The 144,179-nt window shown below is 36.2% G+C and overlaps 1 protein-coding gene, 1 long non-coding RNA gene and 1 pseudogene across 2 annotated transcripts; 1 reads left to right on the top strand and 2 right to left on the bottom strand.

Annotated features, from left to right (window-relative positions):
* Positions 1-19,335: 19,335 nt before the first annotated feature.
* LOC142085047 (uncharacterized) lies at positions 19,336-24,620 on the bottom strand. The gene is made up of 3 exons (XR_012674538.1): positions 24,338-24,620; positions 22,345-22,445; positions 19,336-19,514 (listed from the first exon to the last, which is right to left on the bottom strand). It is a non-coding gene; the product is annotated as an uncharacterized LOC142085047 (long non-coding RNA).
* A 3,565-nt stretch (positions 24,621-28,185) lies between these two features.
* On the top strand, positions 28,186-118,094 carry LOC142085214 (potassium channel subfamily T member 2-like). Its single transcript, XM_075157003.1, is given in 23 exon segments — positions 28,186-28,245; positions 28,292-28,366; positions 28,871-28,954; positions 29,538-29,632; positions 53,841-54,021; positions 56,194-56,358; positions 57,931-58,067; positions 62,581-62,644; positions 71,103-71,211; positions 77,928-78,036; positions 83,602-83,751; positions 84,875-85,108; positions 85,767-86,042; positions 87,374-87,479; positions 87,760-87,932; positions 90,008-90,079; positions 93,298-93,432; positions 98,683-98,794; positions 105,798-105,899; positions 108,758-108,841; positions 110,269-110,397; positions 116,011-116,341; positions 117,773-118,094. Coding segments are annotated over 23 exon segments (3,072 nt in total). The 3' UTR covers positions 117,862-118,094.
* Positions 118,095-133,368: 15,274 nt separating this feature from the next.
* LOC142085215 (beta-1,3-galactosyltransferase 2-like) lies at positions 133,369-134,370 on the bottom strand (annotated as a pseudogene).
* Positions 134,371-144,179: the final 9,809 nt, after the last annotated feature.

Consider the following 144,179-nt stretch of genomic DNA (forward strand, 5'->3'; position numbering starts at 1 on the left):
ATTTTGTTTCATGATTGCTGAATAGAAACTGAATGAGAACAGAATCTTTTTTTTTCTCTCCGGAAACCACATGAGAACTTCAGCTTATGAAAATAAATTGTTCAAATAAACTATTTTCCACTGTCCTGAAACAGCCATGCTTCTCTGATAAGCAAAAAAGAATGGCTTAACTTTCACAGAAATTAGTGGCATTAAGTACAGGTGTATCCAATAAAGGTGTAACGAAGAACACCATATTATGCTGCGTTTAAAGTAACCTCAGTTTACAAAGATAAAGCAACAAAATACCATCGCCTGACAGAGCTGCTGTTAACCCTGCAGTCCTTAATGGTGCTAGCTGAACTTGCCCCACTGCAGAGCCTGCTAAGTAAGGCTGAGGAGAGAGATAAGTTTAGACAGTGCTGGACCCTACGCTCTCTTTCCTGACTTTTGCCAGCTTCCCTGTCACTGCAAAGAGCTTAAAAGCATATTCTCTAAACATAGGACGGAGTGGATTTTTTAGATCTTAATTTCAGCTTATACGTGGATCAGTAGAGTGTGTGGAGCTGGCTCCATCCCATCACTGCGTTGCAGCAGCCCACCCCTTGTAGGCAGGCAGCACACAACCATATCTTGTTGTTTGGTTATGACAATCACTACGAAACTGGCAACCTGGTCTGCAAGTTTGTATTGCTTTTTCAAATTTATGATGCTATTTCCAGAAGCCCCGCATCTGCAAACCAACATACACGTAATGTCTCCCGTCCTTTTTTGAAAAACCAAGTTATGATCTATTTAGTCCTAATCAATACATTATGTGAAGTTAATCAGTTTGTCTTATTACAGATCTTTAAATCTTAAGAATTATCTTGTATTAGATTGGTCAACAAATATGAAGAGTAGCATTGCTTATACTAAATTATTGATAATGACTAAGTTCCAAGCCCCTCATGAAATTATTTCTGTATTTTCCTCTGCTTCTCTCTTTTTCCAGAGGGAAAAAGGGAGACAGAAGAAGATTTCTTCTCTATCCCCTTTCCTTAATTTCTGATGTTTTGCTTGTGCTCTATCATTTTACACCAAAAATTAATGCCCTTACAAGTCATCTGTTAGGAATACTACTACATATTTTTTCAGACATTGAAAAACATAGATACAAGAACTGTTCAAAGAGTGATTTTTATTTGCCATCACATCTATGTGAAGTAGAAGCTAATGAGTTTGAAAATCATTTGTCCTAGTTCTTTTGGAGGTGCAGGGAGAAATAACCAAATTAAAAATGCCCTATAATACTATTCATTCTTCTTTCTTCTAAACAGAGTTTTTCTATGATCCTGCCTGTGAGCTGAATCTTTCAGAAGCCGACCAGCATCTCAACATGAATTCTTTTATGTAAAAGACTGTGTATTAATGCAAAGCACACAATGCCTACACTGAAGAAAGACAGTGGTCAGATAAAGGTGAAGACTTGATATTTAAAGGCTGTTGAAGCTAGAAATGAGGGAAACTATCCTTACAGTATAGAAATAGCTCACAAGTAAGGACAGAAGAACTTCTGGGTATTTGCAAGTTCTGCAAAGGCTTCTGAAGCTGAGGTGTAACTGGGACACAGACTGAACCTCAAAGTTGTGGGTTTGGTGGTTTTTGTGTTTTGGTTGTGGGTTGTTTGTTTGTTTTTAAATGACTGCAGGGACAGCAGAGCTTTGTCAGCCTTTAATTCCACAGAGGAATGCACATGAGATAAACAGCTGTCATTTTAAAAGGTGTTTTCCTGCTGTCTGTATGCCCCTTCTTTAGACTTCCTCTGAGAATACAGTGCCAGAGGAAAAGCACTACAGTCCTGGATTAACAGCCCTAGGGATCAGGAGATTGAAGGTATCACAAACAGGGAAAAACCTGTGCAGACACAGCAAGGCACAGCCCCCTCTGCACTCCCCTTTTTCCATTTGAGACCAGCCTGAGATTTCAGTTGAGCTGTTTCCAGCTATCAGGATAGCAAAATATTTATAAAGTTGATTTTGGGCGCTCATGTTAGGATACCATACAGAGTCTGACACTTCTTGAGAAAACTGAGTCACATCAAATCACTAGTCTCTGGCAGAAATTATATTTAAAACATATGTTGCTCCCATAAAGTGCCGGTTTATTTTAGGAAGAGATGAATCTGAAGCAGTCTGCATTGCACAAAGAACTACCAATATTGCCATATGCATATGCTAAAGATTTGGTTCTGAAGGCTGCCTTTTAATTCTGAAGGAAAAACTGCTTTCAATCTCCTAAATGAAGTACAATAGCACCAACTGCTGCTATCTCAACTGATGACTGCTAGATCCTATTACTATAAAAGCATGAACTACTTTCCAGCACAAAAGTTCATTTACCTCATGAATCAGCTGCAACCCATCTTTGGCCTTAGCTGCCAATGAAGCTCTTTCACCTCTATTCAGATGCAAACCTCCCCTATCTGAGTAATAAGATAGAAACCGTCCTGGGGAGGGGGAGACCCAGCTAGAAAATATCTTCCTGGTCACAAAACAACAACAAAAACATCTCCCCCAGAAAAGATAGCAGAGAAGCATTTTATTCTTGCAGTTAGATATTATTAAAGAACTCCTGTGTTATTCTTTAGCTTTGAAATGGCCCTTCCAGATGTTACATATCTCCGTCACATGTTTCTATGTCTGTCCTGCCTCCTTTGACTTGCTCAGTGATCGTGTGCAACACAGAATAACCAGAAGCAGGCTTCAGGGTCTAACAAAAGAAGAACTGTTGGAGCTGAGAGCTTTTAGCAGCTGCATTTATCAAATGTTTTAAGAATTTGACTCGCACTCCTTTTCTAAAGTCTTTATTCTAACAGAATATTCGGGAAAGGAGGAAATTTTTACAGAGAAAAAAAACATTGCACTCCTCTGCTCTATTCTTATTCATAGAAATCTTCTTTCACACATGATGCTACTGCATCAATAAAATACAGCAGATTGTGTGGATATGTCCTTTAATAATTTGGAGGAAAAAATAATGGAGCCATTAAAAGGTAACATATACACCTGTAAAGAACCCTGATGCTCAAAATTAATGGCTAATAATCTTCAACATCAGTAAGAGATTAAATGTTATTCATAATTTCTGTTTGCCTCTGAAGTATAGCATACATCAGGACCATATCACCCTACAAAGTCTTCACTCTCGTCAGAGAAAATTGGCAGTTTTCTAAGTATGATTATGTCCTCTAATCTGTGCTACAATTTGATTGTTACAGGTTGGTTGTTTATCTGCATTATGATAACTACAGAATTCCAAAGCACTAAAACTTTCTTGTCTGCTGCTTTTGAACGATTAGAAATATGTAACAAAATACTTCTGCAAAGCTCAGGGAGGAAATTTTAAAATGTTATATACAAAGACATCAGACTGTTAATTAATGCAAATATATTGATGACATCTGTAAACACTGTTTGGAAAGATAGCACACCTGCTTTTCACCTCTAACACTTTTACTTTAAGAACTAAGCAAATTACATTAGGGTACCAGCTCTAAAACAAAAGCTATCGCCCAGAATCAAAACCAGCTCCCAAGATAAACCACTCTTTAGCTGATAACGTGCTCTGGAAAGCCAGATAATGGCCCCTTCATTTGCAATGGGTACATACCTTATGCCACCTTCCCACACAGGAATTCACTTGTTTATTTTGATCCATTGCATTTCCCTATAAAAAAATACATAGTCTTAATCCAATGAGCGAACTCTGGAACTGGTTCAACATCTTTCAGGGGCAAGACATTTTCAGCAATTACTATTTTTAACATGTATGAACCTGTTCTACTAAATTTCCTTCTAGCATTGTCCAAATAAACTTGTCTGATTATGTAAATCTTTCATGTGTTCTGCTTTTTCTTTTTTTGAGCTACTTTGATAGCAAATGACATCCTTGTGACAGTTACAGCAGACTGTATTTTCTGGTACAGTAAAGCAAATCTCTCCAATTTTTTTCTGTACAGTAAAGCAAACCACTCTAAAAATCACTTCATTTTAAGGCTAGAAGAGACTACAGTGATCACCCAGTTTCCCACAGAACAAATCAGACAATGTCATCTTGTAATTCCTACATCTAACTCATCTCTGAAACTCATTATTCCATGTGCATCTTGAAGAATCTCAGTCTCTAACAAGCAACCATCTAGAGTTTTTCTTTTGACTTTGAGTAATAGTTTACATATGCATTTATACGACAGATCATTGCAAGCACGAATCCTACACCCTCGTATTTATCAGACAGGGCACCTTGATATACTTCATACAAACAAGAGTTGAAGGACTGCTCTACCAAGCATTGAATCAGTCCTTGGTGCCTCAACAGTAGCAGAAAGCCTCATGAAAGCCTTAAGTTTATCGCGAATAGTTCTTTTTATGTTAGGAATGGGGGTGCTTCTCAGGAGGTTCATGACCTTGCCTGAGTTCAGATGGAACATGCCACAAAGACAAGAGGAGGTTCCACTTGATAGCCTTGTTGCAGGCCAGCAAGATCTGCTGTGCACTTAAAACAGGCTTGTGACATGGCCATAGTTTTGGATTTATCAGCTAACACCACAGACAGTTGTCTGAAAGACCTATTTCCAAGTCAGCCTTGGTAGAGGTATCTTTACTGTTAACCTTCTCAGGAACTGTAAAACGATAGGGTGGAAAAACCTGAAATTGGTAGGCTGATAGGTAAAAGAGCTCTATTAAATTTCACTTCCCACACAAGGGAGAAATGTGAGATCTCTAAACTTAATTAATCCAAAGCATTCAGTACTCAGTTCCAGTAATGAGTTCACTAAGCCTGGTTCACTTTGTGAGGTACATGAATCTCAGATCTTTTTACTGTTAGTGAAAAGCACCTTTATTGATGAGGAACAGTAACACTGAGAAGAAGATTGATTCTGTGAGATAAACCACAGTGAGACCGGATCAGTGAAACTTCAAGAGCTCTGTGAGATTTGGGAGCAGAAAATAAGACCTCAGAACGTTCATAAGATGCATAAAACTATCTGGATAACAGATTTTTGCCTTGTGTCTCACCCTAGCCATCGAAGCCACCTTCTGTCTTGCATCAGCCAATATCTTCAGCTGGAGGGGAAGAAGGCACATACCCTAAATTAAACTAGGAAGATAAAACAGAAGTCTCTCACAACAACCTGAAAAAAATGTCCTCAGGATTGTAGAATCTCCCACTTTTGAAAAAGCATAGACTGACTCAACTCATTCACCAGTAGTTAGAGGATCAAGGAGGTAAACTGATAGGCAGATGGGTCTAATTCTTTGTGCATGAGTCTCAGAGCTCAGCTACTTTCTGACAGAGGGAAAAATTTCAGGCCAATTTGTTTGGATTTCACCTGAAAATCCCCAAACTCTGAAACACCCTGCACACTGTTGATCGCTGCAGTGATGTTTCTCTGAATACAATTCCCATCCCAGGACAGATGCAGCCGTGGAAACAGATTTGGATAAGGAATGGTGGTCAAAAGATGTCAGCTCTGGATGTGTCCCCCCACTGTGACAGGAAGCATCTAACACTCTGAACAGTAGCTAGTAAGGAACAAGGCACTTCAGACAGATCACTATTTCAATGAATATAAAAATCGTACAATAACATGTCAAGGCTTACAACTGGTTGGGAAGTAGGGAGGACTTTGCAAACATGGGAAGCAGTGTGACACAAAAAAAAGCTAAGACACTGAATGGGGAGTATTTGAAGCCAAGGATTTCAAAGGGTGTGCTTCTTCTTTGCTATCCCTTTTCAATCAAATTGGCCAGGCAGCTACAGAAACAGGGTTGCCCCATTCCCACTACGGTGTGCCGCTAGAACCGCCGGGAGCTTGGTGAAGAGCCTTAGACTCTGGCTGTGTGGCCTCCCGGCCCTCTCACCAGCATGTTCAATACTATACTGAGCACACAGGTCCACAACACATGTATATGTATGAAGGTTTCCACTTCAACAGGTCTCTGCAGTTTGTAGGTCTTTTTTTAAGCAAAAAAAAGTTATTTCATATTGAGTTGATATACATGGATTGGGGGGGGAGGGATTGGAAGACAAAATCTTTTACCTCTGTTTCATCTAACCCTTCACCTCTCAATCTTTCTTTTCACGTCAGATCTCTGGATTCAACCCTGATTCACAACTAGCTTCAATCTCCCACCATGTGCCATTTTTTTCCCTAAGTATATTATCCATTAAAAAGCATTCAGCATTAATCTGGACTTCAAGTTAAAAAGTTGAATTTACTTCACTTCTGTGCACAGTCTATTGGTAATGCGGAAAGAGTTATTTTCCCGTGAATATAAATACATTAAAGTTTGTGCAGGACAATTACATCTCCCACAACTACTGCCAGTAGCACACCAATTTGCAGTAATACGTGATTCAGTTCTACCATTTTTGTGAGAAATTATCGTTTTAGTCTATTAGCAAGTTGCTTATGAAGTATTTCAGATGTAAGAGTTATGAAAATAAATGAGGGCTAATTATATTGGAAGTCACCTATCTAAATCATCTTGGCAACTCTGAAAATACATGAAATTTCTATAAAAAGCTTGTTAAAAAATGGGTTTTCACAGTGTGGTTTTGATTTCCGCAAATAAAAATGTACCACGTGGGTTTGAGGGAAGGTTTACAGAAACGTTAATTTAGACAAGTCTAAAAACACTGTGATTATTCTTAAACTGTTTGGATATCAGTTAAAAAAACCTGTGGTTGTCTCGATAATGGAGGGAAAAAATCATAGCTAACACTTGAAGAAAGGCAGCGATACATTTTTCCACAAAAAAAATTACTGGTATGGGTACAGGCTTGTATTTGAAGTACCTTACAAAAAGTAATTTTCTCAATCTGGATCTGAAAAAAAACCGACGCAACCCTTGTAAGTGCTTTGCTGCTTAAGCCGAGATAGGTGTGATTTAAGCAACGCTACTAATTGGCAGGAGAAACAATCAGCAAATAAACTTGACTGTTAATATTTACATAGGAAAATCATCCTGGCCATTATTAGAAGATTACTCAGAACAACATTTAAATAACACTATCTTCTGCTAATTAGAAACTGACTGATTAAACTGAGGAGACAACTGAAACGCAGTAACAGGCGTGAAGGCCAAAACTTACCGCCTTCCTCTGTGTCCCAGTGCCTCCTGCTCCCCCGGCCAGGGACCTCACCGACATGGCGCCAGGAGAGAGAGGGGAAAATAACTCTGGTTTTGTTAAAACTGCCGGGGAGGGCAGCAGGGTCAACAGCCTGTGAGGGGGGACGAGCCTGGGCCAGGCTGCAGGGCCTGAGGCGGGGGGGCTCCTGAGGCGGGGGGGGGGGGCTCCTGAGGCGGGGGGGGCTCCTGAGGCGGGGGGGGGGCTCCTGAGGGAAGCGGGGGGGGGCCTCTGAGGGAAGCGGGGGGGGGCGGCGCTGAGGTGGCCGTGCCCTCCCGGCCCTGGCAGGAGGCAGTCAATCTGCTGCCGCTATCAGCACGTGAGGGAGTCAGTCCTGCTTTGGAGCAGTGGTTATTGTTCATTTTCCTTGGAAAGCACCAGTAAGTCTATTGTCACGGAAGCCCTTGACTCGGTAAGGAACATCAGCATGTGACTAACTTCAGGCGCTTCTATTTAAAGACAGATACGTGATTAACTGGGTCCTAACGTTGAACGACACATTGCACATCTCTACCAGATATGAGAATGATCAGTGGCCTTGAAACACCGTGAGATAGTAAGGAGACAACTCAGGGGATTTGTGGGCTCATGGAAAAATCCGGGTCTTTGGAGATCCCCGAGTCCAACCTCCTCTTAAAAGCAGGGCCATAGACTAGGTTAATCAGAGCCCAATAAAGCCAAGCCTTGAGTACTTCCAGTGAGGAAATAAGTTTCCACCACTTCGTGGGCAACAAATTCCTATGCTGAATTGCTCTAATGAAGACTTTTTTTTCTTTCCTTTTCTTCTGTCCAGACAGTTTCCCCTGAAGCAGCTTGTCCCTGTTGCCTCTTGTCCTGTCACCGTGCATCCTTGTGAAGAAAGAACCGCTGTCTCCTCTACAGCTACCTTTTAGGTACTGGAAAACAGTGTAGATCTTCCCTGAGCCTTCAAAACCACCATGTTAATTTCTCTTCCAGTGATGAAACAAAGAACACTGGAGTCAGATGGACAGTCCAGTCACCACAGAAGAAACATACTACAGAAACAAAAGAAAACAAACAAAAAACCCCAAATTGCATTCTTAGAAAAAACTAACACTGACAAAAGGTATCTCTACCCCTGAAAAGTGAAAACAAAGTAATCTGTTTACATTGAACCATCTAAATACAACCTCCATTTTTAAAATAATGTTTTATATAACAGAGAAGTCCCCAAAAGGACTAGTTAGCAGGGCTTACATTAGCCACGAAGTGATCCCCACTGCTGCAGGATCAAACTCAAGATGAAGGCTACTAGATGAATACAAGTTTTGGGCTAAGACTGCAAGCCTTTCACTTACCCTGAAGGCTTAGAAGATCCTTCCACAGCAACTGAATTAGCAGTAGCAAGAGCCTAAGTTTCATGGATTTTTTTCATGAAAGGTATGTTGGTCATTCTGACCATTTTATGCTGAATCTAGAGTGACCTTCAAAGGGTGCGCCTACATTGGTGCTGCAGTTTGGATGACAAACGTGTTCCCACAGAAAACCCACAGAATGTTCCCCGCTTAGTTTGCTTGCACTCTCTGTTGCATGCTTTGTAGACTTTCCACATCTAATTTAGTTAGATAAATTTACTTTAGTACTGGAAATACTTGATCTAGAATCATTAATTTTCTTTCTTCGTCTTCTTTTGCAAGCGTAATAGTTAAAAAGACATCTGTGGAAAATTACAGGAAAATCGTATTAGCTCTGCATGACACAAATAATTATATTAGGGTTTGCACTTTATCCTGTAACTTTGGTAAATCAAGTTTATCATTCTGTTGAAAGATGCACATATTACTTCAAATAATTGGAGTTAAAAGGGGTGTAACAGGAAGGTAGAAGTCAATAGCACAGAATTGCTTTGTAAAGTGCACAAGGCATGCCACTTAGAAGCGTAAGTCAACAGCAATCATTCATACTCTCCAGCAGAGAGCAGGCAGAATTTTTGCCTTCCAGGCATATATATGGTATGATGTTTGGACTTGCTATACCTTCACAGGAAGGCAAAGAAGTTATCAAACACTGGTGTCATTGGGTAAAAGCAATGAATTTCTAGAAAATTTAAAGATTCAAAGTAATCTACCTCAAAATCAATACTTTACAACGTCATTTATATCCATCATGTTATGGCATTGCTGATGCAAAATTAATCTGGCCCTATGCAAGCAGCTGTTTTCTCAGACACAGGCGTGGACTGACAGCTTTTTCCTAACTTTAAAATACTTAATAACATTTTTTACATTGTGATCAATTTCCAATAGTAGAAAAACTGCTGTCTTTAGCAGTTGTTAGCTACATACTCAGCTAATGTAAAAGCTATGTCAATTTACCTCATGACCTAAATTAGGGTTTTGCAGGGTCAGCTAGCTTATGCAGGGAGAAAGATGCAATAGTTAGCTGAGTCAGACGACTACTTCATTAAGATTGTTTCAGTTGCACATTCTAATAAAGGAAATTGCATGATGAAAAAGTTGTGTCATTTTTTAGCATGTGAGTCTTAACCTGAAAGTTCCCACACAGACTTTTTCCTGACATTTCAGATAATAAACTACATATCACTTCCTCTAACCTCCAGAGCCTAAAACCGCAGCAAAATAAACAAGAAGTTAAGCTAAGATAAATCACGATTGCCTGTAGCCACTGTAGAAATATGACTCCTTTGATAGTCCTGAACCTCTTCACCTTACCATCATTTTATGCCACAGTGGAACCCCCATTTCTCTGTCTTTTTGCTAAAAGCTTCAAGGTTATTGCTGGTTTTTAAGGAGTCTTTTAGTCTGCAGACAATGCCATACACTGCATTGCTAAGTGTGGTATGGAACATTAAGAGCTGCATTAAAGAAAACCAGACATTTATCTCTGTATTTCAGATACAAACTTTATCTCATGTTTTACTACCATTAAAAAAATATTTGACATGGATATGATATGATCAATGACTGTTTACAAGGCTAGCAATACAGTACTGGTCAGCTGAATTATTTTTACAGAAAAAAAAGTGGGCAGGTGCTGCAACACGATAGAAAGACAGGAGACTGAGAAAACAACTGGAATTAAATGTTGTGAAAGAACCAATGGACAGGATGTAAGAAAGCTTTGCTACAGGTTGAGATAGTGTAGGAATGACGACTTATTATGCATTTGTACTGTTGTGCCCCCAAAATCCCATTATTAAGCAATGACCACAATCCACTTATTTTTCCATTTTTCTATTGTGTATCTCTTCCCAGATACACTACCACCTGCAATGGACATTATTTCCTGTTGCAAGAGATACAGTATACTTAAGGAGCTAAAAATTAGTAAATATTTACACCTGCCGCCTCCCATGATGCGACATGGGATCTGAAGGCATTAATCCCAGAAATGACAGTATAAATCACAATTCCAGAATATGAGAAACACATTAAAAAATATGTTGCACGATATGATGCACAAAGAATTGTTGGGCTAGCGATAGAAAATTTATTACCATTTTGATTTGCAGACGGTGTGAAAGATGAGAATGGTTTGAAGATACCTGCCTGACACTTCAGAACCATCTCCTATTAAGCGGGTAAGTCCGTGACATATTCAATGCATTTAGCAGATTTTTGGCAAATTTTGTTCTGCTAAAGTTCTCAAAGGCTATTTCTTGCTTTTGGGAATGGCTAGAGCACGCAGCCTTCTTCAGTCTGCATCAGCGTAAAAATAAGCCTCCCGAGAGGCAAATTATTAAATGCAGAGTTCTCCTTACCCATACTTTCTTATGTAACTCAGTTACCATGTTGATTATTGTCACGTTATATGGCCAAATGTCAAATTTGTTCTGAAAAATATTTCAACATATGGAGAGCACTGCACTTTAATTTCGATACATTACAAAACTAATGATGTAAAAAATTACAAGGTGCATCACGAGGGAGGCACATTTCTTCTCAGTGGAATAATAACGTGAATGTACATGCATAGAAACACAAAACTAACTGTAATTTTGTACTTACTTAATTTTATACTTAGAAGCTCATCCAGCTGCCTTGATATTTGGGGGAAAGAAAAGGCTAGATGAATAGACCAACAGGTACTGACCAAAGCCAGAAAAATCAAGATTAAAAGTGAAAATTAATCAAATTCACGAGAGATTTTTATATCATTGAGTGACTTTGTGGATCATTCAATTTGATAAAGCTAAAACAAGATTATTGGGAAGGTAATTTAGGGCATTAATCCACTGAACACAGAAACAAATTTGCTCTACACAGACTTCACAATGATTTGTTGTAAGTGTATTTCAGTTTAACAATCACTTTAGGAAGCTTTTCGATGTTTGGGTTTGGTGGGGTTGGTGTTTTTTTTTTCATATTTAATCCCATTATTCCCTTTTTAGCAACTTTTCAGCAACCAGACTACTTGCTTCCGTCATGCATAAAAAAAAGGCTCTTTCATACAAGTTTCATTACAGAATAAAAAGATCTCTTCTCTCCAGTGGAACCTGCAATATCTAAGTTTCACACAAGACGCAACAAGTGAATTTAAACAAAGTTAGGTCAATGAGTGGCTGAGAATACCTACCATACAAAGTGGCTATACATGACATTGTAAAGTAATTAAATTAATCTTCCACCCTAACACCTGTGTAATTTGCAGGATCTTCAGCAGTGGTATTTGTCATAAGAACAAGTGGAGCACTGCTACATAACTTTATTCCCTTCATTTGGGTTGTATCTTTTTAAAACCCACAGACATACCTTCAGTAGCATGCTAGCATCAAGAAAATCCTGACAGCCGTTCTCAAGGATACCAGAATGAAGAACGCCTGGTAGACAACCAAAACAAGCTCCACAATAGGGGATTTGAATATGTAAAAGATCACCTCCTTCCTCACTGCAGTGATCATGAGTAGGCATGCTTGAATTGAGGACGGGGTCAGCTGAGATGTCTCACTGCACAGGAAGGGGCAGCTGGTGAGGTACCATTCAGTTACATTATCTTTTTCTGTGACCATCTGAACTTCTTAAGGGCATGCTGCAAAATTTATCGATAACTCATAACCCTAGAAAACCATCAAATCCATGCTTTCTGCTCTTGGGATTAGTATTAGTTGCTTTCATTAGTATTAGCTGCAATTCTTAGGAAATTGTAAATAGCTCTATTACAAGTGTTGAATAGCATCTGAAAAACAAGTATCAATTTTTTATTTTCTTCACTGCTCATAATTTTGTTACAGTAGATTTGTCTCTCACAAAATCAATAACAAAGAAAACTAGTGTGGTGCTCCTCAAATTATTTGCCAGCTGTCGAACAAAGACAGGTAATTAAGTGTTTAGATTTTATTCAGTCTCAGGTTAAGATTGACTCAGCTCAGCGGAGCTCAGGATAATCGTTCACCATCCTGCTCCTAATACTTATCTGCAGTAACAGGGAGAAATCTACAGGTAAAGGTCCTTGGAGAATAATTAAGGAAATAATAACTACTATGCCTTCAATATTTTTATGTTCAAAACCACAAAGCTTCATTACTACAGGTCAAAACTAAACTAGAAAGAAGCATGATGAAGTATTCAGTAGGTCATACTTGCTTTTTTTTTTAAAAAAAAAAAAAGTTTGTAACCAACTCTTTGATGCGTAAAAGGGAGGAGCTTGTGCTTCTTGTGCTTCCACTGCCCTGTTTGTTCGCTGATGGAGATGAGGCAGAGGAATAATTCATGGATGTGCGCTGAGCTGAGGTCCTCAGAAAGCTTGCAGGTTTGGGAACAGTCCCAGTTTGGGAGACACAAGCAGAAAGAACGAGTCAGGGAAGAAGATGAGGGGCTGAATGGGTCTCCTGGATAGGATTTCAAGAGGGCAGGAACAAGTGAAAAATTAGAAGCAGTTTCTTTAAGGTATTTTTTACATCCTATTTCACCAATAGAAATCCATTCAGTATTATGGAACTACAGGGTTGGTCTTGATTGATAGGAACAAGAGAAACGTGCTTTTTTTGTTTCTTCTTTCACAGCTAAGTTGACTATTGCATTTAGAAAGACATCCCAACCTTTGAAAGTCAAGATATTTTTGCTAAGATTTTCAAAAGTTGGACTTGAGCTGATACTAAACTATTAATTCCATACAAACATCAATAATATAGTCCAGATCTTAAATAATAAGTCAAGTGGCAAGACATATCCAAAAATTTAAGATTTATCGAAACAGTCATTAAACACAAGTTTATGACAGTTACGTGAGAGTTTAAAGGTTTATTCTCATGAGAAGTTTGTCTTCTCCTTTCATTCAATAGTGGCTGTCCCCACCAGATTCTTATAAGATTGCATTTTAACTTGAAACTTCAAAACCACTGTTAAAATTTGGGCCCACTGACACAGTTAGGCCAGAATTTATAGTCTACAAACTCATTTAACCAAACCTTCAAGCAACTGCAGCTAAAGATTTACCTCTGACAGTCTCCAGTGATACATGCAGGAAGCTTGTGAAGCAAGTAACCAGTTTTTCTGAATTTGAAATAAAGCAAACTAGAGGAAAAGAATTTACAGATGCAAATAAAAACCATAAAGCAAGATATTTTTCTTACAGATTTTATGTACCACCTCGTATCTTTCAGTTTTACATGTGAACTATTCTCTGCAATAAAGTTTCAAACATTTGAGATTGTTCTTTGCATTTGCATTCTTATTAAAAAATTATAAAATTTTTGTTTAAAGAGAAATTAACACAGTAAATCAGTCTGGATGACTGGCCTGTCACTGTGTACTACCTGCCAATGAATTTTGCTTGATTAAATCTCATTATTCTCAAACTTGCCCTCTATGATAGCATCACCACTGAGAAGAATGATCTACAGACAAGTCAATGACAGCTGAACAATGGACTTGATGTTACCCACTGGATCATACTTCCATTAAGAAACCATCTTTATCTTTGTCAAGTGCATGAGCTCCACTTAAACAACTTCATACTTAAAGTGATCTGTTTTCAATCACTGCCTCGGAATTGTTGTATTGTGCTTACAGTCTTAGGGTAAAACCAAACCAAAGGTTGTAAACTACACAATTGCTATTGAACTATGTAACTGTTCAGAAAACAAAAGCAAAACTGCCATCCCTCTTCAAAAAAATCAGTTAAGTAACAAATGAGCAACTCAGAATATGACATTCAGAGATTCTAGTTTGTGGCACATTTTTCCACAGATTAGTTGAACTGTAACCTACTTGGCCAACAGTTTCTTCAGGCAGGGATTTTAATTTTTCATGAACACATCGCTCTAATAAAGTACTTGGCATTAGTTATGGTTTCTGAATTAAAATGCATTCATGACATTAAATTTTAAAATCACTAAGCCATTAATTTTGACCAGCTTTTTTTTTTTGTCTTGTGTTTGCAAGAATTAGCAACTAAGTGCATATTTCACCAGGAAAAGAATGAAAGCTGTACTAATAAAACTTACTTTTGCAGGTCCCTGCAGAGAATGGTAATATTTTACACACTGACTGCATATCAAATGAAAGCCAAAACTAAATTTGCTGTTCTGATAAAGGCTTATCTGTCAAATATCAGATAATAGTTCAAGTTATGATCAAGGGCAACTTAACACACAATCTGCTATCTACATTTTCTTCTGTATTCAGAAATAAAAAGGTTTACAGCATTTCGAACAGTTCTATAAATTGTCTAGCTCAAGCACTGACTTTAGTACCTATTTGTGAAACTATCTTGCTACAAAAATTTCCAGGTAATAACTAAATAGCTGAGCCTACTCAATTGAGGATGCTGATCTGCAATTTCTTCAGGTATGCAAGTCCCTGCGGTTGCCCTACTTTACCTTACAAAAAAATTCCCCCTTTGTCTGCTTTGTTCAGGGTAGCATTCAGAAAGCTCAAATAGTATAAATCATAAGTATTTTAGTTTTTAATATAAAATCATTACTTCAGATATATCTACTGGCCCCTATAACCTTGCTACTAAAAGAAATAATCACCTGCTGATAGTATGGGAGCCCAATAGCGGACTTCAAACCAGTTTTCGTCTTGTTTTATCTTGTTTCATGTTGTTCAATTTGATGTTTGATTCCCATGCTAGTATCATTCTACTGTTCAATAAACTACAGTCAGTGAAGTAGCTCAGTTTTAGTTATGCATTTTAATTGAGTACAATTTACACACTTTATACACCTCTAAGTAGTGTGTCAAACTTGCTCAACAATAAGAATGCAGCTCACTAAAACAGATGTCTGATCCTCCAGCTTCTCCAGTTCTTAGTATCGGTTGTCTTTATTACTCTACATTAACTTGTAGATAAATTAAGCATAACATAAGTGTCTAAAATTCCAGCTGTGTTGCAAAATGCTGCTCCAAGGCTAAATTTTTAAGTCCAAGTAGTTTCATAATCTATGTGCAGTTATTTATGAAGGCAGCAGGAATGCTATTCTGACAACCTAATTAAACTTCCAATAATGTCAGCAGGAATCTGATTGCAAAATGGCTCATTTTATAAACATCACTACTTTTATGACTGACAAAAATATGCACGATCAGGTGCCAACTCCTTCACAAATACATACTTTACAACTTGTGTTGTAAATTACTTGCAAGTACAAAATTCTAGGATGTTAAAGGTCTATGCCCAATCCATAAAAAATGGCACAGTTCATACAAAGATTTCATGGATTTTGCTCTTCTGCCAGTTTCACATCCATGTAACTTGACTAGTTTCAGAGGAGTTATTCGCAATATATATATAAATTTACATTTAAATCAAGCCATCTCCTGTATACAATATTGGACCTGGGATTACACATGTGTTTAAAACACAAGTGAGATACAGGACAGAGAAAAGATAACTGGACCTTGCCTATTTTAAGACCACTATATAGTCTGTATATCACAGTGCACATGAAGCAGCACATTTTTTCAGAATTTGCTTTTTAAGTTTGCTGCCCATTGTAGAAGTCTCTTTAAAACTGCATGGGCCATGAAGTACTGATTAAGTCTGAAAAAAATTACATTTCTCATTGGAAATATTTGAGAGTTACAAAACCCATACATGATATCCCACTATCTAAAGCAGTAATGAACCACTTTCCTCATGGAAAATTCTTCAGCAATTGCTGTGTTGATAGCCATTACAGCTTTTCTAATTATAGTACAGGTTAAAACAAAGTATTGAATGTTTTAGCTCACTCATGTGTGACATGGATACATTTATAATAAGCTCAAGTATTGGGAAAAAACAGTCATTTGGAACTGATCAACTGCCCATACAAATAGGAGAACTGCTAGTGGTTCTGTATTGCCTGCTCTTCTCAGTCACTTCGCAGAATCCATTCAAAAATCCAGTCTCAACTGCCAATCTTGGAGTCACTGGGTTGTTTTGGGGTTTTGATTTTTTTGGGGATTGTTTTTTTTTTTTTATGTTTCCATTAAGACCATTTAAAAATAGTAGTCTTGATATAGCAGGGATGGAAACACAGAATTAAAAGTCAGACCTCACAGTCCTCATAAATTTAAGACATAGTTTTAAAAACTTCTTAAGGAGATGTGCCTTCTGGTTTTATTAAAAATGAAGGTAACATCAAATAAAAAGCAAAACTAAAGAAGAATAGGTAGAACATTTTACTTTCATCGAACTTTAAACGTAAAGTATTTTAAAAAAACATGGTTTGGAATTTCAAGAACAGGATTATAAACATGTATTTTCTATCCCAGAAAAAAATTCATGCGGTGTTACAGTATTTGATCATTCTCTACATCCACTGGTATGCAACATCAACTTAATGTTATTAAATAGATACAGAGACACCATAAATTCATACAAATACCAGGGTCTTCTGGCCTCAGTTATACACACACTGTAGATAAAGCAAATCTGTTCTTTGGTAATTGGAGTAGGCTCATTTTCCATTCCAATGCAGGACTGTTAGGAGGCCGTATTAGCCACTCATCTCAGAAAATTACAACTCCTGTAGACATAGCCTGGGCTACTTTGTCACAAGAAAATAATATTAGAGGTGGTATTAGAGGTATAAATGCAAAGAAGTTAAAATTATTCATTCCTTGCGGTGGCTGCTTCAGGAAAAAAATCCAGACTCTCTCCTTCTCTATTCATTGTTTAATCTAGGTAACATTTAGACTCATATGTAAAGGTATTTTGATAGATGGGAATGTACACATGCACACTTTCATTTTAAATAAAGAGATCTGTGCGGAGAATGGCAATTTAAAGTTAACATGACTCGAAGGTATTCCTATAATAAAGTTTAAAGATTTAGTAATCTGGGACATTACAAATCCAAAAAAGTGTTTCTAGATTTTTCATCTTCCCTTTTTCAACAAAGACTGACAGAATATACATATACAGGCTGACATTTTGATTTATCCAAAACAATTTTCACTTTGCTCAGTTTTGTAAGTCTATTGACTAAAATGTAATATCATTCACAACAAAATATTTTCAGTAAGTGAAACAATAAGCAAAGAAAACCAAAACTAAGCTCAGAAGCTAAGTGGTTTAGAAAGCCTGGTAATATCTATGTGTGCATAAGTGTGTCTATAATTTTTTTTATACATTATATATATAGACACACACACACATATATACACGCGCACATGTGCACACGCACACACACACATTTGTAACCTGCAGTGAAGATCAATCTATTTTCTAATAAGGAACAAAACACATTATTTAAAAATGTGGCTAATTTAACAAAACAGAGAAGAAACTGCTGCTATCAAAATATACAATTTGGATTGCAGACTAGAAGGCTAACAACATTAAAAAAATAGTTTTAAGCAAAACCCCTTTGCTTCTGAATAACAACAGGTATCAACCTGCCATAGCATGAAGCATCCAAACAAGATTTTATAAAAAGTTTAAACTGTGACCCTTCTTCATTTGTAAAGTTCTTGACATATCATATAGTGCGAGCTCTGGTCTCCAAACTGGAGCCCCTTTCATTTTTCTTAAATCCATACTTCAGGAAATAAATGGCAGCTGAAGGATTCAGAATCTCAAGTGAGATTTGTGCTTTACCATATACTTGAAAAAAAATAACAGAAAACAATGTTACCTCTCTTTTGGTATTTACAGAAATTTTACTCTCAGGAATAATATGCACAGGGTTTGTTAAAACAAAATTCTTAGAGAATTAGCAAGTTGTCGAAGAGATGCAATGTTTTATCTGCCATATAGCTCTGTGATATGCACAATATTTGTCCCACTAAAAGACAGTCAGCTAAAACCTTTGCTTTGAAGAAAATTCATGTTTTCCAAGGCACCAACAATTCAGATATATAGGTTAGCTGAGACTTTTAAATAAGAAGCCATGTAAAGTTTGATGTTTGGAATTATTTTGACAATTCCCATAGGATTTTTCTTTTTGAAGTTCACTCAATCATTCAAGCAGTTTGCTGTGCAATCAACATGAAAAGATTAAACATTCATGAAATGCATGGGCTTCTCCCCTCCGTCAATATTTCTTCAACTGCTTCATGATAAGAAAGTTTCTTCTCTACAACACAACAAAGGTATTGCAATGAACTTCCCATTCAGAGAGGGTTCTGAACCACAGAGAAGCAGACTCAGAAGCAATGCTGCTCTTCACAGAGCTGCTGGGGCTCCTCCATCCCTCACTTCTCACAAAAGGCAGGGCTAAGTATTTGGAAGGCCCCTAAGATACAGAAGAATCGCTAGTCCAAAGCTCATTATGTGCCATATCTTTTTTGATTTCCTTCCTCTCCTATCCAGTGCTGGGGACTCAAGGGCATCAGGGTAAGATAATGCTTTGTGACCCTCTATCTTAAGGTAGTTTCTCACCTTTTCTAGACTCATCTAGTGAGGTGGAGAGAGAAAGGAGGAGAGCTCATAAGCTCAGAACTGCAGTCCAAAGGGAGGGCTGGGGGAACAAAGGAAAACTCTACACCACCTAGCTTGTTCTCCATTCCTTTCCTTCTGCCTAAAGGGAGGTGGGGAATCATGGTACTACTTGATGATTAATGGTAACTACTCTTCCTTTAAATCCATGCATATGACACTTTGGAGATTATTATTTATAGTTTATAATAAAATACAGTGGTATATATTTAACTGTATCATCAGGGAAAGTCTAACCAAGCAGTATTTTCAAGCTAAAACATTGTTCAAATATCTAAGTTGTATACAATTCCCTTGTTGCCATAATTTTTCCTTCCCACCAAACGTGATAAAAACATGATCATGAAGAATTTTCAAGGAAACATACCTGTCCAAAGTTTCCCAGAAGCGTAGAAATACTGGCCTGTCCAGGTGTCTTTTGTGGTAGCTTAGTTCTAACACTGTTACATCCCATTTCTGTACATTTGGATCCAGACGTACTTCATCATATTTGAGATGAAAAGCTTTAACTACAGGAAACAGGAAAACATTTAGTATACAAACATGATGACTTTACAGTGTTTAATTATTAGTCAAAGAGAATTCCCACCTCACCCCTCTTTTTTCAGAATACAGTCTGAGAACAAAATTACTAAGCCCATCTCTCAAGAAAGTAAACCAGTTAATAAAGGGCACTGAGCTAAATATAGTGGTTGATGGCCACTCTCAGGCTCTCATGCTGTTATAGGTTTAAATGAAAGGGCAGCCCCTATTTTTAGATGCACAGATTCCAGGAGAATGGCAGAAACTCATTGCCAATTCAAACATATTTTCTTTGGGAAACAAAGATGTTTTTTCTGAAAATCCTTGAACTGTCCAAGAATTTTAAAAAAGCATTTCTGAGACCATTGAGAACGAAGCCTGGCTATTTCCTGAAAGCCTGTGTAGAAGACTGATAGCAAGAATGCCAGTGTAACCCCCAGATGCTACATGAAGCATTCTGAGAAATTTAGTAACTGCCAATTTCCCCTGATCTAGTACTCAATTAAAAATGGTAAAATATTAACAGTTATTTTGCTCTTGGGAAGTATTGTCACATATGAATTATGTAAAGCCTAAGCATTAATACAGTGAGTATTAAAATCTTCTTGTGACTCCTCTTGATTTCCTTAGCCAAATAATAGTTTTGACATAATCCAGTGCAAAGTGTTTAAGTCTTTACAATTCCTATCTGGTAACCAATTTGATGCATTTTGTATTTTGGATATTATTGGAGAAATAAAGCAGAAACATTTGACCAGGCTTGTGGAAACTAGTTATTTTTAATGCCATGGACGTATCTTTTCTGGTACTACACACTTCATTTTTTCTTCCACAAAATCCACCTACAATTTTAGCCAAATGGCTAAAATAAATAATTAAATAAATAAATAAATAAAATCAGTCCCCTTTTTCAGATACAGGTCAATCTATAAAATGATATATCTAGGAGCATTCTAGAAGATTGGATTCTGAAATTAGCTTTTTTTTCAATTAACAAACTAAAGGTGTGATCATCTGGCTTGTACCATTGCCAGATAAATTTCCAAGCTTTATGAATGAAAACTAAGAATACATATACATTATATTTGCCATACAATGTTGCATGCTTTAAAATAATTCCAGAGAAAGCAAATAAAGATATATCGGGGCTATGCATTTACAGAAAACTTAATCAACACCTGACAGAGCCTCTGCATTAAGGTTAAACGATAGGGAGCAGAAGACAATCCACTTCTGAATCTGAAACAAATCAGTATTAAAGCGCACTAATGTGCTCTAGCAGCAAGACCTTTAAAATGGTATTCAAAATTAAATATTTGTTCATTAAAGTGACATCATTCAAAATTTCATCTGAATTTTGCAGATGCAAAAATAAGCTTGTTTGCTATGTGAACATTAAATACTCAGACCACATGTAAAGAAAACTAAGGAGAACAATTTTAGAGACTCAACTAAGAAAATGCTATGTAACATAGCAATTGAACAAATTAAACCAGTTAGGCTCTGGTCCAATACAAATTTTACTGACAAATTCTTTATGGTAAGCTACCTGTTGTTTTCCAAAAATGACAGTGATAAGCTTTGAATATTTGTTATCGCTATGGTCCCAGTGAATTACATGAAGAAACGCAAACTGCAGGCAAAACAATGAACTGTTGCAGATTCCAGAAACCGCATTTATGAAGACCGCTGAAGACTATAAATATGGGCAAAGCAATAGCTTCAGGAAAAGGTAAACACATACAACCACACTGACATTGCCTGTGCTCTCTCCATTTACACTGTTTTTATTTTGAGGAGTGAGTAAAGTCATTAGGAAAAGCCCTAGAGATACTCTTATCAGGAAAATATTTCAAAAATACCTCGCTTTGAAACAACGGAATGCATTTCTAAATTAAAAAAGGTCCATTGTATCTTTATGAGTCAAGTAAGAACAGATATCCTTCTTTCACTTGAAAAATGTAAGAATTGCTTCCTCATCCCACTGACTGGAAGATGACAGACTAAGAACTAAGGTGGTTTTGGGTTTTTTTGCGCCTTTTTTGTTTTTTTCTTTTGTGTGTATGCGTTGGTTTGTTTTTTTTAAAATCTGTAGCTCAGAAACCAGCAGACACTATAAGAAGGTCTATTTTCTAAGACAGCTTCACAATGAAGTGACAGAGAACAGAATTTGACAGTTTCTTCAGATATTATCACACACCTTACAATCAGAAGAGTGAACTGAGCGAGAAAAGTGCAGTGTCTCAAAGCATACTGGGCATAATTGTGACAACACAAAAAATCTGTTCAGATCTATACAGTTATAAAATCTAGCTCACAACTTAAAAAGTATTTGTATCTTATTAAACTTTCAAGTTTTTGTCAGGCACCAGACCATATTTGTAAAGCTTTCTTAGTGAAATACTAGGTGATTAATCCTCTGTTCAAAGTAGTAATGAAATCTGAAACCTGTTATCTATGAAGTGTTATAATATTCGTTGCCTTTTCACCTTTTTTAGAAGCTTGGAAAATAAATTTATACACTAGCTATTTCTGAACCTCTTGTAAAGATGACAGCTCTGAGAAGATTTCCGTGACCTTCCACAAGTCAGAACAGAAGAATTGCAGAGGGCTCATTAATACTTGCCATCTGTGCAAAGACCTAAGCGCCTGTCTTCTCAACCATCCTAGTCCAACAGTACTTTGGTAGTACTTGGCAGTACTTTGCCATAAGCATAAAAACCTCACAAACACCCCCAAACAGAATAACAAAGCCCCAAACAAAACAAACCCCCCTTGTTTTTGTTTTAAAAAACAAAACGAAACAAAACCCCTTACTTTTTGCAAAGATATCAACAGGTGATCCATCAGGCAAGAGCCAAGGTCAGCCTTTGAACTGCCAAGCAGGACCCTGTACAAACACTGCCACCACACGATCCCTACAAACACAGAAAGAGATGGACACGTTGATGGCCTTGAACACTTAAATTACATGTTTTCTTAAACAGGCAGTATACCTTAGCATAGTTTCTTATGTTAGTAACAGCAGTATAGCACATTTAACAACCACACCTCCAGTGCAACTGCTTTTTCCTCTGTTAAGCAAAAAAAAATTCCATGTGATTTTTCTGGACTTTTAGCTCTGTCCCTTTGCAGAATGCAGTGCAGTTTCTCATGTTACATTTATAAGAAGTCAAACAGTGTTTATTTCTGGTCATTATTACTTTGCTTTTAAAAAGTGCTCCAACATTTTAGAGATAATCTTCTAAGAATAACACTGTAATCAGAGATGTATCAATTTAAAAGCCTTTATTCTGAACAGCGTTAACTTCTATTCTAAAAATTTATTAGAAGAGAAAGCTGCTAAATTTCTGCCTCCGGTTGCAAAGTGCATCCTTTATTGTGAGGGTATGTAATCATTACCTGTGGTCTACGAAAATAAATTTGTGATTAAGATAAAGCTTTTACATTAATAAAATTTAAAAAAAACCTTTGTGAATAATTGTCCTCCCACATACGGTCTATCTTTTTCTTGAACATTTACATCATCCAACCATCATTCCTACCTACTACGACAAACAATTACCTCCCTAATCTAATCCCCAAATTTAATTCATCATAAAGCCTACCAAATCCCAAATGGAAAAGAATAATCAAAGTGGAGTTTTGGGGTTTTTTGTTTTTTTTAAAAGACAGACTAAAGCTTTGCCATTTAGAATGATGTTGCAGGTTTTGTAATGGCTAACAGAAAAAAAAAAAACAAACAGCAGCAACCTCTTAATTTCTAGCTACTAATATCTGATTCTCCCTTGGATAAAAACAAGCTAAAAAACCCACACCACTTTACCTCTTTGGTCAGAAGCACTTTAGGAACCATTTTAGATGGTTCTTAAAGGTATGATCATTAAACATTTTAAGTGCTATTTGATATTTAGAATTTCAAAACCACAGATTTCTGATTAGTTCAAGTGCTCAATACAGAGACCAATTAATTTAGGAACAGGACCTTTTCAAAGTATTCCTCTCCATTAAAATCTACTTTGAAAGTTACGAAACCATCAAAAATGTCATCGTGCATGTCTAAAATCCTCATATTTGTGAGGAAGAAGTAAAAATGTTGTCTAATTCATTACATCAAATAACAAAAAGATATTTCTCCAGAATTTTTCTGCTCAAAGAGAAATATGTTTTCATAGCATTAAAGAATAGGCTACAGACAAAACAATCTGCAGCTTTTTTTTAAAAGCTATCTATGATTCCCTTTCCCCAACTGGGGCTCTCCCTTCAGAAGTAAGCTTCCATCATTGAATCCAGTTCAATGAATCTGATTCACTACTGAAACCACAGTTCAGTCTTTAGTGTCTGATGTGTTTTGTTTCTTTCTTTCTTAAACTATTAAAAAAAAGATAGCATGTCAGATGCTGAAGGCCTGCAAACGTATCTTTCTAATAGATCTCATTCAGAAAGCAGGTGAGAAAGGAGGATTTTCTCTCAGATCACGTTTCGGTGACTTGCACACTACAGTATCATGAACTGGAAAACTCATATGATTATTTCTATTTGAATTTCTGGAACATTTCAGGCAAACCTAATAAAAATAGTTGTGCTACTCATACTGTTAAAATACAGAGTGTCGGATCTCTTAAGAAATTTCTTTTAAAGAAGTTTTGTGTCATATTATTTTCACCTATAGACTCCTATACAGTTAACAATCAATCATTCTTTTATCTGTATCTTAACTTCTTATGCAATGTAGTAGAATTTTATTGGTCCCTTCCAAATTCTGCATTGTCCTGATTAAGAAATTTTGTAAAGGGGAAATCTATTTTACCAGTCTTGTGGCATAAGTTTCAGAGGTTGGTCTACTACTCGATAAGGTACAGTAACGCTGACTGTAGTTCCCCCAGGCTGCATCTGGTCCTTCCTTCTCTGTATTAGAGTTTCATTTTCTCGTTGACAGCCTTGTTTCTTCTTTTCATCTGATGGTACAAACCTTGGGGAATAAAGAAACATTCTGTAGACAAAAGCAATTTATTTGATGTAATCAGCAGGAAAAGTAGCAACTTTATCGGAACTTTGCATTATTGGCAACAGTCACTGAAGCCATCTCATTTTCACTATGCCAAGCCTCCATCACTACTCATTCAGAACAGCAAAAAACATAAAAATAATATTTCTTAAGCCCTTTTGATAAAACCAGTTGTACTAAAAGGTCCTCTGCCCCTCAAAACTACAGCCAGACCTGTTCTTATACATTCGTGGCATTGCTTGCCGACCTTACACAATACATTTGCAGATGAGAAGCCAGATCACAACCTGCTTGAATGGCTATAATTCATTCTTTTTAGTGATCAAGGGTAACATGAGGAAGCTTGGGAACTAAGAAACAATTGCTTCCTGGAGCAAATTTTAGAGCTCTGGCTCTTGGAGCCATCAGGATTATGTTTTCTCTAGAAAGCTGGGATTTTTGGTCAAAAAGGTTTTTGAGTGAGGTTTTATTTTTTTGGATGACGGTGATTTTACATTATCAACGATTCATCTGGTTACTACGATGTATGGTACCACAATTCTGGATTTCCCCCCTCCCCTTCCCCAAATACCTTCTCTGATAGATTAAGTGCTCGGAAAATAAGGATAATGTGATCCTCACGTCTTATGTAATCTCTGTATGACAAAGTAAATGCTTAAGATGTGACACCCCCTCCCCCAATGTATTACAGATCTTTGATTTTGCAGCCCCTCACCTTAAAAAAAAATGCAATTCCATTTCAAGAGTCTCTTCTTTATGACGATAATAAAATACACAGAACAGTTCTCAAAATTGGCTTCATAAATGTGAGAGTAGTGCAAGCCTTTTTACTGTTGAATTTCAGTGGATTTTGTCAAAAGGAAAGATAACAAAATCATGCATTTTACAGAACTCAAACTATGTCACAGAAAGGTATGCTGATGTGACCAGTATCACCTACCAGGCCAGCAAAAGAGCAGAGCTCAGACCCATGTTCTCCTAATATTCTATTCAGAACCACCCAGCTTACTAACACTGTTTGCTGCTGACATTTCATTTCCAAAAATTCTGATAATAAGAAACACTATGTTTCACTTAACTGCAAAAGTTACCAGGAGTATTGGTGTTACATTTTAAAAACACAGTACTCCACATAATTGGTAAGATTTCTCTTCATTATAGTACAGATGGTGCTTTTTAAAAGTTTACTATATTTTTCGGGTAAGTTGTTTGCACATTTCTATTTGTTCTCTTCAACCTATTTCTATTTGAATACTAAAAACCAATTTGAATGTGCTTAAACAGGCAGACTCCACTTCCTAGTGCTGGAAAAACAGAAAAAAGGAATGAAAAAAGAGATATAAGGAAAAGTTCATTATTCAGTTAACTTGAAAATACTAGTTTTTGCTAACATCTTATATCCAATGAGAAAATGGCATTTTTGGGGAAAAAACCCAAACAAACATGTTTTAAAGCAGCACGTGGAAACTGTCAATAAACCTTCAAGCAAAACTATTTTACTCTCCTAACGTAAATAAACAGATGAAGTCCCCTTACACTCTTCATGATTTAACAGTGTTTCAAAACCAGAAAGTCACAACCAATTTCTGAAGTGTGTGTCCAAATGCATACATCTGCACTGGAAAATTAAAAAAAAAAACCTGCAAATGACTATGAATTGTGCATTAAAGTTGACTAGTATTGCAAATACAGAAAAAGCATTGCAGATGTTAAATAAGCTATCAATTAAATTATGCTTATCTGTCTAGTACATGTAAAAAACCACCATTCTGAAGAAAATACAGACAAAAAAGCTATACAGGATACATTGGGGAAAAGTACACCTAGGCCACCTAGAATATTATAAAAAAACCGTTAAGACAGTCATTTTGCCAATAATTGAAGTAATTAGAAAACAGTTAATATTTACATATATTTTATCTACCACAACCGACACATACCATTGCGTGCTACACACAGAAGCGTTCAACACAGTTCTACTTTGGAAAAAGCTACCAAATGTGACATCAGAATTAAGTATTTCTAGTCAGTAATTTAAAAACTTAAAAGTGAGGTGCAACTTTAATCATGAGCATACCTAATGGCCTGTCCTGCCAACATGTTCCAGGCTTTGCTTGGCCAATACTAACTGATAGGAAACTGTATTTCATAACTTAAAGTAAGGATTTGCTTAGTGGTCTTGAGCTTTTAAGAAAACCATTCATAAGTCTCTCCTCACCCATCAGAACTAAGGAATCTGGGCTGGAAAGATGGAAATAAAATGTGGGGTTTTTTTAAAAAAAAACCCCTAATTTTAAAAATCATTAAGAAAAAAAAAAAAACAACTCAAACACCTTTAACCCAAGTGGCAAGGTCTATACAAAAAGCCAGGATCACCCAAAATGGTGGAGAGCTTGAGAAGAATTTCGTTCTTTATTACATGTCCCACGCACTGAATGAGAACAAACTCTTACACAATATGTAAATAAAAACCAGCCATACATACATTACAAGGATAATAAAATATTCATATGAACAGCAATCTAAAAGGTCACATTTTTAATTTGATTTGTAAATGTGAGGAAGCAAACACATTTTGAACGGAAACAGGAAACCTAGCCGCCCCTGCCAAATTAGACAAATATGGACCCTAAGAAGCAATATTGCTATTCTACAGTCTAACAAGTTAATATCTTAATAGCAGGATTAGAATTAATAAAGAGAAATATCCAGACCTCTGTGACTAACAAGCAGAAGATAATGAAACAAGATTAAGAGAAAATGAGCTGGTATTTTTTCTTTGGAAAAGACAACATATTTGCATTCCTCTTTTGCTTTATATTTCGCCATAAAGTTCTACCAGAAGGATGTACAGAGAGTGGCTTATTATTCATAGCAAACGTTAGTATGGTCTATAGGGCATTCATCTCTGCATAGGGGTAATCAAAACAGTTGATTTGATGGTAAAATCTTCTGAGCAGGGCATGTCTCTGCAACTCTTATGCTGTACTAGGGCTTTGTCTCTAGTTTTTAGACACTCTAAGACAATAAGCATTACGGTAAGAAAAACTTTGGCACAGTCAAAAGCTAAAGCATTGTAATGAGGATTTTAAAGATTTAGAGGCTTCTAAGAAAAAGAAGTAGAAATAGTTGCAGATAAAAGAATTTGCCAGGAGGGTAGTCTGTTACTTTTATGAAAAGTCACTAAAAAAACAATTATTATTAAAAATATAAATTCCTTAGGACAGGAGCCTCACCTCCTTATCTATGTGTAGGTGTACATGTAAAAATAAAAGTAAACTAACCTTTGAAGAATGAAAAAGCAGAGACAAGATGTCTGTGTATGAAACCAAAGCACCTAAAAATGCAATAGAAGAAAACAGGAGCATATTATTCTCTGAAAAAAAATGAAAACTCAATTTAATGAAGCTCTTCATTAGCTGAGAGAATGACTTGACTAGTTAATGCAATTGAATTCTTCATCTGAGCTGTCTTACTAACTAGGTCATAGTAAGGAAATATATGGTCATTCGGAGAACTGCTCTAGTAAAAATACAGATTTAAAAGTGTATATTTTTACCTGTGAGGTACATTATGATAAATAGTAAGAAAAATAGGCCAGAGTGGCCTGTATTCTATATTCACATTTGATATATGTGTTTAAATCTGAGATGAATGATCTTCCTGAAATTCAGCTAGTGGGAGACACTCCATATTTGGCAGAACTATATGTAAGCCTACTGTGACATGGTGGGTTTTTTTTCCTTTTCTTTGAAGGGAAATATCTGGGAACAAATTCTGAGAATATCCTTTCTCCTGGAAATAATTAATGCTGTCCCTTTCATCATCACGGTAAACATATTTGAATTAATACATTTACACATTGCACTTTTATAGCTGCACAAATACTCTTAAATTTTATTGAAGTAAATTTGAATCTTATGTGGATGACAAATTTGTGCCTGTGGGAACAGAAGTTTGTCAACAACAAGAAGATAGTTTGCTGTTTGAATGAAGTAGTAATAGAGATCACTTTCCCCTTCCTCCCCAATAGGAGACAAACAAAACCAAAACCCTCTAACTCAAACTACAGCATAATCAATAAAATAAACCAGCTAGATATAAAAATCTAAGAATCTCTGGTGTCTGCACTGAAAACTGACTGTCCTTATTTTATCAAATGACCTTACATACAGTTCATTACAAAGCAAGAAAAAATGTTATTTAAAGCTACATCTCACACTAGAAACACATTAATAATAAGTATTTTTCCCAAGTGTTTCATTGCTGCTTGAATAGAAAAGCTCTATTCTTGAATAGAAAAGCTTTTAATGAATTTGTTAATTTTTCTTTCAGATTTTCTGGCCAGTCCTAAGAAACCTGTTTATTCCTGTATTCTTAAATTGTTGGCTGGCAAAGCACGCTTTAGAGAATATGATTGTAAGTATGGCAAAGGAAATAGCTATTTTAGAGTTTCTATTTTTTTAGTATAATGTCTTTGGTGGGATTTTGGCAGTACAGTCCACTGTCCAACTTTAATAGGAAGCTAACCAGATCTGTATTTAGATTATGCAAATGGTCAAGCATTGCTAAACTGCTTTCTGCATCAAATTAGAAAAAATGAAGACATCAAGTGAAATCTCAATATAAATTGTTATTGTGCCAATAAGGGAAAACTGGAACGGCTGGTTCTTTTGCTACTCTTCCATTCATACACAATTGCAGGGACTCAACTGCTATGCCTTAATTGGTCCTTGCAGCTTGTAATTTGTAAGCTAGACATGAGCAGACAGACCTTAAGGCAGCTTGCAATAGCATCAGAATTGTGTCAGGATGAACAAAGAGCTAGTTAAATAATCACAGAATCACAGCTGGCTCTTTTGCACCCTTCTATATTATCAGCAAATTGCAAGTGTATTTGAATGACTGCATTTTATCAGGGCACTATATAATTCCTCTATATAATCAGTTCATGCTTTATTAATTCAAAACCAAAAATAACACCTATTTTCCATTAATGCAGAATGATCTTCACAGAGCCATCCAACGCACACAGTCTGCAATGTTTAACCAAGTCCTCATTTTAATATCTACCTTATTATGTCTTATCTTCACTTGGTAAGTGGCCAAAACGCCTTTGTTTTTACCATATATATTGGCTTTTCTTCCTTTACTACATGGTGATAAAACAAGCATTGTAGAAATCATGCATTGAAATAGAGTGACTAATATATTTGCAGTGAAAGTGTTAACTAGCACCTGGTACTACTGGGGTCCTGATACATTGGGTCTGGAAGCAGAATGTGCATGCATGGGAAAGGGAGTCATTCTCACCCTAGGGAAGGAAATACAGATGATGCAAAAACACAGGAGAAAGGAGTGGGGGAAAATTTACGTATGTCCCAAGAACGCAATCTCAGCAGAAAAGTCACTCAAATTTGAGGAGTACCAACAGAAGTACCCATACTAAGGTCACCTTCCTCTGACTGGTGGGATAGAGAAAAATAAGCAAGATCTCAGCCTTATTCTGATGACCAAGTCAGGTTCCCATAAGGAGTACAGGGGACAGCTGTTAGTAATCTAGGTTACAGGAAGTGTAGATTTTATTAATCTAGATTACAGAAAGTAGTGGATGGTAGGTTCAAACAATGAAAATGTGTTGCTCTGAAGAACTTTTTGCTGCAAGTCGTTGAAAACTTAAATTTACAGGAGTTTGGGAAGCATGGAGAAAAATCTGTTGAGATCATTAAATATAAACATATTTGGTTAATGAAATTCATAAACTGCAGATTACCGGAGGCTAGGAAAAGATCCACAGGAAACACCACTTGCTTGCCCCATTTTTATACTATGCCTTAGGGGTTGGCTGGAGACGGATAAAATAGACTACATGAGCCTTTGGTCTCACCCAATATGGTTTATGTTTGTATAAATGGATAGTGGTTATAATGTAGCTTGGTTGCTTACTTAACATACAGAATTTTCTCAGCAGTAGTGCCTGAGAAGTGAGTATCATATATGGGGAAAAAAAAAACAGTAGAGGAAGAATGTATGTGTTACAAGATGGTGTACAAGGGGGCAGTGGACAGAGGAGATGGTTCTGTGTGGAAAGGCTAAATCACCTGCATTTATTTTGCCAGACAGGGTGCCTTTGGGTCAGCACACTGATAAAGTTTGGTCTGTCATTTTGGAGACAGTGATTTGATTTTCTCTTACTTTATTTCTCTAGCTTGTTTTTCTGATAGCCACTGTTATGTGCTGCCTAACCCTTTTGGTAATAACAGTGCAAAAAAACACATGGCCTTTTCCAGTCTTGTCCCTCTCTGTCCTTTATTCAAGCAGAGGAGTTTGTTCTAGCCAGTGGCTAAACAAATGGTCCAATTTTACCCTTTGTCTTGTGGCCACACAACTGCATAATGACAAATGCTGCCAGTTCTAAACAGTAACGAATTTTTTGTGAGATTAAATTTCCTATTGAATATTATGGCCTTTTAAAAGGAAATTTTGTATGAATAAGGACTACAATACTTGAACCAGAATGCATAAAATTCTATTGCCGTAGCTCTTGGACATTTTTAATTGGCTCTGATTTTGCTTTTTAATTTTTTACAATACAAAGTGCTCTTGAGTAAATATGCCTTCACCTTTGTTACTAACCTACTTCAATATTTTACTGAACTGCTGAACAAAAGATGTATCCAGTTCTCACTGAAGTAAGCTAGTAACAAGAATGTTTCCTGAGAACTTGCTGTGATGATCCCTGGTTGAATAAGGTATAGAAGCTGCAGCTAAACAGAACATCATGCTCACCACCAGGCATTTTGATAACTGACAGTAAAACATGCAGAAAATGGCAAGCTCACTTCCAGTAATTATGTCTGGTCTCAACAGCCGCAGATACCAGCTCATTATAGATCATTATATACTGACCTAGTATTGACCCTGCTAGACTGCAAAATAAGCTAAATCGGATGAAAACACCCAGTAATGCAATAACTAAGGAAATGAAGCACTTTTGGAATGACTAAGAATAGTTGTTCAAGCATCTGCAGCTTGCCTAAGACTGGAGTTCTCTTTAGGCAATTGTTACTATTGCTTACATAAACACCCATAATGGCATTTTTACACTTTTTTACCCATCTATGTATGATTTTATATTACTATATTTTTTAAACATCTGAAAAATTCTCTATAAACAGTCAAAATCAATTAGCTTAATGTCTTTGATTATGTTACATCTATGGTGAATTTGAGACAGGGTTTCATTTTAAAAGACATCATTTAGAGCTTACATGAGCTTCTTCATGCTGAAAAAGCACGAAGAAGCCCATTTCTGGAATCTGTCCACCTAAGGATGGCTTTCACTAGGCTGATCTTCCACATTTTCTGCAACAGCAAGCAGTAACCAAGTGTATTCCCCGCAAACACATATGGGAGCTAGCACTAGACTTATCCATATGTGTAATGGAGCACAACACAAAAATTTTGAGCTAGCACCGGTCTGTTTTCATAACCACGTTTTGGTTACATTTAGAGATACTGCCTTGGTCCATGAAGTACCGTAGCTTCGGTAATGCAAAATTAATAAGCCTAGATTAATACCTTGAATACAGTGCTTACAGTTTCAGAGCACTTTCCCCTTAGAGTATATTCAGTACTATGGGGACATGCTAATGGTGTGCTTTTGGCGCCACTGATAACTGCCCTCGCTGTGCCTCCCTGCTGACCTTTAAGGTTAATGAGATAACAACTTTCAGGCACTGTATGGATTAAATTGTAACACCACAGCCCTTCTTAGTTCCTTAGCAACGTTGACAGGCTTGCTTTTACCATCTGCTTCAATAGGAATATTGGCTTCTCAGCACTTCTGAAGTCAGTATAACTTTACAACACAGGGTTCTGTTCAAAACCATGCTTTTATATCAGACACATAGAAAGAGGTGGCACATAGCTTCGCATGGGGATTACACCACTTTATTAGAAGTCCAAGATGGTATGAAGTCCAGAAAGATTCCTCTTTCTACTTCCATTTTTTACCAGTTCAGTTAGACTGGTGCACTGAGAAAATGCAGCAAAAGTGCTTTCTTACTGCTTCCAGCAAGACTAAAACCTTTTGTAAGTCTTTTGATGGTCCTTTCTGTGAGAAAGTTTAAAACAAATAAATGCTGAAACATAACTAGTTTCCAGCGATCAGTTCATATCTAAAAGTTATGCTCCTTAATCAATTTTTCAGAATTTTGGGTATATATTTAACATATATTTATTTTTTTGCTGAGGTGAGAAAAAGGTGCTTTCTTTACTTCCTTGGGCAGTAACAGAAACCTGTAGTTCTGGATATGTAGAAGCATATTGGAGCTGACACATCTTCACTGATAATTCTGAAAATACAATTTTGCTGCAGAATATATATTATAGGATCTTTTCTGAAAGCTCATGTGTTTACGGAGTAAGAGGATATTTATATCAGAAGATACTTATGTCTGATCTTTGTATAGGTGCAAGTTCAGTGAGTAGGAACTTGCCTCTGCCATCTATCTGTCTAGCCAGAACTGAAATTATGCTCTCTCAAATGTGGAGGAACTGTTCAGTCCCAGTCACTTAGAAGTGCCTCAGCACACTCAGGACCTTGGGGAAGAGCCTGGCTGGACCTCTTGGTCTCCCGACGTTTTACAATGGGGGGAGAAAATTTGATGATCTAATGTTTACAGCTAATTGGCTAATCTCAGAATTTTTAGTATCTAAAAATCATTATTCAAGCTTTGCACTCAGAATATAGTGGGAAACCTTCTGTATTTTTTTATACAGTTGACAATTTTCAATGTTATTACGGAACAAGCAGTAATCACATAACAACATTTTTGCTCTATCCCACTCTGATTTTTGATGATAATTGTTCATGGATCGGGGGGTAGAACTCATTTGCAGATCAAGAAATTCGTAAGACCAACTCCATGTACCTGTAGTTTACAGATTACATACATTTCTCTTTTCTTGTGATTTCAAAGACAGATTAGGCTATCCAATAATTTTTCTTTCTTTACATACCTCAGTGCCCTCCTAACGAGAGCAATTATACATACTACTAAAAGATGTGTACTCTTATATGAGACTGTTCAGCAGTTACTATTGATAGAGTTCTACTGAAAGTTACAGACCTAGTCAAAGTATACGTTGTATCATTTAGCTAATGGATGTTTGCACTTTTTTGTCAAATGGAATACTAATTATTTCTGTAAACTGTACAAGACGACAACAGTGAATGACTATTTCAGGCATCTTTCTGTGACGCAGTGAATCATCTATTAAGACTTATTTTGCTTTTCAAATCAGTGTTAGTCATATATCACCAGTGTAGAATGATTAGCTTGTGAAAAAGGTGGCTACAAACTGAGATGGGCATTTTTTTTTTTCATATTGAAGACTAAGAAGCATACACAAACTTTGCTTATGTCTTCATTGAAAGCTTGCTGAGCTCAATCTTAACATTTTTTACATTTCAGTGCTTTCAACAACAGAAAATTAGGATGTTTCCACACATTGACTTACGAATAAACGTAGTATGTCAATACTGTAGCCTCAATGTCAATTACACAGTCAAAATTCTCATCTGGAGGAAACAGTATGAATAAATTGCTTGTAAGGATGAAAACAAATCCAGACAATGATCTAGTCCAAACAAGACAGATCAAGACCTTCAGATTTGGAACACTATGTTACAGAAAAAAACCCAACCAAACAAAAAAGGATTAATCCCATGTAATGTTAGAGAAAATAAGACATCTCAATGCTCCAGTTCCCTTTATTATCAATAAGTAGAGACAGACAACTCAGAGGGCAATGCAGATCTGAAGGGAACTAAATCACCACATGGAGGTCTGTGCTTCTCTGCCCTTCTGTGTTGATTATATGAGGAGCATACAATGGCAGTTCTCCAAGGAAGATGCCTAGCACTAAGTAGGAAGAACTTGAAGAGTGTTGGTGGATTATGTAATGTAGAATAAAATGTGGTTTTCTGGGTCTATGGTTCTTTCTGTGATGTTATGTTTTGTTGTACAGAACTCTCAGTGCTCAGGCCCAATCTCAGTTTATGATTTAGAGAGATTTTCTGCATTCAAAAATAGCACAAAATTAAACTGTAATTCTGTCATTTAGTTTGATCAACTTCAATGATTCTAAAGTGGTAACGCACATGAAGTCTCAGGATCTAACGGACGAAATAGGAGTTGCAGAATTTAAATTCCAGAATATTACAGAACATTAATTGAAAGTTCTAAGTAACTGTAAATAATACAAAATAAATTACTCAACTATTACAAGAATCCCACAGGTATTAAAATAATAGCGGTTGTGCTTTTCTTTCCCTGAAATAAAGCAGATCTGTCAGGAACTTGCTTGTTTCAAACAAAGGATCTCTATTTTCTGTTTTTAAATATTCCTGTGCAGTGCTCTCCAAACATAAACAAATAGATCTAGAAGTAGGCCAGGTAGCACATGTAGTACCTTCCAAATCCATTGTACCAACTTCCACCCTACCCTTTTCCTGCTTCTCAATTGCTGGAATCAGGGCAGCATGTATCGGTAGTTTTTCTGTGAGTGTATACAATTAGAATTGAGGTCTATTTCAGACACTACCTTAACACTTCCTTAAGTGATGGAACAATAAAAAGGTTGTGCAGCCTCTGGAAGGTCAATAACAAAACATTTCTTAAAATATCCATTTGTTATTTGCAAACAAATAATTTATAAATTCCATTAAACTTTATCTGAACTATTGCTTTCTGGGAAAACTGTGTGTGCATGAAGACAAGGACATTTTCATCAACTTTGGTAGGAGAAAAACATACTGCATACAGAGTTTATCTCTTCTTAGGTATAGAAATTTCTAAGGTGGCTTTGCTAAAGTCTGTATAAGCAGCATGTGAAAACAGTTGCCACAAATAGTTGTCAATCTAGATTATTTAAATGAAACACAAATTCAGATAAAAACTCCTACAGTTTCTAATGGAATAAGGACTTATGGGATGGGCCACACCTTTTTTACCTTTGCTACCACTGGGGATTATTTGCTTACACCCGTATTATTAGTACTTAAAGGCCAAAGACTTTGAGAAGGCTCGATGAGAAAATGTAATGAAAAATTAAAATGACAAAATGTAATAAAAAACCCAACTTGTTTATTAGATTAATGCCTTTGCTTATTTTTAGGCAACTATTGTATTGTGACAACACAGAAATATTACCATATAGAAATTTATTCTGTTTTCTTTTTTTTCCTTTGGCTGACAGTGTGGTATTTGTCGTAATACATTTTTAAAAAAATGTATTTAAGTTCAAGAGTTTAGATGTTAAAAAAGCATATGAATGATTAGTGCTTTAAAGAGTACTGCTTAAAGAGTATAGGATAAGGACTTATGCTACTGAAAAACTGATTAGTTGTTTGTGAAAGGCAGAACAGAAATCATGTTTATTATAGGGAGAGCAGAAGTATGGAAGCCCATCAGAAGTCTTTTTGGCTACATAGTTTCTATGGAAACCTAGATAATTATACAGCAATTTTCATGCTATTTTAATTATTAATTTGGCAGTGACATAATATTTCCTTTTTAATCTTTTTGGATGTTTCTACATAGTTATTTCTAAAATAATTAGATCAGCATCTTTCCCATGCTCCATGCAGGGAATTCTTTGTGCAACTGATGTAATGGAACATTTAAAACTAGACACAGAGACCAGTGAAATTAATAATAATTTGAATAGCCTATTTACTGTGGTCTGTGGAACAAAGTCATAAAGGTTAGCGAGTTCAATCTAAATTATCGTCTGAGTGTGAGAGATACATTTGTAGTCGTTGTCTTCTGAAAATAAAATAAAAAATAATCAGAACAACTAAATGATAGCTCAGAAAGCTGCCCTTCACAAAGTCTCTGTAAAATGGAGTGTCAACAACAGATTATTTATAGGCAATTCCTCCTATTTTTTTGAATATGTAGAGAAATATTAAATTAAGGTACTTGTGGTCTTTTCAAGTTACAATCAAAGCTTTGCTGATTTTCTAGCACAGGTTGCAGATCATTTTTTAGCCTGAAAATTAGTAGTCCCAAACTGAATTTAGATAAAGGTGGGCAAAGTTAAATTTGAAAGACAAAATGAACTTATCCATGTTTTTTTTCTCTATTGTTGTCCTACACAATATTTTAATATTTCGTCTTATAGGTCAGGTAAATCATCCTTCGACAATTAATGCAATGGCAATTTCACAATCTAGTAGTGTGTTGTTTAAATCAATATTTTTAATTGACACGAGGAAGAATTTTCAGTGTGGCTTGCAAGACTTTTACTCTTGATGGGAGTTAGGCGTTAAATTACTTTTCATTCTGAAAGTTCCATTTTTTTTCTGCTATATGAAAGTACTGAAAATTCAGTAATCAGAATATGCATATTTATGTAAAGTATAAAAATAGATTCAAAAACACACCCTGCCCAAGAAGGGAGATAAAACGTCTCTCAGGTTCTCTCCCAATATTTTCCCCAATAAGTTTCATGTGATGTAAAAGTGTCTATCAGATACCAAATGCTGCTAATATTTACAATAATCTGGACAACTTTTCATTAAAGATGCATTGACAATATTTGGGAGGGATACACAATATTTTGCAAAACTTTATGCAGTCTGAATAAGCCATTGGGAGAACAATTTTTTGGCTTTTATTATCATGACCTCTTGTAATACGGTAATAATATTACCAGATACCATGACAAGCAAAGGTTGTTCTGGCAGCAAAGACCAATTACCATTATGAAAGGAGGAAAAAAAGTAAATGATTTTGAGTTATATAACATTTGGACTGTGAGAAATACAATTCTAAAAGACTGCATCTCCGTAGCATCCTTTCTTCAGCAATCATATTTTAAATTTTGTCGGAGATAAATAAAATCAAGCTACCGCTAATATTAACTAATCATGGCTTGCCAACACATGTAAAGCAGCACATAAAATTCCTCAAAGTTAATCTAAATGCAACCCTCTCTTTGTTCTTTTGCAGGAACATAGCACAACATAGAATGACTATAAGGAATATGTAAAGTCTTAGTAAAATTAAAAATTAAATTGGCAAAGCCTCCTTTAATCTTCTGTGTCACATTGATGTACATAAGTACAGAACTTGGGCCACAACATACAATTCCATAATTGTCACGTGAACCCCATGACTTAATAAAGGGGGATTTGGTGAAAATCTAGAAGTGATTATCCAAAGAGCAAGGACAAATAAGGAATGTCAAAGAGAAATAGAATGCCGTATTCCGTTACCAAAAATCAATTACCATATTTTCATACATGCAATATGCATTTGAGATACGTATGTCTTCAAAAGTATCAGCACTTGAAAAAGATCCACAGAAGAAATGCAGTCAGAGAAAGGGGATTGAGACATAGGGAGCAATGGAAGGAAACTCAACAGGCGTGCAAAGGCATGCAAAATTATTAGGATTTGGGTTCTCTAGTAAGCTTTCCATTGGTTTATAAACACACATGCACATATACACCTGCTGCTGAATCACAGGCTTGTAAGTAGATATCTTGTGTGAAATGTAAATGTTACATACGCAAAATATGCATGTTACCTTCAGAACAGGGGTGACACGAATAACTTTGGTAAAATAAAATGCTAGAATAAAAGTTGATCTGGAATACAATCAGAGTCTACAGGTTGCGAAAGACTGTATCATCATATTGGTAAAAGAAATACTACGTTTTGCTTTGGTTTTGGGAGGACTTCAGTAAAAGGAGGAGAAGTTCCCCTTAAAGGGACAATTTAATATATAAAATAAGTGTTAAAAAACTCTGTCTTCCATCTTTTTCATTACAGGAAGGCATTACATTTCACATGCTTCATTTTATCTTTGCAGTAAAAAGAAAAACCTGATACTCACGTGCTGTCATTGAGAATGTTCTATCATTTTAGACAGTAGCAAATAGAATGCCATGTGTAACAACGGATGACTAATTATGTTGAGGATGTTACTTCACCATTTAAAATTCAATGCCTGGCAGCAAACCATCATCACTCATAATTCCTGGCTCAAAAATGATGTTGTCATTAGCATGCAAACTTTAAAAAAAAAAAAAATATCTTTCATCGACTGATTCATTAAGCTGACAAACTATTTTACTTTACTAAAATTTGGTGTTTATACTGGTTTGTGCTAACACATTTAACTCTATTATTAGATGCCATCAGTTATTCTGGTTCTCTGATGAGCACTAACTCATTATGCTGATTTGGTATCAGCATAACTCTTTAGTGATTTGTTCACTTTTATTGTCTGTTTCATTTTCCAACTGTATTTTAAGGGTGTGAAGCTTAGCAAAGTTCGTATTTCTCAAATCAGAAAGTGAAGAGTTAAAAAAGTTGTTGATACAACTTTGGCCATACTAACAGAAGCTGGCACCAGCCACCAGGAATTATTCACTCACACTCAGTTTGTATTAGGTGTAACTTTATGGAATATTGAAAGGATGTCTCGGAGGCGTTGGCAGAGCTAGGGATGTGATGTGAGATGACATAAAAAGAAGATGGATTTTAGTGCATTTACAATGAATTTAAAAGAAAAAATTCTCATTTTTCTCTTCTGGATACTTGGTATTCCTTTAGAAATTACTATAATGTTTTTATATGTTGTTATGATGTTTTTCAAACAGGTGAAGACTAGACAGTCATCCAAACATAGTATCACATTTGGGTGATAAACAAATACATGTAAAAGTTAGATGTCCATGGATTCCTCTAACTCACCTGTGTGTGATATTCTTTCCATTAGCAATAGGGGCCCCATCCCCCATGACAGAGCTATCACATGCCAAAATAACTTACTGGGCATAAATAACAAAAGGAAAGAATTAAAAGTATGATTCATTACAAAAACGTTACTTGTAAACTCAATCTCTGATAATTGCTTGTGGACTTCAACAAAAGTCTTTACCAAAACATACAGGTCTGTCAATCGTTTGACCTAGTCACAACAATTAAATGTCAACTTGATGTCAGGGAGTGTTAAAGATTAATCTCTAAATGGTATCTCAGCTCCAATAAATTTGTATTTCTAGCACTGTGAGCAAATACCACTTTCCATTCTCTCCCTCCTCCACAAAGTAGAAGTCTGTAAATAAAGACTCTTTAGGGCATAATCCAAATAAACAGCACTCTGATTAATGAGTTCTGTGCTTCCATTGGCAATTAAAACCTTCTCCTAAAAAAAGTTAAAAAAAGTAAATTATATTGAGTTTTGTTATCTCTCAACCTCAGTAAAATGTCCAACTATACTTACAAAGGAACTCAAACGTAAGCTTAAAGTTGAATATATGCTCCCATTCTTTGCAAAAACACAGCTATATTTTTTGTGTTTGTGCAAGTTGTACATTTCTGCAATATATATGAAAAATTATATATACTGTATATTAGAGTGGAAGTGCCTGAGTCACAGCAATAAGGAAGAAAAAATAATTGTTATTTATTTAGTAAACACTTAAGTACAAACCGTGGGTTGACTTTGCAGACTGAAAACTTAACAACAGGCATGAAATCAAATTGTCAGTTCCTTTGGGCACAGAATACCATACGTAATTACATTCCACAGCAAAGCAGTATGTTTACTAATATATTACAACAGGAGTAGGAGACCATATAAGGGATGAGGCTATTTAAAGGTATCCAATACCTTACGGTCTCCTATAATCGCATGAATTCTACTGCTTTGCTTAACTCTACAGTGTAAGAACAAAACTCTTCATGGCATTCCAATAAACTTTTGAGTTACCTTTTCATATCTTCAGGACATCTATTATTACTGGCTTGCATTTATGACGAACCTTAGTCAACTGCTGAGAGTGAGCACTTGTACTTAATTTGCTTTTCAGTGTTTACAGTGTGTTGATGTCAACGAGTTAAATACAGTCCTGTATTTTGCAAGTTTGTTATCATTAGTGATGAGCAGTGAAAACAAAGTAAATGGAAATATTTTATGCAAAGAAGTTCAAAATAAAATTACTGATGGGAGGGCACAGCTACATGTGAGCATGTATGTACTTTTACTAGAATTGGATAAATATGGCAAAAAGAATGACTGTGGGTCATGTTTCAACTTTGCTCCTTCACTCAATCTCTTTTTGTTCACTTTGCTAATATTCTAAAACTAAAAAAGAAAAAAAATGCAGAAAATAAAGATTCAGCCAACTTTCAGGCAAACGTGAAATACTTCATCTTGAATATTCAGAGTGGAAGTCTAATTCTAAGGGCTGTAGTGAGTATGTAGTAAGAATAAAATCTTACTGAACATTCTCCATGGGCTAGGCAATCAAGGGGAAAATATGCCAGAAAAAACATTGCAGAGACTAACTATATAGTGTGCTGTCAGTCCTGGTAGTCACAGTGATCTTCTTTCTTCTTCCTCCCCTGCCTTCATCTTTCCAGTATTATGGTCATTAATCCCATATTATTTTGCTGGCTACTTGAATGAGCTCCTCTCTTCACTCATACATCTGCTGTTTTTTGGTCATCCTGATACAACCTGTGCTCTTCCTTTAAATGATGAGCATAATCAAGTATGCTATTTTGAGAATGTAGCTTGTTGGGATTTCATCACAAACCATCATAAACATACTTGTGATTTTAAACAGTCACACCTCATACTTCAGAATAGTCCTGTGAGGTTTTGGATTTAATTGATTTTTAGCAAGAATTATATGCATAGATCCATTTGAATTCTAGCCAAAGAAATTATCAGACTTGACAGATTTTCTTCAAGCAAACACGTGGTCAAAACAGGAGTTCATAAAAACTTCTATGACTTTCAGGAAGCTCTTTAGCTATTGTAAAGTTCAGGCTTTTTCACTCAACCAAAACATTTCATTGAAAACACCATCAGGACTCCACCAGTGTTAATAGTGAGGAGCAGGAGGAGAATGATGATGAAATCATGGAGCTTGCTGATCAAACCAAACAAGACACAGACAGTCCAAGGTATCCAAGTCCTCTGGCTCACAGCTAGAAAAATTGCTAGGTTTCCAAGCAGAAACTCAACCATAAAGGAGCCTACTTCTGTAATATAGGATATAATATATTGCTTTTATCTCCTAGCAGTTACCTCCTATAATTTTCACCCCACTAGACAACCTCTGTTTAACGTTTACCCCCTTTCTGGTATTTCGGCAAACCTAAGCTTTAAGCCTGGTGCTTAATTATATCTTGTTCACAAGCCAGTTGTTTCCCTGGTCATTGCCCAAACAAGTTCTCTCTAGCTAAGACAGTAGGTCAGCAAGGAGGCAACTTTGAAGTAAAAATACCTTTCCAGTAGGAACACAAACAAGAAAAAATTATTTATGTGGCACACATTTTCACTTATGCTCTTTTTTTTTAAATGATAAATTATTATGAAATAAAGGAGCCAAAGCATACCATATGAGTATTTTAAAAAAACCAGGAAGGGTATACTTTAAGTCACATTGCGGTTTCCATACATCCCTTTGGATCTTGTACTACTCTTTTCAGTGAACTTTCTGCTCATCATGAGCCTACAGATAGTGTTCTAAACAGACAGAGACTGGACATCAGTGCAATTGTCTTGAGACTGCCCATACAGCCACCATTTAACCAGCTTCATGAACACTACCCTTGTAAAGCAGCAACATAGTGTATGCTTCCATTTTGCTCACTGCCTGTTTGAACAATCTTTCTCTGTCTTAAGAATATCTTGGAATGTAGCAGCTAAATTGAGGACAAACTAATAGAAATGCACACACAGAGGATTTACTGCTGTTGCCGAGATCCAGCAAACCCCACCGGCAATCTGCAGAGATATCTGTGTAATTATTGGTCAGATTTTTCTCCACTGTTGCTTAGACTGTAGGCATCCTCCCATTTAATAATCAATCTATCTCTTCTCACTGTCCTTCACAATCTCAAGAGTTCGCCACAAAAATAAGGAAGATGATGACAGTACCCCAAGACTGGAACGAGCTGGTAAGAGCTGAGAGGAATCAAAGAAATGAAGCAAAACTGTTTCTGATCATCAAGGAGGCTACCAATACTGACAACACCTATCCATGAAAGAAGTTTAAATGATACCGTATTTGTGCACGTAACAAAAATATTGAAGGGAAACACTCGTAATGATAACAGAGAAAAGACCATTGATGAGTCAGTGATTTCACAGCGCAGCTTGAAATGTGAGAATCGTACACCACTGTCCCAATGTGATCTGACTACAGCCATTTACCTTAAACACTCTTTTTAAATTTAAGTTTTCCAGAAGGGAGAACAATAGAAAGTTTCCCATTACCTAAACTCCTCACCCAACATCCAGAGATGCGGAAAACAGATATGTCCATCTAACTTGTGACTTGGAGAATGAACCCGTCTGCTTGCTTCATTTTATAAACATACGGCAGTTACTGCGTTTTAAAACAGCACAACTTTATAATTTGAATAATATGCAGTGCTGTTATTTTCACTGATACTTTCAATTATTATTAAAAATACTACAGAATGTGCTTATATTCATTGTTCAGCATCTTGAACAATTATTTAATACCATCTTTAGCTCATAAAAATACACACCTCTACTTAAAAAGTAAATAATAGTGCAATAATAAAATCCAAAACGGAGAGATTACATCCTCATTTAAGTTATCATAAAGCTTTTGCATTCACTGACCTATAAATACTCATCTGCAGAATGAACTCCTTGTTGTAAGTGTAAACATTGTGCAACAGAAGGAGCACAACAGATCTCTATCTCTATGTTCCTACATAATTGTAGCATTTCACAGTGGTCTTCATTTGGGCTTCTCAAAACGTTCAAGTAAGCCCATCATGTTCCACCTGTCTCCTCTCCGTATCTGCAAACCTCTCTCCTTTGTTCTCAGAAAGATTATATAAAGCATGGCAAGCAGCTGCCATGAGAAACATTTCTCATCAGTTTCTAGCCTACATGTCTGGGTCTTCTATTTATTCACCCGTTAGTCTTCCAAAAGCATATTCTATTGTTTTTCTCAAGAAGTGCTTTTCTCCCTTTTGGGTGCCTAAGAAAAGAATCCATAAGCTCACTAAACATATGAAAAGCTGTTTCTAGTAAATGATATTCCATGACTAGTTTTTCTTACTTCAGTTGAAAAACTAGTAATCATATACAAAAATATTGCTATATGGAATAATCATTTTACAAGCTAGTCTTGCAGGACGCGGAATGAAAAGGGTAGAATTTCTGAGGTAGACTGTGCTTCAAGGGGGTCTTAGAGCCTACATCCTGGCTCAGGAAGAGTCAGCTTTCTGTTATCAGTCTTAGTTGTCCATGTCTTCTAATGATGCAGATTGTCATCATTATCATTATACTGTGCAGTCCTTTTAGATAATTGGTGATGAAAACAAATGTGAATGAAAGTTTCTGGGAAAAAAATGAGCTTAATGCAGACAGCGAGGATTGGCTGCAGTAGCATATTAAAAGATTGTGAGTGAAGTATAAATAAAGCAAACAGAAATCAATTTCTTCCATGTCTACAAGTAAAATTCACTTTTGACAGAGCTTGGGTATAATTCTGCAACAGAATATATGTTTTATGGAAATTTAAGCTGGAAAGGAAAATTTCATCTGTGAGCTTTCTAAAGGACTGCACCCCTCATACCTATGCTTAAGGTGGATAAGGGAAGTGGTATCTGCTGTGAATCACTTGCAAGTTTTGGATCACTCCAGCCTATATTTACTATTGGTCTGAGTTTCACAGCAGGATAAGCAGTGCAAGAAAGACCATTCTTCCTGAATATTACTCATCTGTGAATTTCTGAGAAATTAATTTTTGTTTACGGTGTGATTAGCAAGAAAATTTTGCAACTGGAGAAAGGTAACTTGGCTTGTCCTAAACCAGTTGTTTTAATAGCAGCAACAAGAGCAGTACTAAAATGCACTCAAAATGCAAACAAATGAGAGGCTGTCAAGGAGATATAATAATGGATGGAAGTGTAAGGAAGATCCATGATGAATATCCTTGAGAATCAAAGAAAAGGCAAAATCTGATAAGGACAGAATTTTGACCACCAGAACTGAAGGAAAACTAGGAGGAAAATTCCAAAATCCTATTCCACAAAAAGCCTGTCCTAAAAGGAAGGAACTAGGAAAGGAGAAGTTGTCAGGTTTCAAGTCTAAGATAAATCAAAATGAATACGTAACAATAAAATTAAATCCATTTGTCATTAAAATATACTATGACTTGAGTTAGTTTGAAAAATCATTTTATCAGTAGCTTATAGACTATATCATAATGCTATAAGAGTTGTAAGGCTGTAAATCATCTAAAACCGATCCTGTCTCGAGTGTTTGTAAAATTGTATTGAATCAACTCTTCCTAAACATCATGGGAATCAAAAATTTAGTAAACTAGATATGTTGCGGACAAACTATCCGAATAGACTGAAGCTAAGGTGTTTTACCACTACAGATGCACACAAGGAGCTGCATAAACCTAATAAGCTGCCATAAAGGAATATTGGCATCTGGGATTTTCCAGGCATTGAAAGATATTACATGTTTCAGTGAGGTCTGGAAACACTCTTACCATAGGCAGCTTTGGTACAGAATACATGTAAACATTAGAGAGGATACTTCAAGGTCAGGAACTGCAGACTTGTTTACAACAAATAAATGTTTGTAATGAAACTGAAGTGTACCTAGGCTAGGATGGACACAGAGCTGATTCACCCTCCCTCAGAGAATGTCTGCTCTTGGACCACAACTAAGGTATGCATACTGAATTACTATTACAAGTTCTTCTAATGCAGGCAGAGTACTTCAGGGGAGAATCTTTCCAAACTGTTTTTGTTTATTCTTTCATTAAAAAATCTGTTATTGCTCTCAGTAGAAGCAGGACACTGAATTAGAGGAGCCTTTTGCCTAATCCAATATGGATCTTAGCCATTTTTTCTGTGTCAGTCCTTTTAGAAACTTTATCCATCCAACTTGAGACTTTTTGCTGCTTCTTACCATGTCTCTCTGTCACTATCATAAAGAGGAAAGAAACAGGATATGGGTTTGAATTCACAGTCATAGAGGATGAATATGAAGCTGGATCTTCCATATCTCCAGTAGCAATCTAACCAATAACGATTACATCCTTCAAAAAGGAGCAAATAATAAAAAAGATAAAAAGTGGTGCTTCCATAGTAGATATCACCTGATCTCAGAGTTTTAAAAGATTGAGTTTCCATTTCTTTATTGCTATTGGCTTCTCTTAGCCAACCTTCTGTGATTCAAGATTTTTTTTTTTAACAAATCTGATGATTAAAATCCAAGTTTAGCTTGTTTAAAATCTGTCAAGTACGTAATTAAAGAACTTCTATAGTGGTAGTGGTACAATACCAGGCTTTGGAAATTGAATATAATTTTCCATGAGTTACCTCAAGACAAACTTAGGTTCAGTCAGATATCCAAACACAGTCCTAGAGCTAGTTTGCATTTTTTAGGTTTTCTTCATATTTATAAGGATTTTTATTATTTTTTATTATTTATGCTAAGAGGATAACTGTGGACTGCGTTCTGTCACTAGGAGATGAAATATATGTATACTTGGTCATAATTAATATCTCTGTCTCCAATTCCTATCCTGATTCTACATGCTGTGCTAGTTGCTCCTTACGCGCGTTTAACAAATATTCGGATAATGAATCTTTCAATTGTTAATTCAGTTTGATTGAGGGGCTGTGGGTGGTTTGCATAACAACTGTTACACTCTTAAGAGTGTTTCAAAACTATTGCAAGAAACATTAAGCATGATGTTCCAAAGCATAACGTATCTAATGTATTAAATTAGAAATTTGCACTTGAATTTTCCAGCACAACACATATAATATTATAAATAGATTACTTAATTATTCTTCCTGAGAAAGGATAGATATGTAACATTACCTAATTCTGTAATGCCCTGCAGGTGAAGAGTATCTGGTGGTTGAAGTACTGATTGCATGATTCTATTTCCTGAACTGTTACTGACCTGTTGTGTGAGCAGTCCAAAACCTCAGACTCCAGCAGGCTCTTAGCTGCAACAGTATTGATGCACTGAAGTTGGAATGCCAAGGTTTACTTTGTTTACCATCAAAAGCTCTGGGGCAGACTGAAAGCATACAAAAATACAGGTAGTTCTTTGGACTTCCAGACTGAAGTGTGCACAGACCTTTTTATGGAAATACACTGAGCTGAATGCTGCCCACAGTGGGACTCTACTTGTGCAGTCTCAATAACCAGAGTTGTATTGCAGCTCCACTTCCCAATTCACAAAATGCAGCAGCAGGAGTAGAAAGGTTCTCACTCAGTTTCAACAAATATTTATATACAGTTGGTCATTTCATAATATCCTATTCTGCTTGACAAGATGTTCTGCAGTTTCTGGAAGTCACATGGCTTACTAGTGGAAGTTTATTTTTATAAGTTGACTTTTGCAACCATTAGCTGCATATAATGTACTGATCTTTGGGGAAGGAAAATGCTTATATTAGACACTCTGGGTAAGCAATAATGATATCATCAAACACCATCATTTAGGATAAAGATACAATTGGAATACAGAAAAAGGTGACCTTTCCAGCTGAAGAGAAATTCAGAATTCATTTCTGACAGGATGGGATTGCTGTGTAGTGAAAAAAAGAGTTCTGCACCCCTGCCTCAGCCTGTATTCAAAGTCCCACAGAACCAAAGAGCTTGATTCAAAGCCTGTTGAAGTAATCTGAGTCTTTCCCTTCACTACTGTGATTCTGAAAAAAAGGGAGAGTGTTGTATGAAAACATATACCAGTCTCTGAAAATAAAATATTCTGGAAAAATAGAAAGATTTACATTGGACTGTCTGATGAAGTGGCATTAGAGTTGCAAAAATGTCTGAGATACTTGTTATAAAATTAATTTTGTCCTTGAATATTAAGAAGCCACGATGTCCAGCAGTATCTTTTTTTTTGTCCAGTGAATACAGTTCAGCATGATCTACTGCTTTCGTAGGATCATTTGTTACCAACTAAGAAGAGCAAGTATATTTCTCTACTGACTTACTTTAAAGACAGCATAACAACCTGCATCTTCTTTCCAATCAGTATTTCTCGCTCCTTCCTTTCACTGTCTTGTATGCAATTAATAATTTCTGTGTCCTGGAATTCAGTTATTTCCACAGCTTTAAAGCCTTCTATATGGAATGAAAGGTGCAAATTGGAATTTCTCATCATAGCTCTTAAATTTGATATATTATACATGATATATTGTACCAGATTCTGTCATTTTAACATTTTAGAAATCGCACATCTAGTTAAACTAGTCAATTTTTTTTTTTCCTATTTTAATGCTGTTTATGGAAAAGTGCTTTTCAGAAAATAAACGTTTAGAAAAAAACAGGTTTTATAAAAGACCTGAGAAAGCATCAGAGGGCTTGGAAACCCTCAGCTTCACGGTGTTTGGACAGGATAGATATTTTATTATTGATCAGAGTATTTTCTGATGGTCTGTTCACTCATTTACCTGCTGTAGTTTCTGCTCATCCCTTGTTTTTTTTCTTTGCCTCTTCTTCATTATTTACACAAGAATCAGAGGTTCTGTCAGAAAGCATCAGGTTTTTAGGTCATGGGTAAGGTGGTTAGCAACACCTTCACCTTCTGTAGGACCAGACTACACAGCTCAATAGTGTCTCATAAGAAAAAGATAATTAAAATTCAGAGGACATGTGTTATCATTCAGAAGTCAACATACAATATTTCCATATGTATCTGATACAGTGAATGAAAAAGATGCCACTTTAACGTCACTCCAGTTATATCAGGATTCAACGCAGAGTTTTGTGGAGTATAAATTGAGCGTTTAATGATTCTATGTATACTAATTCTACAAGCACTGAGAATTGCTTTTCCAATAATGTCTAATTTAAAAAAAAAATAGGACAAAACTGCATCTGGCTCTACATCAGTGCCCTAGAGAAGACAAAACACCCCACAGAGACAACTTCCAGTATGAAAAACTGTTTGCCTCAGTACAAAGCAGGGCATTCTCCAGGTACAGCATTAGTCCTAACATCACTTTTATTTCGAGGACTTAAGACTGGCACCAGCTTAATATTAACATCTTTGGCAAGTAGTGAGCACCTTTTGCCAATTTCAGGCAAAACTTCTATGAATTTGTCAGACTTCTAAGAGATATTACATGCCTCCCAGAGTGAGACTGAAGTCTGAATTGTTTTATAGCCTCATTTTATTTTGGTGTAAACATTGAGGAAGTTTCTTTAAACATTTTGGGTGAATTCCTCCAAATCTTCATTTCCTGAAGCACATAGTTACAGCTACTATAGTGGTAAAATATGTCTCAAATGCCTGCCCATGTATTTCCTGGAAGGTTAACATGGTCATCGTCTTCAGTATTTCGCTGTATTTGAATTTTGCCCATAGATATTTGCTACAGTTGATGGTCTACCAAAAATTTTGCTGACTGCTGGTTCACTCCAATTTTTCTCATAAAGAAAAAAAATTTTGTGACAGTAGAAAATTTTAAAATAATACAAACAATTGGCAGTACAGAACAATCAAATAATCATGATTTACTTTGCAATTTGTTCTAACATCACCATTCTGTGGTAGGATATTTGGAAACTTTAAAGAGTTTTGAGTGTGAGAAACTACTGGGAACACTTACTTAATATGCAGAATTACTATATTTCTGAGTTATTTCAGATGTAACTTCTGTAATATGTAAGCACTGAGCTTCTACCACAGAATCTCACTCAACCCGATAAAATTAACCCCCATTGATTTCAACGTATTAATTAGCTAGTCCCTGTAGCTAGCTACTTAAAACACAACAAAGTAATTATACAAGTTGAAGCTCAAAGTTAAAGTTCAAAGAAAACAATGCTGTTAGTTGCTACCTAATCCTGAAGACACCTAAGCATCCTAACTTTTGCTTCAGCCTCTGGTGCATTATTTTAGACCTCAAGAGGTTGTACCTGTAAACAGTAATTTTCTCTAGAAGTAAAAAAAAAAAAAAAAAATGTAGAAATCAGACATGTTTGGCAACACCAACAAATGAAAATACAAACCGATATAAAATAGATTATAAACGATTATAAATAAGGATAGTTAATGTACAGTACTTGCAAATTGCTATCCAAATGGTTCTTGTTATGTCCGTTTCTATGACATGCTACTGCAGCATGACAAAATCTGACTTAATCTCAGGGGTTCTTTTACTCTACAGTATTTATCTCTGTACTGCATGTGGAGATAGGTTATTTACAAAGAGTAGTTAGTTTTGGCACATAAAATACTCAAGCAAACAAAGATTCCTGGAATTAGAAAGAAAACTTCCAGTAAAATGAAGACTGAACTCTCAAAAGTTCAAATGATACCTAAACTAAACATAACTAATCTCCAGAGATTACATGTTACTATCTTTACTTCTTGTTTTTCAAGTGCAGTGGTAGTAGAGTGTTTAAAATCACACTTCTGTTCTCCTTAAGTTTGTAATAAATTTTCCGATACTACTTCTGCTTTAGCAGACCCATGGTTTGGGTTTCTGTGGGTTTTTTTAGTAATATTAAGTCTTCTCTCCATTAAAGCAATTGTTTTGTTGTAACTGCTCACTTACATCCACTATGAAAGACAGTCTTTCTGAATTTACAGGAAACATAAAATTGGTATAGAAGGTGCTGACTTGGGCCCTATGTTTTAATTAGGTGTTTTCTGTGTATTTATTATTACAGTGGTTTATTTTTCTCCACAAGAACAAGTTAGTGTGAGCATTGCCTTTGGTGAACATTCTTTTCTTGCTTGAAATCATTGTTTGTCCAGGGATGACCAAGTAAATTATTGTTTCTTCATGGGATGAAAGAAGAGGAGGAAGCAAACAAGAACAAGGAGATAAAAATACCACCATAAAATATCAAAACAGCCAAAAGATGAAGTTACTGCATATTTCATTATGTCAGGAAATACAAGAAAGCAGACAAGAACATATGCTGTCTGTATTAGTATGTGCAGTATTTATGCATCTTTTAAAAGTAATGCTTAACAATTTACAAGAAAAAAAGAAGTTGATACTACTATTCATAGAAAGAATTAGGTTATATTAAAAGATGTCAATAAATTGTGGGGAATGAAGTAACTAATCCATGTGGACTTGGTTTCATGGACAGCCAATAAGTTTCCACTGCACTCTCTGCGCAGTGTAATCAGGTAATCCAAATACATAGGAACACGCTATAGATGCTGAGTAATGTTTCTTTAGAGGCACTGGTGGTGAGGTTAAAGTATAATATTCTTGGGGGAGGAGTAAAAGAGGTAATATTTCATTTGGTAATTAGACTCCCATAAAGTTGTCTCTTGGAAGTCAGGTTTTTCTGCAGTTTTGTGATCTCTGGCTCTAGTAAAAAGAAAAGGCGGAGCAGCAAAACACCCAGTAAAATTCAGACTTGGTAGCCTAATTTTGGATTTATCATTCCTTTGTTTTCAGAGTTAGGGTTTCAAGTACAATTTGGTAGAACTGCAAATGAGGTGCAAGTAATTTTGAGGAAAAAAATAAATTTGTTCAACAAGTTGTTAGAAGAGCTGAATTTCTGCTTCAGCAAAGGAGAAATAGCTCCCATGTCTTACTGACTTTAATATTGTTAACTAAATACAAGAAACTCTGGCTCATGCCCACTGAGTTCAACAAGAAACAGCTTGAATCCACAGCATTTTGGATCAGGCACAAAATTATTTTGACGACTTCAAGGAATAGAAATATATAGGACTATAAGGGAGTACAGCTGATAAAATGAAATCTTGGTCTCACTAAATTCAATGGGAATTTTACTGTTCACTTAGAAAAGGTTGAAATGGTTCATGATATATTAACTTATTTCAGTTAAGCCAAAGTATGATTGGGTGGGCTGGCTACGGAAAGCTCATGAAGAATAATAATAATAAAGAAAGCATCTCCTTCATCAAGACTTGAGTTTTCCTACCAGCAAGCTATTAAAGTTTTTTTTTAAGGTTTTACAAAAAGGACAAAAAGTGAAGAAACAATTCTCCTTCCTTGAAAATGTAAAAAAACCCTAGAGTACCCTAGAGTACATTTTTTTTTTACATTTTAATCCATCCTATCAGATATAAAGGGTAAAATTGACCCTTTTGCATATGCAAACACCAAGCAATTTCACAGGCATCAGCATCAGAAAAAATACATTTCTACCAATGATAGGATCATGCATTATGCTTCAATGCAAATCCATCTGCAGATATTTAACACACTTAGTGGAGTGGTGTGATAGTCCTGTTACATGGGAGCCATATTACTGGCTCAGGGTAATTGCTGCTTTCCTGGCCCTTGTGACCTTAATTCCTGATGTCAAGGTTAGTTGTTTTAGAGATGTACCCGCAAAAGACAACTAAAGAGAAGAAAATGCACCAAAGTGATCAGGAAAAATAACAATGAAGAATTAAAAATCCATCACCATTGTGCTTTTAAAATTACGTATAACTTATGTGAAGAACGATATTAAAATAGCTTCTTTTTCCATACTTGGATGTCTCTGCGGTATACTCCATTATTTCAAATTAATACTGGAAAAGGATTTAGCTGAAAAACTTCCTTGTCTGAGATCAAAAGAAAGCTTCATTAGAATAATTCCTTACAGTCCTTCTGTTAATATTTTCAGGGACAAAATATAATTATCCTTTTTGTCAAAAAAAAAAAATTAAAAAAAAAAAAAAAAGAAAAAATGGGAACATAGTGAAATTATAAAAGATCTAGATTACAACTCCAGTGAAGAATGTGGGACAAATTGGATAGGAATGTAAAAGTATCAGTTCTGACTGAAGTATGAAACTTATGCAAACAATGGGGAAAAAAAAACCCACCCTTTTTAGAACATTTTGAGATGTGTGAAAACTACAAATGCTGGAACTGTGAAAAGGAAACTGGGAATTTGATCCATATGTTCTGGAAATGCCACTGCCTACAGCTAAATTATTTTTGGAGAACAGAACGGAGAACAGAAGAACAACTGCTAAAGCTGTTATAAACACAGGGTTTCCCTGGTGATGCAGAGATCTTACCATGGCAGATATTAATAAGTGACTATTACCATCTGGATACCATATATGAAGAAATCATCTTTGCTATGTTCTAGAATAATTACTAAGGAATACAATATTATTTATCAATTATCTCTCTAATTCTCTGAGGAGAAATCATTCCGCTTACTCCAAGGGGAAAAAAACACTGTTCAGGGTGGCTCACACATTGATTTTCTTCACAGAGGTGAATATAATTTAAAAGCTTGAACTGATCTAAGTAATTCTACTGTATTAGGGAAGATCGTATTTTAAGCTTGGGAAGCTCTTTATCATGGTATATTTTTTCAAAGTGAAATATTTTTAAAAACTGCAACATATGAAATAGCAGTAAGAACTGTGGACAGATTCTGCCTGCTTCTCAAAACCAAAAGCAGATCATGCTGATTACATGCGAAATAATTACCAATTAACTTGGGCTACCATTTACTTGTTCACAGGAATGTGTGGGTGGAAGGAGTGAACTTCATTCTTCCTGCTATCAAAGACAACTAAGCCTTATATTTCTAGTCTGTACTTTTAGCAAGCAGAACCTTCATACCAGTTGGCATCTTGTACTTTCTACCTGAAGGCTGACCCTGGACACTTACTCCTCTGACGATTCGATAGCCTGCAATTCTCACATTCAGTTTATTCTAGACAGTCAGTACCCATTTGTACCAACATTATCCTTCTAGTATGTGACACATACTCATAACTAGATCATGCTAGTAACTCTTGCCACAGAAAGGGATAGAGACCAACATAAAGATTTAAAGAAAGCAGTATTTACATTTTCTTGGCCATACCAGCAAACTCTCCGTGAAAAAGTTAAAAAATGTTTATAAAAAATTCTAAATGGTGGCAACTACATACCATCTGTTTTGTTCTGGTTTAGAAAGGAATTGCATCAATCCATGATGTTCTATATACCACCCCTCCCTCACAACAGCCAGTAAGCAAAACCTAGCAACAAAGTTGTGACTATCATATTGAAATAATCAAAAAATGAGTTTCTTTCATTACAAATGACATTTGAAAATTATATTAATAACACACTTCTGGTTTGATACTAATTTTTACTCCTCTTTGAAAAAATGTCTTTGCTAAGCAATTTATGAATTCTGAAAATACATACCTCTCTGCACATATAATCATCAAAGTTGAACTAACCCTAAGTACAGTTTTTATTTTTCGTGTCTCTATTCATTCTTTTCTACATAGTATTTGTGGAATTCAGCATCTGGAACGAGCAGGAAACAGGTTGACTCTCTTTGACTCCCTTTATTTCTGCATAGTGACATTTTCCACTGTGGGCTTTGGGGATGTTACACCCAAGATATGGCCTTCAAAGCTGCTTGTTGTCATTATGATCTGTGTTGCTCTTGTGGTGTTGCCAATACAGGTAAATACAGATTTTTTGTCTCTTTAAAATTGTTTTTAAAACAAAAGAATAATAACTGAAATAATTTATTGTTACTATTATTATTGCATATAAAATGTCGGAAAAAATAACCATCTTCTATATCTCCTATTCTGTTTTTTTTTCCTTCCTTTTTCCTTGGTCTGTTCTCCTATAGACTAGATTTATGCTAAAAAACAGAGCACTAATAACAGTTTTCAAGTGCTGGTGAAAGCTTTCTGTTCCTGTCATGTACCACATAGCCCTTCCTTCATCCTGAGATATGGGTTTGTTATTAATGGAGCAATTTAAAACAAAACAAAACAAAACAAAACACCAGTAGCCAGCACTTTCTTTATGAGTATAGCATTTCCTCTGCAGGCTCTCCCTGTTTCTAACCTTGGTTCTCTCCACTTCCTCTCTTACTCTTAGAGCTCAGTGCTAACTTGAAAAAAATCTCATTAAATTTGCAACTCAAGCAAACTGGGTTCACAGCTACGTATGTCGGTACACACAGACGCACATAGAGCCGACAGCACAGTTAGGAATTTTTAATGCCTACTTAAGTTTAGGACTTCTAACAGTTTCAACAGGAAAAGGCCGATTTATGAAAATCCAAGTATTTCAAGGAGTCAATCAGTTTCATTAAATCTGTACCAAACATTTCGCAGCTCATTAGGGGAGGCTTGATGACGGAAACCCTGAGATTACATGGGAAGCCCTGCCAATATGTTAACTGTTCCACACTTGGTGATTGCCCAGACCTCATGCCACAAAAAGGGGATGTGGGGTGACATTGTGCAAGTTTATGAAAGCTTAGAGTAGACCTGCTAGATCATGAAGCTCCAAAGTTTCTCACACAGCCATAGTTTCCAGACTCTGCTTTGATAGCGAACTAAAGCTGGCTGACTGTGAGCAGAGAACCCTGGGGGAGGTTGGAAGCTCAAGCTTTCAGTGTTAATTTTCTTGAAATTATTTGAACATTTTAATTATACCTAAATATTTAATGTCTGCACACACCGACATATGCACAATTATATTCCCACTCAGTGGAAATTTAGTGAAATATATATTCTATTGAAAACTAAAATACACTTTGTTTAAGAAATTTGGAATTTCCTAGGAAATAGAAATTTCATCGTTCAGGTAGTTCTGATACACGCTTCAGGCACAAAAGCTCTGCATTACCAGTCCAAGGAATCTACTGCCCTTTCACATAGATTTACCTATTATTAGTTATTTTATTTTATAGCTTTGTAGTGATAATGGGGCTTCATATAGGTTTCCATACACAGTATGTGGGAGGCATTCTCTCCTGAGCTTTTGTTCTGCTATGATATGAAATCAATTATTATTCACGATTCAGTCTCTCCATCAGTTGAATGTGGATGAAAAAAAGCAGCTATCACGCAGATATATAGTCAAATTGAGCTCAGTATTAAATGCGTATTACTTACAAGAAGCTTGAAATGGTGTTTGTATGTTTTATTACAGATTGTTACAACAGCACTGATTGTTACAGTATTCTCTTTAGTCTAAAGGATTCAGACTAGTAGAGCAATGTTTACTGTTAGCCTGCATATATTGTTCAGCTGGCAAAGGCAAATTTGCTGTATTAACAGCTGCTGTGTATTGAAGTTGTATTTAAATTTAGAAGACAGATAAGAGAGTATACAAAAGGTCACCTTCAGAAAATTATAAAATCTGAGAAGTGTTATTGCCCAAACTACGTGAAATGGTGCTTCTATCCAAGTATTTATACTCACAGTATAAACTTAAGTGTGTGAAAATTTAACCTCTCATTTGAGGGAAGCATTTACGTCACATGGCACTGGAAAAAGAGAGCTTAGAGGTATAAAATACATAAAGGAAATAAGGTACAACCTTCATTCTTTTCTAAAATCTTGAGATTTACTGTAATCTCATGATATTTTAATGGATTTACCCTGCTATTTGTGTGTGGTAGAGACTGGCTCTACTGCCATGTTTTTCAATCAGCCTATTATTCATCTCACCCACTTACTAGAGAACTTTTTACAATGAAAAAGACATTGTGAGCTAAGGACATCTTTTCATAGAGGCATGAGATGAACGATGCAACATTGTTAAGTCATGATATGGTTGTACTGCACATTTGCTTGTCTATATTTCACTGATAATTGGCATCTCTTGCAGTTTGAACAGCTGGCATATTTGTGGATGGAGAGACAAAAGTCCGGTGGTAACTACAGTCGACACAGAGCTCAGACAGAAAAACATGTTGTACTGTGTGTTAGCTCTCTGAAGATTGACTTACTTATGGATTTCTTAAATGAATTCTATGCTCACCCCAGATTGCAGGTACTTATAGTGAAAAAAAAAGAAAATAAACTCAAACCACTGATTTTTTGCAGGCAGCCTTCTGAAATGGTCTTTAATTTGTAAAACTGAATTTGGGAATAGCTGACTAATTGGGAATCTATAATTGCAATAAGAAGCTGAGATACAGTATGGAGACATTAATTTTAAATTGAGGTAAATAGACCAAATAGATAGAATTACTGTCTTGTTGAATTATGCCAGTCCTTTTAGAAACAGATAGATATTTCCATGCAAATTCCTTATATACCCCAAAATAGAAAATAAATGAAAACTACTCAAATTATTTTTTTCTTTTGTTTTGGGAATGGATCCAAAACTCCTCAAAAGTCGAAGCCTCTTTTGGTTTTCGCATTTTGCTTTGTTTTTTTGCCAGTGTTAGGAAGATTAGATCCTTTTAGAATTGTTGAAATTAAGAAATAAACAGGCGTACTTTAAAGGACAAAGACCTTGAGAGATTACACACAAGAGATTTTCTTAGTGTACGCGTATTCCCTAGCTAATGCAAACAGATGTCATATGACTTGTTTTGATCATAGAAAAGCTTATTTATATGAGATAGCAATTTGGATTCATTATCATTAGTTTTGCTACACACCATTTCTTTTACTAAATCTTCTTTATGTCTTTTACTAAGTTACCTGTGGTACCATGCTTTATTAACTAGTGCAAAAAAAATAACAAAAATACAATCCTCAAATTGCTGAGCAGCAATCTGACAAATCCCAAATCCAAAATATTCCCCAGAATAATTAGCTAGTAAGAGGCATAAGCAAATGCACGAAGAAATCCAGTTCTTTATAGATGCAAACACAAATTGAAATCCAAAATTTAGTTAACTAGCCTGAAGAATGAGTCAGGCTCTGTGATACACCAGAGCTAAAGAAGAAGAATCCTAATACTACCTATGTAGCCTAAAAGAGCTTATATACATTCCTTTCATGATTGAAACGGGAAGCTGGAGGATACAGATGATGCGCTGGATCCAATGCACTAAGCTTTCTGCAAAAGTCTGTGTATGCTAATGAAGACTTCTATGTCAAGCCTGTCCTAAGCTCTCAGTCTCTCCTCTCACATTCCATTTCTCTCTCCTTTTCATATGTACACACATGTATACTTCAGAGCAACCTTACTTTTCCTAACAAGGACTGTCTGTAGCACAGGAAACAGAGTTTGTATCTGCCCATTAATGTAGAGGAAAAAATTGGGGGGAAGACAATTCCATTTCAATTGTTGAAAACTTCCTACGTTTTCCTACAGAAATGTAAATTGTCTCTAAAAAAAATTATGCTCATATGGAAACAAAAATGTTTCTAAAGGGACTTTAGTTGCCACCCTGGAGTCTTTTGTGAGCAGTTGACAACTGTCCAGCCATTTTTATTAAAAAATTCAATATTTTGGACACATGTTTTCAAATAACTTTTGTCAATGAAATTTGAGAATTATCAGAGACATTTTTGACATCCTGAGTCTTTGTTGACTCATTGTCTAGCAACGATAAATGGTAACATAAAAAAAAAATAACATGACTATTCCCCTGTATGTTTTTGACAGGACTATTACGTCGTTATTTTGTGTCCTACTGAGATGGATGCTCAGGTCCGAAGGGTGTTACAAATCCCAATGTGGTCCCAAAGAGTTATCTATCTGCAAGGCTCAGCACTAAAAGATCAAGACCTATTGAGAGCTAAGTAGGCAAATATTGACCAATATTGTTTTTTATTTTTGTTTCACTCATACTCTTTGATAAAGAAGTTTGACAAACAACAAAAGCTGTGTTAGAAGGAAAGCATATGTATTTAGAAAGCAAGGCTCTTTGATATAATTTGTTTTTCTTAATATCTGAATTTTTTCAAGGAACAAATATTTGTAAGCTCTTTCATTTGACCAAATTTTTCTTCACTGTCTTTTCTGTCTCAGTTTTTAAAGGTATTGAAACAGAGTGCCTGTGATTTCTTCTGAAAAAGCATCACAGAAAATTCCAAAACTGCCAGATATTTTTTTCTGTTCCTTGAGCAAAGATGGTAAATGTGGTGATAGTTCTCCTGACCAACTGAAGGGGGAAAAAAGTAAACAAAAATAATTACCACCCTTTGAACCCATTGCACAGTTTTGTTTTCTTCCTAAGTTCAGCCTGATAGTATAAGCAATAACTCTACTATACCTCCACATACTCTTCTTTCAGGGCCTTCCCTTACCACGTACTTCCACCACTTCTAAAAATCCTCTCTGACAGTTAATAGTGAATGACATTAATCAAAATACATCAAACACAGTTCCTCAACACCCCCCCCCCCCCCCCACCATTGCTCAATCATTTGAAGGTGTGAAGGAATTCACAGTGGAATTCATGTAGGAGGATCATCTCTTTAAACTCTCTAAAGAGACAGAAAGGTGATTCTTAGCAAATAACTGATTTAACTTATCTGCATTGCTCTTTATAAGAACTTATTCAGCAACTAATATAGATATCTAAAATTAAGCCAATACCTGTCTGAGTATTTGTGTCATTCAGCCTTCTTTACCTCAGGGGAGCTATTTCCAAGAATCTAATCTGTGAGAAGTCTAGTGAGCAGTGTCATCTTCTCAGATTTCTGCCACTGAACAAACAACTACTTCTATATTGGTTTAAAATTTGATGATACAATAAAGCTTTCTTCAGGATTAGGAATTTTCTTTGACAGAGAGGTTCCTTTTTTAGCTTTCTTGCTGATTTCAAGAAGGAATTCATGTGGGGATTTAGCTGGCATTTGTTCTACACATTAGGAGAAGAAAAATTAGGGTGTTCCCTAAAGATAATCTTCAATTTCACTTATAACAACCTGGAGGTAGTCAACTGTGGAACTGTGCTTTTTCCTGCAGAACATGTAATTGAACATACCTGTCATAGAATAATTTTCAACCTCTCCTGAGGGAAGAAGCATAGTGGGAATTTAATGGAACATTTAATATGAAATATAACCCAGTACCCAAGACGTTTGCTGTATTTCTTTTTAATGAGAAAATGTACTGAGACGATAACAAGGCACATGGTAAACTTCTTATAATAAATAAAGTAATGGTTACCAACAACAACAAAATAATCAAGAAGTGTCTCATTATCAAAATTTTTACATATATTATATGTGAAATGCAATGTCAAAATAACACGTTTAAGGTCACACCAAAAAGTAAAGGAATACCAAAAGTTGGCTGACTGCAAAAGTAGTAAATAGTCAGTTAGCTAAAGACTGTATTTTTTCTTTATATGCCCTAGTAAACAATTTGACTTTACAAAAGTGATACTTATTCTTCCTTCCTACCTTTGAGAGCTTGACTTGGCAAATTTTTGGTGTTCTCTGAACAGTGTTCACGTGCCCAGCTTTAACAAAAAAAAAACAGAACGAATTCTGTCATGAGGTATCACGCTGATATGTATATTGTTCATCAGCATGACTGGAAACTTTATAGCTACTTCAGCATTTGAAACAACACAGTAACTGATTAAAACAGCTCTCATTCTCCATGTAGACTAGGACTAGAAAGTGAACAACACTACCGTGCTTGATTTTTTTCCCTACAGCTTTCTCCCATGTTCTGTCATGACCTCAAATATTTTTTCTCTCTCCTTCCACTTTCTTTAGTGAACCATCACAAATCTTAATCCTCTTGATGTCCACTCTTTTTCTTTACGTTATACTTTTTCCTTTCACAAATTTCTCTTCTACATATATATATATATAAAGTCCCTTCAATTTCTGCCATCCTCAAGCAGTGGAACTATTGGGGATTTTTGTCTCTGATTCAGTTTTCTGGCACATAAAAATGGTGTTATTGACAAAGCTTTTTCAGTTGTTAGGACATTAATAACACTTCTCTCATAAGGATACTCTGGGTTTAATAAACGCTTTTAACATAGATACTATTAGTGTTTCTGTTGTCTAAATTCGTGACATTCATAGATGTTAATCTCAGGTTATTATCCTTGTCATCTGTGGCTGAAGTGATTCAAGAAGCTACAAAAAACATTGGGGAAAGGTGAATATGTTCACATGAGGTTTCATTTCCTTATGAAATCATCTATATATACTGTCAATCCCAGTTACCTTATCAGCTCTCATCAAAATCTCATCTAATTTCACTGAATTTTCTTTCCTATAACTTTGTTAAAGACCTTATCTTTCCAATTCTGCTCCCATGCTTAGCTGAAACTACTGATACAGCTCTCATGATTTCTTCCTCAGAAGTGGCCTCCTGTCCTAACTTCTTCTCCACATCAGATGCATTTGACATTGCTATTTTGGATATATTAATTTGCCTTTGTTACAATGATTTTTCCATTTCAAGTACTTTTATCTTTTGACGCTTCCCCTGTTTTCCTGCTGCTAGCTGCCTATGGGAAATCTACAATGACCCGACTTTATCCCTCTCTTTTCTTTATACTTTCTCTGAATGATCTCACACAAAACACACAAATTTAATCTCTATTTCTATAGTCAAAAACTAAAAGGTTGGCCAAGTTATCTGACATCTCATTATGGATATCTATTCATCAACTTTAGTTTAGTTGCAGACAGTTGTAAATTGATCTTAATTTTTGCTACCAAAATAAAACCAGTATCCTACTGTGGTTCATCCTACGTAGACTGAACCTGCATCTTGCAAGTGTTTTCTCACACAAGCTCTCATTTTTGCCCCACTTAAAACTATATTTATGTTCTTGACATATATAATCTCAACTTCCTGAACATGTTTTGGAACACTCTGGAAATATTATTTACGTAGTACATCACTTTGCCTCATTGCAGTCCTTCCCTGGCTTACCCTTCTTTATTGCATCAAGGAGTGACCCCTTATTCTCACTTAGCCTGCAACTCTCCCAGTTCTTACTGAGAGGTAACCTTCTGATAAGTGTATAATGCTATGCTCTTTCACACATACAACAGATTAACATTCAAGACCCATTGTGATTTCACCTGTGCTGTCCTTTCAATCTAGGATGAGTTTCTCAGAAACATCTGTAAAGTAATCCCAGTATTCTCCATCGGTTCTCTGCTCTGATATCTAGTGAGACCACTTTCTACCATGATAGTTTTTATACTCAGGTATTGTCACACTGTTTCTTCCTGTTTCCCATGTTTGCATATACTTTTGTTGTCCTTTGTCACGTCGCTTAGAGCTCATATGGCAAGGACTTTTTTATTTTGCGTTTGTACAGTACCTAGAAGAATGGGCTCTCAGCCTAATGGCCCAATGGCCTAAACAATTGCTAACAACCACCAATTCCATTTTCTAGCAGTAGCGAGACCAAAGATTTAGGAATGTCAGATCCCATTCCAGACCCCAGAATGGAGTTGCCGTAATGAGCAGTGAATTGCCTGTTCATTTTCCCCAGCTTCTGTCTCACTTTTCCCCTTCCCATGAAACCCATTCTGATCATCCTGTTTCTCTTTGCCCAGGAAGTCCTGTATTCCCAAGGAGGTCAAGCAAGTCCCTATTTCTTTACTTCCGTGTACCAGTAAGTGAAGTAGTATTCACTGGAGAAGGATATCAAGATTTGAGGCAAGAGAGGAAAAGCAAACTTTCATGAAACCTTCAATTAGACAGTTTTTCTCTGCACTTCCACCACTACTCTCTATTACATGACCAGTTGTACCCACTAGAAAACAATTAGGCATTAAAAGTTCTCAAAGAGACCATGAACTGAAAATAGTTAATTCATTTAATGCATATATACACAGAAATGTTTGTTTTTTATCCCTAATGCATTATTCTACTACATCTACCCATCTTTCTTCTATCACTAGGCAAGTCTATACTAAATTATCTGCCCCCTGTCATTCATTCTTATCAATAATAACTTGTTATCATAACATATCATACCCTTACACACTATGCAGACTGGTGCTATTTATTCACTTTTATACTCACGGCAGATAAATATTTATTTTGCAAATTAAGTGTTTTTGAGGCCACCCTGCTTTTATTACTTTGGCACAGCTTCTACTGGCACCAGGGAAAGAAAGTTTCCCAGAACCTAGTCAAGAAGTACTAGTACACTGTGAGTTAGTGCACAAAGTGACTGCTGCTGGTGTTTGGATAATGCATGAGAGCAGATAGATTAAACTTTCTCTGTATTCTGTTTCTCGAAGCTCACAAGTCTATAAACTGTGAAACACATAAGTATTTTGTTGGTATGTAACAGGCTTGTCTCCCCTCTTCTAGAATGGATGATGCTGAAGCTTGTTTTATTCTGAGTAGCCGCTGTGAGGTGGACCGGACAGCAGCTGTAAGTTTTGAAGAAATAACTAAGAATGAATGCGCATGCTGTTTATACTGTTACTGCCCTTATTCTCTCTCAGGGACTGAGACTTCTTCTGCGAATACAAGATTAAAATTAGCTGATTTAGACAGAGATTTTGCATGTGGGATGAACTACTTGTCTCAGTTAAGATAATGAAAAGTTTCTATTGGATTCTCTAAGGCCAGGATTTCAAAAATTTATGAAACATGATCTAATAGCTCATTTCACATAACATATCTACTTCTGCTTTTTTAGAAAATAAATTACAGACCGACCTACCTACCAAAGAAGTTAGGATTTTACAGCACATTTTAGTTATACATTGAACTTTTTTTTTTAAATCTAAGAATTTATACATTGTTATAGGACTTAAAAAAAAAAATTAAAAAGTACTGTAAGAATACAGTACTTTAAAAAAACAATTTTCATGCTGAATAAAGTAAATTTTTATGAGTTCTCTCCTTTTTTATGGAACAATGGCAGAATACCATATAAGCACTACCATGGTACCTTATAGGTATATAGATACTTGGTCACTAATCACTCCAAAAGGTAGTACTCTGTCAAAGGAGTTTTATTGAAATTACTTGGACTAATACCAGAGTGTTTGCTCTAGATATCCAATTCAAAGAGTTATATTTATTAAATCAGAAAAGAGGTATCTATCAACTGACTGGTATTTCCATTCAGAACTACTGAAGTATTGAATTCAACCTTATAAATTAATTTGTGACTAGTACCAAATAATCAATACGTCTGAGAGTATTTGACCATTTTTCACATTGGCTAATTTTAAATGTGAAAAATGATAAGATTCTTTAAATAAGTTACTATAGTTTTGCCCATGCTACTAGTTATTTGCAGTCAGATAGGTTACTGTCCACAAAGGAAGACTGCTAATACAAGTCACTACTCAGCATATCTGTCATAAAAGAATAAAACTATTTTAATATGAACTAGAACTCTTCAAACCAATGAAATTACCTACTGATCACAAATATCCAGGAAAAAAGTCCACTGAAGAAGGATTTATGAACACAACTTTAAATTCTTCACCACTAGCTGCATGCTAAATTATTGCACACTTGCCTCTATTCAGTTCGATCTTGAACTCCAAAGCAAGATCAGAATAAGTCCGAATATTCACAAAGTTAAATTAAGATGCTTACAAATTGCCTAACAAGATCAAACTAGTGTTTATAATTCGGTAATTATGTTTTAAGCTATCTCAACTAAAAAATACTGTTTTGCTGCTACATTATAAGAAATAGCAATTGTTTTTCTAAATGTTAAAAACAGATACAGTAAAACATGGGAAATGAGGGCTTCGCATTATGTATGTAGTATTTCTTAATATATTCTCTATCACTTGCTACAATTACTTCATCTGCCATCAAAACTTAGTTGTTTCCATACCTACACATACGGCTTATCAGAGAAGGAAGAACAAAAAAAGCAACATAAGCTGTAGCTAGAAAGAAGAAAGGATTGTTTCCTTGCTAGGCAAATGAGCCCCCAGAAGCAAATTTTATCAAAAATGACTTAGTTTTTTGTAGACTATCAACATGCTGTAAAAAATACTTTATTCAAAGCTAAAGACCCTGTGCTGGACCCATCACTTGCAGAAAGCCACTGAACTCCCTAAGAAATAAATCTGTGCTCCTACTATAATATTCAAACTTACTGAACTAAGAGCTTTTAATTTGATTAATCAGCAATAGACTCCTGAAAACACACTAGCGAAAGCCACTGAATTGGCAGCAAGTAATCCTGGAGTAGTCAAGTAAGGCAAGCACTCAGAATGTACTGTTTGGAAGTGACAGAGGTGCTAGGGTATTTAAGGATAAGAACAAGCAACAGTTCTTGCAAATACCTGGGAAAATACCAATAACTTCTGTGAGACTTAAAAATATCAAAAAGCCAAACTGCCTTGCCTAAATTAGCCATGAAGTTCAGAATAAATCAGCTACAACATCTCATTTCACAAAATAAACTTGACAGTTGTGAAATGGTTAGAAATGAGAAATCCCATACAAGCAGAGCATGTGATTTACATTGCACTTGGTAGGTTTATGCAGCTTTAAGGACACCTGCACCAACAAAGGATTCCCTTAGAGATAAGCTGTTCGTCTCTGCTCATAACCTCTCCAGAATTTATACAAAGAAAGGGCAATTTTCAACTCTGCTGAAGTCTCCTACAGGGCAGACAGCGGACTCTACGTGGAGCTCATGGAGCTTCCATTCATTCTGGCCAGCACTATCTGGTTTCGGTTTCAGAGTTGTGGCCAGCTACAACTCTCTCCAGGCAGCCTTTCTGCCCTCAGGGACAGTGTGCCCCAGGAAATACCAAAATGGTACGTGGCACATTTCAGCTTCCAGTACAGGCTATTATCAAATCTCATGTATCATTGTATCTGGAGCACACAAACAGGCAAATCTTACCAGAGGCACAATCCTGTTACCTTCCTCTGGGACAGAATGCCCAGAGTGAAGGGTAATGCCCAGGGTGACTGGCTGGCTAGTCATAATGGCGCAGTATCTCAACTGTAGCAGTGATACTCTGAGGGTCAATGTCATCTGAAATTTTTAAACAAGGTGTCATCTCTCTCTGTTATTGTTGCTCAGATTTCCTTTTCACAGGGAATGCAATTATTTATACTACAAGTAGAAAATAGGACAGCTGTTTTGGGTTTTTTTATTTTGTTTTATTTTACTGCCCCCTAGAGCTCTGAATTGAAATGGATTTAATCTCCTATGCTGTTCCAGCTCTATCACTACTAAGAACTTCAGTAATGTAGTACATTTGTTACAGTTTGTCACTGGGCTGAAGGAAGTTCAGTTGTCATCCCAGTATCAATCTTTATAATTACAACTGATTTTTTCCCCCTCCTGTTCTTGAGAAGCTCACAAACTGTTAGGAGTGCCTTGGATCCTCCCCTACATCTGACAGCTGTCAAAATAAAAGTTAACAGATGCATTGAGGAGGTTCCCGACCAGAACAGCTGTTGTTACTCCTGTGCTTTTTCGAAGTCCGTGAGTGTTTTTATCTCCCCAGCTACAGTCTTCAGTAGAGGATCTACTCATTTGTCATGGATACCTCTGGCTGTTCATTGCTTGCTATTTCGTTAGTTAATAAGTTTTAGTGCCAAAGTCGGTGTTGCTTCTAATCCATGGATCACAACTATAGCTCAGAAGAAAAGTACAATAACAGGTGACATGCAGTTACTTCACAAAAATTTTCAGTTGCTTCCTTTTTCGCTTGGAGGAGTAGGAACTTCAGCAGTCAGACCAAGAATTTGTCAGCTTTCCAAAGTCTCCTACCAGAAACTTTCTCTTCTCTGGCAAGACAAAGCTGTGCCAAATTTTGTTCTATCAAATGCTATTTTGACATCTCAGACCAAGATGTAAGCTGCTTATCTGCTATAGCAAGCAGGACAGACATCTGTTTCACTTCTGGAGGATGCAACTCTTGAAGAGTTCAAGTTGTACTTAAGTCTGGATGACAATTTTTTTTTTCTTTGATTGGTGGGTATAGAACAGTAGTCTGTGCCACACCATGAAGTTAGCCAGTGACTTCAGTGGGCTGCCTACATCAAATTGCTCCACAAAACTAAGGTGCCTGAAAACAGTACATCTGCTCTTTTAACCCAGAAGTCTTTTTTGATTTATCCTATAGATAACTCATTAATAGGCTATATAAATATATGAAAGACCACTTCTACTGCTGACAGCTTTGTTCTGATGCTTTCTGAAAATTCAGAGGTGGTTGAGTTCAAGCGTGCACCTTTTTTTTTCCCCTTCCGTTAATCAAATTCTGTGACACTACTATATCGGTAATCTAAGTTACGCTGCCTTAATAACATCACAAGATGGATGCATTGCATGGGAAGATATAACTAATTTATCAAGTCATCCGTGGCAAGAAAAAATTAAATTAATAGAAATATTTTAAAATATATATCTTAAATCAAGCCCTGCTTTCAGTTCTGATGATTTAAGTTTTTGTTACACCCACTTTAAAACTTACAGCTTTTGATACATGAACTTAATGTGAATAGAAGCATAATTTTGTTTCAGTTATCTCTGTTTGTAGTATGTACATATATACCTCCTTTGTATGGGGGAGAAATGTGAACATTTCTTAAAGTCACTGCAATATAGTATAGAAATTGCTACATACGTAAAACAGAGAGCCACCAGTACTATATGAAGAGACTGAATCTAAGAAATCACTTAAAGCGCCTATCTGTATTTTCATTTCTCTCCCCTGGAGTGCTTCTCCAGAGTGGAACTGGGGAGAGTAACTGAGTGAAAAAAACATGGAAACCCAAATAACCAGCTTTTGTACACAAACACATGTATATACCAAATGAAAAGAGAGAAAATGAAACAATAATTCAAGGTTATTATATTAACAGTACATACACACTGAGTTGATCTTATGAAGCTATATAGGGCATTTAAGTATCCATTTTATATATATTACATATTTGCTTCTTCAAAAAAAGTGTTAGCAAATGGAAAGCAATACATATTTTGCAGTGTTAAAATTGCAAATGTGCCAAATAATCATCAAGAGATTTTAATTTTAAGGAGTCTTTCCCTTTCCTATACAATTACCTAAAAATATTTTATGTTGAGATTCACGCTTTTAGTTTTACAACACTCACTTCTATGGGTCTAGGTTTGTTCGTTTTTTTTAATAAAATGGTGTCATTTGAATCACTTTGATAAGCATTCTTCATTCTTATTTCTAACAATTCTTACACCTTCTGACAAAACCAGGCTTTTTAGACAAAATAATTAAAAAAAAAAAAAAAACAAAGAAAACAACATTGAGAACTAAAAAGGAAGAGTAAACTTAGTCTGAAATGTACAACCAAAATTGTATTTACTGGTACAGTTTTGGTTTATCACAGTAAATTTAATCTTAGCTTATATATGTAATACTCAAGAATGAAAAAAATAATTCACCTAAATTTCATTGAATATAAGCTCTATTTCTATGCATGTGGCATACAGGAAATGGCCTTTTCTCACTACTTTTGCAAGCCAATGTGGTCTATGAATGATTGCTATGGAAAGGAAGGGAGGAAACTGGTAATGTCAAACCCTGTGCAGTGAAGCCACACCATCACTGCAAGTGACTCTGAACACGTTTCCCTGACACGTTTTGCATGAAAAGATTAGGTAACATCTTCAACAACATAGGTTTTTCAAATCTGTCCCAAATCTCCTCCCAAGCCACTTAATCATCCTATAGTATACTTGTATGACTGCCATCTATCCCATTACCCAGCCATTTGCTACTTCTAAGGTGTGTTGGCATTTCATTCCCTTAAGACAAAACAGCAAAAAACCCTTAAATTCAAGAAAACATCTAAATACAAAAAAAAAAAACCCTAAATACACAAAACCCCCTTAAATACAAAAAAAAAAAACCCAAATAAAAAAAAAGAACCCTAAATACAAAAAAACCCCACCCCACACTAAATCCAAAAAACCCCCCAAATCCAAAAAAAAAAACCCCTAAGGAAGATAAGTCATCATATGCTATAGAAAAAGTGAAGAAAAAGTGACTACATACAAAGAAAGCTTATAGCAGGGTACATCCAAGTTCTGAAATCTCCTAAATAGGCACAACAATCCTACATCTATGAAACTGTTAATAAGAAAAACGTGAAATAATGTATTTTACCATCCTCAAAAGGTCTTCCTCTTATGACTCCATTCTAGTATTTCTAGAAGAAAGAGTACTTGCTAACATCTCAATTGACATTAAAATATTATAGTTTGAAAATGTCAATTACACTCTGTTCAAGGCAGAGATTTTCCCCTGTGTTCATAAGTCTGAAAGCTTATCTTATTGCTGATGCTGCAAACAATGAATCATTCTTTATATTTTATCTTTTAATACCACCAATTTCATGAGTAGGCAAGGCATTTCAACCCAAGTATTCCAACAATACTTGAAATTTAATACATATTTTGCATTATTCCTATGTCCACTGGAGTCTTCATGTCACAACCTGTCATCCATTCTTGGAATTGTTAAGTACCTCTCTACATCAGATTGCTCACTCTGTCCCGCTCTCAGGTGAGTATCCTTACAGGCATTTTAGACAGGACTCTGTTTACAGAGGCTTTGTCCAGCTGTGAAGTTGCAGTAGTTGTCTCTGTTAACTTCTGCCTACATGCAGCTCTCAAATATTCCTTTTTAGTTCTGAAATAAATAAAAACTGATGGCTGATACACTGAAATTAGCTGTATTTCATGAAATTCAATATATGAATGTATTATCACATACTTTATCTTTATGGGATAGCAGTATTCATCCTGCAGTTAACTCACTCTTGACACGCGGTACAAGTACAAAAACTAATAGACTGGGAAATCTCTTGGAAGCCTTTGGTCAGTAGCTGGCTAAATTCTGACGTCAGTTATGCAAATGTTTTAGTTGCACAGAAATGTAGATCTGTTTTTAATTGAGCTGATATTTTTTAGAATTATCCACAATTTAAAACTCTTACTTCCTCATGTCCTCATTTAATGTTATTTAAATTCTGAGTCTCTTTGGAAGGACATATCTAATACATCATTCTTGATGAATTAGACGTGACTTATCACTACCATCTAAGTTTTCACACAGTTCTTCCACATCCAAATGCTACCTCTTCCAAATTATATGATCCACAACACTTGCAGAAAGATAGGAGAGGGACAAAATACGTTATTAGTAGAAGATTTCTGGAAACAAACCCTCTATTCTGCATTCCAACAAATAGATTTTATTATATTAGGATCATAGGATAACGGAGGTTGAAAGGAAGCTCAGGAGATCTCTAGTCTGACTGGAGTCAGTTATGAACACAGACCACGTTGCTCAGGGTTTTATCTAGGTTGGAGTGAAAGTATCAAAGGGTGGACACAGCATAGCCTTTCTGCACAACCTGTTCCACTGCCTGACTGTCTTCATGGGGAAAAGGTTTCTCCTTATATTCAACCTGAATCTTCCTTTTCAACTTACATCCACTGTCTCTTGTCTTCCAACCATGCGTTACTCTGCAGACCCTGGCTCCATCTGCTCAATAGCCATCCCGTAGACACTGGGGGTTGCTGTTAGGTCCCCCTGAAGCCGTCTCTTCTGCAGGCTGAACAAGCTCCATTCCCTCAGCCTCTCCTCACAGGGCCTCTGCTTCTGCCCCTGACCATCTTGGTGGCCCTCTGCTGAACTCAGTCCAGCTTATACATGCCTTTGCTCTATTGAGGGCCTGCAAACTGAATGCAGCATCTAGATTCAATCTAACTTGTGCTGAGTAGAGGGGGATAATCACTGCCCTCTAACTATTCGCTGTGCTCCTGTTAAAACAGTCCAGGATGCTGTCAGCCTCCTCTGCTGCCAGGGCACACTGCCAGCCCATGCTCAGCTCACTCTCTGCCAGGACTCCCAGGTCTTTTCCAGCAGAGCTGCTGCCTAGCCAGTCAGCCCCCAGCCTCTGCCAATGCAGGTGGTTACTCAGTCCCAGTGCTCTTGCTGAATTTCACGAGGTTCTTGTCAGCCCATTCCTCCATCTTGTCTTGGTCCAACTGAATGGCAGTCCTGCCCTCAAGTGTTTTGACTGTTCCCTCCAGTTTGGTATCGTCTGCAAACCTGATGAGTGTGCACTCTTTCACTACTCCTCCAAGTCATGGATAAAGATGTTTAACAGAACAGGTTCCAGTGCAGATCCCTGTGACGCTCCACTTGCCCCAGGTCTCTGGGTAGGGTACATGCCATTTACCACTGCCCTAAGACTCCAATCATCTAACCAGCATTTTACTCATATAGTTTTCCACTCATCCAGATTGTAATGCCTGAACATGGAAATGAGAATACTGTCTTGAGACACAGCGTTCATGTGCCCAGAGGTATAGCTCCCCAGATCATCCTTTTGTTTGAAGATGGGTGAAACTATTAATTTTTCTGCCATTGTTGGAGACCTCCCCCAGTCTCCACAACCTTTCAAACATAAGAAAGCAACCTACAAGGCGATTGGCCTGCTCTCTCTGCACCCATCTCATCCTGTGGGTTTGTATGGGTTGAGTTCTCTGGAGTAATCCCTGTCTAAAATCATCCATTGCTGGCGATTCTCCTCCTGCTTGAAGTCTGTCTCAAAAGCAGAGTCCTGAGAGACCTTGCTGGTGAACACAGAGTACCCCAGCCTTGTCTGTGTCTGCAGAATTACTGGATTGTCTGTTTATCCTTATATGTATTTAAATATATGTAATATACATAATATGTAATACTACTTATATAATGTGTACGTAAACATCCACACCAGCTGGTGTTATATAGTTTTAAAATGAGTTTTCTTCAATGGAGTCAGTCTGACAAGAGGTTCTTTTTCTAATGTAACATGGTTATTTGTATTTGATTGTCATCACCTCATACTCTTTATTTTAGGATCATCAAACCATTTTAAGAGCATGGGCAGTTAAAGACTTTGCTCCAAATTGTCCTTTATATGTCCAAATACTGAAACCTGAGAATAAATTCCACATCAAGTTTGCAGGTAAGTGTAAGATTTCAGCCATTTGAAACACTTGTTAGTATTTGGCGGTTTGTTTCATAAACACACAAGCAAAGGGAGATTCCCTAGACATATTTACTGGTTAGAAGCAGATTAAGAGTGCAGTATTGCAAAATAACATTGGCTGTAAATATCCTAGCAATAGTACAACGTCATGTTTTACATTAAAGTCCTATTTATAAGCACTTTTAAGGATTGTTACTTTCTTACGTTACATAATACATAGAGTAGAATTATTTGATATATAACACATTGTTACTCCTTAATTATAGATCCAGGTAGGTTTCCAGCTTGATATATCCATGTCTTTAAATCATTTCTGTCTACTAAAACATACTGTTACTAAGGGGTATATGAGATCTGCTCAGAAAAGGCCAAATTTTAACCAACATCAATTGAAAAAAAAAAATCTTCCCATTGGACTGGTTTTTTTCCTAAGTGGTATGAGAAACATTATTTTAATTACTTTCAAATATTTTGGAAGGAGACACATAATTTAATTCTATACCCAGTAAAATGCGTGTCTTAGAAACTATGGCAAAAAATGCGAAACGATGTTAAGAAATCCAAACAAATCCTCTCTTATAAGAAGAGCTACCAGCTTTAATTTGACAAACTGTTTCTCTGCACTATGTAGGTAGGTCTCTCTTTCTCTCTCTGTCTATATATGTATGCGTGTGTGTGTTTATATATGTACATACAGACATACATATGCTCATGTGCAAAAACACGCAAATATTTTATAATGAACTCATTTTGCCTGTCTTTGGAAAAATATCTCTATGAAGTAGAAGCAAAGCTTTCCTTTTCAACTGTAATTTTGAAAATTCAGTTTTCTTGAAGGATATTCTAGGGAAGAAAAGATTGCTGATTCATGAAAAATTCAAAAAAACTCTGTGGAAAAATATTAGTCTTCTCCATCATCCCATAACGTGATGAAGAAGTAAATTCCAGTGCAGAACAATTCAAGAGCAACAGTTAAAGCTGTAATTTTAAAAGCTACTGAATTTACCACTAGGTTGGAAAGAAGGAAAAAAGCATCAATAGCAGTTCTGAAGTTATAAAAGTGTAATCTCAAACTATGAGATGGCACAGCAGGGAATAAGGCTCATGCTGTGACAAGAATGATGGTGCTTTTTCATTTTCCCCTTAAAACCACACAGCACAAACATAATCTCTTTTCCCTAGCCATGGTCACTTTCTTTATCAGTAACTGTGTTAATTTGTTGTTCCTAATAGTATTTTTAAGAGAGTTTCATTATTCTTAATGGCTTGTCTCTGTAGGAGCTTATGTATAACTAGACTTGCAAAACAGAGGTAATTTTTTATATCTAAGTCTCAGATTGAGAATTTGGACCTTTTTTTTTAAAAAAAAGCAAACAACAACAACCTCTTTTTGTAATATTTCCTTCAATGAGCTTAACCTATCTGGTATCTTACTGCCTTCATTTATGTTCTGTAGTTTTTCAAGGGCTTGAGGAGACCTTATATATTCTTTGTCTCATTAGCCCCCTCTAATATTAATTATAGTAGTACTGTATTGTAAGTCTAAATATTTATATAGGACCTTACATCCCAAAAGAATTTCACATGGATCATAGGGTCGCTGCATCCATTTCCATACACTCTCCCCGCACAACAGTAAAAGCAGAGAATTACAAGCCTTCCTTCAAGATTAACTTAATCTTACTCATATAAAGCACGTATAAAGGAAATTTTTAAGGCAGTTTTAAATTCGGCAAGTTTACAAACATGGTATAAACATCACCTCTGGATGCTTACCTACTGCAAATGGTTAGACCACTGAGAGTCATGAGAACAACATTTGTTTGCATACATTTTCCTGAGAGGAGTCTACTTTGGTTATTAATCTCATCCAACTCTTCTTCATTCTGAAATATGTACCCAGTGGGGGCTGCAGACTGTAGCTCTGTCCAGAGTGCTTATGAATAAAATTTGTCATGACCATACGGAACATTTTTCTAAGTGCTTTTCCTATTATGATTCAGAACTGCTTTATTACTGCCTTAATGCAAAAGCTTCTTTTAAATTTGATATTCCTTTCAAAAATGACTCCTTCTGGAGGTTTCCCAAAACAATATTGTGCATTTTTATGAACCTGAAATATTCAGTAATAGGATTTCTTCAATTTTTTTTTCTTTACACGCAAGTTTAGAGGCTATAACTGTCAAAAAGAAAGTTTTTTCATTTAGAAAAAATACAACCAAAGAGTTCCGGAAAGTTCTCCTAAGAAAAGTTTAACTTTTAACTACATTGAAAAGTTATAAAACACTAGAAGCCCAGTTTCTCAGCAGCTTATATTAGGCTGACCAGTCGTCCTAGATTGCATGAGACAGTCTGAAATTTAGACCCTGTCTGCATTTTCCCGTTGAATAGCATCCTGCTGACTTTCTGCCTTAGGCTTCAGAAACACTATATAGGACAAGTAATAGTTGTAATTTATTCCCATCTGGTAGACAAGACTTTTACATTCTTCCTCTCTTTAATGAGAGTACGAGAACTTATTTTTGTCATCAGAGCAGGAGAATGAAGACACTTTGCACAGGGTAATATGGCCTGTCAGAAAGGCAGGTTTCCTGTCTTTTCACCTGATGCCAGACATGCACCCTTGCATCCTGCGTTTTCTCTGTTATTTTTTTACAGTGGAGTTTAACTACTTTGTTTAAAACGGTAACTTAGACTTATATTAATAGAGTGGAAATATTTCTCTGTGCTTGAATATGATTCTCCAGTGGAATCTGAAAAGCACAGGGCATAAGTGTTTGTCCCAGCAAATTCCTTTGCAAGTTCAAGGTGTGAACACTCTATAAATATACAGTCACTCTAACATGACAGTTATCAGATGGTCAAGGAAACACTGTATCGCCATTGTTAAGAGTCTTATGTCTTAAGCTGAAATGCTTTGAGATAACTCTTTAGTAATTTCCAATATACAAATGCCTTGACATGCCCCATTTTTCTCTCAGTAATAGTGCATTTCCCTTCACTGGCAGTTACATACGGTTTTCTTAATCTTCCTGCTTTTCCTCCAAACACACAGGGCTGCAAAAGGCTATGTACCCTTAATGCATGCATCTGGCCTTGCGTTTCAGCACAAACATGAAATAAAGTGAAGATTGTCCACAGCAGAGCAATATATTTATGCAATTCAGAGACTGGAGTAAATTGCATATTTTCTGAGTTGAACTTACAACTTTTACATATTTGCTAGAAAATAAATTAATGACCTTCACCCTTGGATATTCAGAAATTATGTATAATCACAATTTCAGGAACTGGGGATACATTTTGACATTCTCTATTTATTCAAAATGCACCAATAAATTAGCACAGTTTGGTGAAGTCTGACGTTAAACCTTGAGTAGTTTATTCGAAAGGAGCATAGTCCAGATTTACTGAAATGGATTTTTCAGTGGATGATTAATCTATCCAATTAAGATAAAAATAACCTAGAGATAATGGATGGGCATTTTTCTCTATCTGGTCTTGTAGTAATCATGTTAACTTATCAAATTGACAAAAGTAAGGTTTCTCAGAATAATTGTCAGGTCTAGGAAATTCTTACCACATGGCTGATGCTGCAGGCATAAATCAGTATTTTGAGTATGTTTTATCTTCAAGAACACTACAGAAGTCATAACTCACTGCACTGCATTACTACATCTATTTGAGACAGACTTAGGAACAAATTTTCTGTCAAAATATGTTTTCAACAGAAACTACAGCTTCTGGACATTCTAAAAGGAATATTTCTTTAGTATAAATACAATCAAAATACTTCTGTTTGGTAAACTGATTTGACATATTTAATATCCAATTCAAAATAAACTGCAGTTTCCTCTGCTGCTTCACTGCTACACTAAATGAGTAATTTGCTGATTCTAGTACCTGCTGTCACAGGACCTGACTGATGTCCCAGACCTGAGGAGTAGGAAACTATCACCCAGCTTCCTCCCTCCTTGCTTTAGAAGAGAAAGCATCAGATAAAGTTCTGTATAACCCTCACCACAGCTCCATAATAAGAGTCCTGAACATAAATATAAAACACAGTAACATTATAGGCAAGCCATAATCTGTCAAATAATTGCAGAAATGAGCCAGTTATTTTTGACCTGATCTGTGTCTAATACAAGAACTTAACTCCAGCCAAGAGGAGAAACCCATAGTACCTCTCTTCATGTTTCAAATGGCTACAATATTTCTAATCATGGTAATTAGATGACTGAAGAATCTTTCTTCTGGTGTTCTCAAAGTACCTCTGAGAATTCAAAAGCTTCAAAACACTTCTGAAGTAGGTAGGGTATTATTTTCATTTACCCATTTTACAGATACATAAAAAGTCATGAAGGCATAAATAGCTCACACAAGGTCAAAGTCTACAATAGGAGTGGAAATAGTCCTATGAGTCCCAGCTCCATGGCTCCTGATGTAAAAACACTTGACAACACAATCTGAATCTCTTACACGTATGAGATTAAGACGACTATTGTAGGACAGCAGTCTGTTTGCTGTGTGTTATATTCTCTGTTAACACTGTATTTTACATAAAAGTCCACCATATACATTAGAGAGTATAGAACATATATGGAGGATTTAAGTCCAAGATATACTTTTCATTTGCATTGTGCCATCCATGATTTATTCACTTTCATTTATATATATTTAAGTCAGTATCTACAATTTGGTTCAAGTACAAGATCTGAAATAACAGATGATGAAATAATTTTCCTCTATATTTTTTCTTGCTCCTATTTTCAAAAGTATTAGCTATAAGATTCTAAACAAAAAATTAAGGGGAGGTTATTTGGCAAACATCCTATACAAATTCAAAAATATGGAGAATTCTCATTCCTTCAATATCAGGAAGTCAAGACACACTTTCATAAACCTTTGCCATCTGACTAATGGTAATGGCATGCAGCTATTCCATCCAAGCAGTAGACTATGCTTTATTCTCTCAAAATCTCTGGCTTAAAATTTAAATAGATTTGTTAATGGCACGTGGTCAACTAAAAGAATACATTTCTGTCTGAAATATTTTCTGCAGGAAATATTTAATTGCTATAACTGAAATATATTTAGGGCAGGAAAAACCTCATTTTGTTCTATGTTTGACAGTGTCTTTATATAACTAAATTTATTCCTTCCCTATCACATTTAAATACACATTGATCTTCAGAAAACGAGAGAATGAATCCCTCCTTTCAGTAGTCAATGATTCTGTTACTGAAAAGCCTCTAGAAATTTCAAAAAGAGGAAAAGAGAAGGCATACAAAGTATGCCCTCACTTTTGTTTTCAGTAAGTGTCATGCTTATAGCTATACTATAAATTCCGTCTAGAAAGTAGCTTAGTTAGAGAGGTAAGGTGGTTCTAATGATTTCAATGATATATTAGTGCAACTAGAAGTAGAGGTATGTAGGCAGCTCAGATCTAGGTGGGGAGATTACTTGCTTCCTTTTAGTCAGCAATTTTCCTATGGCTTATGTTTTGATCATCAGCTGTACTACTTGTATTATTCTTTCTCATCAGAAGCAAATCCTGCTCCCATTGAAAGTAACGTAGACTGAATCAAACATTAAATTCAGAAGAAAAAAAATTTACTTAGCATGCAATAAATGCCTTCATGACCTTAGAAAACCTTTATGACTTTAAGATTCCACACTGACAAGAAGTTTCATTAAGTTGTAAGTTTTGTGCTTATCCCTTCTTATATTTATTTTAATACTGTCACAGGTATACGTGAATGACATTAAAGAGTAATTTCTATTTCCTTTTCATGCCGTCACCAGCACTACAGAGCATTTAACTGTGATCTGAATTTAAGCACTAGCCATCCAGGTTGAATAATAATTGATAAAATACTGAAAGCATGTGCATAAGATTTGGCAGTTTTAAGTATAAGAGGACTAGATATATATAGACCAATATAGAGGACTAGATACAATGCCTCTGTCACCTTCTTGTCTCACTTCCCCTCCCCTAAATTCCATTAAAAGATAGAAAAAAACAAAAGGTACTGTGCCATCACAGCAAGTAGTAATGTGCAGACATACTTTCTCGTAAGGACTCTCGAAAACAAAGCACAATTTTGTGATTACAAAAACCAGACAAGGACTGGGGTAAAAAGAATGCAAAGTTGTAAAAAACTGGAAAAGAAAAAAACACCACCCTCCTTGCCTAGACTGCAAGGAGGCAGCAGCCTCTAGCAGTTGCTGGGGGAGAGATTAGTCAAATCTCCATGACACGCTGAAGTGCAGTGCAAAATCCCAGATCCACTGCCAAATAACCGGTCTGCAAGCCAGTACAGCCTATCTAATTGATCAGCACTCCTGCATTGCAGTATCCTACATATGCTACGTGGCTTACTCATAGAACTAGTGCAGCAAGATAGTGGAATTGGGATTCACAGAGCCATTGCATCCTCTCCATGTGTAGCTGCAGGACACAAAGTATGAACTGGATGCAAAATTAACTCTACTCATGCAATCTGAGAGATAGCACAGATAAGGCAAATCATACACCGCTGCTCTCCAGGTTCAAGTGGAAGATGAAGATCTGGAGGCAAATTTTGATCGTCCCCATCTTCACTGTTTCCCTAGACAAGGAAAGGAAGTGGTAATTCTGTTCAATGGAAAGTATTTTTGTAAAACAATTTATATCTTCTTTTTTTCTACAGATCATGTTGTGTGTGAAGAGGAATTCAAATATGCTATGCTAGCTCTAAATTGTATATGCCCAGCTACCTCTACATTAATCACACTGCTGGTTCACACATCTAGGGGACAGTAAGTATATACTACCATTAAAAAAAAACCCAACCCTTTGTAAAAGTTATAGCTGATATTCTTTGGAAAATAGCTTACCCTGAACTCCCAGACATCTACAGTTTTTAAAAAGAAATTGGAACTTTCTGCACAAGAAAAGCATCAAGATGTTTTACTCAAGATATTATAATTTCAAAGAGAACCCCCGCCCAATATTTAACAATTTGTTGCATGCTGTTGTGCCACTTTCACAATAGAAGATATGAAAAAACTTGTATTTCCAATTTAGTAGATTGAATCATGGATCTATCGCACAGTTCTACTTAACAACACCAACAAGACCCAAGAATACCCGTTTTAGTATGTTAATTTGAAGGTCTATTTTTGTACACATAAAAACTCCTATTCATTGAGCTAAAAAAAAAAAAGTTTTTCTGATAACATATAAAATATTATTTGCTATTCAGTGCCTGTACGTTAAGAGGCAAGCAAACATACACGTGAAGAAATGGTTTTTAACATAACTACCACACTGCTGGAAGGGGTGCAGAATTATTGTGTCTCTACAGACTGCATAGTCAAAGTAGAGCCTCTCTATATTTACCAAAATAATGTTACCACATCTGGTATATTTCTGTTATGCTATATTCTTGGAATAACAAGGTATTCTTATTAAAATGTTGTGGGCAGAGAGAGGCATTAAAGAGTAAATCTCCAACTATATCTGTAGAAATGGAACACGTGCATTTAGACTGCACAAGAACACATTTGAGAGTCTAGTAAAAATGCATACTTTTTTTCAAGTAACCATGGACTCAGTAATATCTTAATATTTACAAGCAGACTTATTTAACCTTCTGTATGGCATTTGTAGTATTCCCCTCTGCTCAGGATGGGGAAAACTGAAATTATTGCTAGAAATCTTACTACCAAGAACAACAAATGTCAAGATTTTAATGGCACTGTCTGTACTAGAATCTGTTAATAAGAAGACAACAAAATACTGTTTCCATGCCTCCTAAGAATCATGGTGAAATATGTTCTTCATCAGCCTAGCTTCCATTATCTGACATGCACAGAATACAAAACCTTTTTTAGTAATTTCATATTCTATGTACATAAAAGAAGAGCAGTATTATTAACAGCTAGCAGATAATTTTCCATCAGCACAAAACCAGACATATGAAAGGGACTGTTTTCTGCTGTACTTAAGAACTTTAGCATTTCATTTTTAACACAGGCATATTGATCATTTATACAGATTCCTAACTGTGATGCAAAGTAACTATAGTAGAATGCTACAGTGCTTACTATTTCTTTTGCAATCAGAATTAATTCATGTGATCAGGGTGGTTAAAGTAACTGATTTCTAGTCTGGTCATTATATACTAGGAGCAAAAAAATTTTTTTTGCACAAATAGTTGTCAGCATTATTTTGAATCCTTTTTACAGAAGCATACAAGCTTGCTGTATAAACACAGAAAGACTGGAAAAGGGAAAATGTCTAGTTGTCATTCTTCTACTTTAGTCAGCACTCATCAGAGCATTTAATCTCAGATGGGCTCCAAAATGCTGAAAAATGGCAAACTTTGGACATCTTAGAGCATGTGTATTAACGCTGGACTAATTGGTTGAATAGATATGACTGTTCTTTAAAACCATACTGTATCTGTGAAAGTTTAAAACAGACACAGAGGGAAAAAACTTCAAAAATATTTAAAACTTGATAGATAATCTTGTCTTCACAGTGCTAAAAATAAAAAAACTCAAAAAATCAAGTATTTCTCTCCCAAAATATCACTTTCTTAGCTTTCAAATTTAATACCTTTGCTACTTCCCTTCATTTCATTTTTGCTAAAAATTTACATAATCCCCAAACTGGTGGGGTTTTGCTTCCCCTTTTATTCCTTACAACTTTTTAAAATCCCTTGGAAATACTGGAATAAGTTCTCAAAAGTCTAATTTAACAGTGGTTTTAATTTTTCATTAAGTTTTGTACAAGTGCACAAATCTGTTCAATGTATGATAAAAGTCACCAAGTCAAGCATTCAAAATTAGGAAACGAGGACAAAGCTGTTGTTTTACTAGACTGCTCTGATCCTATTAAAAAACCCTACTGTGCTGTTGAAAACATTAAGTAATGATCTGCTTGAGCTTACTTTTTGCTTATAATCGAGTGTAACATAGGCCATGTTTAATCTGGAAGTTTTGTGTCCTTGAATATTTAGTTAAGATGATTTTTAACAACTAGAGATTCAACCATTGATTTTTAACAAGTATGCGCTTCTTGAATATAACATTCTAAATTCAAAGAACAGTAATCACATATAATTGAAAAAATTATATAAAATATTAAAATATGTGAGAATAATTTCTTTCTCCTGAATTACCACTTCAATGTCCCAGTTTTATCAATCTTATACTTATTTTACTTTTTTATTCATAATTTTTTATGTGCAATACCATAATTGATTTAAACACTTGTGAACTAAAATAAACTCATACCTAGGTACAGGTATAAATCTGCTCTTTAGAAGTATTATACTTAAGAGATTTATTTTCAAACTTTCTTATTGAGTATACACTAATATTTTAGGGGAAAAAATCCGTGTAAACTTACATTCTTCATAGGCATTTCCTGAGCTCTGCACTGACTCTAGAGTGTTTGAACAGTGTTGGTAAAAGAAATGATTCTGCACTTCATTGTCTTAACGGGGAAATCTGTTTTCAAAATAGTTGTCGGTTTTGAGCTTCCATCTACAGGTTGTCATTGTATTGCAGACATAAAACTGATTTGACTAATTTATAAATCAGAATAATTGTTTTGGCTTTTCTAGATATTGTCTAATGTTGAACAATAGGTAAATTAACTGCTAATTGTTAAAATAGGTTAAATTACCTTTATGCATAAGAAAGATGAAATCAGATGAACATTTGAGTTTGGCTAAGTGTAAGTAAAAAGATGAAGTGAAGATAGATTACTTAAACTACAATTAAAAATTTTAACTATGCATGCATTTATATCCAAACTAAATACTAAATTAGATCTAAATAATGAAGAGTATTTGTTAAATAGACTTCCAATGTTAACAGTGAACTGCTTTCCTTTACATTGGTTCCTGTTTCATTATCCTTTCATTATCCTGGTTACTACCAGCACCTGCATTAAACTTTATGTAAGACTTGAGTTTTAAGTCCCTGTCGCTATTCACTTCCTTATATAAAAAGAACAGACTTGGATTACGGGGACACTGAAATGAATCAACTGCTTCTAACCTTGGGTAATCTTTATAAAGTCTATTCAAAGTCATTGGGAGGATTTTCTTAATAATTAGTTCAGGTTTCCATTCACAGAAGCCCCATACCTGTTGATTTACAAGTTTAGTAACTACAATATAGTGACTGGGAATGTTTGTTCAAGTTATCACAGATAATGAAGTTTAAATGACTACCTATGCCTTTCCATTCCACAAGGAATGGGTCTTCTTTTTACACAGTATTTTAGGTGCATGTAACCAGAGAAGGTTATCAAGGAACTGACCAGAACATTTCTTGCTTTTTGTCATTTCCGTGGTGCAAAGTCATTCATTAAGGGAAAATATGACCACTTTCAAATTCTAGCTTCTTAACATTTGTTAATTTGGTGAAGTCATGATCTTAACCTAAGTGACTTACATTTTAATGGAATTAAACAGTTCATCGAGAGTTTATAGATAAAACATTGTCCCAACTGTTGGTTGTACTCTTACAAACGAAATGCTACTTATTCCACAGGGGATCTATTTCCCATATTTATTAAGAAATAGTGTGACACTGTTAATAATACAAGCTCATTTCGCATAATCATGAAGATAAGTACACTGGGAAATTACTGGAAGTTGAAGGCAGTACATAGCAGCCGAACACAGGAAAAATTATTATTCTCTATAATCCTAATTAGAAAGATAATACAATAAACAGTAAACAAAAAGAAACATGTACATAAATTAAAACCACCTTATCTTCTGAAATTAATATGTGAGGAGACTGGGGAAAATGTTCATTTTCTAAGCAACTTTGGCCAGATCAACTTGCTATTAAAATTACGGGGAAGTTTGCTGCTCTTTATATGAACTGGCTTTTGTCTTCAATACTAGTTTTCAGATTGAACAAACTAGATGTAAATAATCCCATTGTCTTTTCAGCTATTTATGGAATTGAAAACCTCAGTCTGCAAGACATCAAAATTCTACCTTGAATCTTATTTATAATCTTATTATTGATCTTAATTATTAACCTTAATATTTATCTTTAAATGTTATCTAATTATCTAATCTAGTAATAGAACTTTATTAAGGTTTGTATTATGATACCAAATATTGGAAGAAAATAGTCTTTCTGACTTGAACTTAATGTGATCTTTACAGAACAGCCCCATGGGAAGCTTTTAGACAACTAACTGGAACGAAGCAGACTTTAAACAGGTGAACATTCTATTCTAGGGGGAAGAGAAATATAGAAAAATTTTCTTCTGTAATTACATTTCTAGTTCTGCTATTCTACACCTAGTACACTGTTTGTTAATACTGTTGCCATAAAAATTGTTCACTTATTTCCATCTTGAAACAAAATGTTTCTACGCTGAGGATGGAGAAGAATGGTAAATTGAAGAAAAACAAAAATTGTGTTAAGATATTGAACATGTATAAATGAACACAAAGGAGCATATCCCAGTACCATGAGATCTTAGCTCCAAGTGGCAAGCAGAGCACATTTGTCAGTTTTATGTCCTATCTGCATATATATATGTATATATATGCATCCATTATATACAGTAAAAGTCATGCAGACAGAACTTTGTTTCCACATGAAAGTATGTAGTTCATAGAAGCCCCAAGTCTGCAGGTTTCAGTGTTAGCTGAGGTTTGGAACATTTCCACTAACAGTCCATTTGGATAAAGAATGTTAACTGCCTATAGTAAAGGATGATATGCTTAACATGGTTAGAGTAATAATTTCTTTTCTTGCACTAGAGAGAAGAAGGTATATACTTGTCATTGTATGTAAGGCACAGTAACTAGAAATGTCCATAGGGTAAATCTGAAGATAACAGATAAGCAAATGCAGAAAAACCAAAATCTTTCTTACAGATAAAGTGACCGAAGCCAAATGGGTCTTTCCTGCATAAGTTATTTTTAATGATTCTTTACCTACTTCAAACAGGAACCAGACAATCTGCCATGGAGCATCTGAAGAGACTGTCTTTATGAATAAATGAGCATGCTGTTGGTTTCACCTATCATCTTTAAATTGCAATGAATCTACTTATTATGGTGTAAATTTAAAGAAATTCAGCCATACCTCTCCAGATTTTAAAGTACATAATCTTATACGCCTATTACTTAGCAGAAAATGCTCTTTAATTCATTAAAATAATCTCTGTACTTATAGTATTACCAAGCTTTGATCTCAAATATTTCTTTCAGATTAGCCTATGGGACCTCTTTAATAGACATTTGTAGTTTCTATGGCCGTGAAATACTGTTCTGATTAATAAGAATTTTACAGTAAGTTTTAAATTATTCTCTTTATCTGTACATGTTTCAGGGAGAGTCAGCAATCACCGGAACAATGGCAGAAAATGTATGGCAGATGCTCTGGTAATGAAGTGTATCATATTAACCTGGAAGAAAGTACTTTTTTTGCTGAGTATGAGGGGAAAAGCTTCACATATGCTTCTTTCCATGCACATAAAAAGTATGTTTATTTTCCTATCAATTAAAGTTCAAACAAATAATTACTTGCTTTGCCTGCAACATAGCTCTGCATTCAAAGGTGCGGTATTACACATTACTCTTTCTGGGTTTAAATATCCGGCCATCAGTATATTTCATAGATATTTTCCTGTAAGTTACAGCTGGTCAGGTAAAAGCTCATGTTGGTTCTGTATAGGCCAGCTCAGTCTGTGAGAACAGAATATAAAGGATATATAGGATAAGCCTGACAACCAGAAAAAAATTGTACCTTAGACAGGTTATATGAGAACACCAGTCCCTTTCCATGTCCAAAATAATCTAGAAAAAGGTGGGTGGGAGTGTGTTAGTGTATTTTTCTTTTTATTTATTTAGGAGTCAGCTGGAAATCTGGCTTCCTTTGTGTTCATTTTATGCAAAATGTTTAATTTAAAGGTGGTACATGCTACATTCTGGTGGCCGTTCAAAATTAAACCGTATTTTTTCTGTTAGATGCTAACATATCTTCTTTAGGTTCCAGATCATGCATCACTTATTCAGTGCTGCTCTGTGTTTTTGTGAACACAAATCATGTATATTTGTATATATTTAACAAAATGAACACATATCAAATCCTGAACACCGAGTTTATTCTCATACTTAAGTGAGAGAAAGACTTTTTTGTTTTGCTTTAATTCCTTATTTTCTATCACTAATCAAATGCATTTCTAGAAGTGAATCGCAAAAATGAATTCTGAAAATGGTTTCCGTTGCATATGAATAATGGAACAATTTAACATGATGAATACTTGTTCATATTATATATCCATTCTTCTACTAATATTTTCCCCGAAGGGACTATTCATCAGATAGAAAAAAAATCAGTTGGAACAGCATCAGAAGAATATCATGGGGATTAAGAAAAATGCTGGATTCAAATACCTAGGGATCATGAGCTCGTAAAAACTGCTTGATCAGAAGTGGCCTATTTAGGAGATAACGTTTTTCAACATATTTGTCATCCAAAAATCTGCAAATGTTCATAATCTGCAAAATAAAAATATACTGGAGGTTCATTTTTGACAATGGAAATTCTGGTATATACAGAACTATGCAAAATGAACCATGCCTTTCCTTTTCTAATTAAGGTTTGGAGTCTGTCTGATTGGTGTTAGAAAGGAAGATAACAAAAACATTTTGCTGAATCCAGGTCCTCGATATATCATGAGTTCTACAGATATATGTTTTTATATAAATATCACCAAAGAAGAGAATTCTGCTTTTAAGAAGCAAGAAAAGCATAGAAAAAACCATGAATCAAAATTATCTTATCGCGGAGCTTCTAGGTTACCTGTACACAGTATAATAGCCAGTATGGGTAAGTAAAAAAAAAAAAAAAGCCTCACAACATATTCTTGTTCAATGAATACTGCATTTTTAAGCTTTTAACAGTGTATTCCTAAAATTATAATTTAAATTAATGTATAAGGAATTCCAATAGTGTGCGGAAAGAAAAAAATATTAAACACTTGCCCTCGTATTTTCAGAAAAAAAAAAAAACAACAAAAACCAAAAAACCCAAACCACAAAACCAAACAAAAAACCAACCCAACGGAATTTGGTTATGTTTTTCTTTTACTTGACAATATGGAATTAAGACTGTTGTATAAAAAAGTCATAATAAAATGTATGCAAAGCAAAAAAACTGGGAAAATCACATGGATCATTTCTTTGTCATGCATAACTGGTTGTTGTAATAAGTTTTCATAAGCTGCTTTAATTAAAAAAATGCCCTTGCTCAATAAAAATATCTGCAGGTTGTTGATGCATCTATATATGGATTAATTATATAAGGTATGATTTTAAAAAGGTAGTTAACAAGAAAATATATATTAATGGTCAGAAAAAGCGCCACTTTGCAGAAAAGGCTTCCTCAGGTATAGTTTAAACATTTGTTATATTTTAATGTAATAAACACAATCAATATAGTATTCCTTTCAGTCTTTGGCTGTGCAGTCAGGTAATCCCCACTAAACATAGGAATCTCATTCAAATGTTTTGACAACCACACTGAGAAAATGCTTTCAACACTACTTCAGGGACAGTGGCTATCGATCTACAAGATACAGGATGCCGAACATCCAGCGGACCTACGCTAGCTCTTCCTTCCGAGGGAGGTAAAGAGGGCAGACGGCCCAGTATAGCACCTGTTTTGGAGGTTGCAGACTCATCCTCACTTCAGACATGTGACCTGCTAAGTGACCAGTCAGAAGATGAAGCTACCCCATCAGATGATGAAGTCTCTGCAGGCTTAGAGTATGTATATTAAATATAAAGTAAACAACATAATTTGAAAAGCTAATGTTATGTAAACAGCATGGATAATTTTTTGACATGCAAATCAGTCCAAGCAGTTGTAGGAAGCAAGACCCATAAAGGCCAATTATGGAATTATACCCTTTTATGAAATGCTATTGTCTGTTAGCAGAATGCCATTATGCCTATTTTGAAATAAAAAAACAGATTAACTCCTCCATTTGCTGGAGATTTTCTATACGCGGTTATAAAGATCTAATTGTGTATAGCAATTTTTATAGCATTTTTTATGACCATTTTTCTTACATTCTATAGTTATAAAGACAGAACTGAACAAATTTGTAAACAGATAAGTTCTTCTGTCCTGAGAATGCAGTGATAATCAGATCATCCAACAGGCTTGTTGAACGCTGGGGCTAGGTGTCTGACTTCAAAATGTAGCAATGACAAAAAATGTGGTATGAGACAAAATTATTATATCTAATATAAAATGCTTGTTAGCACGTTATGGAAAATAATGATGCATTACTCAGATAAAAACAGAAGATTCAATCCTGTAACTGCCATGCAGATAAGCAATTATGTTTATTGGGATTAGTCAGGGATGTTAAAACTGAAAAACACAATTACACCAGTGGCTCACCTAGCGCAGTTTCCCATCTCCAACAGTGGCAAGCATGAGAAGCCCCAGGGAAGATCATAAAGAGCCAATGAAAAAAGTAATAGAACAAGCCATCTTAAATCTGCAGACTGAAATACCAGGATTTAAAAGGCCTCGTATTAAAAACTAAGGCCAATTAGAAATTTCATCTCATCAGCAAGAGGATTTGCCATTTAAAATTTATTCCAACCATGTTGAAAGTATGTTGTTAAAGCAAGAAGATGATGACCTCACTCATTCTTGGTAAGTGTTTGAAAGGAAAATGGAGGAAGAAGAGCAGAAGTACCACAATTATTTCTATTTTCTTTCCTTCCTTTTTTTTCCTTCCTTAAAAGTTTCCAGTACATGTGTTCAAAACACTAGGACAGCACACTATGATACATCAGCCCATTTCCAAAGATGCCTATACAAAAAAAAAACCTCAAGCAAAATTCCTTTAGTCCACAAAAGCACGATAGCTTTCACTAAATTGTATTGAATTGGTCGAAGCCACAAAATACATTCTTTTGATCCTTATGGAACATAGTTCATTTCATGTACTTGACTCTGCCAGTCTACAGATAACTGCAAAACTTGGACATATAGGTATAAACATACCAAAAAATAGTTGTATAGTCAACTGTGTTTCAGTAATTTGCTATACTGAAAAATGTTTGTTCTATTCTCCTAGGTATGCCAAAGGCTATCCTCCTTACTCTCCGTATATTGGAAGCTCTCCCACATTTTGTCATCTTCTGCATGAAAAAGTACCCTTCTGTTGCCTAAGACTAGATAAGGTAAAGGCAGTTTCTGTCACTGGATAAAACTGCATTCTCCTGTCTCTTGCATCTGAACAGAGTTAAATTCTGGTTTCTGCTTAGAGATGAGGTTTGTTCAGCACTTGCTAAGTTATAACATGTTTTCTCATCCTTTTCATCACCAAGCGTTTGTTTATGTCGAATCAGGCCTATATCAGGTCATCTGATACATTTTTCTATTTCTAATGGTAAAACCCTTTAATGTCACAGCTAAATCTCTGTTCATATCCACTGAACTTGTTTCTTATTTTGATTTTAGGGATGCCAACATAACTACTATGAAGATGCCAAAGCCTATGGATTCAAAAATAAATTGATTATAGTTGCAGCAGAAACTGCTGGAAATGGCTTATATAACTTTATTGTTCCACTCAGAGCTTATTACCGACCAAAGAAAGAACTAAATCCCATTGTATTACTCCTGGATAACCCGTAAGTCATTTTTTTTTTTTTTTTTTAATGATACATTTTAAACTCATTTTACCATTACTTCAATAGATGATCACTCTTCACATGGCCAACTTAAAATCAAAAACATTATGGCACATTTATCTTTGAGAAGAGTTGGTGACAAAAATAATACCCTATGTTCACTGTCATATACGAAATGGACTTTTTACTGACTGTAAATGGCCATAGTAAATTTAAATGTCCTTATTCTTCATGGCCAATGTTTCAGCTAAGTATTTCTTAAAAATACCTAAAATAATGTGAATATTACTACTAAAATTAAATAACTTCATAAACACTGTAAAAAGCAAACTGTGTAACAGTTTCACAGCTACATGACAGCACTTCAGACAACACTAACCTACTTAACACAAGGCACTTAGTGGCCTGGACCAGTCAGCTATATTTTTAATAACTTTAGACTCCAAGATAAACAGTTCTTTAAGCCAGTAGGGCACTCCCCCTGACACACACACACACTTTGTCTACAATTATATAAAGTCATGGAAGAAAATTAAAACCTGCTTTATTGTTGTCACTACCATATCTGTCTGGAGATCGCTGGAATTCTTAGCCCTTCTTGCATTACCTGTTTAAAATTTCAGACAAATTCTTCTCTGGCAAGACTGATTCATTTATAATCTGACAGTGAATGAAAGAGACTTTTTTTTTTGGGGGCAACACTTTGGTACTGCTCAAGTACTTAAAATCACAATTTGGAAGATACAAAAATGGAGGCTAGCCATATACAGAAAATTAGATCAAACTATGACTTAAAGAAATGACAGCAGCAGAAATTTCTTATAGGTTCTGATTCCAGGCTGACACTTCTCTTTGCATATATATGTTCTAGTTTAAGTGATTTATTATACAAAGGCCTGCTGTGAAGTGTCTCACTTTTGCCTCAGACAGCTCTTTAGTGAAGCTGTATACACCTGTGTTTGCAAAACAGAAGCTTTTTTATGTACATATTATGGCATACAGTGAATTACACAAATTGGTAAAAGCCTGAATTAGGCTAAAGGACTTTTGATTTGTGACTTTAATCTTAAAGATGTGAGCATACAGTGCCCTCTAGTGCTTGTTCTCTTTTCCAGCATAGCGCCCGAGTTTACAAACTTTAATGCTGTTGTGACATTTATGGCTAAAACCACTTTTTGTTAGCATAAAGTAAAAGCTATGGTTGCTAATAAAACTAATAGCTTTAATGTTGTCTCGCTCTACACAGCATTTGCAGTAACTCCTCTGAAAGGCCAGCATTCATGGGACTACAGAAGCTAGCTGAAAAGCCAGCATGCTTTTCATACATGCATGAAGTGGAATTCAGGCTGCCATTCAAGTCAATTGGAATTTTGTAATTTACTTCATTGGACGTAGGATTCAGCCACCTTCAATGAACATATCTATGCCTTGTTGTTATATTCTATTTTCTCTGTTTATTAAGGCAATTTATTACAGTATGCTTATTCTGATATCTACACATCCCATACGTTTTAAGATTTCCGATATTTCTTGGTATGTAAGAGGAAACACAGTAAAACTTATGATTAAAGAAACAATGCCATAAAATACAGTATCTTAGTTTTCACATTCCATTTTAAAAATAAGGTTTCATCTAAGATCGTCTTATTGACTTGAATGGAGCTGTTGGCACAAAAACGAAATGATGATTGGGTTTCCACTTCACATTTTAATTGAAAATTCTCACTGCTTATTTTAAGTACTCCTAAGTCATGCCTTGGAGTATAACTTGGTAGTGTGTCTTTGACATCAGTCATTCATTCTTATATTTGGAATTGTACTGTGCCATAAAATTTCTGATTTAAGAGGTGCATTTATTAATATAAGCATGTTAATTCTGATCATTCTTTAAGATCACAGCAAACTGTTGATTCACAGCTTTCTGCAAACCTGTTTCCTATTTAAAGTGATATTACACTGCCAAAGATTTAAAAAGTTATTTTTTTTAAAAAAGCTACCAGTTTATTGAAATATTTTAGAAGAGATGCTGCTGTTGTGATATTATGTTTCATTTTGTAATCCCATCTGCTGCTTAGGCCAGATATGCATTTTCTGGATGCAATCTGTTGGTTTCCAATGGTTTACTACATGGTGGGCTCTATCGACAAGTAGGTGAAATAACTGTTAGAAAACTTAACATTGTAGTGCTCAGTGGTTTGTTGTGTGTATTGTCATTGCATGCTTAAGTGTGTGTTGTATTTGAAGATGATCTTTTTGCATGCATGGTTTGTGTCAGTGTGCTATAATTTGGGATTTCAAATTTCTGACTTATAAAGGATATCACTAGTGAAAAGTATGACAGGGAACACAGGTTAATATCTTCAAAAAAATAAGATCAACGCTTATTTAGGTGCATTAATATGTTTCTACAAATTGCCAGGTTATAGCCCTGATTCTAGTATCATTCTATACTTAGTTATAATTTGTTTGGATTTACTGACTAGGATTTTGTAAAGGTAGCTACAGAATGTAGACAGTACTAATACTGACAGTCTTGAATGTGTCCGACAGTCTTCATCTTTCACTACGTAAAATATCACCTACTCCTACACTTCTGTCTTCACCTCTGCTACTGTATATTTGCATATCTAGGTTTAGCAACATAGATTTAATGTTTAAAGTCAGGCAGAAACAAGAGAAGAGCAAGGGCTCATTTGCATTTTAGTAAACTCCTGTGTGTGGAGTGTCCGTTTAAAGAAGAAAATGGTTTGCTTCACTATGTAGCTGATTTTGAGTTGGGGCTACAAGCCCATAATACTTATTCCCCAAGTGGAAATCAAAAAAACTTACTTCCTGTCCTGAATTAACAGAATCCAGTTTTTCAGTGAGAATTCTGGAGATTCAATGTTTCTCCATCTCAACCTGTTGTAACAAGGGCTTCAAAACTACTTATAGTAGTGATACAGTTACAGATTTACCTTGGTGATATCATAGTCATTGTGCGATTTGCAAAGAATCTGCAGAAGTGTTTTTCATTTTCTACATTTCTTACTCTAAACCAAAAAAGTGTCTCAGGTTGTTAATATCTACTACTTTCTTAACTCTTAATTCCACAACAATTATAAAAAGAATTCATACTAGCAGAATAACTGAGTTGGCTCAAAGTATCCAAAGTAATTAATAACCCAAAGATGTTAACCTGTTTTTATTAACATGGAAAATTAATTAAATTTACTGAGTTTATGTCAAAAATGAAATCACCAAATCCCTCCCTAAAGGTCTTTTGTTGTTTTTAGAACTGAGAGTGGAGAAAAAAAAAAAAAAAAAAAAAAGAAAAAAAGTGTGTAGAGTCTTTGAAATAAGTAATTATACAGAATTCTACAGTTTACAGTAATACTAGCATGAACTTCTGCATCTTTTCTGACAATACAATCGCTTTAATTCCTGGTGCAATAACCAATCATATTTGGGGGGGGGGGGGAGAGGGCGGAGTTTTGACATCTGTTTTCATCAATAACAAGACTTTTAAAAACATAGTTCATACTTATTCCCTGTGTTTTCCTAAACATGTTTTTAAATCATGTACAATTAATAGAAGTTGATCATCTTTAGCTAAGAACTACAATGTACAATATGCAGAGGTTCCTTTCTTGTTTAATAGGTATAGAATACATTCCCAAAGTGCCACCTACTACCTTTTAAGTATCTAATTTTTTTGTCATTTGGTCATCTGGCATGAAATGTCATCATTTTAGAGAGAAAACCACCAAAGGAATTACTCTTATTTACCACTCCTTTTTGTTAGAAGTGGATGGCCTGCAGAAAAAATAGCTTTACCAAAATTCATAGCTGGGATGAACTTCTTCAAAATATCTCATCAAGTAGTAGAAATCTATTCTACAGTCTTCAGGTATAAATGATGCGAGATCTGTAACTGAACGGATTTCACAGCTGTGTAGAAACCTATTCAGTATTAAGAAACCTATAGCTGAGGTACCTGAGAACTAGAATGATAATACTTCTATATTAGTATTTTTTTTTAATTCTCCACAAATTACCTGAATGTAACTGCTAAAATAAGAATAGCTGTTGAGCTTATGAAATGTTGAAATGCAGAAAATCTGGATATTTCAGAATATGCTGCTATTTTCAGGGATCAACTGAAAGACTGAAAAAGCAGAAATACAAATTGCTCAGAGAAAGGTCGGAGTTCTACTTGTGTACTGAGGTTGTTAATATAGATCATATAAAATACAGCCTTTCTTATTTTTGTAGTCAACCACTGGTGATACTGCACAGTTTCAAAAATAATTATATTATGTATTTGTTTTGGAAGAATACATATAAGACCTAAAATAAATACCATGAATTTGTAGAGTTCTCTTTATCCAAAATTTCGAAAAGAATTTATAATAGGTTACGTAAACTTAGGAACCTAAGAAGATCATTGATGAAAAGAAAAACTGTATCAGGACAATTAAGACAATATTATAGATTGCCAAATGAGAAGCAATTATAATGCCAAAACAGCTTTTCACCTTGAAAGTAAACAGAATGATGCAAAAATTTATTTTTCCAGTTTCCCTTGGAAACCATGAAATTCATCCTTTCTTCTTATTTTCACGTACTTAAAAATTGCTAGGTTCCTAGCAGTCTTTATCATTACAGAAAAGTCCTTACTAAACTTTTCAAAAAGTGCTTAGTTTCTATGGAAAATATTATTGTTAAAACAATAGACATGCTTCATTTTGGAAACAAAGCTATAAGGCATGATTGGAACTGTTACTCAGCTGTCTGCGAGTTTTTTCTATGGTCAGGCTTCACAGGAAACATTGTCCAGCAGAGTGCAAAGTTTTACTGATGTACAGCTGCCCCTGAACGCATCATGAGAACACTCCAACTCATAGATTAACCTAAAAGAAGAATGTATGACATGTCCTGGCAGAACCTTTATTAGCATTTTGAAACTGAAATATAATTGTGGGAAAGAGCAACCCAAAGCATTTATTTTGATCTGTTTATTGCCAAAAGTAACTGCAATGAAGAAAGTTGTCGCAGTATGTAAGGACATAATGTCTTCCCAAGAAACCGTTAAAGGCTTATTTTAAGTTGAAATAAATTTATCATTTTTGCAAAAGGAGAGGGACTGTAACAACTTACGGAAGTGCATTCTGTATTATTTCAAGGAAAATAATTATTCATATTCTATTCTATCAATTGAGATTATATACTTGATATAGATTATATTGGAAGTTATGATATGTACATGGAGATGAAGGGAACCCGCAACTCAGCTTGTGATCTGCAAATTCCAACCATCCCTAATCTTTTAAATGTTACATATTTAAGTTACTTGTTTCTTTCTCCCTCTTTCTCTTCACAAAAGCCTAGATGACTTATTAAGATGTGGGGTCACCTTTGCAGCTAATATGGTGGTCGTGGACAAAGAAAGTACAATGAGTGCCGAGGAAGACTACATGGCAGATGCTAAGACTATTGTAAATGTTCAAACACTCTTTAGGTAAGATGTTTTTGCAGTCTATCTATACATCTTCATTAATCGTGAAATACTTAATGCCTTTTGTACTCAGATAAGAAATGATTTTTTTTTTCTTTCTTCTACTTTCCCTTATATGAATTTGTGTCTTACATGGGCAAACCTTTTCCCACCCTGCTTAGCAATACACTCAGAGTACTGAGGTATTGTCCTGAAATTTCAGATTAATTTCTATGCATCCCAAAACTGGATGATCATTTTAGAAGTCCACTGTCAGGTTTGCAGGAAGGAAAAGAAAGCTACTCTTGAAGACTTAGGACCAAAGATAGTTGAGAAAAGAAATTTTTCCTCAGTGCAGCAGTCTTTCGCAGTAATGCTAAAGACAGTATGAAAAGCAGATCCTTCTAAAAGGTAAGCATTGCATCACTATGAAGTTAGTATTAAGTGTTCACATTTTGAATATTTAATTTTGAACAAAAATTAGGTTTTTAGGCACATGTATGCAACGTTACATGACAACAACATACTAAGAGTCATGAAGGAATAACTCAATACAGAGAGAAAAAACGGATCAGTCTAGTCAAGAGGCTGAGAAGGCAGTGCTGTGATAAAGAGCTAAACAAACTGAGATTTCCTGTTCTTTTGAGAACCTCTCCTGATTAAAGCCTCACTTTGTGTTAAATATCATTTCAACAAATACCAAAAGATACACGTCGCTTTAAACTGAAAAAAAGTTCTTATATGCTTAAAAAACAAAACACCACACCACAAAAACCCAAAACACACGAAACAAAACACACTATACAGTCAAGTATGAAATGCCTCCCTGATTTGGGCTTAAGCCTAGCACTTCCTGTTGTTCATTCTAGTAAGACCTGGACAAAATGAAGTCCTTCCCTAGAGGACTCAGTATCATTCAATATTGCTGCCCTTTTCGGTGTCAAGCCTTCCACATAAGACCGGAGAGAGGTGCATAGTAAAAGTCTTTTGAATCTGTCAGCGTTTTAGAAAACTGAGCTCATTAAAACACAAGTATTTCAATGGAGGTTTTTTTTTTTAATGCAACCGCGTATGAGAATGCAGTTAAATGCTGTTAGCATTTCTGCATGCGCTCAAAAGAAGCAAAATCTACGTTGCACAAGAAACTTTAGTTCTGTCTTTTTCTACCTTTGAGTTTTTGAATTTTTATCTGATACTAGCACAGGTGTGTGTGTTTCATAATCACACCTAAATTTAATTTAGAAGCTATAATTGAACTTAGTCTGTACATCATTGAAGTCTACTCTTAACCATATTGTGGTAGGGTATCTTGGTGAGGTTTTGACATACATCACTTCAGTTTTTCAGAAATATGTTTTACCCCCAAATATAAGACAGAAAAATGAGCTGAATAAAAAATAAAACTTACAAAGTACCACTTGATTTTTCCCGTAGATGTGTTCTACCTTGTAAAAGAAACTAAAAAAAAAAAAAAAAAGAAAAAAAAAGAAAAAAAAAAGAAAAAAGATCATAGTAGTACACTGCGTACCATAGGTATCCAACTAGAACTTACTATATAGTCATTCAGTTGTCTTGCACAATGCTTACAACTAGATGGCAGCTTTAACTCACGTGTGAACTATATATCTGGTTCAGTATAATTTTAAGACTGCATGGCACTTTTTACAAATATCAAAAGAAATCAGAATAAATATCTTGGTTTAAGGCTTAACAATACTTTTTCAGAAAACTTTGTAAACTTTCACAAGTAGTGTATTTTATAATTTTTTCTATTTTTTTTCCCTAGAACACATACAATAATTTCATAATTTTATATTATGTAAAAGTTGTAAAAATAAGTAAGCTTTGGGAAGAGGCATAAGGTAGTGGCATTTACCTGTTCTACAGAATAAGCTACATTCATTGCACCAAGGTAAATAGTTTTGTAAATGAACTTTAAAAATATGTTTAAGGGTTTTTTGTTACTTAATAGTAGCTAATAATATCAGAAACTAATGAAGAAGAGGCTGGATATGGTGGAGAACAAAAGCACTTGACACAAACTGTAGTGTTAAAGAAGAATTTTAAACCGCTGGAGTTTTGCTACTATATGCTGGTCTCAAAGATACCACATCAATGAAGAAGATTCCACTTAAGTCACACCAAGTGAAATCATTCAGAAGATACAGGCTAATCTAAACATCGATTTGATTGACTCGGATCAGCTCACCTCATTGAGGCTTGTGGACAGGCCTGAAAAGGTGATGCAAGTGTGCTGCAGTACTGTTTGGCCTAGGTTGCCAGTTCTCATATAGCTGTTCTGACACTATTCCCTGATTTACATAAATTAATAATCTTGCTTTGCCAGAAGAGTTCCCCACACACACCTTAAAGATAGATGCATTGTTTATGATGACAGGGTTATTAGCACCTTTAAGGCTAGAAACTGTTCCATACCAATTAAAACTGTGACACAACACTAGCTTATCTGACTTAATTACAGTTAAAAGGAGTAAAGAAGTGTGACTCAAGTGGTCACACTGACTAGGAAAGGAAATCTTTAATCCTTTGGATGGGAAAGAACAAAAAATTCGCATAGTTTAAAAGCACAAGGAGAAACTACTAGTTTTGGACTGTGTCCTAGAGATGCTTTTCACTTTTTAATATGAAATATGAAGCCAACCATTGAGTCCCTATTGAGTCCTCCTCAGAATAATAGGGGGTTTCCTTAGGCAGTAGGTTTGTACTAGAAGGAGTGTTTATATTTACTCTTGCTTTCTATTAATCAATGGGTTTAAATGTTGGTATTTGGGAGGCCCTGTTTTTAAATCAGCTAACATCTTGAAGGCTATGTTTCAAATACTACAAGAAGCCTATTGACAGCAATACACCTAACAAGTCAAGATTTTGCCTCGTATCTAGCAGTCAGCAGCAATTTATAGATAAAACAAATGAGGTGTTACGATGGCATTACATTGTTTTCTTGGTTTATCTTTTTGGTACAGGAAAGAACTAAGTATATTGCTTGTTTGTCTGATTCCCAAATACCAGTTCAACAGCAACCTATGTCTTCCATCAGGTTGATTAGGGCTTTCTTTGCCCCATCCAGTCCTTTTTTTTTTTTTACCAGAAAGAGATAGAAAAGAGGGATCTTTGCACAGAAGTAGCCTGCTCCGGTGCTGAAAGCTTGTGGGCAGTGTGCCTTACACCCAGGGCAAGAGGCAATCTGGCCCTGACTACCGGGAAAGTCATTTCCCCTAATTCCGCTAAAAGGCACTCGTAAGTAAAATACCAATTTTACCAATACCAGGTTTGAAACTGATTTCCTAATATAAATCAGTTTTCGTATCCTGGTGATAAACTAAACCCATCTTTAACAGAAACCTAGTAACCTGCATTTTTTCCTGTAAATTGTGTATATTTTGTCGTTAGATCAGCTTTTAATTTCCCGTTACTCTTAGTTCTGAATGTTATATTGTTAGTTTTCAAATATGAATGCCTAACCTTTAATGCAGCAATAGAAGAAAATTTCCAGCCAGCAGAAGCTTAAGTAATTCTATGATACAGAATTAATGGAGAGGAAATTTATTCTCCTTCCTCAGAACTTTAACACATTTGTTAAGCTACTTAATAAGTACAAGGTCATACCTACAAGTGTGATATTATCAGGATTTTTTTCAATTTTCATGAGCACTTCACAGGTTATTATACACAGCATAAAAGTGAAGATGTACCACAGTTGCATTCAAGGGTGTGGTTATCATGTATTTAATCTATGTATGTAGATTCCCTTCCCTAAGGGCTTAATCTTTAGTAACACATAAGTATACTTTGTGTAACAATACTGCACCACTCAGAGTTTGTATCAAAGTCTGACTGTAAGAGCTAAAAAGGTACAGAAATTCCTGAGCACGCGCAATGCCTTTCAACCTACAGTGCACACAAATGGTCACTGTTAAGTGATTTACATTCTCACCCGGTTTGCCAAGTCCATTTTTCCTTATATGAGATCACATTTAATATTTGGTTATTCACAGGGACATGATAACTGCTAACATAAGAATGGCTGGGATTTCTACCATCGTATGATCATATGTTCAGAACATGTTTGGGATCATGTGATCATTACCAGTCTACGTTTTGGCATCAACAGACCTAGGAAAATGTATTGCAATAAGATGGCATTAACACGTACTGACAGATAGCTTTGACACACGTTTCCCCACATTAGGCTCTGCTTGAATTGCCATTTCAGTGAAGCTCCTCCCTACAAAAATGAGGGAAAAAGACTAAAGACTTGCAAAAAGGTGCATTGGGTTCCATTTGACACTAACTTACTAAATTCTGCTTTTAAGAAAACCACTTCAATTTTAACCTGAATTAAACAGGAGTCACATTAATGATGTCATTAGTACTACAATTATCTGTTGTCACATGTAGATAAGTACTTTGAGGATCAGCAGAACAGATTACAAATGCATATCATTTTCTGACACTAATCTGTAAAGGAAATACTCAAATAATAATCTGAGTTCTATTCCAAGATGTTTAGTATTTGCATAGCATAAACTACAAATTTCTTTCTAGTTCTTAGAGCCCTGAGGGCTGGGGAGGAGCTTTTTAGTCTGCTTCATGAAAATCTATAATTCAGCCAGATCAGTTAAACTTTCTTCACTGTTTTTTTTTTATTGGAAGCCTGAATTAGTGTTAACTTATAAATATTTTGTATACGTAAGTATCTTGAAGTGAGAACATAAGTATACATAAGCATACATTTTCTCAGCAATTTAAATCGCTGAGGTCCCAAGAAGTGTCAATTTTCGTCTATGTTGCTCAGTCTGTGGACACAGAGCATATAAGCAGAACTCAAAAAAAAAAAAAAAAAAATCAAGAGTACATACGCCAGTTCTAATAAAATGGTAGTTTACATGCAACCAGATACTAAGTGCGGGCTATATAGTTTTGCATTCTTTGTTGTTTCCTACAGATTTGTGTCATTTTAGAAGTTATTAAATAAAATCTCCGGTAATGAAATTAAGGGGTTCCTTTCTAGCATTAAAATATTTATAAGCTCAACCTTCAAATGTGTGTTTGCTTCTTCGTGAATTCTACAGAGAATGTTTTGTAATTTCCTCTGCTATTTTACCAGCATTTTATTGTGCCAAAAACCACCACAGGCTTCAGGCACTTCATTAAAAGCACGGACATGAGCACAAGTTATAGCATTAAGTAGAGGCTTGTATTTGTAAATTGTTATAATTAGAGGTATAACTGTTACATTCTTTTAAAATACAGGTTGTTCTCAAGCCTAAGCATTATCACAGAACTAACTCACCCAGCCAATATGAGATTCATGCAGTTCAGAGCCAAAGACTGCTATTCTCTTGCTCTATCCAAATTAGAAAAGGTAAGGAGATTTCCTTCCCCCGACCCCAATTTAAATGTTATGATTTTAACACTTTTTCTGACTTTGTAACAATGCTTTCAAAAAAGTGGAAACAGTGAAATGATTTTATGGTTGCAGAGCTAACGTAAAAGATTATTTTTTCCAAATTCTACCCTCATTTAAGAATGAAGTTTGATTTGAGTTCCATCACTTCACAATATAATATTAATCCACCACCCCTCTAGACAGAGGTGGACACAGAATTTGCTCAAGGAAAATTGAATATTTTTGGATAACTGAATATTTAGAGCCAATATGGTTTTCCAAGAGGCTGCCACAGGCAATTAATGTGGAAAATATTTTAATTGACTAAACACTTAAAACATATACAGCTTTTATTATAATGCATTTTTTATTCCATTTCACATTAAAGGCACTGTAATTACATATGCTGTATACATTTCCATATATCTATATGGGATATTTGCGTTATTGTGACAGTTTGAGAACAGTAATTGTTCTCTGTTGAAGGGCAGTCCTAGTGACGACAAGAATAGTAACACTACTTAAATGGTAGATAAAACCTTCATATTCTATACATTCTAGTGCACGTGTTGGCATTTTCAAGCTGTGGAACAGGGAGGCTATATGGAGATAAGTTGAATTTAATTTGCTTGTCCAAAATACTATTGCTAAAACATTAGATAGAGCATACAAAATATGGTAACTCCAGGACAAGCCTCTTTTTCACAGATCTTAGTTGGTGGTCTGACCTACCTACCACTGCAGTCCACAAAACTTACAGTATCACCTTCATGATCTTTCAGGCCATTTTCTGAGTTTATGAGAGCAAGACAAATAATATCACTGTGCCAATCTTCGGGGACAGAGATCTTTCACTCCAGTCATTTCTTTTTCCCCTTGCTATCAATCTAGATATTATTGCTAGGGTCTCTTGTGTAGCGTCCCAATCTCTTCATCTCAGATATCTTACATATCTTAGCAAATTTGAATTCATGTTAAAATCATTATCATTATACAGAATTAGCATATAATTTCCATTTCCTAGCTGTACAGTAAATTTCCTACATTTTGAGGATTTCAGATATTTCACTGAATTTCAGATATTTCACTGTTTACTGTATAATGTTCACATAGTTAATTTTAATATATATTTAATGGAAAACAGGCTTTTCATGCAAACTTATCTTCACAGGCCAGCTCCCATTTTCTTACACAGGAATTGAATCCTGCAAAAATTCAGCCTGTCTAGATGAGACAGGATAAGTATTAGAAGTCAGTCTTCTACTCAGTTGACTATCATGCTTACATTTCGACCACAAGATGTAAATATCTGGGTGATCTTTTGTGATTTGTTGACCTTTGCCTGAAATAGAAGGAAGGCTTAATCTTGTTTTAGGTGGTATTCAGATAAGTACATAAAATGGAGAACTGTGAGGAAGCTAAACAAAAGTTGTTACACAAAGAGAGGAGCAATTCGCAGTGGGAGGCACATCTTCATTTGGATTATGCCACTCCCACTATCCATTCAGGTTTGCACCTGTGGCTCCTCCATTTTAGCACTCCCTCCCTCAAGGTTACCTTCAGGAAGAATAAACTGGAACTGGCTGGAATCATGCATTGCCAGTTTATTTAGGGCAACAAGTGCCAACAGCTGGATGGCACCTTCAAGACTATGTTCCAACCTAACTTAGTTCCTTGGTGTACTATAACCGACAGCTTTTTTTTTTTTTCTTCTTTAAAACATATCCCTTAACTCATACAGTTTAGTGATAAGGGGAGGTAAGAATAGTAATAGCTTTCCCAGTATGTGGTGTCTACAGTTGCTTCTGGAATACTGCGTGGACTGTAGCCTGCCTACTTCAATGCAGCGAAACCAGGATTTTTATCTCAGTTCTCTTTCTTGCTTTACATAGGCTCCTTCATTTTTCCAGCAAAGGTTCTGGAAATCATTAGAAATATTATAATTTCTTCCCTATCTTTATTAATTTATTGTGCAAATGTAAAGTTGTGCATATAAGTTGGAAGCTGAACAGTTAATTAGCTTCTTATCCAAACTATGCTATGCTGAAATAGAGGTAGATAAATTATCTTAAAGAAAGAACATTTTCTTCATTGCTGTTGAAGTTGCCTGCTGTTGATATTTCCCACTCATTTAATCTTACCATTTGCAGGGAGCACTTCACAGGTGGTGCTGTGGTTCATTTGATGCTTCAGAACTCCCTCATGCAAAATGAAAGGCAATTAAAAACTCGAGTAAAAATTATCTAATGCAGTCAAATGTACAGTTGATTGTTATTTCTGCATTAAGCACCTCATTTTCAGAAAGACTACAAAAGTCAGGCAAGTTGCCTTCAGGTAGCACTGAAACACACATGCAAAACTGACTTTTCAACCTAATGGGCTGCAGAAGAAAGAGGCACAAATCAGAGAAGTCCATCTGCTGTTGCAGCTGCAACTTTCCTCATTTTAGAGATAAATAAATCTGAACACCAAAGTCAGCACTGAGATAGGAGAAAGCAATGGCCCTTATACAACACAGAAAAGGAAAAACAAAACACCCATGCTCTAAACTTAAAACTTATGTTCTCCATTTAGAGATAATAAGATAGTCTTAGATAAGAAAAAATGAGGTAACCAGTCCCTCTTTCTTGAAAGAAAGGGTTTAGAATGTCTTGGATAAGATTCACACTTTATTTTTCTATAATTTTTTTTTTTCCCCAAGTAAATATCACAGGTGTTAACTGAAGGATAAAAATTCTAAACCTTGAAGTGATCATTTTAAAATATGTGCAAACTCTTACATCTTTTAATCAAACCAATACTGTGATTTTGTATGTGCTTATCCCTTTAGAAGATACGTGTTAGGTGAGCGGAAATCTATCTGGGATAGCCCCGTATATTTGCAGTCATATAAAAAAAGCAGCCTGGCTTTGTATACCTTCAATTAAGGAAAGGGCATGCTGTCCCCATTTGTTTTTAATATTGTTCAGGTTTTAAGCAGATTTGAAGTATCAGCAAGCAGTAATGATATATGGGTTATAAAAAACAAATTGGTACCTCTTAATTGGTGTAAGTCTTATTTTAGATGGACCTCTAATGATTTACATCAGCTACAATTATAAAACTGTATAAATAATTAGCATACACATTTGGCTGTTGAACTGGTTTTTAGAAAGCTGTTCCAGCTCAACAATAGAAAAGGAATCTGTTCTTGCTAAAAAGGTAGAACAGAATCAATTAAGGACACGTAGTCCAAAATATTGTAAACCGTTCTAGAGGTGAAGTGTTATCGATCCAAAATCCCTTATGTCAAGAAAGGTACTGTAAAGAGGTTTCGATGCTCAGATTTCTTACCAGTCTTATATCTGACATGGGCAACAACTGACATTTACCAAAACTAACAGTGCATCAACTGTTCCATGTAATACGCCACTACCTGTCACCTTTATATGTTCTTGCATGACCCCCAACCCCCCCACCCCCGTATCCATGTATGTTTATTAAAGCAACTTTGCATTGTTTGTGCACAACAGTTACAGCCTATCGTGGCAGTTCCCATCTTACTGTCTATATCGGAGGAGAATATATTAAATTAAGATGGGCCCTAGATCTCTTTCAACCACTGACAGAGTGGCCAAAACTCTGGTTTGGGGTTGGTACTTTTTTATTGGTATCATAGAATTAACTGTTATGAAGGAATAGCTATTTATTTAGAGAGAAATAAATCTGAACACCAAACTCAACACTGAGATAGGAGAAAGCAATGGCCCTTATACAACACAGAAAAGGAAAAACAAAACACCCATGGTCTAAAGAAATAGTAAAGAGAGAAAAGCATGATAAAGAACCCTAAAAAGGATTTGATACAAATATAAGTGGAGGTAGAAAAGAGAGAAATAAACTGAAAAGCTTATGAACCTGACCTTCTGGACAGATATTCTCTGGTATTCTGACAATATGTATACCCAAAATTAAATGGCCTATATGGGGGAAGCACATGCTAAGAACTTCTCAAAACCACAAGGGTACACCTGTTATTACTTAGAAAGAAAGCAGTAAAAATTCTGAACTTCATTACTTGAGCAAAGCCACAAACATAGGAAGACTGAGGATGAAGTAAAGATCTCCATCTATTAATAGCTGTGCCTTAAAAATGTCATCTATATCTGTGAAGTTCTACAGGGCGCACTCATGCCATAGTCTTTTATTTATGTTCCTAGAAATGATCTATGATTTTCCTTAAGTAGTTATATCCCCTTCCTCATTAATTCCAAAAAGTGTCAGGGAAGGAGCTGCTGGGCATCACACTTATCGTGGAATAAAACTGCTGGGGCATTTTGGCACGTGTCTGGCTTCTACATCCGCAGCATTCTCTGGCAATCTGATAAGTCTGCAAGTAATAAAGCAGAACTCAACGTAAAGTGCCCGAGTAAAAATTGTGTTTCTCACAAATATCTTTTAAGCAAGACTAAAAAAAAGCAAGCCTGTAATAAAAGATAGAAGGAAACAATATAAGAAATTTAAAATAAAGGGGGAGAATAAAATTCTAAGCTTCCATTTTAAAATAAAACAAAAAGAAACATCCTTATTTTTATCATCAGAGTTTTGGATAAGAATCAAGTTATTCCCCAAATATCCAACCTTTCTTGGCACAAAACCAGAATCTGCTGCAAATTTCTCTAAACAGATGGAAGGATAAACATAATACCTCAGTCACATGATAGGAGGATAGTCACTTCACAGCCAGTTCCCTATAAAATATTTTATGACCTGAATCTAAAAGGATTTAATGTAATGTATATTATAATACGCATGTAGTTTTAATGTCAAAGTATTTGTTGTAAGACAAATCTTACAATATTTTCCATAATTCACACAGAAGTTTTTTTCTCAATAGCAATTGAAGAAAAATATCTTGTACTTTGTCTAACTGCACTAAAAGAAAAGCACTCAAATATATAAGATCAAACTACAAAAGAAATACATAAGTTCTTGTTTCTGTGGCTTACACCAGTAAGGCACAATGGCATAATTATCTAAGAAAAGTGCTCCTTGTACAATTAGACTGCTTTCTTCTTCAACTGTCAGAAGTACACAACTTGCTAGAAACACCCCTTTGCTGCTCAGCCATCAAAGCACGCGTGTGTTTGCATATGTGCGTGAGAGAGCATGAGTGTATATGTACGTATGCATTTCTCATGGAGGAGAAACTAATACAAGCCAGTAGTATTTGGTCAGAAAATAGAGAATGTTTGGAATAAAAAAACCTCTAAAATAATTATTATATTTCCCTAAAAATTGTGAAACCTCTTTAATCTGAAGAGACTGGCAGAGGTGACATTTTATAAAGGACAGATAACTGTCATATTTTTAAGAGTTATTTGCTGTGTATTTTTATCTGGAGAGGAAATTCTTTTTGTGCGACTTCTTTTTCAACTTGACTCACATGACGCCACAGAAATCAACAAGTACAACCAGATTATCCAACAATGACAAACAGGGGTTAGAATGCTGCTGCTCCATAAAACCATTAGTTAGAGCAGGCTGCTCATTTGCATATCACAGAATCAGAGCATGGTTAGGGTTGGAAGGGAGCTCTGGAGGTCATCTTGCCTAAGAGCCAGTTGCCCAAGACGATGTCCAGATGGCTTTTAACTATCTCCAAAGAGGGAGACTCCACAACCTCCCTGGGCAACCTGTGCCAGTGCTCAGTCACTCTCACAGTAAAAATGTGTTTCTTGATGTTCAGAAGGAACCGACTGTGTTTCAGCTGGTGCCCATTGCCTCTTGTCCTGTCCCCTAGGCACCAGTGAAGAGCCTGACTGTCTTCTCTACACTGTCCCTTCAGGTATTTCTACACATTGATGAGATCCTCCCTGAGCTTACTGTTCTCCGGGCTAAACAGTCCCAGCTCTCTCTCAGCCTTTCCTCATAGGAGAGATGCTCCAGTTCCTTGATCATCTTAGTGGTGCTTTTCTGGACTACCTCCAGTAGCTCCATCTCTCCTTGTACTGGGGAGCCTAGAACTGGACACAGTACTCCAGGTGTGGCCTCACCAGTGCTGAGTAGTGGGGAAGGATCGCCTTCCTCGACCTGCTGGCAGCACTCCTCCTAATGCAGCCCAGGACACTGTTAGCCTTCTTCGCCACAAAGGCACATTGCTGACTCATGTTCAACTTGGTGTCCCACAGGGACACACAGGGTCTTTTCTGCCAAGCTGCTTGCCAGTCAGTCCTCAGCATGTACTGCTGCGTATATCTGGTGGCTTGTAAGTGTCTCAATTCCAAGACACGTAACATTTCTGTACTTTGAGAACACATCTTACTCTTCATGACATCTCTGAACTGAAAGCTTGGTATTTCCTCTCTTCTTAAAGAAACAAAATCACTTCCAACCTGTAGTTTTACTCTCTGATAACTGAAGGAATAGAAGCACGTTGTGGTGTGATTCCTCTGCAAGTGAGATGCGATAAGAAAAAAGCATAACTATAGTTACGTTTTTCTGCATCCCTTCCCCAGAAGCATCAGAGCCAGAAGCTTCTACCTCAGTCCATGTCTGATCTCCTCTCACATCCTCACATTCACCAAAATACTATTTCTTCCCTTTTGCATCAGATTCTGTTCATGTTTCACGTTCCTGTTCCTAGTAGACTTTCTGGACCTGAATGAGAGTCCACTGTCAGCACCAATGAATTGGAGCAGGAATAACAAGAGCTTTGCTCTAAGCACTGTTGAAATCCCTCAATCATTTTTAAAATGATCTGGTAGACTATGCCCATGCAATTTGAGATGTGATGATTGAAACAACATATGCATTAAACAAAATCTTTCAACCTGAAAAACTAAGTACTGAACAAAGATGCTATATATTTGTAGAAAGAAACTATATTCAGAGATTTTACACATTTGACCTCTTTCAAGGTAATATCAATCTGGTGTTTTTATTGTAGTCCTTCCAAAACCAGCACTAAAAGTATTTTTATTTTTTAATTCCTTAACAGAAAGAACGGGAGAAAGGATCTAATCTGGCATTTATGTTTCGACTGCCCTTTGCTGCTGGCAGGGTTTTCAGCATCAGTATGTTGGATACGCTGCTTTATCAGGTACTACGAACAACAGTGTGACTTATCTTAACACAGACATGCATTGTTACCACCTATTTTATGGTACTTCATTGTTAGATGACCCTGTTTTCCTGCATGTAAGCCTATGCGTGTCTGTACCAGGAACAATCAAAGGCAAAAGATAATGGAGCATGTTCCGTGTGACAGTACTAGCTGTCTTATCCACCCAAAAATCACCCTGTCCTTGCACGAATTCTGTTAAACAATATAACACTGTTTGTGAACCTCTCCACAGTCAAATAAGCAGGATAGTTTTGATAAGGCCTACATAAAATACAGATTATACAGACTAATAGTGCTTGTACTCTGCAACAAAAAGGCAGTGCCCATTCCCACAAAGTAGTGTCTCTAACCACGAAAATCAACAGAGTTACTTTTGTGAGTAATTTATCAGTCATCTGCATTTGCTGATCGAGGCCTCAATTACTTCATTGTGTCCTGTCCTCTTACTCATGTTGACTAGACTTCCAGATGACCAGTCATTATATCTTAACGTAACCCATTCTGGCCCTAACAAGAAATACATGCAGTGGTTACAAAGAGACACAGTGGGGGAGGAAAAGGCAGCACTGAACCTTGTTGCTCAAGAATCTAGGACGGAGCTCCTCATGCCAAAAGAAGTGACGACAGTCAGTGGGGGGAAGGGAAGGGCAAGAGCCTCAGACAGTTGAAGAAACAATATATCAGAAAATACAGGGTCAGGACAAATGAAGGTAGTAGTTGCTGGTTTCAGGGTGGAAAAAGAGGAGAATATTGCCCTCTCTTCTCAGCAATGACCGCCTTTCTGCACACCCCGATACATCGGGATGCCCAAGCAGCAGCTCCCAGCACCAGCCTTCAAGGATCTAGCTATGCAGAATAAGCAGCAACACCACCATGGCCCATGTGGTCTGCTCACCTAAGGAGCTACCTACTTTGCTTATACTTAGAGGTAGCTTGTAGATGCTTTTGTATTCGGGCACTAAACACTCTTTCAGGGAAATTAGTTTACTTGGTAATTTGGTGCATGAAAAGTGTTCTTTGATCTCAATTCTACTTCCAAGTAAATTCCCTGAAGGCAAATTCAATGTAAATAGAAAAATTCCTGGAGCTAAGCTTTTCTCAAAAAGTCACTAATATATTAAACAGTCATGTATATGGACAGGTACCAAAAGCAGATAAGCCAACAGATGTAAAGCCATTTATGAAATTCTAGATGTTTTAAAAATAAAAGCATTTGCTTAAACATCACGCCCCAGAATATCAACATCACATATGGCAAATTTTTTTTAAAAAGTAGATTAGGACACCTATATAGAAACAGATCTGTCGTCATCAACAACTCCTGCCAGTACATAAGTAACTTCAATATTTTATATTTGCTCCCAGACATGATCAGTCATGCTATGACTTGACAGAGTAAAACCATTCACCAGAAAGTGTTTAAAACAAAAAACCCCACACACTCATTCTCACTCAAATTCCACCCATTCTTTCTTTGAACTCCTACTGCTCAGATGAACTGTCATTTTTCTAGAATTATCTTTCTTATTCCAAGTTACAAATACTATGACAGCAAGTTCTCTCTGTTCTTTGTCATGGTCCCGTCCTTTTCTTTATGGTATCTTTTTCCTCTGCTTACAAGGAACAGAGTGACATGGGAAACAGTGGGGTTCATCTGGTGCTTCCTATTTTAGGCCAAAAGAAAAACCTTCGAATTATCTCTAGGACACTGACTGAAAAACGAAAACTTGGTCTAGCAAATCCTTGTGAACACACTTGGTAATCTAATGATAATTCCATAGCATAAATGATGCAGCCAAGATAACAAATAAGTGAAGGTTACAAAAAATTTTGTTCTTTTCAAGAAGATGGCTCATTGGCATTTACCCCGTCACAACTGGAAGATTACCAGTACAAAAATTATGGATCAAATCTATCTAGCTTCTGAGTTTAAACAAATTCAGATGCTCTAGCTCTAAAAGATTTATATAACACCTTTGTAAGGTGTTTCTTTATTAAAACCTATTTGCTAGCTCCTTATTTGCATTAAGCCAAAAGAGCTAACTGCAAGTTGTGTTCCAACAAGGATTGATAGCCTGCCTTGAACGCTGCCCTACGACACCCAAGAAGAGGTGGCAATGAACAGTCCTACCACAGTTAGCAGAGCACCCACACGGCCCTCCGATTCCAGCAGCCCAACTAATAAGGAGGGGAAATATTTGTGATTTTAGCTGGTCTAATGTCTGTTACCGGTCTTAGCCAACACTTCCACATTTAGCTTAACTTCTACCTTTTAACCAATCAGCAAAACACTTCTGTTAGCAGAGCAACAAGCCTGACCTGAGATAAGGCAGATCAACCCTTGAAAAAATATATGGATTGGCGAAGGCAAATGACTCGTTTGAATTAAAATAATAGCAGTCTCACCTTGGTATTACCCACTACTCAGTACTGCAGACCCATCTAACACAACAGCATTTCTTTTGCACAGAAGAGTTCGTTATTAGAATTTCACACCTAATAAGGCTAACACCTTCCTTCCATTGATCTCACATCTACATTCATCTTTGCTTTCATGGTGCCTTATTATGCCTTAGTCGCTATGAATCCTGTATGTACATTGCATGCATATGCAGAACCAAATAAGAAAACTTATTTTATCTAAGTAGATTCAGCACAAAGAAAGGGATAGTTATTTCTACAGTGATTAAGATACTTAAAAGGTAGAGCGATTGATTGTAAATACAGATGTACAATTTCTTTGAAATTCACCCATGGTGCTAATGGTTACCTGCTCATCTGTTCATTAAAGCTTTTTTCTTTCTTTTCCATCTCTCCTGTTAAAAATCTTGCAGTCATTTGTGAAAGATTATATGATTTCTATCACAAGACTTCTGCTGGGACTTGATACCACACCAGGATCTGGGTTTCTTTGTTCTGTAAGTTATTTAAAAAAAAAAAAAAAAAAAAAAAAAATAATTACAGAGTACCAGAGAAGATTCTGTACTGTCTGCAAAATAACTCTACTTTCCTTGCACAGCACTTCCTTTTGTGAAAGTCCAAGAAAGGCCATCGGTTTCCTTTTCCACCAGGGAAGAAGACAAGAAAATTAGGTAGAAAACATACCCATTTTTAGTTACTTCCATAGCCAAAACCACCACCTCCCCCCGCCCCAAGAAAACACAATACATTCTCTAAAGCACAAAGGAAAATAGGAAAGACAGGAAAACACAGGAAAAGTGCATTTTATATGAAATAGCAATGGCAGTTCAGCAACCAATTTTAAAAATTAAGCATGTAAAAACCAGGAAGCACTATCTATATTGTACAGCCTGGCTAGCACTTACACACAATGCTATTTCATAAAACTCATTTCCATCACAGGCAATAAAGGGCAGAACTGGATTTTACATAAAGATAAGATGTATTAAATGACTTTAATTTAGGTGTCAAAGTTCAAAAGTCATCTTGTTGTTATATATGTCAGTATTCCCCAATGCAGAGTTTATTTTTTATATTTTTTTTTCTGTGTATATACACACACAAAAAAATAAAGCCATACAATTTTTTTTTTTTAATTAAAAATAAAACCCGCCTTTCTGTTTTCTCCCACACCCATCTCACCCCAGGTGGCAAACAGATAAATAGAAGTTGAGTTGTTTACCAGTTGCTTTCTGGGGAACTATAAAGAATTGCAGGATGTTGTTCTCAAAAAGGAAGTTAGCAATGATGGTTTAAGAAAGTTGTCTAAATAAAAACCAGTTATGGATTTGTTGGTCAATCATTAAGCTTTGTTATGGTGAACGCAAGACAGTTGAATGTCTGAAAAAGGGCTCACCTATCTTGAAACAAAGCTAGTGTAATAGCAATGAAACACTTGAGATTAATTTAAGACTTTCTTATGCCATTTATGCTTAGTGTATTACTTTCTCCCCACTCCCTTCTCCCCAAATATTCAGTCTAGTGAACAATTATCAGGCTGCATTCAAAATTCTCGCACATTCTGCAGTCTGTCCATCACCAGTTTCTTAGTGCTGCCAATATTTAGTTATTTTTTTTATATTTTAGTCAGATACGAACACTGGATGAAGGATGCCATATAAGTTTTTAAGTAATTTTAAAACAAGAACAGAAGTAATTTCATAAGACTGAACCATTTGCACTGCAATGTCTCCCAGACAGAGAGAGAACAAAAGAAAGTGTCTACAATCTCAGTAGAAGATTTGTTGTGGAGCAAAGGTGCAATGCTACAATATGATCATTACCAGCTAGCGTTTAGTTTTAAACATTTTTCAAGAGTAGTATAGTGAACAAATGATAAGCCCTCAAGAGTTAAAAATCCTCCTTCCTATTATTATTTGTTCAGATGAAAATCACAGAAGAGGATCTATGGATTAGGACATATGCCAGACTATATCAGAAACTTTGTTCTTCTACAGGAGACATTCCAATTGGAGTCTATAGGACAGAATCCCAAAAACTTACAACATCTGAGGTATGTCAGTTTACTATACTTTTCTTTGGATTTGATTACAGTGTGTACAACATTCTTTGGTCCTCATAAGAATGGAACCACTTATTTAAAGAATATTGTAAATGCCATATCTGCAAATGCACAGAATTCCAATAACCCACTGAAGGTCTCCCTCTGCTGACATGTATATGGTCACATTAACTCAGGGCTCACGTTCAGCCCCAGGCTTCATGAATACCCGGCGCCAGTCTACATATGACTTTCATTCCTGTGCTCGCCTACAGAGAGCTGACTGATTGAAAACAAGGGGCAGCTCAGGCGCAGATAGGACAGGCTAGGATAGTTAGCTCTAGTCTGAACTTGCATCTGGTGACGAATGGCAGTATCCATTACAAGCTGTATGACCAGGTCCTGTATCAGGTATGATAAGAATGTCAACACTATGTCTCAAAACTGGTGGCATTTCAGTATTCTCATGAATTTCTAACTCGAAATGAGCAACAAGACAATAAATTAATGTTATTATAAGACTGTGGGATTTCTCTAAATATAGCTGCCAAACAGTGGTAATTTTTTATATATATGTATTTGTGTGTTTGCCGTGTAAATGTATACATTTCTCCCTATATATGTAAACAATGACAAAAATACTTTTTCCTGACTATTTAACATACATTTTTTTGTCTGTGCAGCTTTTATTTCTGTGATGTATAAGCGATTCGTTTACGTGACCATTAATACTGCCATCTCATTAAACCATGGCTCAAATACAGCTCTAAAATGCAACAGTGAACAACTTTCTCCTTTCTTCTGAAATACTCAGACATAGTTTACTGATTTCCAAGACAGACAATTTGTATTTTCCGTATTTCAGAAAAATGTTATAAAACATAAGCCATCTAATGCTTAACTGCAAGATTTATCTTGAAGGAAGAACAAACATTCAGTTAGAGTTAATTTGAAAATAAGGGTTACAAAAAGCTTTGCAAGATTCCACCAAGTTCACTAGTGTCTCTCTTTGTGCACCACCAATACCTCTCTACAGGTGGCTTTTACAGCTTAGCCAGTGGACTGTGCCACTGCAATAATGTCAGCTGATTTTTTAAAATATAGCAGCATTAACATAATCCATCAAAGTCATTCCTTGGAGAAAAATATAGGCAGCATCACTGCTAATATGAAAAAGAATCTGTTACAGCTTTCAACAAAACAAAGGACATGCCAGATGTTAAGAATTCATTAAATAAGGATAAGTAAGATAAAATTCACAGCAGTGCTTTATTCTCACATTCACAACTGGCTATTTAACTTCAGGTCCAAAAAAGAGAATCAAAAACAGTTGAACTATGAGCGTACAACATCATATTGTGAAGAGCGCATTTTGGTGGCCTGGTTTTTTCCTTCCTGCATTGTCGCATGCTTTCAAACATACAGGCTGACTGGCAAACTGCATCTGTACAGGGGAGGGCTAACTATAAGAGTAACACTCATCTTTTCTACATGAACTTTTTTTTTTGGCAGGGTGGTGGTGGGTAAGCGTACACACTCAAATAAGTCTTTTGAGGCAAGCTTAACTGATAAATTAAAGACCTGTCAAATGTTTTTCTGAAAACAAGGTTTGGGACCATCAGTCACTTAACTCCAAACTCACAATTTTACCATAACACTGGGAACCTCCAGAGCCTGTACACATGCAGCTGGTCAAGTGCTTGATCAGACCAGGCCAAGATTTAGTTTAAGATAGTTATTGATTATCTTTTAAAAAGAAGCAACTTCTTAAAACATTCAGACACCGAAACCCGCCTGGAAGACTGGCCAATAGATAAGAGGAGTTCTATTACGACTTCCTACCAGCTTTCACAGGTAATCTCATGAAGAGTTTGAGGTAGAGGAAGAGGCGGGGGGGCGGGGAAATATCCTAGTTAAGTTTTCAAATTGTGAGGTACTGGACTAATGTGGAAGAGTGGCGCTGTCTTTGTTTATTAAGTGAATAAAAGCATTTGTTACTCTTTTTAAAAAACTCAACGCTCTGAATGCAGACCGCCAGTGGTATTTTCACAGTTAAATACTTCAGCAGGTTCTTGTTTAGTGGGTGAGCATTTGTGAAGCCCTTCCCCCTCTAGAAAGGGGCAGGGGAATCTTCCCCAGAATACAGAAGAGCAATGTCTGGCTCTGCTTCTGTGGTCTTAATGGGTAGATACCTACAAATGCAGAGATGCTGCAAAGTGTAATCCTTCTGCAAAGTGTTTTGACTAGTTTCACTAATAAAATAATATTAGCTTGGCCTATCATTTTAGCTTTTCAATATAATAAGCCAGAAACAACTTTAAAATATTGCTGGATGAGATCTTTAAAATGGACGTTAGAGAAATGTAAATTGCTATTTTTCTCAGGAATTATGGGCTTCTAACCATAATTTGAAGGTTTTAACTCAGAGAACCTCCAACGTGTATATCAATTTGAGTTTAAACAGACATATAAAACTTAATTTGTATTGCACACACCTGGAAGCCGTCAGCTGTTGGTTAACTTGAGTCACAAGAACAAAATATGCAATATTAATATTTCTATATGTACAATTTCTCCTTTGATACCCCCTTTTTGTACTATGCAGCTGAGAAGCCCTCATTTCACTGACAGATAAATATAATTTGTTTGAAAAGAAAGCAAGTTTTCAGTGATCTAGTTACTAAATAACAAGCAAATCTAGCCTGCCTGTCAATGACCTGCACCTATGACTCAAACCATTTCCATTTCACTACAAAAAAAAAAAAAAAAAAAAAGAGATATGAAGTCTTCCTTACTACCTGTGTAGCTCATTTTCTGTGGTTCCTGTTAAACAGTCCATGTTGTTTCTTTAGATTCACTTCTGTTTAAATTGTCTTTTGTTTTGTTTTTCCTCTTCCTTTGTCAGTCACGAGAAATGGCTTCACAAGTAAGTATTTGCTTATTGTCTGCCTGTTTCTGGGTGTCGTGGTTTTCGTGGTTTAAGCCTGGTAGGCAGTAAGCACCACACAGCCCCTCGCTCACTCCCCCCCCAGTTATGCTTTTCATACAGCAGGTTTACAAGCTGTGCAAAAAGGAAATTAAATAAAAAGAAATTAAAGCAACCAAACCTCAAAATAAATTAATAATAGTTACAAAAGTATTTTTAAAGAAAGTTTGAGACTGATTAAAACAGAGGGGGACACACAGAAGTACTCTGCACTGGGCTTTTATCTATGTATTAAACAGCTGCCACTGGCAGCCACACTTCTGTGCTGCCTTTGAAAGAGGGTTTGGGTTTCTTTGGTTTTGCTTTGTCTTTAAAAAGCTTAATGTTTTCCTCCTGCATACAGGGAAGGGCCATTCTGCACACCTTTCTCAGCAGGCACCATAAAAACTGAATAGTCACCTAAGTAAATATTTATCACCTTCTTTTATTGTTTCAATTCACCTATCCCAGTGTTTCAAAAGTTCAAGTTAAGGATTTACAGATTCACAGAATCAAAACACGACTTCTTTTACTTGGCCTCTCCTGATTAATCTCTGGCTCAAAAAAATGTGACTTACCCTGCTGTAATAATTAGAGTGATTGGTCTCTGCCTTTCCAATACTACTGCCAGCAAGTCCAGATGGTTGTTTTATCAAGAGCTGGACAAGGAAAACCACCAATGCAGACAGGAAGGCAGGCAAAACAAGACCATCATTTATACTCAGTTTATATCAGATTTGTTCACACCAAGTAGACCCTTCCCATCCATAAGTAGCACCTTATCACATGGAATGTACTGTGCTTACCTTAATCCATACAGTAAAATACATGCAAAACCAAAATGACAATTTAAAATAACAAATCACAACAACAACAAAAATCAAATAGCATTCCTGTACACAGGGATTCAGGGTTCTCTCTTATGCCCTACCCAAAATAAGATCAGCTGAGTCAGTAGCAAAACTTCAAAAATCAGGTAATTTAAAAAACAAACAAACAGACAAACCCCACAACAACAAACAAAACCAAACTCCTTTCTATTGCAGACTAAGCTGAAGAGCCTCAATAAATTAGTGGGTCTTTGCATGAGGCTTATTGCAAGATCCTAGTCGAAAATGTTAAAAATGTGATTTTACTTGAAGTGCTACAACATAAGCATATTTAGTGTTCTTTTTAATTATTGGTTTTGATTGTTTTGTTGTCTGTTTGGGTGTTTTTTTGGTTTCGGTTTTTTTTGGGGGGTTTGGTGTTTTTTTTTTTTTTTTTTTTTTTTTTTTTTAATATACAGATAAAAGCAAGTCTGTGCAAAAGGGAAAAAATCAGTATCTTTCCCACACTGTCAGACTTACTCGTATCAAATATTATTTTATGGACTCCAGGAGCCTTACAGATTCTGTGTGGGAGAGGGTGCTGAGCCTCTTAAAGAAAGGTTATATTCAACACTGATGAGGTCAACAGAATCATGCTTTGAGATTTTATTTTAATGGGAAAAGGCCTTTAGAATCTCAGTAGCTCTGCAGTTAAATTTGCTTTATTCACTGATCACTTCCAGCAAATTGTGAAGTCTCTCTGTTCTTGGGGAGTGATACAAACTGAACCAGCTCCATTTTAAGTCATTTTTTTTTTTTATATATACTTCATTTATTTATTTTACACACCCAACACACTGAAATCAGTCACCAGTAACTTGATAATATGATTGTGCTGATACCAGCAAAGCCTTCACTATTTCATTGTCAATAAAAGACATGTTTCAAAGTTCCCAACAATAACTCAGGATTATAAGGAAGTAGTTTTGAAACTAGAAGCTAAAAGTATTAGTTAAATGTAAAATAGACATTAAAACAATTTTGAAGTTATCTTTTGAAATGTTTCCCCTTATATTCCCTATGATCTTTTTGTATATGTTAGAACTGGATATGTAGCACTCGAGTTATTTCAGTACTGCTGTATGCGTATACTACTGGTCATACTTGCATGGCATGAAGAAAACACAGCAACAGAGGGCCAGATTTTGGCCCATAAGTCTGCTTTTTTTTGTTACTACGTGAGCGAAAAAGCAACATCACTATGCTTTAAGGTAGGAATTAATTACCTCGTTTGCAAGAGGTGCCCTGAATCACACTGAAGGCTACTGCATACGTCCCTATTTTCAGACACAGAGGCATTCCATATATTCCATATATTATGTGCTGGAAGGTAAAAAATGCCTGGGAATTTGAGACACAGGTAACAGGCACCTTCCACAATGCAGCCAAAGTTGAACTATTACTTAGTGAATCCACAACATACATCTAAAAAGCAGTTTCAGAACTTGAATTTCTAAAAATACGCAGACTTGGAAGAAAGTGGAGAAGTCATTCAGAACAGATTCCTAGATTCAGGAATGGCAGTATCAGAAGGCTAGAGTTCTTCTCAGAATCAAAATGGAATCAGGCACTAAATAACTCAACTGCTTTTGCACTTGAGAAATGTTTTTATATCATAAATGAGCTTTTTACATAAAAAGTCAAAGTCTAATAAAGGGTGCCCAATTCAGGAACACTTGCGAAGTATGAACAGCTGAAGAATCCCCTCAGCTCCACTGCAATAAAAACACATGTTCAACTGCACTGTTGAAAAGAGGAGAAAACATCTTAATCTGGTTCCATTTTTTAAAGCCCTTAATCTCTCATCATTCTCCTTTCAAGTCTCAAATCTCTATCAGTGTGGAAGAATGGGAAGACACTAAAGACACCAAAGAACAGACTAGTTATCGTGGTAATCATCGTAACTCAACATCTAGTGATCAGTCTGATCATCCCTTGTTACGACGAAAAAGCATGCAGTGGGCCCGACGGCTGAGCAGAAGAGTACCAAGGCACTCTGGTAAAACAGCTGAGAAGATAAACCAGCAGCGAATGAACCTTTACAGGAGATCAGAAAGACAGGAGCTTGCTGAACTTGTGAAAAACAGAATGAAGCATCTGGGCCTTTCTCCAGCAGGATACGGTATGATTATTATAATACTTTAAATTAGTAAAAACATTAGTATTATGCAAGATGAACTTACTTTTAAGAACTGAGAGTGCCATAACAAAATATTAAGTTTATCATAATGGTTTTGTTTTGTTGGTTTTGGGTTTTGTTTTTTGTTGTTGTTGTGGTTTGTTTTTTACTGAGAGGAATTTGCTGGAGTGTTTTCAATCAGTTCTATTTTCACCCATTCCTATTTTCAGATGGAAAGCTCAGAAGGCAGCACGTCAGTCACATTTATATTTAGCACATATGATATGTATATGCAGAATATATAAACATTCCCCTGTCACTGAACAACTGTGCCATATTTCCACAAACTTGTTGAAATATAGATGAAGACAGAAGTGTTGTGAAGTTCACTCATATGTCAAGGTGGAGAGTTGTTTATATGTGAAGGATATTGTGTTTTCCCCACAATTTTTAAAATTAATGTCAAAGTGTCACATTCAAGTCATTTTTATGAAGCATGTTTCACTAGGTCTTTAAATGCCATTTTTATCCATCAAGTCCTTCTCCAGCAAGGATGATGCTGGGTTACTTTTTTGTTTGGTTGGTTTTTTAGAGCTATTGACAAGAGCTCTGTAACATCCTTTTTAATATATGCACCACAGCTGCCTGGGTTGCCTTTCTTTGGCTGCGGCTCTGTAGCATGTTGTGTGGAAACCTCCAGAACTATGGGTTCTAGTTGCCCTAGAAACACCGAGAATTTCTAGATCCCAGCTTAGTTGTCTGCATGATAGGTCCAACATGGAGCTTATTGCTTTCTACTTCAGAAGGACCAACACTGGGGTTCCCATACTCAATTTTCATTTGAAGAATCCAAAAGGTACTGCATGTGTTACTCTTCATTTTTCAACACAATTATTTTTAAAATCTGACTTATCCCTAAAATATCCATTAACTGAAGGTGAATGTGGTATTTCCTGCAGAATGGATATTTTTATTTGTCCATTTTAACTACACACATTCTTAATGCAGGGTCAAAACATCTTTTGACACCAATAGCAATGTACTACCCAACAGTAGTCCTTATTATCGCTATCGATATGAAATCAACTTCATTGTGAGAGAAGGCTCCTACAAAATGCACGGCTATAGTTTTGCTCAATCTTTACAAATTAGATATGTAAATACAAGCTCTTTATCCCACACTCCAACTGGATAATTACTATTCCTGCTTTCTTTGTGGATACTATATGACTCTCTGCAGGAAGATTCAGAACTAAATATTTTCCAGGAGTGACACAGGCCACAATAACATTTGATCAACCACAAAGAAGTTTTGTGAACCAAAGCTCTATGAACCAAAGATGATCTTTTATCGAATTAGTTTGTCAGAAATCATACTTTTCACAATTTGTTTGTAAATATAATTAATTTGGTATGTTTTTTTCTGTCCTCTAGATGAAATGAATGATCATCAGAACACCCTTTCTTACATCCTGATCAATTCTTCTCCAGATACAAGATTAGAGCTGAATGATATAGTGTAAGTTAAAGCACACACACAAAAAAAAAAAAAAATATCACTTTCTGCCTGAATTTATTTTATTATCTTTCTGCTGGAAAAGAACCCCAAACTTTCCCATGCACCTGCAAAAACCAAAAATATGGAGACTTCTATTTAAATAGACACTTAATTATACACATACATGTATATATTTTAAATACACATATAAATATATAATACGTATGTTAGTAATGCTCTTGCCTCCACATTCTCTCATCCTCCTCTTACTCTGTGTATTTAAAAAATAATCTGTCCAAATCTGCTGGATAGCTTCACAGAATTAATATTCTCATTAAATTCTTGCTTATAATTTAGCTACCCAGTCTTAACAGAAAGATCAACCCTTCACAATCAGTGTTTTCAAATGGGATTTTATTACATGGATTCAAAGATCATTAAAGTAAACAGCAGTCTTCCCCTGAATATCATGTGATATTCACGCTTAAGATAATTGAAATACAAATGGCAGGACCTTAACACAGGAAATTTTTTCACTTGCTTACCAGGAATTTTGCAGACTACATGAAAAAAAAGGAGAAAAAAGCGAACACAAATTTGAACTGTCAAGAAAGTTTTGAAAGTCAAGAATTTTAGAAAATTATCTGGCATTGTCTCATACTGGAGTCCAGTGCAATTCTTGCGTTAAGGTCTTGAGCCATTTCTGCCTCTAGCCTCTACCTTGCTATACTAACAGTTATAGTTCATAACTCAGTTCCAAGAGTTGCAATTGGGAGTTCCAAATTTCAGCAATCTGCAGTAACATCCAAAGATCACACATAGGAATTGCTTATGCAATACTGCTTCTTACAATTTTATCAAGGTTTATCATATAACAGTCTTGTTCGTTTTTACTTAAGGGATGCTGTGATTTACTTACTACAAAATTATTTGTGATGTAGAACTTGTGACTTACATATTTCAGGTACAAGTCTTTTGTTTAGTTTACTCCCCCCAAAAAAAAAACACAAACCAAAAAAACCAAAAGCCAACAAAACAGAAACACCTGAATATTCCCCCCAAATCTAAGATAACTTATTCCTTAAAAAAACCCAAAAAATGAAGCAAGAAAAGTAAGATTTTTTCATGTGTTTAAACATGCCTCATTTGGATTTCATGAACAGAATAGAGCAGACTCTTCCACTACTCCTCAGTTTCATTGGCTGGATCAGCAAAACAAATAGGTTGTTCTGGAGCAAACATAAATATCAGATGTTATAAATAGAGGGTAATAAGTCTGACTTTAACCAAATAGATACCATGAGAACGTGATCTAGATAGGAACAGTACAAGTAGATTTTTTTAATCCCATATTTAAGTCAACTGTTTTCTTACACAAATAAGTTCAGGCTATTTGTAACAACAAACTCTAGGAGAGAGAGGAAATGCTGCTCTTCTATTTTAACCCTGACAGAAGGAGAAACATTAACAAAGTAACAGAGGCAGGTGGTGTTTCAAATCATGGAGATCAGGTGATTCTCTTGGGTATCCACCAGAAAGCCAATGCCCCACAGACTCAGAAGCCCATGCTTTGAGGAGGCAGGAACAGTCTGTTACTAGGTGAGCTGAAAACAGATACAGCAGTTCTGTGGGAAATATGACAGTGACTGCTCATACACTTACAGAACATGTTAGTTCAGTTAATCAGGATTTTCCATGTTGCAGTTTGTTGAAGAATTTTTCAGGGTGTTTTAATTACGTCTGGGACAAAACACACTCACTATACTGAATGGTAGAAGTTCATGGCCTGTAAAAACAGAAGCTTTCTTCAGGGCCACTGCAAAGTAATACAGCAAATCTTTATAAGCACCACACAGTATACACATGATCTCTGTATGGATATTTAAGCATTTTCATTTGGCTGATGAGGAGGAGATGGAAAGACATGTGGTGCCAAGATTTCTGAGAATATGAGAGAAAGGATTCTTTCACATTTCATCTTCCTGCATTTAATTTTTCTTTCTTTGCAAAAAAAAAAAAAAAAAAAAGTCAAAACCAGGATTTGAAATAGAATTTCCAGCGGCTTCAACAGTACTGGTCATCTTGGGACAAGTTTAAGATACTGGGATTGAATCTAGTTGTCTATCGTCTCGTTAGGAGCAGAGTGGCGCTGGAAAGCACGGATTGATAGTTCATAACACTGAAATGTTAGTTCTGCAGCAGCACAAAGCTGCTACAGCATCAGTCCCAAAAGCTGTCTCAGATCAGATCGTTTGTCACTTGAGACAGCTGACAAAACAGTGCAGAATTTACACTTAAAAATTAATGGGAAGCTTTTCCATCCTTATACTAAGAAAAGCAGTTATTTCAAACAACTCAAACTTAGATTCAGACTCATGAGGCTTGTCCTCAAGTATTCGGATCTACTAGAAGTTCTTAGAGTAAGGGTCCATCTCCAGACTGTCAGCCTACACCAAGGTTATCAATATCAGGCTCTATTTACTGAGCACAGTGACAAGAATTATCTATTGTTTTCCTCACAAAATTCTTTTAGAAATTACTCTGTGGACTGCTTGTCTCTTCTTTAAGGCATAAGAATAATGGAGATGCATGAAGAAATACAGAATTATTGGCAAAGGAGCTATCAGTCAAAGTTAAGGTTTAGCTGTGCCTAGTACATACAGATGATGTCTAGGCAGACAAAATGTGAAAAGCTTTATTATCAGCATCTAAAATGAGTGGTGTTACCCAAGTGTCCAAATTACCCAACAGGAACTAGACTAAGCATCTTCAAAATAAGTCTCTAAGTCTTCCTCAGATCTTTTCAACATTACAACTGTATGCACTTATTTTATCCTTGCTTGCACCAAGTCTTTTTAATAAGAGTTATAATTTCTTTTTATAGATACTTGATCCGACCTGATCCATTGGCTTATGTTCCAAATACCGCACCCAGCCGAAAAGACAGCTTCTGCAACACAGTGGGACAAGACACCAGGGAGGAAACACAACTTTGATATGTAACTCATCACAAAATTAAGAGACAGTTTTATATACATGTTGTTTCCACTAACCATTTTGAAAACTGAGTGGTACATTTTATTCAGATTTTGGAAACAAAATGACAGTGGGTAAGTGACCAGATTTAGAAATGTGGTGTCTAGTAACTCTGATTTAAGGGATTGTCAGGCTTGTGGCCTGTTCAATATGGTAGTTGAGCTTTGTCAGCTTAACAGAATTATGACACCTATTACTATTTAACCAAGATGAACAAATGATTTAAAAAGTGACAGATTCCATCATGTGTTTTGCTTAGATGCTTCTAAGCATATTTATCAAGGTGACGGCATGTCAGCGACTAAGCTTCTGACATATATCAGGACAGATTATCTGATGCCCGTAGAGAGACCATGCATAATTTGTAGTAGAAAAGATGTTAATACCTAAAGGCGCCAACGAGGCTGTGCATGTCAAGAATCCAGTCTTTGAGAAAATTTTCAATCTCACACCCGTTTATATTGGAACAGGCTAGTTTCAATCCCATTTTAGCCTCCAGGACTCAAGTGTTAGTTCTCTGGGTTTACACAGATCACGTTGTAATGACACAGCCTCGTCACATCCTAGAGGTTGAGATCTGAGGCATATCCACTGAAAGATTAGCTCAGAGGAGTCCACCTGGAGGAAAGTCCCTATCATCTCACACAGGCAGCCCCCCACATTTGCAAAAACTGGGAAGGTCCTATCTGTGTGAAGCTGCAAACAAAGGTAGCTCAGGTGAAATATAACCCTTTTAACCTTAGTGAGTTTGTCAATAGAAGCCTGAATAGATTATGATACAAAAGTGAGAGCACCCCTCTAGGGAACGATTCATACCGCAAGCCCTTCCCATTGCCATGAATATGCCAGAACCGCAACTGTCCAAAGTACGTATATGCCCAGTCATTCAGATATGAAATTATGTATCACATTGAAAATTAAAGAAATTTATAACCCATTCCATAAAAGGAATGTAATACCATGTCACGTGAAAAGGCACCATGGATTTGAAGACTCTGTTTTGGCATTAAGTACACAAGAAAGCATCTGCTAGTGTATGAAACATCTGAAGCTGCTACAGAATCTCTAGTCTACACATACAAGAATGCCACAATTGGTCAAGCTTTCCACAGAATTAAGCATGCCTGTACATGATCTTCCAAAATACATTCTTGCTTTGCCATCTGTCACAAAGGGAGAAAAGCATGCTTAAGGTAAAAACCCTACTGTAACAATCATCCATATAGAACTGGTGCAAGAAATTTGGCAGGTAGTCTACAGTCAAAAAACTGATTATTCTTCGAATTCCCTTGGTGTCCTACACATACAAAAATTCAGTCAAAATTGCTTATATTCTCTTCTATATTATTTGGTAGAACATCTACAATTTATTTCTGAAAAATAAAATACCAAGTTGCCCAGTGAACAACTCACAGATGTGAGTATGCTTATCAGCATTGTAAGGATGTTGAAATCAAGTCGCATTCATATTAGGAATGACAGCAAATCTGCTATTTTTCCCTCCCTTCCTCTTAATTCTTCCAAAACTTAACTAATCTGTTCCGTATTGTCATTAAGAAATCCTAAAGCCACAATTATAAAAAAAACCAGAGGTCTCAGAGTGGACTAAAGCCATCAGAAGACCAAAAGTACCAGTTTTAAAAGGAAAAGATAACTGGAAAGTAGGGTTTCTCAGCAACTTTTTTTATATTGACATATTAAAGTAGCATCATGGTTCAGAAGGGTTTCAGTGATTCTGCACAGAGTGCATTATTGTTCAGTGTTTTTTTCACACACAATAGTCATTTATCAAATGATTCACAGGTAAACACAAGGTATTTCAAATGTTCTCTCTGGGTACTGTGGGAAAAAATGAAACAATTAAAACAGCTGCGCAGACTGAAGTCTACAGTTTTTTTAAAAAACAGGATATGGTACAGGATCTTGTCCAAGACCTGTCATAGAAGTTATCCCAGAAGAGATTGCATGTGCAGTGTGGATAACTTCCTATTTCTAATGCCTTCAGTGAAAAGACTGTATTCCAGTTGAATATTTTCAAAAAAAATACAAGTTTCTCAAAAATGTTCACTGCAAAATATTAGGAGGATCTTTTGTGTCATACCGAAGGCCTTTCTAACAGAGTCTCAAGTAGGCAGACAGGACTCCAGAAACATGCCTACCCTTCAGCTGGCAAGCTAGATAACTCTGCTTTCAGTGCGATTCACACACTGGTCACAGGCATTCTCTGTACACTGCCTATAGTAGTACCCACCACAGATTTAAGGATTCTCTGCCACAAGGATCTATAGCTAGGGCTTGATGCCTCGCATTTAACAGCCTTTAAAGCAGTAGAAACAAGCAGTCAGGTGTATCCATTTTCCCCACCCAAGTCAGCAGAACGGCTGCTCAGCTAGAGTTGAATAGTAGCATGGAATGTGACCTGATAGTTCTCCAGGCTTAATGAATTTCTAATTGCCCATTAGCCCCAGAAGATTTGCTAAAGCAATCACAAAGACAGCTGGAGACACTTGCAGTCTCTAAAATGAATGAAAGGCAGTCTTTCTGAACAAAATACTTGGTTCTCTTCAAAATCTGCTGCAGACAAGCAAGGTAATAAAAATTAACAGCAGCTTCTTATGAAGCAAAAGTTCTAATAACCCATGAATGATATACCACAAAGTTCCATTATTCAAAATACACTGCCTTTCATGTTGAAAGCAGAACAGCTTTGCTTCCTCTAGCATATCTTCACAGACAGACCCCATTCTAGCGGGATCTAGACCTTTCAAGAACCATCCTAAGCACCTCTACATTAACACTGAATGAGACAGTACACACATTCCTTCGGTGGCCAGGGAGGCGATTCTTTAATGGTCATCCAACAGGCAGTCTTATGTTCACATGCTTTCTTCTCATCATGATTATCGAAAACATAATACAAGTCTAGCTGGACTGGAGACCAGACTGAGGAACAGTAACCTCTGTGCTCGGTGCTAGAGAAGGGATGATGAAGTTCTAGAATCAGCAGGTCCAAATGACTGTTGAACAGAGGAATTTTGTCTGGTATAGTCCACTCAGTAGATAGAGAAATTTAGAGCTATGATCACTGATGTAAGCAAGAGATTTAATCCTAAACCAGCTGTCAAAGGTCAGATGGCCAGATAATCTATATTTGTTTCTCTCGGCCAAAAAAAAATTGGATTATTTCAATCTGTGCTTAACTGTATTTTTTTTCCTCCTGACTCGCTTCTACCAATAACTCAGAGATGCCCATCTTCCCCAACACTACCTTAACACATTCCAAGCAATTTGGTACCCAAAGTCACAATCCCAGTGAAGAAACTGATAGCAGATAATAATTACTTCATTCTCACAAGGGAATTCTCCAGCAAGGCGAGACCTACCTATGAAAACGTGTTACCTATTCTGCAATAAAATGTCACAAAAAGTGTTTCAGAGGAATGCAGTGTGTTTCCTTAACTATTTCACTCCAATTTCAGAACATGCATTAATGCATGTACGAAGTAGAAAGCATACAGTTTGAGATTTTAAAACCTGCAGTAAAATGCGTTAGTGAAGTTTTCATGACACTTTGACTTGGAAAAGAACAGTTATTTCCCAGCATACATATTTCCCCTCCCACAAACAGCTTCCTACTACAACTACTCTTTAACAACTTTAAAGTATACAAGTATATATATTACTGAATATTTCTTATCCATCTTTGTTTATCAATGCACCAATAAAATGCTAAAGAACAAACAGATTTCAGGATTCAGCAGTAGAAAACATGACATCAAGTGCACCAGAAGTAACACACAATTCTGTAGTTTGTAGGCAGCTAGGGCTGCCAGCAACCATTCTGTAACTTTGGAACACTGATGCATGAGGTTTTGCTGCATTGAATTCCACTTGATATCTGAGGGAAATCAGTCACTACAATCTGGAAATGAATTAATAAAAACAAGCAGCACCGTGTAGTGACATCAAGTTGTACAAGGTTATAAAGAATAGTTTTTCAAGGCAGTGATATAAATGCAGAATTATAAAATAAAGCAATCTGCATAAAATATTGTTACATATTCTTGGTATTATATTAGAAACAGCCCACCCCACTTTGAAACAGACATACATTGAATAAATGTCTAAAGAGCTGCACTTCAAATTTTCAGCCACTGTTCCTTGTGCTCGATGCAGAATATGCATTGCAGGGAGACAGGAAAAGAGTTATTAATTCATATTAAGTTACAAGAGATGATCAAGACTTTGCTTATGGTCATCTTCTGAAGTGAATTCAAAATACTAATGGTGATTTTGTTGTATACTTCGTTATTGCCTACACTACTAGTGCAAGAATGCTGTCAGTAATGGTAATTCAACACAAGCATAAACTCAAGCCTCTCAAAAAGCTTAAAAAGGCAAATATTTCTGCTTCGTAAAGTTAAAAACAAGTATTTGAAGTTTCTATGAACTAAAGTTTTCTATTTGTTCTACAAAATATAGACTGTATACTGTTACGAAAATTCGCAAGTGGCCTGTGCCAACCGAGGAGAGAGGTTATTCTAAGCATAGAATTAAAAGAGTAAATACTTATTCATGTGCATGAGGTGTACCAGCCAAATTGAGGCACCCAGAATGTGGTTCTACACAGGGCTCTTACACCTTTAAACCATTCAGGTACAACATGATTTGACTAATCACTAACACCCACACTACCAATTAATAAATCATAGTAAATCTTCTCTAGATCATTTCCTATTTCTTCTTTTGTCCTTTCACCAGTATGAGCTGGCTGATGAATGATAGCTACTTTCTTTGGCAATTGTATAGCTTTTAACAGTTCAGTATTTACTCCCACTAGAAGTTATAAACCCTCATTGCTTCCGTAACTGTCCAGTGGTATGGCAGATTCCAAATGCAAACAGAGAATTGGTATATTTATAGTCTTTTCTTTGGACAGCTGGCAAGTCTTTGTTAACACAATTAATTCTGCTGCTTGCATGCTCAGCTTCAGACTGAGTGGTGAAGCCTCCACTACCTTATCTACACTAGTTACTGAGTAACCTATAACTTGGTTACCGATAAGATGATACGAGGACCTGCCTACACAGAGTTCAAGTTCAGGATCTGGAAATGGCACATTCATTAGAATATTCTCGAGGGTTTGGTTTGTTGTTGTTGGGGTTTTTTTTTGTTTTTTTTTTTTTTGTTTTTTTTTTTTTTTCCTTCCCCCCAGCTTCACAGGTTCAACTGCACAAGCATGATGTGGTGTTCCTTCCCCGGGTAAAGGGAGTGGAGTTGCAGGGTTCAGCTTATTATGTCAGTTATACAAGATCCCATGGCTACTAACAAATCATCAACATATTGTGTCAAAAACAGATCCATTTTTTAAACATAACATCCTGTAAAACTTTTACTAAAATTTTAGAACAATAGTAGAGGACCCAGCGAAGCCCTGAGTGAGGGAGCTTTGTCCATGTTAGCTGTGTCTTTCCCCAGGTAAATGCAAAAAGGTCTTGAGAGTCCAGATGAATCGGTATACTGATTTTAGGTAGAAAAAGTATTCCCTCTATGTATTAGACAGGGGTAATTATGTTCATTAATCAAAAGGTTTAAGACTGCATTCTCATAAGAAGGGGAAAAATATTTCATATTCAGAGGCTCCTATACTGACTGGACAAGAGGTCCCTGCTAACTGTCAATCCTAGGTGAAATGTAGCTGCCCCTACTGCACAGAGCAGGGAAAGATTGCACCATAGCATTCAGAGGTCCTTTCGGGAGGCTTTTTTTTTTTTTGTCATACCAAGCACTCCCATTTCCCGTGGCCTTGTTGTCCACAACAATTACAGTCTCTGGTTCCTTGAGATCCATTGCTTTGAAGCTTTTCTCTTCTGCCCCACCTTGGACATCTCCACGCCCTTGTTCCCTTAATCTAGGATTATTATTCAACACTGCTGTCTTTTTCGGTTCTTTTCCTTTTGTGCAAAAGCAACTCTATTTTTGCAGCATTCTTATTGCTTGTCTATTGATCCGGATGTCCCTGGGAGAGTTTCAAAGATGCGTTAAAAGGGCTAGGATGCTAGCGTTACCTTGGTTATCCAGAGGTATCTTTTATCCTTCATAGACAGCTCTAAGATTTTGAGAAGCAAAGTGCTTATTTCCAGGGCGAAGCTGTCCTTTGTTTGTTTTACTTAAGCATGAACGATACCAAAGTCTCCAGTAAAATTCCACTACCTCATTACATTGCAGTGTGTAACCTGAACTAATATATAACAAAGTTAATACACTTTCATACTAGAAAGAGTGATTGATATAATGGTTAGGGAAGGGTATTTTTATAGTGCTAAAAAGGTAATGTTACAAAAAGGACAAGTTTCTCTATATTTGTGTCTCCTCAGATAAAGAAGCAATGGCCAAGATACTTGTCCTTGCTCCTTTCCTCCCCGCCCCCCCCCAGCTGACTCAATGCTTGCTTTACATTTCTCCAATAAAAACTTGAAAATTGTCACTTTCTTTGTATTTGTCAAAAAGAACAGCTGACTTTCTCTTCTTTACCCTAACTCAAATAAAGAAAATATGTTGAAAGGAATAAGGAGTGCTTCGAGAAGATTCTTGTCTCTCAGGAATTTTTTTCACCACTTGTGGATTCAACACAAGGCAGAGCAGCATAGCCTGAGACCTTTCACACCATAGGAATGCTATCTAGTTTAAAACACGGCATGTTTTAACACATTTTCCTCAACAACACTATGTAAGAAATATCCAGCACATGATATCTACACAAGTTTCTTCAAGTTTCAGATTTTCTTATCTACAGCATACTCAATGGCATGAACTCAGAGTCTATTTTGAACATCAACTAAGAATAAACACAGAACTGAAGTTGTATCAAAACTCTCAGCAATCAGGGTAAAAATGTGTGTGTAGGAGATTGGCCAGTCCTCAGGAAGCTTTAATAGGGATTAAGCAATCTAAGAAACAATCATAATCACAAACCAGAATAATGGCTGAAGTGCAAAGAGATTTCTTTGATTTTTACAGGTTTTCATATAAATATTATAGAAAGTAGATGTTAATTCCAAAGCAAGAAACTTAATGAAGGAAATGAGGTAGAACACACCATTGATTTTAGTCCTAGTTATTCCACTATTGAAAATTAGTACAACTATATTTTCTATACACATCTAGTATAAGAATCTACAGGCAGATGTAATTAATCCAGACAAGAGGACTGCCCACCCCTCCTTGGTGACATGCCACAACTCAACCCAAACCCCTGATTTATCATCATACTAACATCATGACTAATTTTTTTCATTAATTGTTCAACCTAAGCTCTTGTCATTTACCACTACCAACCCCCTTTGATCAGTTAGAGATCAGAGTATTTAAATTCATTTTTGCAATTGTTCTTACTTATGAGAGTGTTCCACAGTTGTGATTAAGCCGATTTAATACAACTCTCAAGACTGTAGTTGCTGCCCCTACATCAGCTGGCACATTTGCAAGCTCACTATCTTGTGTGTTTCCTGTCTTGCTATGCCCAAACTTTTAGTGCTTCAGCTTTTTCCACCTAGATAGAAAATTCAGTGCCAATAGAATATGGTTGAACTGTGGAATGGTCTACTGCAACAGCTTTCCCCAATGCCAGTTTTAATTGCTTAGCTATTGGGCACACTGTTGGTCTCTAGATAGATGCTTTAATTGAGAACACGTATTGCTTACGCTCCAGTATTTATACTAGCCTGCCTGTATGAGGCATCCAAACATATTATTCATAAATGCTCCTTACACTTAGGCCATTGACAATGATGGGATGGTATAAACATTAGAAGTCACCTTATATTTAAAATACACCCATATCCCACTATGCTAGCCAGAAAGTTAATAAGCTACCTATCTAAATTCATATTGGAGTCAACTACTGCCTGACAAAGTAAGCCCCATTTCAGAAAAACCAAACTTACTAAGTGCAATTGTTTCCATGCATGTAAAGTTCTGTTAGCATCAACAGTTAGTTAAGCAGAGATCAAAGCAGCACTGCTGAGGAACTTGAGGTTTCTCACAGTGGCTGCAATCACAATCACTGAAATTCTAACAACGCAAAGCTGCTAGAAAGCTACATTCCACCAGCATTTAGATGCGAGTCTCATATCAGATATTCCCTGCTCCTGCCCCACTATTTGTCTTACGGCCTGTTCTCCAATCACACATGCAGGATGAGGCTTCATGTAAGAAGGTCTGGAGATAGTCTTGTTATTAGAACAAGAATCTGACTGTAAGCTACAAACATCTATTAAAAACGCCCCACAAAAATATATACACATGTAGAAATTATGAGGAAAAAAAAGCAAGCAAAAAAGCTCAACATAGTTACAGCAAAATAATGAAATGGAGAACGAAAAAGGAAGATGTGATTAAGTGCAGAAGCTTTTCAGTAGAAGAACATTTTGAGGCCTCAGGAACTACAAGTCACCAGATGGGTTTTCTATATACCAGCAAGTAGGTGGCAGCTGAACCAGGAAACTGTTGCAGGACATCAGTCCTTTTAAAGAAAATCTTACACTGTACACCTGGGTAAGATGCCAATTCCAACCCAAGAAAATTGTCACAGAAGCAGTTTGAGCAGTGCTTACAAATTACTTGGGCCTTGCCCCAGTCACAACCCCCTTCTCCCAAGGACAAGGGGCACTATTCTTAAAAAAAAAAAAAAAACCCAAACAAAAAAACCAACCCACTGCTTACTACCTGGTCCTCTATCAAGCTATGGACCTGTGCCTCAAATTAATCTCAGGTGCTAAGTATTCCCACTAATAGGCTACTTAAATTTCTCTGTGCAGATTACCTGGCCAGTGCAGCCCAGCTGCATCAAATGCAGAGAAGCTTCACACCCCAGTAGACAAACAGAAGAAAGGTGTAGTTAGTTTCCTCTGGCTTTTCTTTTAATTTAGCTTGGCAGGGTGGGGAAGACATGATGTTAATTACTTTGACTGTAACAGGGCTTGTTTCTGCAGGAAAGTCCTTAGATCACAATATAGAACTTCCTCATTATCAGCTTTGAGGGAAAAGGAAACAAAAAAAAGAAAGAAAAGACTAGATCAAGGTACAAATGATGGCTAGAAACATACACAGATACTTTATTTGCCTTCCCTCTAGTTACAGGTTTGACTTCTTTAAAACATTTATCAGCAACAATATTGCAGCTACATATGAGTTTTGTATATAATTCACAATATCCACCCCTGGTATCATTTCATTATTGCCATCTGAAGAGCTACTGTTTGCACAGCCACCATCACATTATGGTAGAGGCAATAAACATTTTCTAAAAGCATTTAAGGAATTTGTGAATTTGCATGAAATAAGAGTTCAATACAGCTGAAGACCAATCAACTATGATAAGCTAACTAAGCTTTTTTTATTAAATGGAACCAGCGACCAAAGAATTCAAATAATCCATGGGCCTTTGAGGCATTCAGCATACTGGACAATTGCTATGCCTTTGCTATGCTCTTGCAGTGTTTGTGGCATATAAAATACTACTCTGAATCAAGCAACTTCAGTTTTCATGCTGACCTCTTCAAATAATTTATTCATATGTCTAGAAGGAATAGGAATATATTGCAATATAAGAACAGCTCGCTGGTCATCTGAAAGTGTTATGCAAATGTTTGGAAAACAACCCCAATTATGAGTGCAAATCAATATAATATCTGAGGCAAGAGATTACTTTTTAATTGGATGGCACTGGTATTTTTTCTTCTATACTTTGGATGAACACATCCATTAAAAAAAAACAAAACTGCACTGAATAGGGGATGGCCGAAGGGACTATCTCTACACACTGAACTACACAAATGGTTGTTCTAAATTAGATAAAACTTAGCCTAAAGATTTATAGCCTTCTCCAACAGCTTCTAAAGTACAGAATTCCCTAAGATAAAGATCAAGATACCAAATGTAAAATACAGCTTCTTTTAGTTCTGCGTACTGACAAGCAGAACAGTAAACAACATGCCACCTACCATAAAGGCAATCACAAAATCCAATTATCAGTTAGCTTTTTCAGACATAGCTTTAAATTATTTCTGGATGCAAAACATACTACATTTTTACCAGCCAACATCAGAACTGGAAGACAGTAATCTTCTTGGGTTTGTATTTCCTGAGATTGGTCTTACCTGAGTGCAGGAACCTGATGCAGAAAATTTATTTTTCCAATATTCTTCCACCCACAGCAATAAGAGTGCTTCTGACTTAATTAAGACTTTCTTGAAAAACGATGGTTCCAGAGGAGAGAGGACTATGCAGCTCAAAGGTCTCCCACAGGGACCACAACCTCTGCCATGACTGTTTGTAAATCACCCCAATCAGAAGACTCACCTGTGTCTGCAGCCAGCCTTAAAGAACCAGCATCATGTCTTAACACAGGGCATATTGATTTCATTTGCAAAATAAAATCTAAAGATTTCCCCAAAGCACAACAATATAAACATGAATTTCAAGTGCTTTTGTACCATGATTATTGTAGAATCAAATCTCACTCACTTTTTTAAGTCTTTATTGTTCTGGGGACAGATAAAAATGTTTTGAAAGGGCTTAGGATATATTGCAGAAACAAAGCAGTACTTAACGGCTTGTTCTCTCTTTCTGGTGCCAGATACACGTCCCTGTTTGTTAGAGCCCACATTTTCTAACTGCACAGTCATAATACACATACCAATTTGACACACTTGGTAAACTTCTGCAAGTAAGCACTCTTTTTTTGGACTTAATTGGAAAATTTGCATCAGCAAGTATTGTCAGCTCTAGTAGGCAGCATGCTGAAGCAAGTCCTTTCTCAGTAAGAATTATTATTACTGGAGCGTGTCTTGGTTCTTGTCCAAATGCCACTGCAATCACTCAGAATCTCAGCATGTTTTAGATAAGTTCCTATAATCATATCATGTCATACAATCATAGGATCACAGGATAATGCTGTTTGAAAAGCTCAGGAGGTCTCCAGCCCCCATCCCCCTGCTCAAAGCAGGGGTCGCTGTGAGCTCCGACCAGGCTGCTCAGGGCTTTCTCTAGCTACAGGGATGAAAAGTACAATCCTTACCTGTATCCCAGGGCAGATCAGCTAAGCTATTGCTGGCATATTAGTGTAACATAACCTCGAATTAGAAGATGGCATAGAGAAAAAAGTTCCAGCTTCTTCAGGTTTTCACTGTTGGTCAGGAGAATTACCAGACTGCTGGTAATTCATGTTTTTCTCCTTAAGACTCTCTCTAAATGGTTCAAATCTTTGATAACACATAGAAATAACCTGCTCACCAAGAGGGGAAAAAAGGAAACTCAGTCCATAGCCTTGATTTCTACAGGTGAATTTCCTACAGGAAGAAGATTTTTGATTTTTCTGAGCAACTGCAAAAAAGGGTTATTTTCTCTACACAAAGACATATAATTCAATTAGGTTTCTTTATTAAACATCATAATGTATGCTTATAAAATGGCAGCCGGGAAGCATATATTGTATTCTCACTTTCTCACTTCAGCTCCAGCTGAAGTATTTGGTATTTATGTGATTGACATTTTGATTCCCACATGCATCTGATAAACTTCCTGCAAAGCTACAAATACTTTTTTTCTAGCTATTCAATTAATCCAGCCAGTTGGCCCACTCAGTAATTACTGTAAAGGTCTCTTAATTCTTATTGGGAATAGCAGATAATTTATATTCTTGGAGAGAAATCTGGAAAGCAATTTACTGGCATAGACATTCTGACTGAAACTTTTAGCTTACAAGGTTATTAAGCATCATCTTATTTTCTCCTTAGCTATGAGGGTATTTTGTACATGGCTGAGTACCCCAAAACGCTCCTGTCAAAACACTCTATCAGCATTTAATTTTCTTCTTGTTTATTATATCTCCATAAAAACAACTAAATGGGATCTCATGTGTGAGGTGTTCTTTGTATATATGACTACAGAGAGTAATAGCAGCTGCATGCACTAATAGAGACCTGGCAAATCCTAATATTAGATTTTCTGAAAAAAGCAGTTTCCATCCATATTTCTATCACTAATTTACCAACAAAGGATATCATGTATGCTTTCTTCTTCAGTCACATTGAAATGCCATCTGAGTAAATGTAATAGTACATAGACTAATTACATCTGAGCAATATAAAATTAACACATTAACTTATTATTACTTGTTAATGAAAAAATAAGTTTCATTGCATCTTCATTGCTTTTTCTTCAGTATAGTTGATATGATCTCTTGCCATATTTTAAAACAGTATAAGAATTAATTGGCATCTCATCCAAAACAAAGTAAGGTACCAAGCAGTATGCAGTCAACAGAGAAAGCCTACTTTATGGAAGAAAAATCCTTTGAATGCAACCTAATACAAAAACTATACCCCTGATTCAGGATGTCCCTGGACCTTGAAAGTTATCACTACATAGATGCTCTGTTTCTAAGAAAACATCTGCTGTTTTGTCCATTGTTAAAGAAAGAAAGGACTCTCTGCTATGGGCCTTTCTGTTCTGTCTGACATGCGTGATGACTCTTTTGCAGTGTTTCCCAATAGAGTATGTGCTCATCTGTCCGAATACAATGAGATGTAATTGTAGTATTGTACAGACAAGGAGAAAATGGGACCTTGTACATGTTAAACAATGAATGACTAGGTGGAGATATGATCTGTATTCCCTTTGCATTAAGACAGAGCCCTACACAAACATCTTCCAAATGTATGTATTTTATCGTTACAGAAGCATTGACAATTTTTGAAGCCAGGTCTCCAGAAAAGATGTAGCCAGTTCCTGAACAGAAAGGAGTGTGTTTGTCACCTGGGCATTCTTCTGCTGATATGTACCATTTACTTTTTTCATTCCGAATAAGCTTATGCCCTTTCATAAGACAGCCCATCAAATAAGTTTGTGGAGGAGGTGAGAGAGGCCTGAGGAGCTTTTCTATTAGGTATATTGTATTAACAAAAACTGTCTGTCTTCATAACAAAGCTTGCGCCACTGCAGTAAGAGGCAACCCACTTCATGCCCATCAAAGTTTTAAGAGTTTAGTTAAGGTAAGTGTCCAGGAAGTCCTGTTGAATAATACCGTGATATTGCTCGCTTTCTCTCAGTAGGACCTCATTTGGACCCTTGCTCTCAACACCCAGCATAAACAACCAAACAACCTCAACTCCTAGAAACACAGATTAATTTCCCCAAGTTTTTCTGATGGAACTTCTGTGCTGAATTTCAGCAGCTGTAGTTGCTGTTAGCAATATCAAGAAAGGTGTTTTATCTTTACATTTCTCTTTTTCATTAATAATGAATTTAAATGACTGTGTTGAAGTGGATCTGGTTTTATTCCCAAATTTCTCATTTTCAGCTGATAGTTAGCCATTTTCCTTCCATAAGAATTGTTTGAATTTTGAAATAATGTTTTTATGTAAAATATTTTCACTTTCCATCTAAAGATTATCATACCTTTTGGTAAAAAGTATGTCTTTTTCTTCTGTGTCATCATTGTTTTAAACTTTACTTTCAGTTAGAACAGCAAGGTGATCAGAATTAAAAAAATAGAAAATCAAATATATCGCTGTAAAAGAGACGGAAGCAATCAGGAAAACATTTCTCTTGGCGCTATCCCAAGGAGAGGAGAAGAATCCACTACAGCAGGTCATGTTAGCAGCTTTGAGAGGATGCACAAAAAGCTATTTTTTAACTGAACAGATATTTTGTCAGAAGAGCAGTTAATTTGTAATTGTTTTCCTCAGTGATACAGGAAGATAAAAGCAATCTGCAGGCTTCTGATTCTTCAGGATTCCTTTTTTTTTAATTAGAAGTATCCCATTATTTCATCTTAGAATAAATTGTAAAAATTTTCATAGAAACAAAAAAAAAATCTTTTAAAAAAATTCATTATTTCATTTTCAGGCTTTTCTTCCTAATAGAAATACAGTATGATAAATACAGTAAGAAATAAATAAAACAAAATAAAAACAGTATTAAAAATAACAATTTTCTCAGAACAGAACTTATTCAGATATATATTTAGATATTGGAATATGTGTAAAATATAAATGTGAATTTAATCCAAAATTACAATCAATCTTTTAATATTTATATATATATATGCAAAATACGTGTCAATCCTTCAATATGGTTGTCTTCAATACTAATAGCAGGGTACTGAACACATAAGAGGTATGGTAGAATGTGGAATATATATTCTATTTCAAATGCATAGATTTATTAAAACCCGCTAAAAAGATACACATTTAAAGTAAAGATTGTAACTGCTATTCCAATTGCTACAACAATCCCTTCCAGGTTATAAAAATAGAAGAAAGATAGCTTAACTTCATGTAAGCTTTACAAAATGTTATTGTGTAATTGAATAATCCAAAGCTAATGAAAGATTATGATTGATTATGGATTCAGAGCCTTGGAGACTACTGTGATAAATCACAGGCAGGTATCTTTGGCCATTTAAAAGTTAGTTACACAGTTGAAAGTGATTGTCTAGGCTATATAAAATGTTAATGCAGACAGAGAGGTCTCCAGAGGGGAACTTAGCCATCAAAAGGTAGGTGTCTTATGTGAGGTGAAGTGTCCCCTGCCAGCATCTACCTTTGTAAAGAATACATAAGACAACTGGCTTAGACTAGATCCATTCATTTTAAATGGCTTCAGTTGAATGAGTTGAATCCCATCCTTCCAGACTGCAAGGACAGGTAAACACTGGAACAATGAAAATACTGTAGCTTTGGGTATTTTTTTGTGATTTCCATAATAGCTAGTTTCAAATTCTGTCTTCCTTCAACTACATGATACAGAAATTTATCTAAGCCGTGGAGGTGCACCACGATTTGCAGGGAGAGGGAAATAATCACATGTACCCAACACACCGCAAACTGGTAATACCCAAGAATGCTATCTGGAAGAAAGTGCAAGTTAACTGTATTAAACTGCTTTTTACAAACTGGTCTCTGAAGGGTTCTCTACATCTATTCCAAAGTGAACTGCAAAAGTATAGTAAGTCAGGGTTTTTCAAATTTTTTTGTGCCAAAACACTACTTGACAGATGCAACATGTAGCTCACAATCAAACAGCAAAAGTCAACACTTCTTACATCACCTTTGAAAGTGCAGATTCATCCCAGTCATACAACCATGGTATTTTTGGAACAGATTCTTCAGTAGTTTCTTGCTGCTTCACAAAGAAATGACAGCTTTAGGAGGACTGAAATAGAGTCAGAGATCCTATCTCTGTGCCTATGGAGAACCTGAGGACAAACTTACAGGCCCCTGAGGTTCTGTCCTAAGTCTTTTCCAGAGGAATTATGAATTAACACAAAGAAAAACGCACCAGGACATTCACCATTCTATTTGACAGGGAAAAAACACTCTTGTCACTTGTATCAATGAAGAGTCTATAAAATGAGATTGGATTTAGCCATTTTAGAATATGCAATAGAAATGTAAACTAAGAAATGAATTTATGCTCAATTATAATTTAATCTGGATAAAATAGATGTTGATTAATCTGGGGTGGATTACCCTTGGCCAGCATCCAAACACCCACCCACCCGCTCACCCACTTCCCCCCTCCTCAACAGGACAAGTGGAGACAACAGGGTGAAAAAACTTGTGTGTCAAGATAAAGACAGGGAGACCACTTACCAGATACCATCAAGGGCAAAACAGACTTGGGGAAAATTAATTTAATTTATTGCTAATTAAAATACAATTGCATACTGAGAAACAAAGACAAAAATTAAAACAATACTTCCCCCCTGTCTTTTCCTGGGCTCAACTTAACTCCTTTACCTGCCCCCCCAGCAGCAGAAGGGGGTTGGGGGTTAAGGTCCCTCCCTCCTCCTCCTCCTCCTGTTCAGAAAAATGTGCTTCAGTATGAGCTCTCCAAGGGCCATGTTCCGTCAGGAAATATCCAACTGCTCTAGGTGTAAGAGAAAAAGGGCATAAGCATATTCTGTTATAAACTGGTCAGTAGTTCAACTAATGCAGCTCACATGTATCATACAGCCATAAAATATTAAGAACACAGTGAGTAATGGCTTAGCTCTAGCAATCTTCCTTCTCATGTTTTTAGTTCTTTAGAACTCTGTATTTTGACATATTAACATTTTAAATATCCAGGATCCAAAAACCAAAGTAAATATAAAGCAATGTAGGAAAGAACGTAGGCAGTACCACTTCAGAAGGTGAGAGGCATTTCTGTATCCACTAATTGCTTTGCTGCTATTTGAAATGTGAGAACTTCAGTACATGAAAATATGAGAGCAAAAGGCAATTTTCTTGATTAAGCCTAAAACATTTTGTCAAAGTGTTTTTTGACTTCTGTTGGTTTTAACAGTGTAATTCTGTTAGATGAAATCCTGATTCCATTGTGGAAAGAACAGGAACTTCTAAGAACACTTTTCTAACAGGCAGCTAGAATATTTATTTTTTCAAGTTTGATAGAGTTATTATAAGATTAGCAGAGAATTCATGTTGCAGAAAAGCAAACAGTACATATGCCTGAAGAATTAATTGTACTTTATCTTGCTTACGACTTTTAAAAATGCCAAGAAGCTCTCAAAATACAATCCTCCTTTTCTATTAAAATTCTTCCCAGAAAAAAAAAGAAACACACTTTGAAAATAAATTCTTACCCACAATAATTACCCATCCTATTAAACCGAAACAATTAGAATTCATGAAGATTATTTTTCTAAAACCAACCGTGTAGCAAAGTTGGAATAATAGCTGCCATGTACATTAAGTTGCCTCTGTGACACACTGATTATTCACATACACATGCATTTAAATACATTCAGAATTTAGCATTACATCACATATACTGAAAGAAGCCAGAATTAGGCCTTATTAAAATAATAAAAAGGAAGAAGAATAGAAAGGAGTAGAGAAAAACAGAAAAGGAATTAGAAAAAAAGAAAGATTAATATAGTACTTTTGTTGCCACTCCTGTTTGTTATCTTTTGCTTATTTATTTAAAAAAGACAGACTTGACAGCTCATGAGTGAAAATCTACTTCACCAGGTGCTAATTCTACCCCATCTCACCCCAGCTTTTTGGAAGAATTTCAAAATAAGACAAACAAACCCCTCACATTCTAGCAATGTTTTGATGTTTCCCAGCTTCTTGAAGTAGTGAGTTTTAAAGTCCAGTCCTTTCAAGGTAGTCACACAAATGGCAAATTTCAAAGTAACCTTTTGAGAAAATGATACATATGTTTGAAGATGCAAACTAAAGTCTGCCAGAAAGCATGACGTAGCTAATTTAACTTAAAATTGCCAGTTGGTAAACAGATCACAGTATCTTTTGACTACTTTATTTCAATTTAGTTAAGCTGACTTGTAGTCAAATTGACTAAACATACATAAAAGGATGAGCTGGGAAGCGAGAGAAGAGCAGGAGATGCACCCACCTAAAATAAAGGCAGCCTCTCCTGGAGAGCAGCTCTGCTCAGTGCTTTGCCATCTCCTTGCAGTTCTTCTGGCTCAGCAGAGGAGGCAGCCTGCTGTGAAGACTAGAGTGCAAAAAGTCCCAATCCCCACTTCCTGCTTGATCTGTAGGAAGTCCCAGGGATGACCATGGAGTTAGTGAGATGAATCCATAGCCATTTCCCTCCTTTTTTTTGAAACTCGTATTTCATTTCAAACCTACGTACCACAATATTTGGAGGATTAATTGGGGCATCTCAGTGACGCTCGCTCTCAGTGGTTATAAAGGGAAGCAGGGATATTGCAGTTTCTGTCTTTGTAGCAAGCTCTACTAATTTATTGCAGCAAGCTCTACTAATTTATTCTTGGGTTACAGGTGAAAAAAAGCTTTCTTAAAGGCACACAAAGACCAGAAAGCTAGTTCTACTCCCTTTTTCCAGCACCATTTCCAGCACCAGAGAACCCTGGGTTCACACATATAAACTCAACCAAATGCATACTGCTAAGGCTTGAGTTGAATCGGTGGTGGAGAGAAAGAAGCGAGGAGGAAAAAAAAATTTGTCTTGGTATGTATTGTTGGAAAGATCTGCATTCAGTTATTGCAAAATTTGAAATAAGGTTTTATTTTGCATAGATTACTTGGTATGTATATCTTTAAAAACACTTTCTCTTACAATGATTACAGCAATTTGAACAGCAAATGGCTTAATGAACTGTGAAGGGAATTAAGCACTTTAAAGAAAACACTGAAACACTGAAGAAGTATGTTAATAACACTTTAAAGTATTTAAAGAGCATATGGAATCAATTTAACAGACGTGTAAAGTATTTATTTTCTAGTGTTCTGTAAAATCTTTGTATATGTACTTTTCTGATTTAAATTGTGCCTAGACTGAGTTAATCTCATCAAAATGCTACTTCTGAACAGAAACAATATTTACTTTTTTTCACTGGAACATTTGTAAAACTTTTTTTTTTTTTTAAAACCAGGAATATGTGAAAAACTGAAGAAGAATTTTAGGTTCTCTTTTTCTTTACATAAGTGCGCTACAGATTTAAAAATAGTCTTCAAGGAGAACTTAATAGCATGCTTGTCTCTAGTTAGCTGCTATATCAATTTTTCTTAAAGTACACACGGAAATGTGGATGCTAAATATTTAATCACATATAAACACCACAGTTCCCTGTTTTTATGCAAGCGAAGTGCAATTCTTACATGTAAAAATTTGTCATGGGACAAAAAGGGAACACACTGCATGTGTGGAGCCAAGAATTTTTTTTAGTCTAACAAAACTGTCCAATCAAAAAATGGTTACTAGTTTAATTTAATTATTACAAAAAGAGTGGGGGAGGGCAGGGGGAGGCAGGGGGAAATAGTTCTACACACAGTCCCCAGTATCTCCCCCTTTTCTCTCATGTCATTCTCACCTTTTTTAATGTCCCTCTGATGAGGTCCGATGAGTCAGTAGTGCCAGATTTTCTCAAGAAGGAGGCGGAAGAGGAGAGGGGTTTATGGCAAATTGCCAACGCCCCACGTTCTCTACCAGAAGGAACATCCTGATGTTGATGGAAGTGTCTTCCCTATCCAAGAATCCACTAGTGCTAATTTCCATGTGCTTTCTAATACAACACTTTCCTCTTTCTTCATTGGTTCTCAGTTCCATATGAAACCTGATTTTATTATGCATGTTGTGTTTACGTTGGATATTTCCTCTTTGTTCTCTTTGTTATGGCTAAATCCAGTTTTACCCACTCCCAATGGTGCATTCCTATAGTAATAAGTAATTACTGGTGGCACTTTTCCTTGGTTATCATCCCATACCTACAATCCTCTGTATTACACTATACTTTTAGTTTAGGGTCATAAACAGGTACTCGACATAGAATAGCTATTTGCTGCAGAAATAAAGCAAAATGACTATGAAAATAGGTGTTATGCCACATAGTTGTGGAAAGCTAAACTAAAGCTAAAACTAACCAAGTAAGAGTAACCAAATCACTACACAATTTGCTGCTACAGCTTAAAAAAGCTAGAACAAAGCTCCAAGCAGACAATGCCAATCAGACAAACCTTCCTGTTCTGAAGCTTGCAGACTTCATACAAAGATAATGGACCGTATCCTGTTAACTGACCTAAAGAAGGAAATAGTGTGCATCTTTATATGAAATACGAGCAAGAGTGTGCTTGGGGGCATAGTACAGAGGACAACCTTAGTAATGCTGCAGCAATTTTGATGTCTGGTGTGGTTTGGTTCACAGCAGTAAATTTCAACAGAACTGTGATGGAAATTGTTAAAAAATAAAGACAGAATCATAGAATAATCATAGAATCATAAAGGTTGGAAAAGATCTCTAAGATTATCGAGTCCAACCGTCAACTCAACACCACCATGCCTACTAAACCATGTCCCTAAGCGCCTCATCTACACGTCTTTCAAATACTTCCAGGCATGGTGACTCAACCACTTCCCTGGGCAGCCTGTTCCAATGTTTAACCACTCTTTCAATAAAGAAATTTTTCCTAATGTCCAATCTAAACCTCCCCTGGCGCAACTTGAGGCCATTTCCTCTTGTCCTATCACTAGTTACTTGGCAGAAGAGACCAACACCCACCTCGCTACAACCTCCTTTCAGGTAGTTGTAGAGAGGAATAAGGTCTCCCCTCAGCCTCCTCTTCTCCAGACTAAACAACCTTAGGCCTCTCAGCCACTCCTCGTAAGACTTGTGCTCCAGGCCCTTCACCAGCTTCATTGCCCTTCTCCGGACACACTCCAGCACCTCAATGTCCTTCTTGTAGTGAGGGGCCCAAAACTGAACACAGGATTCGAGGTGCGGCCTCACCAATGCCGAGTACAGGGGCACGATCACCTCCCTACTCCTGCTGGCCACACTATTCCTAATACAGGCCAGGATGCCATTGGCCTTCTTGGCCACCTGGGCACACTGCCGGCTCATGTTCAGCCGGCTGTCAATCAGCATCCCCAGGTTCTCTTCCGACAGGCAGCTTTCCAGCCACTCTTCGCCAAGCCTGTAGCGTTGCATGGGGTTGTTGTGACCCAAGTGAAGGACCTGGCACCGAGCCTTGTTAAACCTCATACAATTGGCATCAGCCCATCGATCCAGCCTGTCCAGGTCCCTCTGCAGAGCCTTCCTACCCTTAGGCAGATCAACCCTCCTGCCCAACTTGGTGTCGTCTGCAAACTTACTGAGGGAGCACTCAATCCCCTCGTCCAGATCATTGATAAAGATATTGAACAAGACCGGCCTCAGTACTGAGCCCTGGGGAACACCGCTCGTGACCGGCCGCCAACTGGATTTAACTCCGTTCACCACAAGTCTCTGGGCTCGGCCGTCCAGCTGGTTTTTTACCCAGTGAAGACTACACCTGTCTAAGCTGTGAGCTGCCAGCTTCTCTAGGAGAATGCGGTGGGAGACAGTGTCAAAGGCTTTACTGAAGTCCAGGTAGACCACATCCACAGCCTTTCCCTCATCCACTAGGTGGGTCACCTGGTCACAGAAGGAGATCAGGTTGGTCAAGCAGGACCTACCTTCCATGAACACGTGCTGGCTGGGCCTGATCCCCTGGTTGTCCCGCATATGGCCTGTGAGCGCCCTCAAGATGAACCGCTCCATAATCTTCCCTGGCACCGAGGTCAGGCTGACCGGCCTGTAGTCCCCTGGATCCTCCTTCCGGCCCTTCTTGTGGATGGGCGTCACATTGGCGAGCCTCCAGTCTTTGGCAAGTCTCCAGCAAACATGTCACTGATTTAGAAGTGACCAAACCATTATTTCAGTTGAAGGCAGTTAAGATTAGCATGAATTTTTGACCTAGAAATAAAAACATTGCTAGATTTTCATATTTCTATTTCATATCTATCATAAAATATTACTTCCCCAGTAGTCTGATAAATGTCTTTATCAAGGTATTAGCATTCATTGGAAAAATAAAAAAGTCTTCCTGGTATACAGCTAAGCAGTGCTAACCTAAGAAGACATGTTTCTGCTCTCACATAAGAGAGGAATACGTATGGAGAAGAGACTCTGGCTCCTGAAAATCCCTGCCGGAGTAGTATGTCAAAGCTACCTCAACTACATTGTGTGCTTTGAGAGATAATGCTTCATTTTAAGAGAAAATTTAATTAGGTCTTGCTAGAGAGTACCATTTTTAATACAGAGATGTAAACCTAAACCGCAACCTAATAAAGTATGTTTTATTGTACTTGCCCTTCTTTCTACAAAGGGATATTCGCATAAGCACGTACCGTAAGCTCTTTACAGTACTTTTGCTCGCATAAGCACCAGGCTAATGAAATAAGCTATTTACTTAGCTCTTTTCCCTGATTATGAGAATAGGAAAAACAGGAATTCTCTCAAATATTTAAAATATTTTTGTTTTGATACTGCATTTGCGCCTAAAATAGAACAGTGCCTTGTTAAAACCAAAACAAACAGAAACACAAACCCGCAAACATAAAAAATAGTTCCTGACTTTTAAAGTCTCTACCAGAAAGAACTTTCATAGTGAAGAGATAAGAGATAGATGAAGGTATAACATAAGCATGCCAAACAGCGTGCCAGTTCAGCTACATATTACCACTGGCGGAAAGGGGAAAGAGCAGTAACATCAATGGTCAACCAACAAACCCTCTGTGGATAAGAATGAAACTTTCCACAGCTATTAAAACTTGTTTTCTTCCTATGTCACATCCAGCAATTAGACCCAAGAACTATAAGGTTAATTTACATACAATGTAAATCCTTCTATTCCTTATTATGTCTGTTGTTTTTTTTAAATTAAAATATGTTGTATTCTCAGAAATTATTAACAATGTGCAGACAGGAGAAAATTGATTCATATCTACAGGGATCACTTGGGAATTTATGAAAGGTCCCAGTTTCCTAGTCTCCCTTAGAAAATGCCATTCTAGTGGGAAGGGAAACGACACTACTTCTTACTAGCAAAGACGCTGAACACTGTGGAGCAGTAGTTCTGAAGGAAGACAGCCTCTGTAGTTTTAGTTTCTTTGGCAGATGCAAACAGAATATATTTCTTCATCTAGGTAGAACAAAGGGAACCAGGCGAGCACAAAAAACCTTTGGATTAGAAATCATTTACTTGTGTAATTATGAGGCTGGGCAAGGTAGTTTTTTTCAACTTTGTGACAGACTGTCACAGGGACACTATATGATGGAGCCACACCCCCCATCCCTGCCCAATTCAAGGCTGTTTACCACCTCACAGCACAATGTGACTTTGAGCTCTTGCTCTGCTTAGCTGAAGACCTAGGTCTGGAACTCAAAGTCATGGATTTTTTCATGTCAAGTTTTAAGGCCCATTTTGAATATGAGAGTGTGTTGAGCTGTTTGTGAACAGATATCCATGGAAAACTGAACAAAGAGAGACCGCTAGGACTTCTAGACCACCAAGTTGTCCCAAAACAGTATCAATTTTAACCAAGTCATTTCTGACAAATGTCTGCTTGTACCTTTCTAATCTGTACTTAAATAATTTAGACCCCATAACCTTCCCAAGCATCTATTTAATGCCTCATTACTCTATTTCCCTAATTCAAACTGATATTCCCATGCTACATTTTAAATTCTTTACTCCTTCAAGCATTGAAAGCAAATATTCTTTTTCTCTGTGAAAAGCATTTGATAACTTTTACCTTGTCCCTTCTCAGACTTCACTTATATCCCCAGTTCTGACATGTTTTCTGGACTTCTAACTATTCTTATTCCTCCTCTTCAGTTCTCTCCAATGGATTGATATCTCCCTGAAAGGACAAAGGGACTCATTACTTCAGGTGAAGCCTCACATTGGGGGAGTAGAATAGAAGGATTACTTCACGTGTCCGCCAGGC

The sequence above is a fragment of the Calonectris borealis genome, chromosome 8 (genome assembly GCF_964195595.1).
Source record: "Calonectris borealis chromosome 8, bCalBor7.hap1.2, whole genome shotgun sequence".
Taxonomy (NCBI): Eukaryota; Metazoa; Chordata; class Aves; order Procellariiformes; family Procellariidae; genus Calonectris; species Calonectris borealis.